Source organism: Hydractinia symbiolongicarpus, chromosome 1, assembly GCF_029227915.1.
Source record: "Hydractinia symbiolongicarpus strain clone_291-10 chromosome 1, HSymV2.1, whole genome shotgun sequence".
Taxonomy (NCBI): domain Eukaryota; kingdom Metazoa; phylum Cnidaria; class Hydrozoa; order Anthoathecata; family Hydractiniidae; genus Hydractinia; species Hydractinia symbiolongicarpus.
In genome coordinates this window covers 29,552,073-29,696,251 of record NC_079875.1, presented here as the reverse complement: position 1 = coordinate 29,696,251, position 144,179 = coordinate 29,552,073, and the positions used below count along the sequence as shown (strand labels likewise).

The window sequence follows — 144,179 nt, the reverse complement described above, 5'->3', positions numbered from 1 at the left end:
TTCGAAAACATTCCTAAAAAGACTGAAGATTCTTTACTGTTTGCTGCAGCAATTGGTGGTGATGGTGCACCGATATGTGGTATGTCAATTCTTATAAGTTTCCTGAATATAGGAAACCGCTTAGCTAGTAGTGACGAACAATTTTTGTTATTTGGTGCCGACATAGAGGAAAGTTCATATATCACAAACTGGTGTCGGATATGAAGTACTTAGAAAACAACATCTTCTCATTGCAACATAAACAAAATGTTGTTAAGGTTGAATTCAAATTTACAGAGTTGCCTAATGATATGAAAATGCTGGCATTTCTTGCTGGGGAATTGTCAAATTCTGCTTTTTATTTTTCATCGTTTGCTAATGTCACCCAAGCTGATTCAAATAATTACAAAAAGAAGTTTAGTAAAAATGGTGGTGATTGGGTGCCCTTTAATTACAACAAAAGAGTCACTGATTCTCAGAAAGTAACAATGAAAAAGAAATCTTTAGAAAAAAACAAAACCTCTGCTGCCACAAAGCGTTCAAAGTTAACTTCTTATATTGCAAATGAGCTCGCAAGTCGTCAAGAATTTATGCCTCGGATGGAAAATTTCATAGATTACGCAAAAGCCGAACCGTTACATTTAAAAAATAACACTGTGAAAGAGAGATTTATGATTTTGTTCAAGATATGTATGGCACAATCGAATGTCAAAGATGCCAAGTCCTTTATTGATCTACCTGAAACCTGTTTGTTTTCGAAATTTGTGAACTTGGTTAAACATGATATGAATTGCAATTTTTTAGCCAAGAAATTAAAAACTTGGTACAATGAAAATTCCAGTAAAGGCACAGAAAAGGACTTTAGTTTCAGATTCCGTGGCAAAGAAAGTTTTTTGTACATGAAGCACTTTGCAGGATTAATTTTGATGATTCTGAGTAATGTTAAAGATGAACGAGTGAATTTAAGATTGCACCAAATTCATTTCCAATCTGTTCATTTACGGCAACTTTTGTCTTATTCTGTAAGAATTGAAGATTTCAATGAAGAATTATTGGCACATATGAATAAAGTTGCCAATCTCCTTTTTAGCTTGCTGCGTATTTGATCAGAAAGTTAGTCCAAGTTTATGGACTCTTTGTAACATCGCTCCCTACAATGCAGGAGAATGCTTGGATCTATATGGTTTCGGCTTGGGTTGCAACACGATGGAAGGCCGTGAACACAAACATCAGCGTATTGCCAAATACGCTGAAAATACAACCGTTCAGAACCGATGGCCTTTGATATTCAGACATGAATTCATACAACTGGTGCATTTAAGAGAAAATGGTTTTGACAAGAAACGATATTGCACTAGGGCAAATTCATATGTTCCAACACCTGGTGCAGACAGTTGTTCATTTTGCGGAATGTCTACAACGGATGATTGTAAAATATGTGATAGTCATTATATGAAAACTGTGATAAGGGCCATTGACAGTTTTTAAACGCCAAGTTTATCATTTTTTGTTACAGTATATATAAGTGTTTTGAAGAAAATTTAGATATAAAAGTCTGAGGTTGAATCATATTGGAGATATAGTCAGTTCATAGTTTCCTAGACTACAGTGTTATTATACTTGTAGAGAGCACTGTCACCAGATTGTCACACTTATATACTTTTGGTTCTTGCGAAATCTGTTAAATTTGGAGAATGAGGGAATCTAAAAAATTTCTAACATGAAAATTTTACTTAAAAAGCAAAACAATGTTACGCACTGTAATCAATTTTTTAATTTTCACAAAACTTTATTTGTTAAGATGTTTATGATATTAATATATATGTTGTTGAGAAATATCTTTTAACGTTTTACTGAAACAGTGAAATGTTCTTTTTCGAAGCGTGTCACTTTTTTGAGAAATAACCTGGCTTTTTGCTGAGGTTTTTATTTTATTTATTTTGTTTTGTTATATATGCTTTAATTTTGTGGAGCACATCGTTTGCAAAATTCAATTCTCCAGATTTTTTTGCTTAGGTGAATTTAAATTCTCACAATTTAATGAATTGGTGCTACGGCATTACACGGTGTGATATATTAAAGAAAAGTAACAACATTGCTTCGATTCTTTAAAGTATAAAATGTTTTTTATTTATTTTTGCAGAAGTTATCTTTGTGATCGGTTAGCGTTTTCCCTACTTTTTCCAAACTTATCTCTGCAATAAGCTTTGAGAAGTGCAATTTTACTCCTGCTAAATTTTTAATGTTCTCAGCTAAATTTCTTTTTGGTAACCACTACACTCATCTCTGATAGATTGGAAAATTTCTTGTGCTGGGAAGATAGCTATATATTATACTCTAGATATAAGTTTTATTTCTTATGTATATGTTGTTCTGTTTGTTTTTGCATTTGTATATATGACTTGTTCAGGTTAAAATTATGTTAAAACTGAAAAGAATTTTCTTATGTTTTGTTGTTTCTAGCTAGCTATGTATAGCTATAGCTATTATACTGCTCTTAATCATCATTTGCATGCCCTACTCTTTTGTTATAATTGAATATAATTTGATGACTAATTCTAAAGACAGCCACAAAATAATACTTTATATCAAGTTTGTGCTCCAAATAAGTTAAAATAAATCCACATTCGCTTCGCTGTTCTTCTCCAAATAAGGGTTCCTTCGGCAGCCATATTATTTTCCTCTCCTCCACACTTTAGATACAGTTTTGCCTATCCCAAACGTACGCGGATTGCCGGAGTGTTCATTTGTGTTAAAAAGCTATGTAATACCACATGAAAAAATTTGACGGGCCGTTCCATGCGTAAGTTTGATGTTTTTATACGGCACACAGCCCGCCGTGCTCGCCCTTTTTAAATGCCTCGTTTATCCATTTTACGGCTAAAATATATAGAATCTGAGACGAGATTGTCGTCCCTAAATGTCAATTACCTTGTATCAATAAGAAAAATCGCAAATATATGAGACACTAGTCTCTTTTAAATGCCTCCTTTATCAATTTTACGGTTAAAATATATAGAATTTGAGACGAGGTTGTTAACCCTAAATGACAACTATCCTGTATCAATACGAAAAATCGCAAATATAGAAGACATTTGTCTCATTTAAATGCCTCGTTTAACAATTTTACGGTTAAAATATATGGAAACTGAGACAAGGTTGTTGACCCTAAATGACAATTATCCTGTATCAATACGAAAAATCGCAAATATAGGATACATTTGTCTCATTTAAATGCCTCGTTTACCAATTCCACGGCTATAATATATAGAACCTGAGACGAGATTGTCGACCCAAAATAACATTTACCTATATTATAATACCCGTATACGTCCGTCCGTCCGTCTTTCTGTCACGCAGAATGGTAGCTTAGCTGTGCAGGTAGCGAGACGCACGCAATGTGGCATAAAAAGGACTGGAGAACCCGTGGATTTTTGCACGGGATAACGACTAGTCTTGTATCAATACGAAAAATCGCAAATATATGATACTCGTCACTTTGAAATGCCTCTTTTATCAATTTGAAGACTAAAATATATAGAACCTGAAACGAGGTTGTCGATCCTAAATGACAATTATCTTTCATAATTGCGAAAAATCGCAAATATATCGCACTCGTCTCTTTTAAATGCCTCGTTTATCCATTTTACGGCTAAAATATATAGAACCTGAAACGATGATGTCGACCCTAAATGACAATTATCTTGTATAAATGCAGAAAATCGCAACTATATCACACTTGTCTTTTTTTAAATGCTTCGTTTATCAATTTTACGGCTAAAATATATAGAATCTGAGACAAGATTGTCGTCCCTAAATGACAATTATCTTGTATCAATAAGAAAAATCGCAAATATATAAGACACTCGTCTCTTTTAAATGCCTCCTTTATCAATTTTACGGTAAAATATATAGAATTTGGGACGAGGTTGTTAACCCTAAATGACAATTATCCTGTATCATTACAAAAAATCGCAAATATAGGAGACATTTGGCTCATTTAAATGCCTCTTTAACAATTTTACGGTTAAAAATATGGAAACTGAGACGAGGTTGTTGACCCTAAATGACAATTATCCTGTATCAATACGAAAAATCGCAAATATAGGAGACATTTGTCTCATTTAAATGCCTCGTTTACCAATTCCACGGTTAAAATGTATACAACGTGAGACGAGATTGTCGTCCCTAAATGACACTTATCTTGTATCAATACAAAAAATGGCAAATATATGAGGTACTCGTCACTTTCAAATGCCTCGTTTGCCAATTCCACAGCTAAATTATATAGAACCTGAGACGAGATTGTCGACCCAAAATAACAATTACCTATATTATAATACCCGCATACGTCCGTCCGTCCGTCTGTCTGTCACGCAAAATGGTAGCTTAGCTGTGCAGGTAGCGAGACGCACGCAAAGTGGCATAAAAAGGACTGGCGAACCCGTGGATTTTTCCACGGGATAACGACTAGTCTTGCATAAATACGAAAAATCGCAAATATATGAGACACTCATCTCTTTTAAATGCCTCGTTTATCAATTTTACGGCTTGAATATATGGAAACTGAGATGTTGTCGACCCTAACGTACAATTATCCTTTATCAATACGAAAAATCGCAAATAGCTATATGAAACTAGTCACTTTTAAATGCCTCGTTTATCACTTTTACGGTTAAAATATATGGAAACTGAGACAAGGTTGTTGACCCTAAATGACAATTATCCTGTATCAATACGAAAAATCGCAAATATAGGATACATTTGTCTCATTTAAATGCCTCGTTTACCAATTCCACGGCTATAATATATAGAACCTGAGACGAGATTGTCGACCCAAAATAACATTTACCTATATTATAATACCCGTATACGTCCGTCCGTCCGTCTTTCTGTCACGCAGAATGGTAGCTTAGCTGTGCAGGTAGCGAGACGCACGCAATGTGGCATAAAAAGGACTGGAGAACCCGTGGATTTTTGCACGGGATAACGACTAGTCTTGTATCAATACGAAAAATCGCAAATATATGATACTCGTCACTTTGAAATGCCTCTTTTATCAATTTGAAGACTAAAATATATAGAACCTGAAACGAGGTTGTCGATCCTAAATGACAATTATCTTTCATAATTGCGAAAAATCGCAAATATATCGCACTCGTCTCTTTTAAATGCCTCGTTTATCCATTTTACGGCTAAAATATATAGAACCTGAAACGATGATGTCGACCCTAAATGACAATTATCTTGTATAAATGCAGAAAATCGCAACTATATCACACTTGTCTTTTTTTAAATGCTTCGTTTATCAATTTTACGGCTAAAATATATAGAATCTGAGACAAGATTGTCGTCCCTAAATGACAATTATCTTGTATCAATAAGAAAAATCGCAAATATATAAGACACTCGTCTCTTTTAAATGCCTCCTTTATCAATTTTACGGTAAAATATATAGAATTTGGGACGAGGTTGTTAACCCTAAATGACAATTATCCTGTATCATTACAAAAAATCGCAAATATAGGAGACATTTGGCTCATTTAAATGCCTCTTTAACAATTTTACGGTTAAAATATATGGAAACTGAGACGAGGTTGTTGACCCTAAATGACAATTATCCTGTATCAATACGAAAAATCGCAAATATAGGAGACATTTGTCTCATTTAAATGCCTCGTTTACCAATTCCACGGTTAAAATGTATACAACGTGAGACGAGATTGTCGTCCCTAAATGACACTTATCTTGTATCAATACAAAAAATGGCAAATATATGAGGTACTCGTCACTTTCAAATGCCTCGTTTGCCAATTCCACAGCTAAATTATATAGAACCTGAGACGAGATTGTCGACCCAAAATAACAATTACCTATATTATAATACCCGCATACGTCCGTCCGTCCGTCTGTCTGTCACGCAAAATGGTAGCTTAGCTGTGCAGGTAGCGAGACGCACGCAAAGTGGCATAAAAAGGACTGGCGAACCCGTGGATTTTTCCACGGGATAACGACTAGTCTTGCATAAATACGAAAAATCGCAAATATATGAGACACTCATCTCTTTTAAATGCCTCGTTTATCAATTTTACGGCTTGAATATATGGAAACTGAGATGTTGTCGACCCTAACGTACAATTATCCTTTATCAATACGAAAAATCGCAAATAGCTATATGAGACTAGTCACTTTTAAATGCCTCGTTTATCACTTTTACGGCTAAAATATATGGAAACTGAGACGTTGTTGACCCTAAATGACAATTATCCTGTATCAATACGAAAAGTCGCAAATATATGAGACATTTGTCTCCTTTAAATACCTCGTTTATCAATTTTACGGTTAAAATATATCGAACCTGAGACGAGGTTGTTGACGCTAAATGACAATTATCCTGTATCAATACGAAAAATCGCAAATATAGGAGACATTTGTCTCATTTAAATGCCTCGTTTACCAATTCCACGGCTAAAATGCATAGAACGTGAGACGAGATTGTCGTCCCTAAATGACACTTATCTTGTATCAATACGAAAAATCGCAAGTAGCTATATGAGGCTAGTCACTTTGAAATACCTCGTTTATCAATTTTACGACTAAAATATATAGAACGTGAGGCGAGGTTGTCGTCCCTAAGTGACAATTATCTTGTATCAATACGAAAAGTCGCAAATATACGATACTCGTCATTTTGAAATGTCTCGTTTATCATTTTGATGACTATAATATATAGAACCTAAAACGAGGTTGTCGTCCCTAAATGACAATTATCTTGTATCAACTCGAAAAATCTCAAACATATGATACTCGTCTCTTTTAAATGCCTCGTTTATCAATTTTACGGTTAAAATATATAGAACTTTAGACGAGGTTGTTGACCCTAAATGACAATTATCCTGCATCAATACGAAAAATTGCAAATATATGAGACACTCGTCACTTTTAAATACCTCGTGTATTAATTTTACGGCTAAAATATAAGGAAACTGAGACGTTGTCGACCCTAAATTACAATTATCCTTTATCAATACGAAAAATCACAAATATATAATACTCGTCACTTTGAAATACCTCGTTTATCAATTTTACGGCTTGAATATATGGAAACTGAGATGTTGTCGACCCTAAAGTACAATTATCCTTCATCAAAACGAAAAATCGCAAATAGCTATATGAGACTAGTCACTTTAAATGCCTCGTTTATCAATTTTACGGTTAAAATATATCGAACCTGAGACGATGTTGTTGACCCTGAAGTAACAACATTTCAATTCTTGACTTCGAGTTCGACCGTCCTTTCCAACAATTATTTTTTCTATCTTTCTGATTTTCCATTGCGAGCATGATGTGGGTGTGTCGTCCTTGATAAGTACAATATCATTCAGCCTCAACTCTTCGTCTGCTGTCTTCTTCCTTTCGTATGGGTGTCGTTGCCTGAGTTCGTTCAAATAAGTTATACTAAAGCGTTTCCAAATATGTTCTAAGACCGTGCATTCAGTGCATTCAGTCGCATCTAATACAGTAATCGGTTAGTTAGTAGTTGTGGCATGGTTCAATGATCTCCCAAAGATAAGATGATAAGAGGTGATGTCCAATGTCTTCATGACTCGCATAACAGAGTGGTCTTGAATTGATTACACTCTCGACTTCACATAAAACAGTTTGTAACTCTTTAAACGTTAGAAACTACTTAAGAGATGTTTTTACGGAACGAACAAGACGTTCATGGAATTGACTACATGTGTGAACAGTTGCCAATGTTATTTTTTTATTTTCTTCTTGCGGTTATTTAATAACTCCAGACCAACTTACTTTATTTGCATCTTGTAACTGTTCGTGTTGCGAAATTTGAAAAATTTGACTGGTTTAATCTTGTTCCCTGCGCCTCTTTTGCTGTTAAAGCAAAAAAATCTCTGGAAACGAGATTGGTTGTTGACCTCGTTCTTGTACTCAAGATGATAGCCGATTGAATGTGCTCCTACTAAAACGTAGGAACTGCAAAAACAGAACAAAACAAAATGTAATAAACAAAACACACATTCGTCCATTTTTCCCGACAAAGAGCACATATTTTCTGGTCGAAACCAGATGAAATAGGGCGTTTTCATAGTACATTGGAAAGGCCCTGGCATGGTCGTATGTTACTGAAAATAATTTGTTCAGCATGGAGAGAATGAACTGCCGCCGACTGCCAAGGAGTTCGGTGAAAAGCGCCCATGGCATCATCTCAACTAAGTCGTTTAACTCGACTAGGAGAGAAATCAACCGCTCTGTGTATGCACTCATCGTGTTTAAAGACGTTGCTTTCGAATGACAAGGCGATGTCGAAGAACGATGGCCGAGGGTAAGTTTTAATGATGACAAGGTTGTGTGTTACTGTTCAAATTCGTAACTATGATTTGAGAAAGAATAATTAAAACGTAATTATTTATTGAGGTATCTCAAACAATTCTTATAGGACTTGATGATGGAGATTTTTTATCGATTGACGTGATAAATGTGAGAATGAAGACACGGTCTTGCAAGTATGTTTGAAGACCCAATGTTGCACTGAGCGAACCAGCATCCTCCTTACACAATGATATGACAGAGTTCGTTGTGTTAAAATAAAAGCTAAAATTGAAATATCTTTGTCCTTTCGTCAGATATATATGAGTATGGAAGAAGCACTCAAAACCTTAAATTCCAAACACAAAAGAGCGTAAAGATCAATATGTTGTAGAGTATGCGTATTGGGAAAGCTAGGTGCTTGTTTGTATAGTTTGACCAGTCATTACACTGTGAGTAGATTTTCTTCTACTGGTCCTCAATGGATAAAGTTAAACATGCTCCAGTGTATTCCTAAATATGAGAAGTTTTATGACAATCCAACCACGGAGAATCTGAAGGGACTGTGTCTAGCATACACAACAAACGCAACACTAGTCAGGGGCCATTATCGTTAATATAAAAGAAATTAAACCAGAATGTCTATCAAACCAAAGAATGTCTGCTTAATGCGGAATCGTTTCTTTAAGTCAGAATTTGGAAAAGTTCATTTACAATCCAAAGTAGTGTATGCTACTTGGCCTACTGACCACGAGGTTTTAAACCCTATGGAATGACTCCCGTCAGTTGTTAAAAGAACTTTTAGGACACGTTAAGCAGGCTAGATGTAGCCACTAAGTTTGCGTAAATTTAAGCCAGCTAAAAAAATAAATCATTTTTTAAAAATATATTTTGGCCTATTTCTTTTAACTTGAAATACCAGCAAACAAATAAAAATCTTTAAAATGTGTAAAAGTTTATAACCAAAATAAATAAAGGGAGCGGTTTTATCCTCACAGGCGAGATAGTCATAAACTGATTCACAAAGTGGTTTCCCACAATGATAAGTCATTATTGACTTAGTGATATACGTTTAGGCTGTACAAGTTAGACAATAAAAAAATAACTGGGACTGAGTTTAATGCTTCCTTTATCTCAAAACACAAAATATTTTTAGGGAAAAAAGTGTATTGTAATTGTGTATATTTTCTTAGCCACGTGTTTGGCTTTAAAATCTGAAATTTATGAAAAATATGACAAATCCCATAACATATTCAACTTTTTTAAAACTGTTGAATGCAATGGGCTATTGTTTTTACACCATAAGAAGGTGCAAGAAAAAAGAGCATGGTACCACATGTATAAGCAGGTGCTTGAAAGAATAATTTCAGCCTAGAAATTATTAAAGTTCGAGTCTATTTTGGCGTCGACTTATTCTTTATTAGTCTCGACAACGAAATTTTATTCTCGATATATATTCAACTCCACCACCGTGGTCGTACTTAAAATCTTAAAACCAGAAATTTGAATAATATCGTTGTGCGTTGATAACATCAATGTTTGTGTTTCTGTGCAAAACGTTGTCTAAACTCACAAAGTGTTGCATTAATTCGCAAACTTTCTGTTGATGAATTCTCATACCTGTAATTGCTTCATTAGGTCCAGGCTTCAACTCGATATCTCCACATGACAACAACAAAAGTAAAAACAAAGATCTTCTTTCTGCACTATAAAAAGCAGTTTCTGTAATGAGTTGTGTATTGTTTTTTTAACAAAACCACCTTTGTTTTCTCAGTCAAAAAAGCAAAAGTAAAAGTACTGGAGGTAATCCTTGTTAACACTACGAAGATAACAAATATGACTCGCTTCGATAAGAACCTTACAACACAACATTATAATTCCAATATGTCAGAGGTAATAAAAGTCCCAAAGGTGTTCCTCATAACCTTTTGCCTTCATTTGACGCTGCATTTGCGAAATTGTTTTTTGAGCTGCTGTGAAAGCGTCCAAAACGATATGTTCGTTAAAATAAGAAACCACGCAAATAAATAAAGAAAATATTATACCTCTTGTGACGGGTGAATCTTCATACATTAGATTTGATTGTCACATGTTATTTACGGCGCAAGTAATGCTTTAGACATTACCGTTGTCTTTGTTGGTTGGAGCACACACCATTCTCACATGATCATTCTCATCTTAAAGCAATATACTTTTTTACTACTGTTTGCATTAAACTGATTTTTTGTCTTTGTGTTCCATTAAAGTGCTACTTCATTTTCTTATTGTCAAAGTTGTCATAGTAGAAGAAGTATTACAGTTTTTATTATAGGATAATAAATTTACCCGGGTGCGCTTCTTCTCCCTTGAGTTCTAAAGATCCCTAAATGTGGTGACGGATCATCTATGTGCGATGTTTGTTGATTGTTTTCAGTATTTTCTCCTTCTATTTTGTGTTTTACAAGTAAATTCGAATTTAATACATCTTGCCGACTTTCTGTTGCTTGTAGCAATATAATAAACAACAACCAGTTCGGTTTCAGGCCTCGTCGTTAAGCTGAACTGGCTGCAACAATCTTTATCGACACTGTCAAATTGAAGGTTAACGATGGCAAAAGGATCGGTGCCGTATTTGTAGACCTCACAAAAGCATTCAACATGTTAAGTCATTGAGAACTACTGTCAAAATTAACCAGTTTTGAAATTATTGGAGACGAACACGAGTTATTTACAGATTATTCGTTTGGTAGATTTCAGCAAGTTCAACACAAAAATTCTTTGTCTGATGAACATCCAGTCAATATTGGAGTACCACAAGGGTCAATTTCGGGCCCACTACTATTTATTATGTTTGTCAATGATCTTTGTACCGTAGTGAAACACTCTGAATTAGTCAAATATGCAGACGATACTGTTTATTTGTTGCTTGTAAGGACTTTGAGATCATAGAAACCCGTTTTTCATCCGACAGGAATTGTGTACTTACATGGTGTTTGGAAAATGAACTAATTTTAAATCTTGGAGCAGGAAAAACTGAAGCAATGTTATTCGGTTCGAAAAATAGCCTCTCTAAACAAAACCGCTCATTAAACGTAAATTACGGCTACCAAACTGTGAGGGTAACATCCACGTATAAATATCTTAGTGCACTTATCAAACCTTCATTGATTTTAAGCAGCAACTTTGATTTAACGTATCAAAAAGCTTCTGGTAGATTACGTTTACTATATCGCATTCGACCGCTGATTACAGAAAAAGCTGCTTTGCAATTTTTCAAACAGTGATTCAACCAGTAGTAACATATTGCAGATTTGTTCACCTTAAGAATTCTCAGACACAACTACTTAAACTACAATCTTTACACAGACGAGCAACTTCAATTATTGGAAATTAATTCTTGACGCCACCTGATACTGTCAATATGATACAAATGCGAGCTTGTAATTTCATTCCCTGTTGCTTGGACAACGATGTGTGTGAAAATTTGAAAAATTACTTCACGAAAACAAACCACACAAGAAACACACGTAACAACAGAAATAGCTTAAAATTACCTATTCTTCGTTTGGAATATGCTCGTGGATCTTTATGTTACATTGGAGCATATATTACAATACAATCCCGTTGGACATTAGAAAATGTGAATCATACAATATTTTTAAGTCGCAACTGAGAGGATATTATCTGCGCATTTTGTCTTTTTTATGGCTTTTTGTTTGTTTTTTGTTTTTCGTCTTGATCAACTTGTAAATCATTCGTCAAATAAATTAATAAATGTAATCTCCACAACGACTTTTTGTGTTGAAATGTGCCATGAGCCTTTTAATGGGGAATTTCAAGTGGATTTCTGAAAACAATGACACTGGAGGAGCATTGTTTGCTGTACTATGGTCAGTTGTTTAATAAAATACGTTTGGACAGTGTTTGGTGAAAACTGTAGACACAGGAAAATATGGATGAGAGAAAATTTGAACTAAAGAACACAAGAAAGAATACAAGAAAGAACACAAGAAAGAAATTTTGTTATCAAATTCAGAATTGAAAGATAAAATTAAAACCACAATTAAAAAAAAAACGAATTTAAAAAAACCGTACTCAATTCCAAAATTTATTTTCAAAGGACTGAGTATTCAAAATTGAAGAATCTAAGGTGAGTCAATTGTTGAATAGATGTGTTTTTTTTATTTTTTTTCTTCCATCAGAGTTTGAATTTTCTGTTACTTCTTTCTTTATCAACCACGTTTATATATAGGCGAACAAGCTCGGAAAAAGAGTGTTACGGTACTGCATACGTTAAGACCGCTGGATTTACAACAGTGTTGACTTTCCTTGTATGTTTTTGCTACCGTTACTGATGTTACGTAAAAACAACTATTTTTCGCCTCAACAAAGAGTGACCATCTAAATATGTTCTTGCGAGAAAAAGAATTGACATTGAAACTAAGACGTACAATAAGTTTTTGTCGCATTATTTTGTTGAACATCATACGCATTGATAATAAAAGATTATTCTCAAGCGTGCTTTTCAAACATTATATTACCTCACATGCTTTCATCCCAAGCGTACGTTTTTAATATAATGACTTTTCGCTTCTGTTATAACTACCCAGTAATGAATTGATAATTACATCGTATCTTTTTATGTATAGAATCCATAAGACGGTTACACGGATGTCCCACGGCAATTCAACAAAATAAATTAAAATCGCGTAACTACTGGCCACTATAGATCGTTTTTCTGAAAAAGACTCGATTTTCTGCAAAATCAAACGGTTTTTGCCGTACGTTTAATAGTATACTTATCTTTTTTCAGGAACACAAATAAGAATATATATAAAGCTTAAAAAGTATTAAAACAATAAGCACATCCGACATCTGCTAAACTTTAGTCGTTCTTATAAAAAACACTGACCCAACTTGTCGCTATATCAGATTACATTCGGAGCAGTGATGTTATTCTTAAATCAACGATTACCTAAGTTTTGCACATGCTTTAATAGACGTTTTTTGCGAACGGCATTCATCTTACCGTCGGCACATCGGAGATGCACATTAACAAAATTTAGCAATATTTAATATTAAACACGATTGGAATGTTTGTAGAATTTTTCTTTACTTTTTAACGAAGTGTGATGACAGCTTTTTACATTAAAAATTCTTAGGACTTTGATGATTGTTCTCAACCGTCCTTTTCAAACAGTATTACAATATTAACGTCGCATGCTTTCCGTAATTATAAAATATGTTTCTATATCTTATAAAAACATATTTCCCAAGCGTAAGTTTAATGGTTTTTCGGTTTTATTGTAACTACCCATTAAGGATTTAATAATGACATTGTATCTTGCTCATGTAGGGAATTCATGCCACAGTTACTGATGTCCCATGACTTTTTAAGAAAAGAAATTAATTAACCAGAACGATTTTATTCCACGCCTAGTCAAGATAAGCCATGTTGAGCAAGAGGAAAGAGTTTCTCACGATAAGAAAAAGTAACATGGTAAGTTTACTGATTCATTATCTATTTTTTCGTTTACCTCATTTTTAATTTATTTATAGAATGACAAAAGAAACTTCAGAAGCAAGAAAAGAAATTATGTCACACTTAAGGATGGTAAGTCGAATTTTTACAATTCGAACAATCTTACTATCTTAGTAAGTTATAACTTGCGATCATTTTTTTAGTTTAGTTTACCAGCATTTTATGTAAAGGTGGAAAAAGCAATTGTGGGAGCCCAGAATAGGTTGGAATCGACGATCTGGATTGCTGTATGTGATTTTCTTTACTTTTTAATATATCACGTATTATGTCTTATAAAGCCGTGCGCACTGGCTACCCGCTAAACAGCAAACTGCAATACACTCGAACATATAATTACGCACGTATTTATTTTCCAGCAACAAACCTTTAGGACATATTTAAGTATTGCGCGCTCCTTGCAGTTTATGTAGAATTGAATCATTTTGTACTGTTTTGTATGGCTGTCAAATACTTAACTCCCTTTATTAAATGCCAACCTGCATTACAACTCCAGAGCAATTGTGCATATAGTTGGTCCTACAAAAATAAAAAAGTCACTTTGTATATTCGCTTATTTATTTATGAAAAATAATATTCCGCGCACAAAAATTTTAATTAACGAAAGGGATGCTTTTCTTAACAATATCGACACACTGGTAGAACTCCTCTAATGAATTTTTTACTATTTTCAACCTTGCGGGAGCAGAGATCTTGTTACGACAAACAATGCTTGACAAACCGTACAATAGGAAATGTAGCAGCTAGTCACAAACCAAGCTGTATTTATCTTAAAACAGACACATAAAACGAATTTCTATCTTTCAGTGCCGTTTCATGAAATCTTTTGTTAGCAGGTATAATAATTGCTACTACTTGAAAAACAAAACTTACACATCAACCTTTACTTATTTTAAAACAAGCTAGTTCGATTTTAATTCTCGGCTAATTTGTACTAGATCTGTTTTTAGGATTTAGGATTTATTAAAAACATTTTGTTGTTTGGTAAGGAAATGCGCTAAGAAAATAAAGAAATGCCAGAACTCAAACGAAGCAGTAATTATTTTAAAAAAGTCAGTTTGATTGTGAACCAGTTTACTGTTTTTTGTATATTGTTAGTGCTTTTTTATGGAACCCGTTTTGTCACTGAGTGCACTATTAAAGCTTGCAGTTAGTAAAAATCTGGAACACAAATAAAGTAAGGTTATGTCTTCATGTCCAAGTCATTTTTCGTAAGGTTTCATAAAACGCAGAAAGATGCGCAACTTAATATATGCTTATCCTTTGAGAGAATATGCTCTTTCGTTTTCGTAACGTAACTGGTGAGATATGGCAGCAACATATTTCCGTCATTGCATAATTGCACATCCGTTTTGCAGCGGAATTGATCTGACGTGAAAACGTTTGATGTTAACATTTCAAAATCTTTTACCCAAATCAACATGTGAATATGTGAAGTCGCCTGTTTCTGGAGCTCGAATCAGTAAATTATCAAACTAACATTTGTTCGGCCTGCATGAAAAAGACCACAAACTTACTTTCGTCACTTAATCATTGATTCCAGACAATATTCCTGTAGCAACTTGCAAGAGGACATGGACAATGTTTTCTTACAACGTGACTTGACTTTATACAAACTGACGTACTGGGCAATTCTATAAAAAGCATTTCTACTGCTATAACATGATATCAAACGTTACATAAGAACATAATCACTTACATTTGTTTTGTTTTTTTTTGTCATTCCGTTGAAGAAATAATAGATAGCGTCTGGTCTATCAGATTCTATGGCACCCAATTGTTCAAAACGATTTATTTAAAACAAAATATTTATACAGATAAAATCTTAGCTACGTATAATATCATGTACTCATCTTATGGTTGAGTTCTTCTCGCATTTCGATTGATTAATCTACGCGAAAGAAATGATAATTTTATGTTCTACTAAGAGACGGGTGCAATCTGTTGTTGGCTTGTAATTCTAAAAGTAATTTTCCCGTTAAAAAGATTAAAAATTTTCCAGCTTGGTTTGACCCCAATTTAGTAGGGTCTAAAAATTTAGGCGAGCACATAATTGTTGACGCCTATTGCTAAAAATGAAATCATTGCATTGCACATTTACATTTCAGACTAAATATCATGGAACGAATGAAAATAACAACGACTTAAATTAATATTTTAAAACTGGGTTAACCGGGTTAATACATCCATTTTAAAAAGACATGTGTTCTGTTATCAAAGATACTATTGAACTTTCTCTGCAACCGCATGTTTAAAACGTGTGATCCTATACATATTTTGATTAGCGTTTCAAAAATGGAATCGGGTAATTTTTGAAAAATTAAACATAACAAATGGCTGATAAATTAATTTTTTTAGTTACTAGAAAACCTATAGTATTGAATCCAGGCCTTTGCTTGTGTAACCGAGCCGTAGTTTTGTTTTTACAAAAGAAAACTAGTTTACCACATATACGAAGAAAGTTTTTGAAATGCAGTCCGTGCGTCTGGTGTTTGTTTTAAACACACAAATTTTCTCAACATTAAACGGATTGGTTTTCAGTTCATGGATGCTTTACGTTTTTAAAGCATTTTAAGGTGAGAAGAAATTAATGTTTGTTTTTAAAATGTGAAAATGTGTTATTTCGTCTGAACAAAAATATTTTTTTCTGTGTAACATTTGTGCAATTCTTAATCTGCAAACTTTATTTATCTTGTATTTATTTAGATAAAAATATGAAACAAACGAAATATCGTGACATCAAAGATTCGATCATAGTGTCAATACCTGTATCTGCAAGTATAATATGTTACGATTACAATTTTATATCAAGAATTATGGGTACAAGAAACTAGATGTCAACCAGTAAGGAAATTTGTGCAAGCGTTACATTACGACGCAGTTTTTGAATGCAAGATCAATTAATGGCACATTAAACAGCGACCAATTTGTTAAGCTGTTTCAGAGTCTTTACGTTACGATTATAACCTGATTTTATGGAAGTGCTCTGTGTTGTTTGATGCACACACGTTTATTAAAAGCAAAGCGATTTCAAGTCCTGCTTGCCAAATGATAGTTGTGCGAAATAATTCAGATTCAAGTCATTATTGCTTCGCTTACACCATATCTGTCACGACGATACTTAAGTAGTGTTTTGGTGTTAGATAAACAGTTCTCGGTTATTCTGATGACACTGAAACATTTTACCATGACAAATGGTTTGGTCACGCTTTGTAATAAACATCAGCAAGTAACGCAATTGTTCTCCACAAGTTTAAAATAAGTGTCTGTCTGGGACAAAAAAGTGAATGTGTTTATTTTTTCGAAACGAAGTTACCAACTAAAAATTAGTATATTAATTCTTAATTAGGAGTTTTTTGTGTTTTTCTACCAAGTTCTTCAAACTTATTTCGCAAAATTAATGAGCTATCTACGTCCATCCGTTCTTTTGACTGAAGTTAACAAACATATTTTTTAAAAGAAAAATTGGTAAATCTTGTTTGAGCATTAACCAACTAATTATTATGTTATAAGTTATTGTCGACGTAACATACAACTAGTAATTTATTACATTTTAGGAAATATATTTTACAGATATGCTTAAGTTTCGAGAAAAGCATCCGTGAAATGGAATAATTGACAATCTGATAAGAGCGTCTTTTTGCACTGAAAATTGCAGCGAACATAAAATAAACAACGCTTGACGCGCAGACTGCAATTCACAACCATGTATTGTAGTAAGCAAGAAAAATAAACAAATTTTAATTATATTTTTTATCATGCGTGTTGATTATTGTTTAAAAATGTGACCACTGTAAACAGCCTCCCTTTAATCGCAATACAATTATTTTCTCCATTCACCGTCAAATATAACAGGGTCTTGATTCAAGGCAACCATTTAGAGTGTAAAAATATTACGCGACTGTCATAAAATAGCGAATTAAAGAAAAACTACTTCTACAAAATAATACATTGACAATTCTTTAGGAGGTGAAAATAGTAGAGCGAGAACGCTGATCAAAATGATGTATAGAAACATGTACCTTTGACGAACGGTTAAGGAGATATAACGGTTAAAACTTATCAAAATATTGACCAATCTAGACCAACAACAAAATTAAAACACAACATAGAAAGATTATAAAGGAAATAACCATAATACTAGATTTTTCAGGGAAATCACTGCACAGCCTACAAGAACATTCATCAAAACCTCATGTACACCCATTATAAACTCATCTACGTCAAGCAAACAAAAACATCCGAGTAGCACGTTCTCGTCTACATCATTCTGTAGAGCACGTAGATGTTATATGTTTCCATTTCCATTTTCATGGATACGCTCGCAAATGTTCTTTCTAAAGTCTCGTTATATTTATTGTGTACATTCCATAAAAAAACCTGTTCCAAAACTACTCGTTTTTAGCCTTCGTATAGTAAGCAAGTTGGCATTTCGTAAAGAATAAGGCATGTTTTAACCTGAAAAAGCTCTGTCATGAGGGGTGGATTTATCCCTCGCAAATTTATGCAAATTTCACAACATAAGTGACATAGAAATGAATTATAGCCAATATGCACACCTATTATCAATACAGGAGAAATTATTTCCATGTCATTTGGCCTGAAAGTGATAAGTGCATATATAGGTGAATATTTATCATAGCACATCCGTATTTCATTCTCAACAGAGCATGCTTCACCCCGATCAGACCTCTGATCATGATAAAAGCATATTGGCTTAGCCCCTTTAACATTACATTAATGTAATTGACGGCGTGACGTTTAATTTGTCGATTTTCATTGCATTTGAGACATGCATTTTCCGGCGAAATTCATCTATGGACATTAGCAACTTGTTAAGTGTGAGAAAAACACAATTATTTAGACATGTCGATGATAATAAATCTATAAATCCATTATAAACGTGCTAATCATAATTGCTGGACCTCTGCGTCACGAGTCACCTACTATTACTTGTCACTATCAGTCACTTGTAGCATCCAATGACATGTCACATCTGTTACATTTAAAAAATCACAATTGTAAATTAGCGACCAGAGAACTTAGTTCCTGGATGGCCTTGTTTCCGAGAAAATTTCACGGTCAAAATCTCATCAATTGCATTTTTGTAGCCCAGCATAAGTAGATAGCAAATGAGGTTTCTGGAACAAAAGAAAGCAATTATCTTAAACAATGGAGAGTAATTATCTCCAGGTAATTACCCTAGCTAGTTTATAGCTAGGTCCCAAAGTAATTAAAGCTAGGTCCCTAAGGTATGCAGCTTCTATTGTTCTATTGTTTTGTTGATTACCTAGCTTCCTGGCACACCTGGCCAGCTAGATTTGCTAGCTAGGTAATTAAAGCTAGGTCCCTAAGGTATGCAGCTTCTATTGTCCTATTGTCATGTTGGTTACCTAGCTTCCTGGCACACCTGGCTGCAAGATTTGCTAGCTAGGTTATTAAAGCTAGATCCCTAAGGTATGCAGCTTCTATTGTTCCAGTATTTTTTCTGGTACTGACCAACTAGATTCGCTGGCTAGATAATTAAAATTTTCCTTGGATAAGTACCTTGTTCTAATGTTGGCTAGGCAGGGGTATTCAGGGTATTGTTCTTATATAGCTAGGTATTTTAGCTAGCGAATTACCCTATAAAAAGACTCTTCCTCCCTCAAAAAATGTATCATCTGTAAATTACACTTATTTGAAGATGGCTACTAAACTCTCTGATGGTACACAGCGTTTTTTAACTGGAGGTAAACAGTTTGCAAAGAGTCTATCGAATCAAAAAGTAGTATATGCTAGAGAAGGTGATCCAGAAGACACTTGTATCGTTCGTTCCTGCTATGGAGATGATCAGTTTGCTGTTTTTGGAATGAAAGGTATCAAGTCAATTCAAGATATATTTTTTTCGATGATAAAGCTGATTCATGCTCAAGAAACCACTTTGAGAGCAAAGTCTTGTTATGTTGAGGATAAAATTTTTGATAACGTTTTATCAATTTGGAGCGAATATTCAAGTAAAGCTGATTATAATCTCGAACTTCGAAATGAGAAAACTAAAAAGACTAACAGTAAACTGTTATGTATCAACATTGAGACTCTTGGTACATCGAAGACGAATACATCCGTTCGTATTGGAGTAATGGCAGATGGAAAATATCCAAAGATAACTTTATTCAACTACAGTAATGGCGAGATAATTAGCGGGGTATATTTATTTGTGTCGGAAGCTGTAAGGTTATTGAAGTACATTAACAATAGATTCGATTTTGTTTCTGGAGAAAATGCTGGATTTTTGATGAATAAAGTCAAGGTGACTGCTACAGACAATTTCTTTTGAGTAAACAAGGAATTTGTATATATTATTACATTTGTTTGTAGGGAAATAAATAAATAAATAAATAAACAATTTATGATATTTGTATTTTTTCTCACAAAAACTGTTAGTAATAGTACACAATGATGAGAAGTGAGGTTTTTACTAATTATTTCGAAAAACTTGAACTGAAGAAGTGACTTTTTTTCAGTCATTCTGCGTTTGCTTACACAGAGGTTAGTCGTGTTGATAGAAATTATCAATATTAATATTTATTCACTATCTTATAAAATTAAAAAATAAAACTTTTGAGAGTGAGAAGAAGTATTTTGTGGTATTGATCTTATTATTGATCACACCTTGGAAAAAGTCAACGAAGGACTTTTTTATTGTCATTCATAACTTGGAAAAAATTAACTACTACGAAGAACTCTTAGAAAAGTAAGATTTTTTTTTTTTTTCTATTTATTTATTTTTCTATCTTAGTTGTGTTGCCCAATATTGATGCTCTGCGTAATCATCGCTTTGTTTGTAATTAGGGAAAACACTTGATACAAAATATTTCACTTTCATATCATTTTCTTCCAAATCACAGGAAAAGAGATTGAGTATTTGACTCAATTGAACTGTGTAGTCTGATAAGAGGCAACTGAAGGTCAAACAATACTCTCCACAAACACTAGACCAAGGGCTTTGCAAAGGAAAATAAAGATAATAAATAACATTTCCGATCTCTTTTAACTTTTTTTCTATACCATAATGATGAGCAGTGCGAGCTAAAGAATCTAGAAAAAACAATTCTCCATTTCTTCTTAACACGAGAAACCAGTGGCTACCAGGCATTTCTTTCGGTTGATCATTACAAATGAACAAAAAATTCATATCATTTATATGCGAATTACTTAATTCTAACAATTGATCTAGAGAAAATACACTCCTAATTGGAAATTTGTTCTTGAATAGTTCTGTGTTGAGTAGTGTTTCCAATTCTAGGGTATTCATCATATGTGTTTCACAGTTTAAAAATCCTTCAAGATATTTCTCGCCTTATTCACATGGATTGTGTTTTCGAAATCTGCATACATGAAAACTGTAATCGTATTAGGTAGGGCAGTTCCAAACTCTAATGCGATTCGAATACTTCCTTGTCTTTGAGGTTCGTAGTGTTCTCCGTTACAAAGAGAAGGTGACAGGTCGAAGCCAAATAAACTATAACCATCTGAATATTCTTCTCGATTAATGTCCAAACCTTCGTCTCTATTTATTTTACCAGTTGCAGTGAAAAGGCTTCGATAGCCTTGTAAATAATGTCCGCCAGGGAAATTTAACTTCATAGGATTAGCTGGTAGTGACTCCCCATTGACATAAACACCAATGGATGTAACATTGAAATGTTTGAAGTTAAAAGGGTTTTTCACGTAGGAACCTGTATGAGCATCATTGTCTGTGAATGCGATGAATAAACGATTGGGTAGTTTTCCGAGAATAGCATTGTCCCAATTCAAACTTGTTAAACCAGCAGCCAAAGAGTGCGTTTTAATTTGTACTCGATTGATTGGATAGCAGGCTGGAGTTCGCTCCAAACTAGTTTGTATCATTTCAAATTTCTTGGGAGTGAGTTGTAATTTTCGTAATCGAAGGGACACATCCACAAATTTTACTTTGAAATCAGGATTATCTCCATTAGTCATTAAACAAAAAGCATCCTTATTTCTATGTAGTGTAATTTTAAGAGATAGACCATTGAGCAACAGGCGACCTTGATTGAATATATCACAGTGTAATCTTCCTGAAAGCTCAACAATTCTACTCCGTGCAGTGTATCCCTGCCTTTTCACTAAACCAGCATTATCTCCAGCTGCTGCATCGCTTGCATCCATATGTCCACTAGTATCCTTTGCAAACAACCCCATCGTCAATTGGCTCTTTTTAGCTTCTTCTCCATAGTTCAACAATGTCTCGATAAAAGCTCTATATGAATAGGTGTTAGTGGAAGAGGAAATAATACTTCCTCCAATACTCACATCTACTTGACTGAATAGTGATGAAATAGGATAATTTATTAGTGCAACAGCACCATCTGTTGCTGTAAGATTTGTTCCATCTGCTTTAGTAACTCGACATTTAACATTCAATGTGCTGCTGACTAAATCCAAAAACTTATTCGTTGCATTGTCAATACTAAACTCAACTGGACCATTATCATCAAGGTTAGTTATCGGAAAAATATCTTCAAAACAGCCATGTTCAATATCAGATTGAACAAATGCAGGTGTGAAAACATCGGTATCAGATAAGGTGCATTCAAGATGACTTGAATTTGTTTTAGCTATACCTTAAAGTATACCAAATGTCTCGCGTTTTCTCTTTTTCGAAGGCACTTTACGAGATGCTCTACCTTTCACAGACTGAGAGCGAATGAGGGAATTGGATGTTGCTTTTCGTTTTTTATTGTGCAGAGCTGTTGCAACCATTTCATTTAGATTTTGTTTTGCTCTTCTTTTGAGTGCCACCTTAGCACTCTCTCCATTTGCTATGTCACTTAGTGTTTCCATACTTGTTTTCACAGCTCTTTTTCCAACGTCGATTAATCCCTTCTTGAGAACAGGTGCAGCACTTCGTAATAATCCACGAAATATTCCACCAAGACCATACCCTCTTTGTATAGCACCACCCCGAAAAACGGGTATTCCTGCACCATATTGTGACCAATGGTAGGGTGAATGATGAAAGGAATAATTTGAGTGTCTCATGACTAACTATAAAACTTTGCTTGTTTCCGTCTGAATACAAGTGTCACTATCACCTTCCCAGACTCAAATGAAATCAATTCTCCTGCGTCACCTCTTAAATCTATATTTATAACTTGTATGTGTCCTCTGCTTAATGGTAGAAAATGTGGTCTGTCATAACTTTTGCATACATAATCACCATAGTTGGACTGAACAGGTATAACACGTAGGAGGGGTACGTTGAAATCGCCAGTATTTTGGTTTTGAATGATGTTTGTGTAGCAATAGATAGTACTATAACGATGAGTAGTGGAAGTTGACATTCCCCTCACTGCTCCAATCGATGAATCTATAAGTTTATTTGCTTCAAATCCGAGACAATGTGCAATATCGCTGCCAGCATTATCAAATTTTAATTCGCATTCTTTTTCCAGTTGAATGGATGTGCTATTCGAACGTTCACTGAAATGATATTTTGTCTGTCTCAACAATTTGACCTCTGTTTTCTCCAACTCTTCAATGATCTGTTTGACAGACGAATAATGTCCACTAGGAACTTTCAACTCTGTACGATAGGAAAGGTGATATGAACTATCGTCTTCTATACTTGTCAATAACTTTTTTCTTTTTTCGTTCTCAGTGTTAATATCTTCCCCATTGAGTGGGGGAAATAAGATATTTATTTCTTCCATGGTTGGATTTTTCATATTTTTCACTATTGTGTTGTGACCTTCTCTGATATTATACCATGAATGAGGAAATTGTATTTCAGATAGAGCAACCTCCCACTTTGTAGGATCCAATTCAATCGGTTTTGGTAGGTTAACTTTGAAACTAGATGTTTTGTTATCTGGGAATGTTAACATCGAACTGTTGCTTGGTAGTACAATATAGAATTGGGACATTTTGTTTTACTGGCGTTCAATATCTTCCTCAGGCACGTAGCTATTGAACTTACTTGAATAACCCTGCCACTTGACCAGGTAGAAAATGCGACCAGTTTTCTTATCAGTCTTTTTACGTATCACTTTCTCAATGCGATACCTTTCGGGAGCAGGAACCTTCTGAAGTTCTTGTTCATAAAACACTCCATTTATTACTTCATCAGACTGATCTTTCAATTTATAGACAGTTGGATTACCTGGTAGAATATGAGACACCACAAACAATTCCTCACTCCAACCTTGTAGGTAACCCTTTCTAAAAACACCACGTTCGATGCTTATGCGAACTGTATCATCTACATTGATTGATTTTTCCTTCTTCTTTTTGCTCTTGTTAATTGTTTTTATAGGGTGCAGTCTATTCTCATACAAGTTTATCCAAATTTCCACTTCATTGTCTTTATTAACATCGATTGGGCGACATTTTATAGATCTGTGATAGCTTTTATTGTAACCTGATACTAGATCTTGTAATACATCTACATACTTTCTTGTTTGAAATTTCGTAAAGTAACGCCACATTCGAGCTTTCAATGTCCTATTCAACCTTTCAACCACTGAAGCTTTTCTTTCGCTGAATGTGGTGAATAGTTTTATATTTCTCGATTTCAACAAAGATCGAACATTTGAATTTAGAAATTCTGTACCCTTGTCCGTTTGAATAACTTTAGGTGTTCTTTTGCTTCTTTTGAAAACTTTTTGTAATGCTTTAGTTATCTCAATACCTGTTTTAGTTTTCAACGGTTCAAGCCAAGCATACTTCGAGAGGACATCAATAATGACCATAAGAAATTTGAAACCCTTATTTGTTTTTGACAATTTGCTGAGATCAACTAAATCTATTTGCCACTGTTCATCAATGTGATAAACTACAACTGGTCTTGTCTTGAAACTTCTTGTGATAGGTTTGTGAAGTGAATAAGCTAATTGCCCTTTCAACCACTTTTCAACTTCATCAAAAGTAATAGAAGAATCCCTTTCACTTGCAGCTTTGTATAATCTTTGAACGCTGCTGAAACTAGAGGGAGAACCAATCGAATAATACAAATTCTTTAATAATTTATCTATATTTTCTTTTGAATAATCAGAGTGTGAAATACTTTTGTCTGAAGTTCTTGTGGGGGATGAGTGCTGTTGTTGTTGTTGTTGTTGACTCTGTTGTTGTTCTATTCTCCCCATCCTCTATGTCCAACGTAGATTTTGAGATGATAATTTTCGAACCACAGCAAACGAACGTACACTGAACTCTTCTTAAGAAATCGCGTATTCTTGTACGTATTGCAGGCATGCTTGTCTTACGGCAACATTCACGATAATGAGACGGTCAGTCATTGAACAGTGTTATTTATTCATCTACGGTTGTTTGTAGAAGAGAGCCACTTCACATCGCTTACTTTTTTCTTATTATTGTTATTATTGAAGCTGTTTGATTTCTTTCTTTTCACAACTGGACTTTCATAGGATGCTGTACTGCTATAATATGTACGATTCATCTTTTTGCTGTCTTGTCTCTTCTCTCCTTCTACTTCTTCTTCTTCTTCTTCTTCTTCTTCTTCCTCTTTTTCCTTGTGACTATCACGTTGACGATAAGCATGATACAGATTTAATTGTTTCTCATTTCGTATCCATTCTTCAGGTACATTTAATTCAGCTAAAATCTTTGTAAATGTTGAAGTCGGCAAAGTACCTGACTTATCGTGCTTACCAGTTTTTGTGAGTATATTTCGAAATAAATCGCTAACATTTGAACCACGAATGATGTCGCCACGATATATCAATTCACCTCTCTCATTCCAAGCTACTCTATCAGAGTACTGTCTCAAATATTGCTCCAACAAACCTGCTGTCTTTTTCATACTCTTGGGTAAATTGCTTATAACATACTCCGTAGATGGTGGCGGCCGCGGCTGTAATGCTTTGGCGGCGGAGGCGTCAGCGGCGGTGGCGGCGACATGTAACTTTTTATCCTTTTCAACGGTATTGTTGTCTTTGTTGTTGTTGTTGCTGCTGTTGTTGTTCACATCGAACTTTACTTCCATTGGTCTAGGAGCTGTTAATGTATCATGGAATGTTTTGAAAGTGTTCATTTCTTTTGTGTACTGCTTTACTTTCTCATCGTCACTCAATTCAGGTCGATTCCAAACATCTTTCATTTCTCGATCAGCTTTAAGCATAGCTAATTTTTCTGGAGGTAACATTAACTTTCTTATGCTCGATACATCACCATCATCGTCATTATCATGTGGATTTAGAACCATACCCTCTTGTATTGCTTTATTTGACTTTGTTCTTTGATTTTGAATCAACATTTCATACGTTTCAGGTGATAAAACAATATACTTTTTGCCTGGTTTTGCACTCATCTTTTTCTTCGTTTTCTTCTTCTTATTATTATTATTGCTATTATTGTTTTATATACTGATTGCACCCACAAGGGTTTGTAAAACAGGACCAAGGATAGAAGAAAGAAAGCCACCACCGTGTTGAACAAGTAACTTTTTCTTCTTAGTTACAGCCTCCTTAGGACTCGAAAGCTTTTTCAGCACTGATACTTTCTTCCGAAGTTGGCACTTTTTATGATTGCTGATAGGTACTTTACCATACACAACATTCACTATGCAATCACATATAGCATGAATTAAATCAGGTCGTGCTACACGCAGTATTTGTTTTCTTTCGTCGGGAGAGCATTGCTTCAGTGCATGAAGCATATGATAATTTTTCTTAATACGTTGTGTCATCTTGATTGAGTAGGTGAAAGAAAAATTATAGAAAAATAATTGTAAATTGCTGTTGATGTGTGTCTCAACTGCAGCACTTGTACTGTAGACTAACTAAAATAATAGTCAATACGTTATTTATATAGACATCATCTTTTCTCTCGTTTATTGCATGTATACAAATTGTGGTTCTTCACCAGGCATTATTTTCGTTCTCACTCTATGTTGATCATTTGTGTTTGGTCTCAAATCTAACATGAGATAGGTATGAGGTTCTGTCGTTGCATCTTCATAAGCCCAATTCAGGAATTTAGTGTTGGTGGGCATCACTTGCTTTGCAAGGTTTCCAAATTGTGATTTGTCTCTTACATTTTTGAAAATAAACATATAATCAGAATTCAAACTTATACTTCTTTGTTTTCCATGGAAAAGATTTTGTGTAAGGTAGATAATGGAGAGGTTATCATGCCTTCCTCTTGAAAATAACTGTGACACTCTTTTATCTTCACCTGACTCATCCATCAAGTCGTCCAATATTATCAGATTGGTTTTACTTCGATCGAAATAAGAGTCGAGATTCAATGGTATACCATGAACATATTCTAATGAGGGAACCATTTGCTTCAACTCATAAAATAATGCAGGTTGGTGTTTTGCATAACACCAAACAATTCTCTGTATTGAAGGTTGTATCAATTTGTGTCTAAATTTCAAAAGCTTCTTGGTAAACTCAGTTTTACCCACTCCTCTTCCACCAGATACTAGCATACTGAAAGGGTGTACAAGATGAACATCCATCTTGGTAACTTTGAAAAGAAATGACCGAATATTGAACGTGGAGCAACATATAAAGATAGTTCTATCTTTACTGGTATTTTGAGACATGCCCTTGTAACATAGGGCAAGTCCATGTCTGAATAATTTCCTAGCTAAAATTCTCACACCTTTTCTATACATTAGACGATTGTTAATTGCTCTCATTGTTCTCCTCCTGTTATATATATATATATATATATATATATATATATATATATATATATAACCTTGTTGTGAACATTTCAGTTTCATCTTTGTTTTCTATTTTCAGCTATAACTATGGGTGGAAATTTCACCTGTGAGGTTTGTTGGAAAGCATTTGGCACCAACCAAATGTTGAAACGCCACAGCGTGGTGCACACAAAGGCACGCCCCTATCAATGTGAAAAATGCAAGAAGAGATTTGGTCGTGACGACACGTATAGCCGGCATGTCAGAGATTGCATTGGTAGCAATATCAACTACAAAAACAACAAAAACAACAACAATATCGATAATAGCGTTAACTACAATTTTTACAACATGTACGGACAACAGCAACTGCAATTGCAACAACAAGAATTGCAACAAATAGAACTGAATCAAATGAATGATGATGATAATGACAATGATGACGATTTCTTCAAAATGTTAGACGTGATTCAGAAGAATATAATGGAAGAAAGGGAGAATGAGGAGGCAGTGGTGGTGGTTGACCAGTTATTTGATCTTGGGGATCTAAGCGAATATTTTAGAAACAATGATTTGACACTTGGAGATGATAATGACATTGCTCTATCAAATCAATCAAATAGCGAAGATGTTGATTTTTGTATAAATGCAAGTGATTTAATTTTTATCGAATAATTTCTGGATTTTTATTGATATTATTTATTCTTATTTTCACTATGAACATTTACATATATATGAATATAATTATATACTTTATATAGAATTATCAGCAATAGTTTTGGACAATTCAAATGTTTTCCATTCTCATCCCCAACAACCCACCAGCATGAGTTTTCAACTAGATCTTTTTCATTTATTTAGGCTGTCAGTCCTATTGATCTTGAGTTCGACGAAGACGTTGTTATCAATGAAAATGAAGCGCAGGACTTATCATTTGCAGATAACACAGCTGATAACGATCTTCAACCTAGCGAGGGAAATATAGCAGATAAATCACAGGACTTTTCCTTCCCAGACAACGACATTCATGACTCGTCAAATATAAGCTTGAATGACTCCATCAATATCACAGACATAGAAATGTTGACTTTTAACGAATTGAATGTTACAAATCGATGCCAATACTGCGCTAAATCATTCAAAAGAAAAGCAAATAAACAATTCCACGAACGAAGTTGTTTTCGAAGTGGAAATGGTGAACAACAAGGACAGCAACAACATGAAATTGCGACAGATATTCAGTCGGGTCATGGTAGCAGTGATCCTCAGGACATTTTAGATGAACCAGAAATAATCTCAAGTTCATTAAATTCAAACTCTAAAATATATAGGATCAACATCAATGATACCACCGATGCATCCAAAGACATCATCATAAAAACAGCAGTGGAAAAGTTTAGGGACATTATAACTTCGCATGATCAACACAAATACTATCTATCATTATCAATGATATTTCACAAGTTTTCAGATCCAAGTGTATTAACTGATCCACCAGTGGTTTTGAGAAGCCGAGTATTCCGACAACTGAGTGGAAGCGTCATAGAAAAAAGTCTTCAAGACATCATCGATGACATATTACAACAAATTGACGAGTATCAAGCCAATGGATCCGGATGGGTTATCCATCGTCTAGAGCAGTTGGATCTTGGTAAGTTTTCATTGCTTCGAATCATTCAAGTTTCACACAGAGTTAACGTTTTATTTCCTTAAATTTTTTTTTTTTTTTTTTTTTTTCACACAGTTTTTCCCATTACATATTTTATTTTGACATTGTTTTATTCAAATCGTCTTTTAGGTTTAGCCAAATATGATCCACTCAGGGGATCATCATATGTGGAATTACCAAAAAAGTTGGAATCAAAAAAGGCTGTGATAAATATAAAAAATTCCGATCAAAAATGTTTCCTCTGGAGTGTCTTGGCTCACATCCATCCTGCAGCCAACAATGCACATCGTGTAACCAATTACACCGCCTACGAAGATGAATTGAATATGCTGGATGTTACATACCCTGTTCAATTGAAAGATGTAGCAAAATTTGAGAAGTCCAATCAAATTAGTGTAAACGTTTTTGGATATGAAGAAGATCTAGTTTTCCCATTGCGTATCACCGAGGAAAAAGATATGGATAATCATGTGAACTTACTGTTATATACACATGAAAACAAGACACATTATTGCTTAATCAAAGATATGAGTCGTTTGCTGAAGTCACAACTAACTAAACATAAGAATCCGGTCCACATCTGCAACTACTGCCTCCATCCGTGCTCCACTCCAGGTATTTTGGAAAAGCATTTGGAGAGATGCAAGCTTCATGGCGAACAAATGATCCTAATGCCAGAAAAAAATGATAAACGTGGAAGAGACAAAATTAGATTCAAAAACTTTCAAGGTCAACTTCGACTACCCTTTGTAATATATGCTGACTTTGAGAGTTTACTTCGAGCAGAAACAATAGCTGCTGACAATACAAAAAACACGATCAACATTGCGAAACATGTGGCTTGCAGTTTCAGTACATTCATTGTTTCAACTGATGATAGATTTTTTCGATCGCCATACACTTATAGCGGTGAGGATGCTGCTGATAAATTCATCGAGCATATTCTGGGTGAGGTGAGTGAGCTGAGGAATGTATTTAAGAGAAAAATGCCGATGAAACAACTCACACAACAACAACAGGAGCAATATACATATGCAAGAAAATGCTACATCTACCAAAGTGATTTCAACTCCTTCGATTCAGATGAGATCAACAATCGCAAAGTCAGGGATCACTGTCATCTGACAGGAGAGTATCGTGGAGCTACACACAGTATTTGCAACCTAAACCTCAGAATTGACCCAGAAAAAATTAAAATCCCCGTATTTTTCCATAATCTAAAGGGCTATGACTCACATTTGATTCTTTCCCACATTAAGAAGAATCATGGTGATGTAGAAGTTATTCCAAATAACACAGAAAAGTACACTTCATTTTCATTTGGTGGAGCGACATTTCTCGATTCTTGCCAGTTCATGCAAGCTTCTCTTGATTCACTGGCGAAGAATATCTCTGATAAAACACATTTCAAACAGATCAGGAGATTTCTGGAAAATCAAATCATTGACAATAACGAGAATAATGATGAAAATAATGTTGATGATATTGAAATGGATGACAATGATGGTGATGATGAAAATGAAATCGATGCTGATGAAGATATTGAAAATCGAAGTGATTACCGGTGTAATCCATTTGTGAAACCAGTATTGTCAGAAGATGAGGAAAATACCTTGAATGAAGATTTTGATCTTCTGATAAGGAAAGGTGTATACCCATATGAATATATGACTAACATGGAAAGGATGAGAGAGCAAGTAATACCACCAAAAGAAGCCTTCAAAAGCACTCTGAAACAAGAAGATATATCAAATGAAGATTATGAACACGCACAGAATGTGTTTGCACACTTTGAGATGGTTGACTTGATGGACTATACACACTTGTATGTAACAACAGACGTTTTGATTTTAGCTGATGTATTTGAACAATTCAGAGATACATGCATGCAGCATTATGGATTGGATCCGGCTAATTTCTACACTGCTCCAGGTCTCTCATGGCAAGCAGCTTTAAAAATGACAAAAGTAAACCTACAATTATTGACAGAAATTGATATGCATTTATTTATCGAAGAAGGTATACGAGGTGGAGTGTCAATGATTTCAAAGCGTTATGGAGAAGCGAACACACCAACATCAATAAATTTCAATGCAGAAGAACCAACAACATCTTTAATGTATTGGGATGCTAACAATTTATATGGATGGGCAATGTCCCAAGCTGTACCAACAAGTGGTTTTACATGGTTGACAGATGAAGAAATTGCAGAATTAAACGAGGATAAAATACAGCAAGTTGCAGATGATGGGAACATTGGATATATCTTTGAGGTTGACTAAGGTATGTATATTTCAATGAACTATGTGTGTGTGTGTGTGTGTGTGTGTGTAATATGTGCAAGATGTTTGCGTGTGCCTGCAATTTATAATGCGCATACAATTGGTAAAATTTCTACTTTCTCATAGATTACCCTGATGAGCTGCATGATAACCATACTGATTACCCACTGGCACCGGAAAGAATGCTCACTACACCAGATGTGTTGTCACCAAAACAGCTTGAACTACTTAATGTCGAGTCTGCAGATGAAGTGAAGAAAACAAAAATTAAGAAGTTAACACCGAACTTATTTGATAAAAAGAATTATATTACACACTATCGCAATTTGAAATTATATTTAAAACATGGAATGAAGGTGAAGAAGGTTTGTGAGAAATTTCTTTCAATGTGTTTCAAGATGAGTGTTAATTGTTTTAAAGGTATAGAGTTTCTTTGCATTTTCAATTATTTATTTATTTATTTATTTATTTATTTTTTTCCATTAGATACATCGAGTATTGAAATTTCAACAATCCGCATGGTTGAAACCATACATTGATTTTAACACCGTACAACGTACAGCGGCAAGAAATGATTTTGAGAAGTCCTTTTTCAAATTGATGTAAGTATAATTTTTATTTCCACACCATCATTAAAAAGAACAATTGATTGATTTTGATTTTTATTCATTTAGGAACAATTCTATGTTCGGAAAGACGATGGAAAATTTAAGGAACAGACGTCACATTAACTTAGTAACATCTCCTGAAAAACTTAGGAAACTAGTAAGACAACCTTCTTTCCGTCAAGTGACAAATTTTCACGAAGATCTTGCCGCTGTAGAGCGTGTTAAAGTTCAATTATATCTCAATCGCCCAATCTATACAGGATTTTCGGTTTTAGATATCAGCAAGGTCCTCATGTACAAATTTCATTATGAATACGTTAAGGTTAAATATCCAGGTACTATGTCCAAATTGCTCTTTACAGATACTGATTCGTTATTATACGAGATCAGAACAAATGATATTTATAGCGATATGAAGAATGATGCTCATTTGTTTGACTTTAGTGAATATAATATAAATCACTCATGTTTTTCAAACGCTAACAAAAAAGTCTATGGTAAAATGAAAGATGAATTATCAGGTACGCCTATGTTGGAATTTGTTGGTCTGAAGGCAAAAATGTATAGTTTCAAGACCCAAAACGAGGAAAAGAAACGCGCAAAGGGCATACAAAAAGTTGTCGTCAAAAAACGTATGACCCATGAAGATTACAAAAGCGCCATTTTCGAAAATACCATTAAACATGTCACCACGCATTCCATTCGTTCGTACAATCACGAGTTATATACAATCAAACAAAAGAAGAAGGCCTTGAGCGCTTTCGATGATAAAAGGTATATCTTGGATGATGGCATAAACACATTACCGCATGGTCACAAAAACTAATTATATTTTATTTATTTATATTATACTTTAATAATATATATTCAACATTACATATTTTTGTAATAATCACTAAATAGATTCTCCACAGCTGATTTCCATTCATTATCATTTTTCAATTGTTCATAAGTAATGTTCACATTTCCAGAATATTTGTATTGATTTGCGCGCGAAATTTCCAAGCACTCCTTATTTGCATTCTCATTATCAACACGCTGTAAAATTTCGTCAAAACATCTTTTTAACACTACACTTTTATCATTTAACAAACAGTCATGTTCGCGTTGACTTGGATAACCAAAACAGCATCCCTCGCATGTTTCTTCCATAAATTCACAAAGTTTGTACTTCATCTGTCTAAAGTATATATCCGCCAACTTGTTACGGTAGTATGACTGTGCGGAATCAATATCCCATTCATCGATAACAATTGGGTTCGATTTCGTTCCAACATCATCAATAATAATAGGATTTGCCTTCGTGCCAGTTTCATAGTTTATAGTTTTATTCATCTGCTCATCCACTGCCTTTTCATTTGATTTTTCTTCTTCTTGTTGTTGATAACCTCGTTGCATTTACCCAAATTATTTATTAACTTTTGGATATACGATCCATGTACGACAACTGCATTATCAGCTTGACCCTTCAAAAGCGATTTTTGACGAAGCATTATGAATAAGTCATTTTCCAACACAGGAGATCGATGCTTAGAAATTTCGATTTCAGTTTGTGCATTGTTCGTTTTTTGCCACTGTGAAATTCGACCATTAAACAGTTTAGCTGCATCAGATCTATTAGCTTTTTTCTTCTTTGGTGCATCTGGTGTTTTCAAACTATCAGCCTTTCGTTTAGGTGTACTTGTAAGAATTGGTGAGAATTCCATGTTGTAAAAATATTGAAGATATATCGATAACAAGATGATACTTCACAAGCAAAATACTTTTCGAAATGAGGTATACACAGCATTCATATATTTATACAGAGAACTGGAACAATGAATAGGTAATTAGGGAGAATAGCTTACTAGCTAGATAATAATAAGACGTTTGATTACAATTACTCGAGGGATAACAAATTACAATGGGAAATACTGGAACAATAGATAGCTAGCGATCCAATGGGACATTCTAATTACCTAGCTAGCAAATCTAGCTGGCCAGGTGCGCCAGGAAGCTAGGTAATCAACAAAACAATAGAACAATAGAAGCTGCATACCTTAGGGACCTAGCTTTGATTACTTTGGGACCTAGCTATAAACTAGCTAGGGTAATTACCTGGAGATAATTACTCTCCATTGTTTAAGATAATTGCTTTCTTTTGTTCCAGAAACCTCATTTGCTATCTACTAGCATAAAAAAAAGTTAGCGAAATTTTAGTTTTTATCTCGTTCGACATTTTTGAGATTTAGTGTGCAACACGTACTTTAAAACCAATAGTTTTAAAACCAAATGTTAGTTTTAAGCGTAGTATCAACGCGATTTTGACCGTCGACTGTTATTAAAGTTGCTTTAGGCCTCATAGCTCATAAATTTAGAACGTTGAAATGTGCATGTCTGTTGCCTTTATCGTATAGATCTTGAAACGCTGATCAAGAAAATTCTCAGGATTAAAAAAAATTCAAACAGATAAAATGTGCCCCAGTTTTAGGACCAAATACCTTATCCAGCTCAGAGAAAGTGAGAATGTGCTTCTAAAGCACAGTGCTAAATACGTAATCTAAATCATGCCGTATAAATACAAACACCTGGATCTGCAACACGTTTACGTTGCACTAATCGCCCAGTCTGGTGCCACGCACAATTAATTTTTGAATATTCACAGAAACTTTTTTAGGCAAAATAAAAAATGCTAAACAGCTGTATTTGCCTTGCAGAAGTAACAATAGGCTTTATCTTTATCATAAGTCCTGTGAATGTTGGTTTATGAAAAAGATATTATACCCTATAAGCGCTCCACTGGATTTGTAAGACATTACACTAAGTGTCCTCCATGTGAAACAGTTTACGCTTTATTAAGTTTTAACCTGAAGACTTTAGGTCTTCCCACTTCAAGCGAATATTACTTCTGGCTATACTTTCCCAAATTTTGTTATTTCATAAAAGAAAACTGAAAATCTACATAATTTATTTATGAAATATAGGCTTCAGTTTGTCGTGGAAACATGTTTACCAACATGCAATGTCTTGCATACCTAACTAGCTATATACTAAGTCTTGCATGTTCACTGTTATAGGAGGTCCAAATAACTACCTAGCTATTTTTATTTAAAATGACAGAATGCCTTGAAAAATCTTTTGTGCAGCTAGCTACATTGAAGTAATATATTTAGCTCTTGTACTTTATCACTTAATTATTAAATAACAAATGTGCCCTGGAGTGCTGGCATGGTACTGGCTAGGTAGCTTAAAATCACAAAATAAATATTATCCAGATGTAACCACCCTTCATCATCAGACATCGGAAAGGCGTTTCTGTTCTTTGCTTCTCATTGTGGGGTACCTCAAATTCTTGTAAATCCAATGAAAAAAAAATTACTTAAGAATTCCTCTTCTTTCCCTTGCAGTACTCATGGCATTTCTTTGCACGTCTTTAGTTTCAAGCCACGATCTTCCAGTCGCGTCTCGGTCATAAGTTTCAGCGCTAGCCAAAATGACGGACAACGTCGAGGAATTCTGGTTAATTTTGAAAAAAATGTGGTTCTGCCTTATGATTTTCAGATATTCGCTGCTGATATCACCATATTTTGGCCGTCGGGTGCCACACCTCCTTATCTATAGGAGTTAATTATCTTTAAAACAAACTATTAAGCTTAGACATATTTTTATGATATCCCAAACTTCTGACCCATTTTTCAGAGTATGTACTTACAAAATGAGTGCTTAAAGAAAATATTTTCCGACTCAAGACACAACAACAAGCATAATATTTAAGGAAGATTTAGCTCTGAAAGAAACGGCTAGAAACTCGTTATACACCCAAGTTCATTTATCTACTAAATAATCTAAACAACGCACCTGTTTTCTTTTACTTCTCAGTAGGTAGCTTGCTAGCGTTCTCCTAATACAACTCCAATCAGTTTTTTACTTCGAATACTAAACTTCGTTTCATCCCAAAGAGAACGAATTGAAGATGTATACAATTGCCTGAAACATTTCCAATCCGTTCTCTTTGTGATGTTAAATCATCGCACGTTAGAAATATTTCTAAATAACAACACCAACTTCGTTCGACAACAACACAATAGTTTTGTTTTTTACATTTACCTCATGATGAGTAAACATTGTTTGAAATAACTTTTTCCAGGATTACTTCTTCGCTGCGCATTTCTTTTTTCAGTTGATAAACAACTTGTTTCCGTTAGATACGGCGTGCACGTTAATCTGGGGGTAAAATATAACGACCAGCGGGGCTTTTAAAACAAAAAATAAACAAAAAATAAAAATAAAAATTTAGTATTAATAAAGTAAAAAAAGAGTTTTATTTTTAGAAATAACGAGAAAAAAAGAAATAAATGTTTAAATAGTAACCCTGATTTGCGTCTTTTTTAACTTCGTAAATTTTAGCGTAACGCATGGACACCGACGGTTACCTTGCAACTGGCGTCTACGCACGGGGCGTCAGCTGTAACATTAGGTAGCTGGTGACTTTGCACGCCACGAGAAACCGAAGGTTACCTTGTAACTGGCATCCACGCACGGTGCGTGAGCTGTAACATTATTTTGAGTCTTGTTGTTTGTGACAGTACGGTATTGTGTTACAATTGGCAACGCATTGAGCGTCAGCTGTGACTGCAGGTCAACTTGTAACTGTAGAAGCATGTACGTGTGTTTTTTCCGCTTCTGTGTTATGTTGATAAACGATTTTGCTGATAATTTTAAAGTAGACTTTTAATTTGCAATATCGAAATTAAATAAAGGCATTTCAGTAATGTTTATTGAAAATAACATTGGCGCAGCGCATTATCCATGATCATTAGGAAAACATTAGTACGGGAATAAAAAATACAAAGTACATTGTTCAAGAACGTTTATTGTAATAAACTACACCTATCTTTTTCATAAACACAACATATTATTCTACTTTTTCGTTTTCTTTTTCTTTAATTTTTTACTTGGAGGAGCTGGGGAAAGCTCCCGTTCGCTAGAGTGAGAAAAATCATTGTAAAAGGATTTTTCCAACAACGTATCTAAATCTATAGAATTAGTATCATGTGGTACATCCCTCAAAGAACAGGAAGCAAACTGCAAACACAGTCCCTCAAGGTAATTATCTCTGGTCGGATTCCCATAAAAGCTTCCGAATTCGGGAATACATTGTAGCATGTTTGCCTTTACCCATTGAGGGTGGGTAAACGCAAACCTTGCTACACTGTAATGGGTGCTTAGACTATAAGGACAAGCACCCAGCTTCCCCAACACTTTTGCATATTCCACTACATAGGCATCTTTCGTGGTGAAAAATTCTCCCAACTGCTTTATCGCATCACGTACATTTATTTTCGCACCTTTGTGCTTCGAATCGACAGTTTTTAATGCGTCTTGCACAGTAGCCAAGTACCGCGCAAAGGGTTTTAAGTATTTCGTCTTCAATTTTTCCCGCAAATCGGCAAAAGCAATTATATTGTTGTGGAGAGATGACGCTGTTTCTGATAATGCGACGCTTGGTCTACATAGGAACTCACAAGACTGAGTTTTCAAACTAGCTTTGAAAACGTCATCTGATAAGAAATTGTCGTCATATGCTTTTCCGTACGGACAAATAAAATCTTTAAGGAACTGTTTATGATATCTAAAAAATATAATAGTAAAATGCATCTTAAAATCATATTTTAAACATCATTCCAATGCATAAAAAGCAACATATAACGTTTTTACAATCACAACTTACCCCACGGCGAGATTTTCTTTATTTTTTGTTGGACCGTTTTTGAAGGACGGAGCGTATCATCTAAATAAATATAAAATAATGTTTTAAAATGTCAATGATTCCATTACATAGAAATATATCAGTATATCATGTACATAAAAACACTTACCCTGACGCACTGCTCTTTTTTGAAGACATGTTTGAAGAAAATTAAAATAAATGTTTTTTTTGCCAACAACGACGCTTGTAGCACAGCACACGTAACTATACTGCATAATCTAAATTTCTGTTATTTTCAACTTTTTTTATACAGTTCTTTAAACTAATATGCACGCTCAAATTTACTCTTGAGTATGTTTGAAAATAAAAAATGATTATTTAGGGAAAATATAATCACGCCCTTAAATTTACTCTGGAGTAAAATTTAGTGTGAAGTAAAGAATTAATTACAAAATAAAAAGTACTTATTCTTTCTTAATAAGAAAACAAATGTTTTATTAAAAGTCAAGCGGAACATTTTATGAAAAGATGTAAAGCCGAAATTTTTAAATAAATAAAATTGCTTGAGAAAACATTGTTATTACAAATTGGTATTATAAAACAAACGATAAATGGAAACCTACTAGTCGTTAGCCCCTGGAAAAATCCACGAGGTCGCCCGTCCTTTAAATTAACCCATTTCAACAAAGTGGACAGAAATATATCGCATTTGGTATTGACGCCCATTTTGAAAATTTCGTGTTTCCGTGTTATGGCAAATATTATTTTATTTTGCGGAATAAGTTTTTGTGAAAGTTAAAAAATTAATCGTGACACCGAGTTGAGCGCTTAGTACAGTTAAACGGTGCTGCAGAGACGTATAGGGATAAAGCACTTTTGAAAAAAACTTTCTCGCAGACTCTGTTTAAATTAGCTAAAACACAAGAAAAAGTCCATTGCTAACACAGGGCTGAGCAGTTAGTTCAGGTAAACAGTGTTGCCCATCCGTACAGGTGTGATATTTGAGAAAGTTTAAAAATTAGTTCAGGTTTTACAAAAAACGTGGTTAAAACTGGGCTAACCGCTTAGTACAGTCAAACAGAGTTCAACAGGCGTATAGAAGTGCCCTTTTCCAAAAAAAAAAACTTCATTGGAACTTCGGTTTAAACAAGGGCTCAGCCATTTAATTTGCAGAAAAAGTTTCAGGAAAATAATAAAAGATGCTGGCTACCTAGCTAACTGCATTTAGCATAAGAATTATCGCTTAAGAATATTGTTATAGCCAAACTGCATTTTTATCTTTATGCTCTCACTCTTTAGTCAAAGATAGGAGCTAGCTAAATGGCTACAGCCTCAACATAAAAAGTAATGTTGGGTAGGATAAAAAGCTCTTAGACCATACAGATTAGTAATAAGTAAGGCTCTAGCTAGCTAGCCTTCAAAATCTTCGTGTTATACATGAGCATAGGGGTACTATTATTTACCAAAAGTCCTTATCGCTTCGGAGTTAAAAGAAATCAGCCCGGTTCTGTTTAAATTTTTAAAACAGTAATAAAAGTGGTCGCTGCCAACTGCATTGAGCTTAGCATAAGAATTGTTAAGAATGGTGTTGCAGCAAAACTCCATTTGACTACTTTTACTTGCGGCCAAACTGCATTTGGCTACTTTCTCTTTTTAGCCAGAGGTAGCTAAAAGGAGGTAGCTAGGTAGACCCAACTTCAACATAAAAAAAAAGAACAATATACCAAACTGAATAAAAACTTTAGGAGAATAGGAATAAATAAAGATAGCTATAGCTAGCTCCTCAAAATCTACGTTTTGTAGCTAGCCAAAAACTTAAAATTGGTTTGTTTAAGATTTATACGTATCTAGAAAACGTGATGAAATATTCACCTTAACATATGAAAACAAACTAAATAATCCTATAGGATAAGAAGTACCCAGAAGAAATAAGGAGGATTGAAAGGACACCTACAAACTTCACACCATCACTTCCAAACTACAATGGCCTTCGTAGGGGTAGCATGTTGCCTCCCGTCGACATGTTGAGGCCGCGAAGCACTTGGATTGGTCATTAGTGAAAATGGAGCCTCGTGATTGGTTTATTACGCGTGAGCGGCAAAGCAAGGCCGGTAAAAAAACGGGGTCTGCCAGGGATTCGAAATAAAGCTGCAGGACCGCGGGGGTTTTCGGCGGGTCTCGCTACTTGCTCCGCCATGTTGCGTAGAGACAGAAAGACGACTGCTATTATTATAGATATTTGGTGAAAAAACTTCGTGACGTCAGCATTTTTTGGGATGATGTCATCCCCCAGCACGAATAGGGTTAAATTATTACAGGCTTGGAAACCTGAATTACAAAATTGAGGCTCTTTTCTGTGGACAATACTTATGGATTTGTCTAAAGCTTACGACTGCTTACCCTGTGACTAATGTGTAACTTCGCTGAAACATTTACTGGACTTCTGGCAAAACAATTCCTGAAAAATTTTATTTTATGATTTGAAACAAAAAGGTGAGGCAGCCGATAACATTACAGATCAAATTTCCACTCCATGATCTGATGGAGATATTGTAATGAACATATCAGGATATCCAAATTGACTGACAGTATCAATAAGAAATGCATGTTTCCATTGCCAGTATTGCGGTGAGAACCATTTAGTACTGAGAGATTCTTTTGGCATTGTACCCATATTTCTGCCACTGGCTATTGCACCTTAGAAAAATCATTAATTAGTATGGTCAATTTAGAGAATATAGTTTTGTTTTATGTAAAATAAATGAACCACCATCAATTGTGCTATCACACAGTGACTTTGTGTAGTACATGATTGGCCATAGTGCACACTCTATTCTCCTTAAAGAAAATACTTCCCATCTTTTTTCCATTTAAGATCAAGTCATAATAAAACCTGTAAAAAATTGATATATTTTAAAAATATTTATTTTACATCATTTTTATCAAAAATTAATTCACATGTAGTAAGAGTCGTATCCAATTGTTTTTTTATGAAAAGCCACGTGTTTTTACTCTGTATCCATGCTGCTTTCTTTTATATTTTCCAATGTCAATATCAAAAATGCGTAATATACTCTGCTGTTCATATGTCATTCCAAGTAATTCCTTCGGAACATACCTAATTTGAGGAATTTCATAAACATCCTTATTGCAGATACATGTGGTAAACGTTTTCAGTGCGCCTTTGCTGTAAGTATGAAGAAGTTTATTGTTAATAAATAATGAACACTCGCTACATTATGTTTCTGATTTGAATTTTATCCATTTGGTTAAATCAGTTACATTTTGTGAAGCGTGAAAAGATTTGGAAGTGGCATTGATATTATTGTACCAAACCTTTCTGTCCTCTACCATTTTTATATTTTGATCTCTGTCTTCATACTAAAGACAAGAAATTATAAAACTACAATTTAACTGTCAACGAAGTACTTACATTTTTATCTGGCACAAGAATAAATGTTTTTCAATTTTTCCAGAAATAGTTGCAGTCTTGCATGTTTTCTAAAACAAATGATACGACAAGCAGAAAAAGGTGCAAAGGTAGTAATAATAAAAAATGAAATACGAAGTGCAACATGTCATGTAATATTAAGTACACTTTAATATAAAAAACTCATTGTTTCGCAATTTTTTGTTTATTTATTTACAATATACATTTAAATTATTTTTCTTTTCTCTTCTTTTTGGTGCTTGTAAGTTTGTTCTACAATAAGTGAAAGAACTTTAAGTAATGTGAACACATTTCTTTTCTCGAAATAAATCCGTTGTTTTCAAAGCATGTTTTATTATTAAATCCGTATTTATTAGTTCATTCTTTATTACTTGCAAGTCTGGGAAAAAACTGGACAAAAATACTACGTACTCTGTTGTTTTCTTTTTTTCACAAATTTCAATGTTTTTTGTGGCTTGACTTGCCGAAGAATATGGGTGCCTACGCTTCTGGGCATTTATGGCGTCCTCCTGGGTGAAAAGGCCTTCCCCGCCCCAGCAGCACGCCACAACTCAAAGTTCTCGCGGTAAGCGTAGCCACCCTTATCCTTCAACAATAACACACTCTCTTTAAAATTTTCCCATGTCAATTCTGGCTCCTTCTAAATGGAAAAGCAGTCACAATACAAACAAAATGTGCAGGGTAACCATGATACGACGAACAATGCGAACTTACTTAATTTTTAGAGAGGCTTCATCATGACTTATTACTACACGATCATTGTGAAGGTATCTGTGTGATTAGAATAGTAGAGTGGTTACCATCGTCATCTCCTTTAAGCTGTAATTTCTTTTTTCTATTCTTTTTAGTGCACCTGTCAATTTTTGAATGACTTAGGAAGTTTTCATTGACATGTCATATTGTCATTTACTTTGCGCACAATTTCTTTTTTTAAATATAAATGGAGCGTGGCGTACCATTATATTTTTACCAGCATTAACAGAGTTGTCTTCTAAAGAAGTTGTTTCACATACTTTTTTTTTGAAATGGTCATTATGTTTTTTATATCACGCTCTCCTATCCCAAACAGGACTTTTTAATTGCTAACTACTTTGTATGACAGTATTTTTTAACATTAAAAATGTAGGGTGGCGTACTATGCCAGGATTTATTTCTAACAACATTTTGGATGAACTCAACCTGTTAGGTCTTTGGAAATAAGCTAGAGGTTGTACTCCTCTAGAGAAAATGCCTCTAAAAACACAATTCTCCCTTTTTACAAGGAATTAATTAAAAAATATGTAAAAAATTTAAAAGGACACAACACATTTAAAAAGATGAAGAGAACTTAAACCAAGGGCAGGTAGGTTTCGACCCATATTTCTGAATCTAAGTACCTTGGATGTCTAGCTGGGTCACCTCGAAGAGGTCCACGGACGGTCATCAGTAGAAACTAGACATCCCTATCTTCCTAAATAAACTTTGACCACTTTCTGTTCAACCGTTCTATTCTTACTCTCCAAAGACAAAATCATGTGTGATCAAACCCCTTGCTAACTTAATTTTTATTTGATTTTGTTTTATTTTTGACTGGGGCAATAAGTGGAGTCGTCACTCTCCAAAGACAAGACTTAGTGTAGTCAAGCCCCCTTGCTGACTCATTCTGGTTAAAATATTCTTATCTCAGCTCTTCTAAAAAGAAAATATATGACTCGTGACTGTTAATAAGGCGGTCATCACAGAAAATTACTGCTCTATCGTTGCAATGTATCCACCTGTGAACCATTTGATCGAAGGCTATGGTTGTGTAGTGACCATTATTTAAGTTGCCGCAATGGTTGATAATAGCCCTTAATTGAAAATTTTTAGGAAATTTCACTTCTCCATCTACGGTAAAAGGTATGGAAAGGGTACCAGGGTAAGCAGTAATACGAAAGGCAATTTTGACACAAGGCCGTTGGCACTGGCAAAACGTTTTAGCGGTAAAATGATATGAGAACCGCACGACACTACCTCTTTTTCAACTAGAGTAGTTTGATGAGCGTTGCAAACATGGCAGAAGTAGGCATTGGTGTCTGACAACTCCTCGCTTTCAAAGAAATTATCTAAGGAAGATTGTAACGTAGGGTGCAGAGAAATTTGGATGCATGGTGCTATAACTTTTGAGGAGCTGGTAATATGACATGAATTGCAAGTGGTAGATGTCTTGATGCCAATACTAAAAAGACTTCCAAGAAATGGAAATTCTAATGACAGACCAGGTAGGAGATATTCAAGAACCTCGGGGACGTCGTGCTGAGCAAAGATATTAAATGCACTTCCCTTCGCAGCTGAGATATGATGTTTCATAGCACTCAAAAAATGGGAGGGATCAACTGGACTTCTGGAAATAGCCAAACTTTGAAGAACACCTACAAATGCTTCGCCTAACTTTGAGGTTGTTTTGCTGACAGAAATGGCTTCTTTAACCTTTGGAAGGTTATAAAAACATTGTAAGATTGAGTTGGCATAACATGTGTTTCCCAAGTTTTTTAGACCGCTATTCCTAAAATCAGGGTTAGATGGCAATGCGACTGTTGTTTTGGAAGACCTTGTAGCAAGTTTTTCGGGTTTTTTGATTTTACACGATTTTGTGTGACTTGCGGAAGATTTCTCAGGGTCTTTTGACTTCTTACATTCCATATTTGTGACAGAAACTTCAGGAATGATTGGGGCCTTTTAAGGCTCAACCCAAGTGGTAGAATTTAGAAACATCTAGATGTAAAAAGAGGCACTCATGGAGAAAAAAGTTAGGAATTTTAATAGGGAACGTAAAGGCTTGTTAGGGAAACCAAAGCGACGAAAACATGTCCTTACTGATTCTGAACAGAAACCCTTTGCACCCACCTCAATGGCAAAGAAATGCACGATCCAGCACGATCCATCCATTGTTTTTCATAGCATAACAAAGTGAAGAATATTTTTTAAGATTTCGTTTGTGCCAATATTCCGTGTTCTCTTCCCATGGACAAGTCAGTTCTACCATAATTACAGTTTTGGAAAAACTGGATATTAATAACACGTCTGGGCGTAGTTGCGTTATTGCAATGTATGGTTGAACAACTAAAACGGAATCTAAATCTGACAGTATTTTTCAATCGGAAGCAAGGTGAAGAAGGCCTGGACACTTTGTATGCCTCTTCTTAGATGGTGATTGACCGGCCGGAATGAAATTAATTTTGTTGCACTTGGAAACCGTAAGAGGTTCATATGATACCAAAAACTCTTTTAATACCTTAACCAAAACTGTTAAAACCGAGTCATGCCGGTATGTGTATCTACCCTGCGAAAGAGAGGTCCTACAGGCACCGAATATGTGAGAGACATTTGAGGATGGTTTCTTGCACAGAATGCAACTTTTGTCTTTCTCAATTCCCCATCTCACAAGATTGGTTGGAGAGGGAAGGGTGTCGTAGGTTGCTCCTATACAAAAGGAAGTTAGACATTGTGGCAGTGAAAGAATTGTTCTCCAAGATAAATCATTTTTCACATAAGAGCACCATTTTGTCCATTTGCCTTGCAAATGCAACTGTACAGCTCTGGCATGGTAAATATCTTCTTCATTTTCTTCAATAATATTGGAAACAAGCTTTCGGTAAGGATAAGTGTCTTTTGGTGGTATATTTTTGTGGTCTAAGAGCCCTAAGCCAGCTCGACCAGTCTGATGCAAATCTAAAATCCTTTTGAAATAGAGTTGACTATCCGCCGAAAGAACTGCCTCACTAACTTTCCAATTTCCAGCTTCTGGTACGCACTTAGACACACAAGGGTCGACAGAATCTCTTAGTAACAGATGTCCACTGATTTTGGCAGATTTGACAACAGATGCAAGACTTTTCAGGGGAAGAGGACAAGGCGATGTCGAGGAATATAAGGAAATGTTGGAAATCGAATGATGTAGTTTTAACCATTTCCTAATGAAAACAGAAAATCTTTGCTCTAGTTTTGTGATAGTAGATAGAGAAACTTCATAGATTAATAATGGCCAGCGGATTCTGGGAATTAACAGATGGTGTAAAAACCAAACCTTATGGACCCCTTTATGAAAGCACCTGTCTATAGCTATAAGTTTGTCTTCGGCACCATTTAGAAATTCTTGGATTGCAGCAAAATCAGACAATGATGAGTTTATTGTTCTGCCTAAAAACCTAATTGGATTAGAATGAATGGATGGAATTTTTTCGCTGCCAACTGTAAACGGTGAACTTTGGACGACTTTTCCCTTATCAATAACAATGCTGTGTGATTTAGAAGGCCTAAACGACATGCCTACCCAATCAAGAGCTGTTGTACACCTGTTTAATAAATTTTGAGTACTTGGAATTGACGTGGACAATAAGAATATATCATCCATAAAAGCTTTTATTGAGGGTTGGTCTGGGATTTTGTTTTATTACCTTCAGTATCAATAAGGGTTGGAGTAACAAACACATATTCAATAATAACGTTTATAGCTGCAAGAAATAGTATAATGGAAAGTGTACAGCCGATAAAAATCCCCCTACAGTGTTGATGCCAACTGGATGGAGCAGAAACCGAAAAAGACTTATTCCACAGGCTGTCGTAGTATAGCTGTATGAGCCCTATCCAGGATTCTGGTACACCATAGCGTCTGAGAGCCATAAAAATCAGCTTGTGTATGAGATTTGACGTAAAGAGGATTCCCATTTAATCTTTACACAGGGGTTGCACCTGCAACAATTTCGGACATATTGAACTACAGTAAAAAGGTGTGATTATTTTTATCCAATCATATTAATGTTGAAAAAATCATTCATTGGATGGAATAAAATGGAATGTTGCAATCTCAGCCAATTACACAACGCAAAAAATATTAATGAGCGTTGCAAAGTGGTGAGATAGACGTTCAACCAATGGGATTTGGCTAATAATTCTTGGGGTCAAATGTCATTATATTTGTTATGGAAAAAAAGGTATGAATACTGATGGGAGCAACTGCATTTGCATTCTACATTTAGCCGCCAAATCTGACAGTGCTTCATATTGCACATCGGTGAGTGTTTTATTGTTACGCTTTATTCTTCAATATTTTTTTACGTAAAATGATTATTTTTTTCTTATAGTTATCGGTATGTTTTCCCTTATTTAGAAATGTCTAATAAAAAAACCTCTAAAACAGCTGTGAACTTCTTGAACCAGTTAGCGAAAGATTTTATACGCGGTTATGGTCCTGCAACGAAAGAAGAAACGGGTTCTGATGGTGATTTTCGCAAAAAATTAAGGTCCTTCACATGCGAATGGCTAAATCGTCCTAACGTAGCGTTGTCAGAATTTGTCGAAACTGTTGAAACAAACTCTGAGATGATTGATGAAAACTTGCCGTTGCTGGCGGATAAAAAGTTAAATAACATTGTGAAAGGGCGCATATCTAAAGTCAAAGAATCGTTGCAACCATTTCATAGAGAATGTGAAGGAAACAAACCGTCATAGTCAAAATTGAAAAGTTACTTTGGCGGTAACAGGGGCTGCGCTGCCCGAAAAGGGTGAAGAAGTAACTCATTTCAAACACTTATTCACTAAAACAATGCACTAAAGTCACAATGTGCTATAATTCTCTTTTCATATTTAGATATTCGATAAGTACTTAGATCTTGCGCTGAAGACTGGTGCAGCGCTGTTCTCCACAGCACTTCACCTAAAATGCGCTCGATTCGTCCATAGCAATTTACCCTTTGTTGCGGAGCGGGGTGGAGCAGGAAACAACCTTGAAGAATAATTATGATTTGTGCATTGACAAGTCACCAAGCACGTCTGCTTCATCTTCCTCCGCAACAAAAAAGTTTTTATTGGCCATGCTTAATGACAAAGACGAGGAGCACAGAGTTGCAGCAGTTAAACAGCCGGAAGAAGAGTCAAAGAAAAAGAACGAAGAAGAAGTAATCGGATTGGCGACATGTTATATTGTTTACATTGCATACACATCGTACATACATAGATTTTGTAAACATTTACTGGAATAATAATTACTGTGCTAAAAGTCTGTACCTTAAATAATATTTTCTAATTCTTATACTATTTTCAGAACTAAGGACACAAAATTTAACGACGGAAATAATGTAGCGCTTCGGAAAGTGGAAAATACTCCTGTACAATTTTAAATTCCTTTTTAATTGAAAGACATTAAATTGCACATCATGGAAAGAGAATGCACAAAAAGGAAACGATCTTCAGTGAGACATTTATTAACTTATTCATTACTTGTCCACAAATTTACTATCTTTCTTTTCTTGTATTATAAACTTATACATTTTTCGGGCCATTTTTAATAACTTAATCAACTTTTGAAAACGGTGAACGCATTAACTTCTCATACATAGTCGAAAAGAAGCTGTGGTCTGCTACTTCACGATAAAAAGGCATATTGCTATTTTTTGTACTAAATAGTAATACTGCCTTATGCCATAGCTGACTGCATTTTATATATGTCAGTTTAGATAAATGAAAGAGCAGAAGCAAAAAGTGAAGAAGATTCAAATAGAAAAGAGTGGTTGGAACTTCGCAAAATGACATTTTCCGGAAATCATGTTTAAACCTTGGACATTTTGTGACCAATGCCAATTGCTACAAGGAGACAAAATTATTATTATTTTATTGCATTATTAAAATTATTGCAGAATGAAAAAATTATCAAAAATTTCTACGTGCGCGTGTGTTGACAGTAAATATAATGTACTACGAATGTGCAACGTCCCTACGCCGTTAATATATCTCAGTCAACAGGAAATCGTTGATGTGGGCAAATACAAGAAAGAAAACATGGTTATCGTGTTAAAGCAGCCGGATTTTCCTTGTATACTTTTAATGCAAGAGTTTTTAATTAGTTCTTAATTTTAGTTTGTGCCGGTTGATGGTCAGTGGGACGGAAGGACTGGTGTTGTTTTCTGGCCCGATGATCATTGTGTGAGGAAATAAATACTGGGTATTTGCATTCAGTGGTGAAACAGAAAAGAATGTGGCCGTAAATTACAATGGACAGTATTGCACCAAGAATGGTGTATTACGTTAGGATAAGAGGTGTTTTTTCTGAAGAAACACTGAAATCAAAACTATTTGATGACTGGATAGTCAAATTTTACCACATTTAAATAGCTCTTTAAACAATACACGACTAAAACCACCGAGATTTTGGACCAACCTGGGGTGACTGCCTTCAGGCGGCTGACTTATGCTACTAAATCTGCATTTTTGACTGCACACGCATAAAGCTTCTTTGTGTTTTGATTGGCACATTTGTCACTAAATTAGCATTGACCATTTCCATTCTAACTAAATATTAATTTTGATCAACAGAATGAATGGAATCAAAGTAAACAAAATGCACGGCATATTTTATACAGTGTTCATGATTGATGTTCTGTTATTGTCTACTCCATCCTAAAGTCAAAGAGGTCATTAAAAAGTCACTCTTTCAGTCCTGTACTTTTGTGACTCATTAGTCGTCGCAATGCCAGTGGTGTTTATTGAGAGTCAAATTAACAAAATATTTGAGAGTTATTCTTGGTAATAAATTTAATTGGAAGGAACATCTACACACTGTTATAAGAAAAGTTTAGCAGGGAACAGATATTATTAGAAAGATAGGATATATGCTCCCTCTTAATACTTTAAGCTCTCTTTGTTCTTTTATAAATTCCCACACTTGTTATTGTGGATCTTCCTGGGCCTCACCAAACACAACTTGAGTAAGAAAATTAAACCAACACATTGATAGAATATCTATATACATTAATGTGGCGCTGTAGTTTAGTGGTTACGTGGTGCCGTAGTTTGTAATGAATCTGATGTGGTTCATAGGAATTGATGTATTTTAAATCTTACTGTTGTGTGCTGATTTATAGGTAGAGGAGATAAAATATCCCATCATTTTTCTCATTTCCATAGCTCATGATATAACACCTTTATAACCTACAGTCAACACAAGCGTTTGCATTTACAGTATTTCTACATTACAGGAAAGATAGTTTATTGGTAAAAACAAAAAAATTTTTTTGAAGAGCTGCAGATAGCTGCAAATGATTATTTGATGCGAAAGTATTTGTTATTGGGAGCTGTCTTTATCTTTCAATCTTAACAGTACCTTAGGACAATGTTGTATTAGATTCTGACAATGAAAATGACCCAGAGGAACAAGACAGTGGTTTGGAAAATTGAGATCGATCCTAATTCTGTGCAATCTTGGTAACAGTCAGAACTAAAATATTGAACTGGACAATTAACTCTCATGTTTCACATTATTGTTTAACGTTCGAAATTGTTAAAAAAAAGAAGATTGACAGTTAGCAAGAGAAGACAATGTATATTTTTTAAAATGAAACGAACATCACAATAAAACTTATGCTTTAGGTAATCTTACAAAACATGATCTAAATAAAACGAAAAATCAGTGTCACAAATTTATTTTCGAGGGGCTCTGCGTCGTGCGTCTTAAAACAAAAATGCTCTAAACCACTATGTGGGAGTTGTAACATTAGGACGCGAGACTGGAGTTTTTAAGTAGCTGGTGAAAAAATCGAACAACAAGTTGTAGCCAAGTAATCAATTTTTGCACCGAAATGTTTCTTAAATATTAATCACACTCCCAAAATATTTTTGCAACAACATACTTGCATGCCTTACGTAGCTCTAATGGGAGCTTTAAATGCACTAGACACTTTTCATGGGGCCCTCATTGATAACAGTATTATCAGAACCTGATTAGGCAAATAACAGTAATGATACGTATGCGTGAAATAAAAAAGGTTTACAATACAGCAAGCTGGACTGAAGTATCTTGTCTACAGGGACGGTGGATGTAAATAAATTGGAATTAGGCTCCCAGAAAAAGGTTCTGAATACACTTTCTTGCTTATTACAAGCATGAGTATTGTCCAACTTAAACCTATAACTATTCTCTGAGAAAATCTTAAAGAGAAAAACAATCCTTCACACCAAACAATACGACACAAGACAGAGCTAACAACATAAACGAACTGGTTACAGAAGGAACACAAATAAAAAAAATGTATATGTCAAAAAAGTAAAACCTTTCTGTGCGCCAGAGCTTGTGACTCTGGCTGTAGCTTTTCACATGTGCTTTTTATACTAATTTTAAAAAACTTTTTTAGGTGGAGAACCTGCTAGGTTTCAATTGAAAGATTTCCATGACGGCATGAATATCGCACAGATCAATAAGCAACGTTTAAAACAGCTCGATGATATTAACCAGTTGTTGGTAAAGGAGCTTAAAATAATGTACATGTATGGCAAAGGTAACAATTAACTAGTTCCGATTATAATTCCACCAGACACAGTCGAGGCACTGAAGAAAATAGCAAACGAAGATTTTAGGAAAGTTGGTTCTGTGTTGCCTACAAATAGAATCTTCTTTGCAAATTCCCAGTCTTCAGAGAGTCATATGTCTAGTTGCCACGCAGTGAATTCCATTTGCCAATCTCTCATTTTAAATTCTGGACGAGACATTATCGCTCTGAAAAACAGACAACGGATTTGCACGTTCTCTTTGGATGTCCCCAAATGTCTTCTTCTGCTATATGGGCGAAAGACATTAACAAAATGTGTACCAGGCACCTTTAGCCATCCAAGAAATCACAAGAGAGATGGAAAGCAACTGATGAGTATAGACAAAGGGAATTTTGTAACTATAGTTGAAAGTATATATTTACTGATAAAGGGTACCCCATGGTAGTATTTCAACATTGAGAAAAAGAAATTCTATTTTTCACCTCCTAAACTCTTGTTTTCTTATTACTATTCAGTACACATTTTAGGTTTAGAGGCCGGAAATTGTATGGGACACATAGATACTTAAAAGGCTTGGAGAAAACTTAGTACAAAAATAGTTTTTGAAACAAGAAATTACCAGTTTGTGCAAAAACGTTTTTCTTTTTTCCTTACCGTATTTTCCAGTATATAACCCGCGGGTTATATGTTGATTTTTACAACTTTTACTGTTGGTGCGGGTTATAACGTGGTGTAGGTTATATGATAAATTTTATATTTCTTTATTTATTGTGACATTTAAAGTTTATACATTTACTAGTGCAATCAAGTCAAGGTTTCTTTTGTGCGTGGTTTTTCATTTATTTGTAGTAATAACAAACTTACACAATTGCGCAGAATGAAACAAAGTTGACATTGCGCAATTAGGACTATTATGTGGTGTTTTAGGAAGAAAATAGGGTACACAATAGATAGCCGAATCTCTAAATGGAGAAAATAGTACCATTGGGACAAAACGTGTACATTAATATAACTGCATGTGCCATCCTACGTAACCTACGCAATTCAATTTGTTTCACACAAAAATTGCTTGCGAGTGCTCCTATTACGAGCTCTCTCTAAAACACAATTCTAGAGATCATTTTTTCTTTTGTGTTGAATGGAAATCTAATCTATTTATATCTTTGCAATCATATTAAGCATATTAAAATGATTTGCTTTTAGTAATAGAACAGTATAGCAGGTATCATTTTTAGGTGTTATTGACATGTATTTCACAACCTACAATCCCGGACAAAGTATATTCGCATTTTTTACATTTTACATGTTTTTGCCCTGCTCACATCACCTTCCCCCCATTTTAATGTTGCAAGGTGCCTTATGACCAGTCGGCAGCCCGGCAAGATTGAAATAGGGGGCAAGGGGCCAAGAAGAGGATTTTCCTCAAAAGTTCCAAATATTTTGTCCGGGATTGTCTGAAAATTCTATCTTAAAAGATAGAATTCACTTTTTTCACAGTGAAAAGTGCGCACATTTTTTCAGAGGTCGCTTTCCAGTAATGTTTGAACGTGGAAATAACCAGCGCGGGAGACTGTTCCTTTAAGATGGAGAGCCTTCACAAAACTTTCGTTTGTCGCGTGATGTTATGGATTCCTTTCGGGTGCAGACTTTTCAAGATTCCACCTCGTTCACACCGACCTTAACCCCATTGAAAAAGACGTCTTTCATTTGGTTGGTATCCAGCTTAAGAAACAGGCCTTGGAAAGAAGACTTGAGAAAGAAACCTATGTGCAATTCTGTCGCCGTGTACACTTTTAAATTATCCTTCCAGAATTATCGACAAAACAATTGGTTCCATGCCAAAACGTGTTGATGAGGTTATAAAAGGTAAAGGACGTCGTACCCGGCACTAAGCTTGTGAAAGACCTTTGTAAAATTGTGTAAGTTTTAGAGCAACGAGTAACCATCGAGTAACCATAGGCTGTTTACAGGTTTTCTTAGCAGGATATGACGAGTAACACGAGTAACCGTACTGTATATAAAGAATGTATAGTATTCCTTTAATATAAAATATGGTTACTCGTGTTACTCGTCAATTTTGTTAAGAAATCCTCTAAACCCCCTATGGTTACCGTTGACTTTTTGTTTGTTGTTTTTGTAGGAAGGCATACTAAACTATATATATGTGTTATAATATAAATTGACTTGTTGTATGCGCAAATTACATGGTGTGCACAACACCAATTGCTAAAACGTCTGAACAAAATAATAACATAAGCTCTTCACAGTTTTGAAATTCAAAAACGTTCGTGTACAACATAATTCGTCTTAGGTAGAATGTCTCTGTGATAGAACAGAACCAAAGTAACATTAAATACGTGATTGTTATTCGTCACAACGGATAAACACAAGTTTGATGAAAATGCATTCTTCATCAACTAATGTTGTGTTGAACAAAACTTTTATCACCGTTATTTCCCCTATGTTGATATAAAGTTAGATTTCTTTCATGCGACCCAATTACCCATGAAACCCCGTTATTACTTACTGATGAACGAAGTCACTTTCATTTTCGACAAAAAGATGACTTCTGCGCTGTTCGGACCATGAAAACCCCTGGTTATGCAGTAAAAGGAATTACCCCAGGACAAGGAACAAAAGCAAATGAAGTCCTCCATCGATTACTCAGGCATAGCCTACTCAGAGGTGCCACAGTTATGTCTCCTGAGGTTGCTTAAGTTGCGTTGACCGTAATCTTTTATAATTATAATGAAAAAAATAAGTGGTTGCAAAAAAATAATTTACATAGAGGTGGCTAGCCACCGCAATAATGAACTTAACCTGTTAGGTCTTTGAAAACAAACTAGAGGTTATCCAAAAGCATACACTTATGCAACAAAAAATTAAGCGGTTTTTAAAGGACGTGTAAAGAAAGAATGTGGTGTTGAGTTGCAGAATCCATTGCAGTCTTCGTCTTCATGCACGCAAGCCAGTAAAGGACACAGAAATGGATCTAAGAGCTAAAAATGTTGCCAGTTTTTTTCAACAAAAAGTGAAAAATATAGAGCTTGTCATTGTTAACGTACAGGCTGCTGATTGTTACTGGAAAAGGTGCAATGTTATTTAATGTTTTCCAAATGTTAAGTTCTGAAACAATTGTTAAAAGAAAGTGAATTCGTCTGATTATTTGGAAGATAATTTGCTTATTTTCAAAAGAGCAATGATGGCAGCGTGACTGTCAATTATTTAACTGTACTCAGCAATTATCAACCAAGCAGTATTCCTGATTTAATAGTAATATTTTTAGAATTAAAAAATAAAATACACAAATTATGTGCTGCTAATGCAGACAGGTTTGTATTTAATACTTAATTTTGTTTTCTGTGGTTATTTCTAGAATAGATTAAAAATAGATTCTTATAATGTTTTGGGAATAGTAAATTAAAGTTTTAAACTTAAGTTAAACTGTGGTTGCTCCATTAATTCCCCTCCAGATTATACTTGCAGACTATACTTGCAGCTTATGTGCAAACAGACACAAGAAAGATACCAAAAGTCCCTGGACATGTACAGTCGGCACAACTTTCAGGCTTTAAAGGAAGCCTTTGGAAAGTATACCGAAGACAACGATGAGCTTAAAGCAGGCATAAAGCTTTCTTCATATTTTTTGTTTCTTAAGTCACCTGAAATAGTACAGGCTATGGAAATCGGAAAAGAGGAAAATAAAGAAGCTGAAATTGTTATTTGTAGCCATTCTGATGACAAGGTGACGAAATAGCAAGCTACAGTGCCGATACTTATCTAATGACAGCTGGTTAAGCAATAGGTAGAAGTTGCAACCCTCTAAAGATTTCACAACAGAGCCAAATCGCCGCTGTCATAATAACAGTGATTGGAAAAGTTAGTTAAAACAACAAAGCTACAACACAAAACGGAACAACAACAACATTATGAAAATTACAAAGTGCACGCACAATGATAAACTCGACCAGTTAGGTCTTAAAATTTAAATTCTAGAGGTTTTGCTCCTCTAAAGAATATGCTCATACAAAGGAACACAATTCTTCCTGACAGAAAGTAGGACAGGATTTCTGTAAAGGATACAAGGGTTTCGACTCATATTCCTGAACCAAGGTACCCAAAATGTCTAGCTGAGTCACCTCAAACGAAGTCTGCGAACAGTCTTCAGCAGGAACTAGACATTTCTTTTATCCATAAATTTTCATCTGTCCTACTCTGTACAACCTTTTGTGACTGGGGTAAGAAGTGGAGTTGTCACTCTCCAAAGATCAGACCCGTGCAGTCAAACCCTCCTTGCTGACATAATTTTTATTTTGTTTTTCTGTTCTTGTTTTTATTTCCTTTTTTGCTCTGTCTGTTGCAATGAAACCACTTACCATGCACTTGGTTATAAGCAACAGTGTGTAATGGCCATTGTTCAAATTTCCAGAGTGGTTACAGCCCTTACGTTGTAGTGCTTGCTACAAGAGACTTTACTGTCTATGGTGATAGGCAGAGAAACGGCTATGATGTGGCAGGAGAACTAACCTTAGACACAAGACCTTTGTTATAGGCAAAGCGCTATAATTGCAGAACCAAAATTGAACTGCACTCTGCGACCTCTTTTTCAACTGTTGCAGTTTGGTAAGTATTGCAGTAGTGACAGAAGTACGAATTAAAACCTGACAATTCTTCTCTCCAAAAAGTGATCTATTGAAGATTGCACAGTCGATGTCAAGGACAGTTGAAGAAATGGACTTACTTGCTCAGAGGTACTAATATTAGACTGCGATTTTGTCTTGATTTACTGAGACCAAAACTTCGTAACCCACCAAACGTGAAGACCGAATGCGAGTCGTTGTCCGCGAGAAGCTTTCAATGTAGGGATAGAGCAGGACAGAAGTGTTACCACTCAAGATGAATGTAGTTATGATGATGCAAATAAAACACCTAAGAAATTAACATACAACACAATTATGGAGGCTACATCTACTTTTGGGGCACGTGCAAGAGAGATGATATATCAAGATCAAAAACGGTATAGATGGCGAGAAAGGACAGATATTGCATTTTTAGTGATGAAGTATAACGAAGTGTTGCGTCATGGACTCCTGATGGATATGAAGGAGGAATCACAAAATTCTTCTGCATACGAAGGAAGGTTTAAAGAAGGCATGACCTTTTTAGAGAACAAAAACTTTCCTCATTTCTTATACGGAACAGTGGCTCGGGAAAGGGACCTACAAAACAGCAAAATCATCTACATTTCCAATTCACTTAGAAAATCACAAGGTTGATTTATTACAAAACTACAAAACCAAAGTTAACTGTAAAATAGTAATAAGTAAGATATTTTAGATTGTTGAAAATCAAATAAAATTAAAACCACCATACACCAACCAACCTATCAGTAGTATGAAATACTTAACTTCAGTAATTGTTAAAGGCAATAAAATGGAAAAAATATCAACATACAAGAGGGGGAAAGTTTCAATGTCTTATGTGCCCCTAACAATGTTGTATCAGGTCTACAAGGCATTGAAGAATTGTCATTCTCCTCTGACATTCATTTTCATGTTGTAGACGAACTTTCGCTCTTAAAAGCTACAACGTTAGAAACAGATTTTGTGAATGCAATGTTTCAGGAAACAGTTCTTATCAGGTGGTTATGATCATCAGTTATTCAACAAGGTAGCAGATTACAAAGTATATGAATAGCTTGATTTTGATTAAGTGACTGGTTCAAAAACCACAGTAACGAAAACTACACTCATTTGCTTTCAGAAATTTAAGTGCAAGCAAAAGCAAGAGAGTTTTTATCTGTTTAAACAAAAAATGCTTTTAAAGGAAAGTTTTGTTATCATAAACAACTGCAATAAGCCTCCAAAGAAGGCATTTGCCCTTAACAGATGGATTTGAATTTCTAAAAAGTTATTCCAAAACAATCAATCTTAAAATAGGAAGTCTGAAAATAAAGACTGCACCTAAAGAAAATAAGCAGGCTAATTATTAGTAAGTATCTAAAAGACCTAATTATGCCACATTTATATATTATGCGTTTGAAAGCCTATTAGCACGTTAAAGATATTTCTAAAAGACTATGTAACAATTTTGGGATTGCAGAGTTTTGTCAGAAACATTTCCCCAACTTAGTAAGGCCGAGATATGTCTTAGAAATAATCAACAAACTCTTTAAATGCAACCAACTTATCCATTTGAATTGAATAGGCAAGGTAAAGAATTGCAAAGCAATATTAAAAGAGCATTGCAGGGTTCACAGTGCGGAGGTATGCTAGCTTGTTGGTCTATACCTGCTGGATAAACTTTCCAAGTTAATAGACAAAAATCAGGTGGGCCTTTACAGAGACGACAGACTTGCTTTTATATACAATCAGAATGGTCTATATCTTGAAAGCTTAGAAAAGAAATTAAAACATTTTAATCAGAGGGTCTTGATATTACCATTCTAACCTTACGGCAACCGATTTTCTGAGCGTTACGTTTGTCATGCCTACTGGTATATTCTACCCATTTAGGAAATCAAATAATAACCATATACATAAATGCTAAACCAAACAATCCTCCAACGATCATAAATCAACTGCTAAGGATGATTAACGAAAAAGTTTAAGAGTTTAGTTAGGCAAAAAGCATTTACAAAAACGCATTGTCATCCAGCGGTTTCCACATTACACTTGTATACGAGCCAGTTAAAGAGAACACGCATTTCTATCAATCCATGAAGGAAAACTACACATTGAATCGATTAGACTTGCGTTCAGAGACGCACACAAATAATACCAACAAATATAAAAACGTTATTTTTCACGCTAGGAAGTCATTTTTGTTTAACAGTGGACAAGCAGTGATAAAAAGAAAAGGTGGATTATTTGACGTAACTACAGGTGCGTATGACGGAGCGGAAGTATGCGAGCTCGTCAGAATTTTTTTACTCTACCAGGTCTCACAATGTTACAACAATAATGATATTGGAATTTATAGGGATAACGGTTTGGTCGTTTGGTTGTGGACCACAATCTAAAAAACTCAAGAAACTCATACAAAGTATATTAAAAAATCATGGTTTAGGAATCGAAAAAAAAAGTTTGTCAAAGATAATCTAATAAAAAAAATGCCGGCACGAGAACAAATTCCTTTTAAACAATTGGAAAAGTAACGATTAGTGTTTATGGATTTATATAGAAAATTATTGACATTGTAGTTGTATGCCTGATGGTCGTGAATACGTGAAACTTATAGTTGCATACGTAGTTGTTGTGTTTTTTCAAGCTAACTGAAAGTTATATCACTCTTTTTTGTTTATATGAACAACCACCTACGATATAAAAGCTCCTGTGTTCACGCCAGTCAAGCACTCTACTCGTATCAACGAAAGCTAATAAGAAACAAAGAGAGGAATAGAAGTAACTACATCACAAAGCAGATCTAACTAGCCATCTAAGACAAAGATGTTAATGAAAAAAGGGAGGTTTCTCTTTAAAGAATAAGAGGCCACTGGAGAATTTCGGTATTCTTCGCTTTAAAGGGATGATCAAAAAGCTAATGGTTTTCGGCTGTACTGAAACAAACACCTATGAATGTGGAAACATGAGAATTGTTGAAATTCCATGCTTGGGATCTGGTGCAGAAGAAAGAAAGTTACTGCTCTATCGTTGCAATGTATCCACCTGTGAACCATTTGGTCGAAGGCTATGGTTGTGTAGTGACCATTATTTAAGTTGCCGCAATAGTTGATAATAGCCCTTAATTGAAAATTTTTACGAAATTTCACTTCGTCATCTACGGTATGGAAAGGGTGCCAGGGTAAACAATAAAACAAGAGGCAATTTTTGACGCAAGGCCGTTGGCACTGGCAAAACGTTTTAGCTGTAAAATGGGATGGGAACTGCACAACACTACCTCTTTTTCAACTAGAGCAGTTTGATGAGAGTTGCAAACATGGCAGAAGTAGGCATTGGTGTCTGACAACTCCTCGCTTTCAAAGAAATTATCTAAGGAAGATTGTAGCGTAGGGTACAGAGAAAGTTGGATGCATGGTGCTATAACTTCTGAGGAGCTGGTAATATGACATGAATTGCAAGTGATTGATGTCTTGATGCCAATACTAAAAAGACTCTCAAGAAATGGAAAGTCTAATGACAGACCAGGTAGGAGTTATTCAAGAACCTCGGGGACGTATTGCTAAGCTTCCCTTCGCAGCTGAGATATGATGTTGCATAGCACGCAAAAAATGGGAGGGATCAACTGGACTTCTAGAAACAGCCAAACTTTCAAGAGAATAGGAGTAACTACATCGCAATGCAGATATAACTAGCCTTTGAAGACAGTGATGTTATTGAGAAAAAGGAGGTTTCTCTCCAAAGAATAAGATAGGTTGAGCCTGAAAAGGCCCCAATCATTCCTAAAGTTTCTTCTGTTACAATTATGGAATGTAAGAAATCAAAAACCCCTGAAAAATCTTCCGCAAGTCACACAAAATAATGTAAAATATTTTCCCCAAGAGCCTTATCGTGAGGCTTTTAGTATGTTAATGTACATAAAATTTCGGTTCTAACGGTACCAAATAAGCTAGTCCGTAAATTTTTGCTAGGTCCGCTTTTAATTCAGCCAGACCATAACAAGACATTATTAATTTTATGTACATTAACATACTAAAAGCCTCACGATAAGGCTCTTGGGGAAAATATTTTACATTATTTTGTGTGACTTGCGGAAGATTTTTCAGGGGTTTTTGTTGCATGTGACGATAGAAGTAATTGGATTTGGTCAGTTTTCAGCAAACAATCATGGCAGAAATAAGAATTAGTGAGAATGAACGTAACGAAAATCGGAATATTAATGATGTGGATGAAAACGAAAGTCATGAAAACGAAGATCAGGCGCTATCATACTGCGAAAGGTGTGGAAAAAGATGCAAGTCTGCCCGTGGGGTCCTGCAACATCTACGTTTCTGTAAATCAAACGAGGTGAATGAAGACGAAGTTAGTCAACCTCCACCACAAGCTCCAAACAACTTGTTAGCAGTGGCAGACCAGCGAAACAATTTCGAGATTACTGAAAAATTCTATTGGGGAGATGTGAGAGGAAGCATTGCTAAAGAAAACCTTAAAACGTGTTATGAGAAAATCGTGTATTGGAGACGCAACTTGTTCATGTTGCCAAACGGTGCGGTTGGTAAATCGTTCATTCGTGAAATCACCCGATTGTTAAACTCCTGGTGTGAGAATAGTCCACTAAAAGAATGTGTAATGACAGCTATACACGTTATGCCAGCATTGCTGTTACAAAAACCAACAAAGACCTCAAAAAGTCGTGATCACGTCAATGCTCTTGAGCGGAGGTTAGTATACTGGCGAAATGGAGACTTTCTAAAGCTACTTGCTGAGGCAGCGGCTATACAGTCAAGAATGTCAAGCAAAAACACAAAAAGGGACATCAACACTATATCTCGGAGGTTTAAAGATTTAATGCAGAGAGGTAACGTTAATGGAGCGATTAAACTGATAACGAACAACATGACAGGTGGGGTATTGCCATTAAATAATCAGACTATCGATCTGCTACGGATGAAACATCCCGAAGCAAAAGAGGCTGACGAAGACGCGATAATGCAAGGACCAACGAAAACAGTCGAGCCGATTATCTATGACGTGATAGATGAATCCATGGTTTTAAAAGCTGCACTATTGACGAAAGGTGGTGCAGGACCCTCTGGTATAGACGCCGATGGCTGGAGAAAGATCCTCACATCCAAAATGTATGGTGAAGGTGGAAAAGATCTTCGAACTGCATTTGCAAATGTAGTCAAGAAAATGTGTATTGAAGAATTTGATGATGGTACATTGGAAGCTTTGTTAGCATCAAGACTTGTACCATTAGACAAAAACCCAGGTCTAAGGCCAATTGGAGTTGAAGAAGTTTTGAGGCGAATTGCGGGGAAAATTGTTATGAGTGTTGTTAAACAAGATGTCGTTGCTGCATCATCTAAATCTCAAATGTGTGGACAAAAAGCAGGCAGTGAAGCAGCAATCCACGCAATGAAAGTGATGTTTGAAGATGATAACTCAGATGCAGTTTTACTTGTAGATGCAGCGAATGCTTTTAACAGCTTGAATAGATCGGTATTACTACACAACATCGGAATTATCTGTCCTGAAATATCGACTTTTGTAAAAAATTGCTATACGCGACCAGCACGACTCTTCGTCATTGGAGGTGCTGAATTGCTATCTAAAGAAGGTACAACACAAGGCGACCCTGTTGGTATGGCGATATATGCAATAGGAATTACACCCCTTCTCGATTCTCTGGTGTATCTCATTGGTACAGATCATAACAAGACAGTGGCTTTTGCTGATGACCTCACCGCATCCGGCAATCTTGAGTCAATACGAAAATGGTGGGACAATCTGACGCGAATCGGTCCCAGTTTTGGATACTTCCCACAACCAGTAAAATCTTGGCTGATCGTGAAATCAAGTAAACTTGAACAAGCCAGAAAGCAGTTCGAAGGTACATGCATTCAAATTACTGTTGAGGGTGAAAGACACCTGGGTGCTGTAATAGGAAGCGTTGAATACAAAGAGACGTATGTAAAAGCGATGGTGACCAAATGGGTCAGGGAGATCAATCTACTGTCAGACATAGCAGTAACGCAACCTCAAGCTGCATACATGTGCTTTGTAGATGGCTACAAGAACAAATTTACATACTTTCTAAGAACGATCTTTGGCATAGAAGAGTTCCTGACACCTCTCGATGAAGTTATTCGACACAAGTTTATCCCTGCGATAACTGGTGGTCACATCGTTAACGATAACGAAAGGAAACTTTTAGCACTCCCACCGAGGCTTGGTTGATTGGGAATTGATGTGTTTTGTAAAAATGCAACGATCGAGTATGAGAACTCGAGAAACATGACAGCCTCGCTGAGAAGTCAAATTCTCATGGTGAACAATGACAAGTCCAAACAACAAATTCAATCAGAACGACGCAGACGCTATCAACAAGATCTTGAAGCATTGAGAGCTGAGATGACAGACGAGGAGAAACGAATCAATGAATTTAATATGCGAACGGGAGTCTCAAATTGGTTGACAACGCTTCCACTTATAGAGTGGGGGTACGATTTGACAAAGCAACAGTTCCGGGATGCAATCAAGATTCGATACAACTGGCAACTGGAACGATTGCCCTCCAACTGCATATGTGGTGTTCGGTTTGATTTAAGCCATGCATTGTCATGTAAAAAGGGTGGACTAGTCACACTTCGACACAACGAGATTCGCAACATAACTGCAGACCTTCTCAAGGAAGTATGTAAAGATGTAAGAGTAAAGCCGAGTCTTCTTGAAATCAATGGCGAAAGATTCCAACAACGCATGGCAAACGACGGAAATGAATCAAGACTGGATGTGAGTGCACGCAGTTTCTGGATTCCTGACCAAAGAGTATTTTTAGACATAAGGGTATTCAATGCCTACGCTCAGAGGTACAGGGATATGGAAATAAGCAGAACCTTCCAGAAAAACGAAACGGAAAAGAAGAAGCAGTATAACGAGCGCGTACTTCAAGTGGAGAATGGTTCCTTTACACCTCTAGATAGATAGATAGATGTGCATATTTTACATGGCTAGCCTCACAAATATCGAGGGATATACCTTGTCTATTATTTCCAGGAGGGGCCATGGCGTAGATGGAGAGTCCTAGAGTATTTAATGCTCATTTTGAGCTACACAGACCCAATTAGAGCCCGCGCTCTACTAGACAACTCCCGGCAACATCCAACGGCCCACACAGTGTGCCATCTTCCCAATTTCCCTCACATGGCTTGGGTTAACCCGGGGCTATGGTAACATTCACTCGCCCATGTTGAATCGCCGTCAAGAGGAATCGAACCCCGGTCTCCCGCACAGAGTACGAGAGCTATAACCACTAATCTACGGCGCGTCTTGTATTCGCGACAAATGGTGCGATGGGCGATGAGTGCAAAGCCTTTTTTAAACGCTTAGTCGATATGATTGCTGAAAAACGGTCCATTCCGGTATCTTTAGCGACGAATGTCATACGAACAAAGATATGCTTCTCGTTGCTACGGTCGACAATTCGATGTGTTCGGGGTTCTAGATCGACGCTAGATAGGGATATTAATCTCAATGACTTTGCGTTGGCGAATAGAGCTTCAATTTACGATTGCATCTAAATGTACTGTTAAATCAATATTAGTTATATGTCGTTTCGTATTGTAATGTCACCCTTTCAATGTTCAAAGTGTTATCTTTCCACGTATAATGTCTTTAGTCATTTGTGTTTTATATTGTAAATTCTAGGTTGGTTTATATTAATATATTATACTTTTGCAAACGTTTTGCTACACGATTATGTCTATTGCCAACAATTTTACGAAGCTAACAGAAGCGCCAGCAATAGACGATATCGCAGTTGCCGTAAAATTTGAACTGCGCAAAGCATTCTGGGATTGTTCTGGGGATGAAAATAAACAGCGAAGCGATTTTACGGTCTTTCACAGCGTTGCCTTGAGTAAAGAAAGATATCGATTACATTATTCGTACATTATTACATTATTAGCAAGATATATTTTATTGAATTTGGACCGTTATGGGTAAAAATGATTACTGTGCTGTTTATGGATGCAGTAGTGGAAGAAACAGTCCCGATAAGTGAGTTTAATATATATAACTCTCCCACACTAGCTAGCTAGCTGGCAAAGCAAGTTCTACAAATATTCAATGACAGTGTTTTCTATGTTTGTTTGAACTATTTGTGGTTTATCAGTCTATTTCAGCTCTTTGGATGCTTGATAACTCAAGTCATACAAATACCCATGCTAGGAATTTTGCTTAAATGCTTCATTTTTAATCTGTCTTCTTTTATTTTCACTTCTTCAGGTTGATCATAATGTCTCATGTTGGCATTCTACGATGGCATTCTCCTAAAACTGAGAAAGATGCTAAAAGCTGGGAGAAGGCTTTGAATCGGGGTGGTAAATTCAAAATCTCTATGTCAACGAAAGTTTGCTCGAACCATTTTGCTGCTGGGTATTGTTCCGATATATGCAGAATACCGATGTTATATATGAAAGGTTATCAATCAAATCCGACGAAACGTTCACTACCAACTGAAAGATCTTCACTTTTACCACCACCTAAAGCACGGCAAGTTTTTCGTGATGGATCTGATGACTTGAATTTATGCGACGTACCATCACAAACACCTTTTTTGAACGGCCATGATTATGACAACGCCATAGATAATGAACAATGTTCTCGTAGTAAAATTTATGAAAATTGTGATTCGTGCACTTCGAAGCGAAACAAAACTGTTACCATTATACGTCAACAAATAAAAATTCAAGAATTGATAAATGAAAACAATGATTTAAAATCAGGTTTACATGTAAAAAAACCTTTTTCAATAGACGAAATCAAAAATGACGATAAAGCGATAAGCCTGTATACCGGACTGCAAAATTATGGTGTGTTTGAATGGTTATACAACCGTATAAAACCAAAAGCTGAGAAGCTCAGTTACTTCAAGGGAGAAACCTCTTATTCAAAAAGTAATTCGAACAGAAAAAAGACAGGACCAAAAAGGAAACTCAACACGAAAAGTGAACTATTTATGACCCTCATAAGGCTTCGGCTGGGGTTAGTAGAACGAGACCTGAGTTATCGTTTTGATGTTTCTCAAAGCACTGTGTCTCAAGTGCTTAGTACGTGGATTCCATTTTTATCCAGAGAACTTCAATGTTTGATATATTGGCCTTCCAGAGAAGAAAATAATGGATGCTACCCCAAGTGCTTCAAGGATTTTCCAAACACCATCGGCATTATAGATTGAACGGAAGGTGGACTAGAAAAACCTAGTTTAGCCAAAGCGCAAGCTCAAACGTATTCTTCATACAAATCTAAAAATACTTGGAAAAAACTGTTGTCGATCACACCTTGTGGAACAATTTCGTTCATTTCAAAATGCTATGGTGGGTGTGCTTCAGATTGGTATATAACAGAAACTTGTGGCATTCTTGAGAAAATTAACCCCGGTGACAACTTGATGGCAGATAAAGGTTTTAATATAAGTGATCTGTTGGTTGGAAGAGGATCAAAATTGATTATTCCTCCGTTCTTGAAGGATAAAATTCGTTTTACCAGAAAAAACTGCAATCGAACCTCTAATATAGCTAAGGCTAGAATACACGTGGAAAGGGCAATAGCTCGAATCAAAGACTTTCGTATACTCCAAGGTGCAATACCAGTTACAATGAAAGATTTATTGGATGATATTTTTGTCATTTGTGCTGCCATCACTAACTTAGCTCCACCTCTTGTGCCATTGTAAATGTTTTAACCTTAGGTATTTTCAAGAAAAAAAATTGTTAATATATTCCATTGTGTGATCTTTCACGTCCTACATTTGTTCACGTCCTACTTTCGTGGTTACAGAATTTTCAAACTTGTCTGAGAATCTTATTTTTTTCCTGGAAAATCTCAATCGATTCTCGAAATATGCAAAACTTTGATTCAGCTTGCGCTTGTCTTGTTTATATTTTATAAAGTCCCGTAATTCTCGTCCTAGTTTAAACCAATCAGAGCGCGACATTCATTTCTTTTAGACCAATCAGATAATACGGTAAGGCTCGGCGCCGTGGAAATCAAAACAACTCAGGCCGACTTCTCAAACTGCCGAGACATAATGTCTCGTATTATTTTTTATTCAGCCAATCAGGACAAGGCTTTTATATTTAAACCAATCATGACAGCGCGCAGTTCGATAACGAGAAATAAGTTGCGTAATATGATCTCAGCGAGAATCAACGACTGGAAGGTTAAGAATATAGAAAGGCTAACGCAAGGCGTTCACGGTAAAGTTCGGTCCATATGAGTAAATATAGGAATCATAAACTAAGTAAGAATCAAAAGGGGTTGAGGAAATAATGTCATAATATGTTCAGAGCTTTTTACTTCAAAATAAACAAAAAAATGATGTACAAGAAGTTTCTTTTCATGAGGTATTAGATAAAGCAATAGTAACATGATCAACAATATCTGCGACAGTCTCCTTCACTTCTTTCTCCACATGCAATGTATAGCATAAGTCTCTAGTATATATTTCAGGTAGTATCAACTCCTTATACACGACTGTGGCTTTTCGAACAGTCATATCATAAAACTCTTTGTCAAACATAATCCTTTCAACAAAACTGTCTTTCGTGGTGCAAAGAAAAAAATCACACCAGTTCCTTCCGGTTGCATGCATTTGGCACTGCATCTGATAAAAATATGTATGTTTACGTTTTAATTTAATATCTACGCCAACAATTTCCAAACATGAATCCTTCTTCGAGGCATACTCAGGTATATTCAATCTACGATGAGTCCAAGGACACTTAATTTCTAATAAGCCAGGATCATGACAACTACAACTAACTAATCCATCGGGGCTTGCACCAATAAATGGATATGCCATATCAATAAAAAATCCAGGTTCCATAACTTTGAAGTGTCGATGAGATTTTTTCATGTTCTTCTCGTATATCTTTCTGGCGACAGGTTCATTATTTATGCCCCATCGACATGCTTTCGATTGATATTTTGAATCATAGTAACCGCAAACTTTAGATATCAAAGTACGTGTTTTCTTGGGGTTTATAATATCAAAGTTATTATCAACTTTTATACAACAGTCTTTAAACTTTGATGCTGTGACACGATCACGTCGGTATTCAAACCATGATACATCCTTGCTTTGATTAGATGTAAGTTCTTGAACAAGAAGTTGCTGTGCAGGACTAATTTTCAAATGGCTAGTAAAATTTTCAAAGGATGTCGTACCAACTTTTTCAAAATTTTGTTGAACCGTCATAGGTGTTTCAACATGTTCTGTTTCTGAAATTTCTACAACATTCGATATAATTTCTCCATCCGCATTATCATGGTGACAACGTTTACGCATCAACTGTACGATGCCACAATTTCCATTCGTAACATCTGCTAATGCGTCAATATCTTTCTCGTAAAGTAAATCTGTACTACGAGCGTTCACATGTCTTGGATCATAATGAAATCTATTTTGTCCATAGCTTTCATTGGGACTTAAAATTTTTTCAGCTTTTGGTTTTTTTATTGTGATGTTATTTAATATATCAGGGACATGCAATTTTAGCTGCTTCTTGGACGGAACACTCCACTGCTGCTTCTTTGATGTACATGTTTGATTATGTCCCAGTCTCACTTCTCGCTCAATGTACCAAAGTAAACCACCAACATGTTTGCACACACCTGATACTCTAAAAAAAATTGATAATATTTCATATGCTTGAATTTTTTTTTCAACTATACCTGCAAAAAAAAATTGTATTTTGGCTCTACAATAACAGGTTACAAAATTGTTAAAATAAACGTACCCGGCAGTGCAACTACAATCACCAGTAATTACATCACCAAAATCTTTGTGCAAGCAAACCCACACAGAATAAGGATCTTTAGATAATTTCTGTTCTGGAAGACATGAACCACGTACAAAACAATAACGAATGTTCGGACTTATCATGTGTGTCATGACATTCGATACATGACCGGACTGTAACAACGAATTTCCTCCCTTGAAGGCTTTGCCAGCATTGTTTTTTTCTAAATACTCGGTAACATTGTTATTTAACGTATCAGGCAGATTTATGGGTGCTTCTACCCAATCATTTTTCAATGTAGTGGGATCGGGCAGTCTCATCAAACCATTCTCTAATAGCAGCTTAGCAGAAACGTCCCTCTTAATTTGTTCTTTCTCTTCCTGAATATTGGTTGCTGATACTGCAAGATTCAATTTATAAGCTCCGAAGGCATTTTCCACTAATCTGCATTTATTTCCAGTTCGGTTGATGTTTCTGTCTCCTAAAAATTCTTGTAGATGAGACATCGTCCATGTTTCAAAATCGGCTTTGCACATTCCTTCTTTTATGTCTGGGTATCTCAACGTAGGATCACGAGGTGTGCTTGCTGTTACCCCAGGAATGGGTTTTCGTATAGGCGACAAAAGTATAGCTGCTGAAGGAGCAGCAGCATCAGTGTCATCTTGATTTTCCTTCACCGTCATTGTTGATGAAAGCTGAATATAGTTTAATTTTTTCCAAGTTAAAATGACTGTTTCTAGAACTTTCTGTTTTTTGGCATTTGTCAATCCCTTTAACTTCCCACTAATCTTCAAAAACAACTTTAATTCAGACAACTTCCAAGCAGCGAAGTTACAAGCTACATCATGCCCAGCTTTCAAACCTTTCACACCAAACGTTTGTAGTAAAACATCGACAACATTTGTATCACCATCTAAGTTGAAAGTACTTTCATTTTTATTCAATTCCATCGATGTATTTATAGAAATCTCAGTAACACAGCTCTGCTCATATGAAAATCAATATTAAAATGGCTACTCTCACAGCGCTAGATAATGTTTATCCCCAGAACGATCCCAGAATGCTTTGCGCAGTTCAAATTTTACGGCAACTGCGATATCGTCTATAATACTATTTGTCTCAAAGGGGTTTACATTCATCGTAAGTATATGGACTCTTCTTTTCTTTAATTTTCATGTTGGAGTATTCAGCCCATTGATAGAATCTGTTACGGCGTCCTTATGGTTTAGAGACATCTGCAACAGCTTTATGGCGCCGTAGATTAGTGGTTATAGCTCTCGTACTCTCTGCGGGAGACCCAGGTTCGATTCCTATTCACGGCAATTCAACATGGGCAAATGAAGGTTACCATAGCCCTGGAGTAACCCATGTGAGAGTAATTGGGTAGATGGCTCCATGTGTGGGCCGTTGGATGTTGCCGGGAGTTGTCTAGTAGAGCGCGGGCCCTAATTAGGTCTGCGTAGCTCAAAACGAGCATTAAATACTCTAGGACTCTCCATCTAAGCCATGGCCCCTCCTGGAAATAATAGACAGAGTATATCCCTCGATATTAGTGAGGCTAGCCATGTTAAATATGCACATCTATCAATCTATCACCATTGACATCTATCAACATCATTGATGAGGAACAGAAATATTAGTGGTCCCAAGACACCTACGTGTGGTACACCAATTTGAAAAAGCACACAAAACACAGACTAAAATAAAAGTTTAGCAAAAGTGAGATGTTACTGCGACTGTTTCTTTAGAAAAAACAACATCAGCTTTGCCTGTCACAGACACACGGAACTGGTGTATTATTATATAGATCACTCCCTATTGTTATTTCAGCAAGGTGCCAAGTTGGATAAGGTTCATAAAGTGCTTAACAAAATGTATGGTCGTCATGACATACTTAAAAGATTTGCACTTAACTCTAGAGATTTCTTTAATCAGGTAGTGAAAGTCCACTGAATATATAAAAACGTAATATTACACCCTGGTTTAAGTGAAAGAAAGAGAGCTTAGTCACTGCAGATGACCCTTACAGGGACCTTAGTTAAGGTGAACCCGCTCAGCTTCTAAGTATATCAGCTAGTTCTGTGAAAGGGTTCGAAACTGCTGATATACTAGGTTGGATAGGATTGGGGGTGTTGATATAATTAAAGTGTTTTTAAAAAAATAAAAAATAAAAATAGTAAAAATAAAAAATTAATATATGTTCTCTTTTTCTGAATTGTGTTGCTTGAAATGTATGTTGTTGTATTGATAGTTAAGATTGTGACGGTTGGTAGCGCTCCGTTAGTTCGTTGGAAGTGTAGTTTGGCACTCTACACTAGAGCATAAACTGTGGGAGAGTTGTGCTAGGTTCATGTCTCTCAATACATTGCTGGATATTTCTACATGGTTATGTCATTTCGAACATTGTATTTTGGGATTAGTCTTTGCATTATCAGATATTTTTGCTGTGGCGGTTGGTTGCGCTCCGCAAATATTTGTTGGTGTAGTAGGTGGTGCTCTACACAAGTGCACAAAGTGTGGTAGGGTTTGTGTAATGTTAAGGTTTGATATGCTTTGTGGTTTATGATACAATGCTCATTTTAGTAATCTTAGGATAAGTTATTTATGTCTTGTTCACATATTCCATAATTTTGATAGTTATGTTAACAAAATTTTTTAACAGATGACTGTACCAGTCTTCATTATTACCCCAGTCAAAAATAAAACAAAATCAAATAAAAAATAAGCTACCAAGGGGGTTTGATCATACTTGGTCTTGTCTTTGGAGAGTGACGACTCCACTTATTACCCCGGTTAAAAAAAATATATATATTAGCAGGGGGGTTTGATCACACAAGATCTTGTCTTTGGAGAGTAACGACTCCGCTTATTACCTGAGTTAAAAACAAAGAATAGCACAGTTGAGCAGAAAGTGGTCAAAGTTTACTTTAGGAAGATAGGGATGTCTAGTTTCTGCTGATGACCGTCCGCGGACCACTTCGAAGTGACCCAGCTAGACATCCAGGGTACTTAGGTTCAGAAATATGGGTCGAAACCTATCTGCCCTTGGTTAAAGTTCTGTTCATCTTTTCAAATGTGTTGTGTCCTTTTTATTTTTTTATATTTTTTGAATTAATTCCTTGTAAAAAGGGAGAATTGTGCTTTTGGAGGCATTTTCTCTAGAGGAGTACAACCTCTAGCTTATTTCCAAAGACCAAACAGGTTGAGTTCATCATTGCGGTGACTTGCCACCTCTTTGTAAATTATTTTTTCTCGTTGTAAGTAAGGCAAAGGAAGGAGTCCATAACATTTTAAAAAAAGTAATTACCTAGGTACATAACCTCCACTTCTTATTTGAAAAATTTTGTTTCTAGGTAGCATCTACGATTAGCATCATCTTTAAAAAACACTAAAACTCCATAGCCGTTCCCCCCAAAACAACACGTTATCTCGCTAACTAAAAACAGTACTAGAGAATGACCATATTAAATTGCTGAATGGAACTGGTTTTCGACCGAAGTTTAATATTTTTGAAACCAAGGCCAGGTAGGTTTCGACCCATATTTCTGAACCTAAGTACCTTGGATGTCTAGCTGGGTCACCTCGAAGAGGTCCGCGGACGGTCATCAGCAGAAACTAGACATCCCTATCTTCCTAAAGTAAACTTTGACCACTTTCTGTTCAACCGTGCTATTCTTACTCTCCAAAGACAAGATCATGTGTGATCAAACCCCTTGCTAACTTAATTTTTATTTGATTTTGTTTTATTTTTGACTGGGGTAATAAGTGGAGTCGCCACTCTCCAAAGACAAGACTGAGTGTAGTCAAGCCGCCTTGCTGACTCATTCTGGTTAAAATATTCTTATCTCAGCTCTTCTAAAAAGAAAACATATGACTCGTGACTGTTAATAAGGCGGTCATCATAGAAAATTACTGCTCTATCATTGCAATGTATCCACCTGTGAACCATTTGATCGAAGGCTATGGTTCTGTAGTGACCATCATTTAAGTTGCCGCAATGGTTGATAATAGCCCTTAATTGAAAATTTTTACGAAATTTCACTTCTCCATCTACGGTAAAAGGTATGGAAAGGGTACCAGGGTAAGCAGTAATACGAAAGGCAATTTTGACACAAGGCCGTTGGCACTGGCAAAACGTTTTAGCGGTAAAATGAAATGGGAACCGCACGACATTACCTCTTTTTCAACTAGAGCAGTTTGTTGAGCGTTGCAAACATGGCAGAAGTAGGCATTGGTGTCTGACAACTCCTCGCTTTCAAAGAAATTATCTAAGGAAGATTGTAACGTAGGGTGAAGAGAAATTTGGATGCATGGTGCTATAACTTCTGAGGAGCTCGTAATATGACATGAATTGCAAGTGGTAGATGTCTTGATGCCAATACTAAAAAGACTTCCAAGAAATGGAAAGTCTAATGACAGACCAGGTAGGAGATATTCAAGAACCTCGGGGACGTCGTGCTGAGCAAAGATATTAAATACACTTCCCTTCGCAGCTGAGATATGATGTTTCATAGCACGCAAAAAATGGGAGGGATCAACTGGACTTCTGGAAATAGCCAAACTTTGAAGAACACCTACAAATGCTTCGCCTAACTTTGAGGTTGTTTTGCTGACAGAAATAGCTTCTTTAACTTTTGGAAGGTTATAAAAACATTGTAAGATTGAGTTTGCATAACATGTGTTTCCCAAGTTTTTTAGACCGCTATTCCTAAAATCAGGGTTAGATGGCAATGCGACTGTTGTTTTGGAAGACCTTGTAGCAAGTTTTTCAAGTTTTTTGATTTTACACGATTTTGTGTGACTTGCGGAAGATTTCTCAGGGTCTTTTGATTTCTTACATTCCATATTTGTGACAGAAACTACAGGAATGATTGGGGCCTTTTCAGGCTCAACCCAAGTGGTAGAATTTCGAGACATCCAGATGTAAAAAGAGGCACTCATGGAGGTAAAAGTTAGGAATTTTAATAAGGAACGTAAAGGCTTGTTAGGGAAACCAAAGCGACGAAAACAGGTCCTTACTGATTCTGAACAGAAACCCTTTGCACCCACTTCAATGGCAAAGAAATGCACGATCCATCCATTGTTTTTCATAGCATAAGAAAGTGAAGAATATTTTTTAAGATTTCGTTTGTGCCAATATTCCGTGTTCTCTTCCCATGGACAAGTCAGTTCTACCATAATTACAGTTTTGGAAAAACTGGATATTAATAACACGTCTGGGCGTAGTTGCGTTATTGCAATGTAAGGTTGAACAACTAAAACGGAATCTAAATCTGACAGTATTTTCCAAACGGAAGCCAGGTGAAGAAGGCCTGGACACTTTGTATGCCTCTTCTTAGATGGTGATTGACCGGCCGGAATGAAATTAATTTTGTTGCACTTGGAAACCCTAAGAGATTCATATGATACCAAAAACTCTTTTAATACCTTAACCAAAACTGTTAAAACCGAGTCATGCCGGTATGTGTATCTACCCTGCAAAAGAGAGGTCCTACAGGCACCCAATATGTGAGAGACATTTGAGGATGGTTTCTTGCACAGAATGCAACTTCCATCGCGACCGTACCCCGCCAGACCCGCCCCAGGCTTGACTGCGAAACGACGGGCAGCTACATGGTGACAGGCGGCACCTGTTACTTTGGGTGACCTTGTAACAGCTTTCGACGCAAGACAGATGTAAGCGTCAGCTGTCAGTGAAGGTAAGCATGTCACTGATGCGACGTGACACCATACGGTATTGTGGCACGGCTGCTGACACACGTTGCGTGGGCTGTTACTGTCTGATACATTGTAACTGCGAAACGACGGGCAGCTACATGGTGACAGGCGGCACCTGTTACTTTGGGTGACCTTGTAACAGCTTTCGACGCAAGACAGATGTAAGCGTCAGCTGTCAGTGAAGGTAAGCATGTCACTGACGCGACGTGACACCATACGGTATTGTGGCACGGCTGCTGACACACGTTGCGTGGGCTGTTACTGTCTGATACATTGTAACTGTGCGTGATCCACGGGAAACCCGTCGGTATTGTGTGTCAGCTGTTACTGTAGGAAACTCTACAAGTACGATGGTCTGTTACTTCTTCTTTTTTATCACAGCACGGTATTAGGAAAGTTTGCAACTGCGATGGTCTGTAACAACTTCTTGTTTTTTGTCACAGCACGGTGTTGTATTACAATCAGCGAAGTACTAAGTGTCACCTGTTGTATGTAAACTTTTAACTGTACTTAAATTATTGTTCCATTCAACAAAAAATGTGTACCTATTACTGTAATTTGTGTTTATTTTTCACTTCACAGTTAGTATTACTTAGAAGAAAACTTCTACTATCATTTAAGTGTGGAGGAGGAATATAATACTAATACGCGTAACAAATGCTTTTTCAATCAATTTTATTTATTTAATAATCTTGCGGTTTAAAAAATTTCAAAAATTTTGGTTTTATATTTTTTGAAAAATTTTCCACCGTACATTTATTAAACCACTTTTTTCTCTTAACAAAAAAGAAGTACTTATTTTTGTAATTAAACATTTACTTCCCTGGTAATATCACTTATCAGTACATTTAACGGTGTAATTATATTCTAGCTAAGTAATTATTTTTTACTTTAGAATATGGAAACAGCTTTATAGGTTTCTATTTATCGTTTGTTCTATAATAGCAATTTGTGGTAAAAATTTTTGTCAACCAATTTTATTGATTTAAAAATTTTGGCTTCACATCATTTTTAAAAATGTTCCGCTTTCCTTTAATAAAATATTCTTTCTTATTAACAATGAATAAGTACTTCTTTTGTAATTAATTTTTACTGCACTCCTGATATTACTCAAAAGCAAAATTTAAACGCTTGATTATATTTCCCTAACTAATCCTTTGTTATGGTTAAATTTACTCAAGAGTAAATTTAGGCGTGCATATTTGTTTGAAAAATTGTATAAAAAAACTTAAAAAAATAACTGAAATTAAATCATGTGGTATATATTTTGTAAGTAATCATTTTTGTTGTTAAAGTTATTAAATTGTGCATTTCAATATTCTTTGTACCATAGTAAACACAACAGTTATGGCTTCAAACCACGGTTATCCTTGCTACAGTATTTATGCTACAGACGTTGACGTTAATGAAAACATCGAAAAATTAAGCCAAAAGCGAGGTGAAGAATTTGTAAATAAGGAGCGATATAATGATATAATGAATTGTGAACATACAGCTGGTAAGTTTCTTTTAATAAAGACACTCATTTGCATTGCATACAACAATATTTGCAACAATTTTGTATTTAGATTCAAGAAAATGTGCAAAAATCGTAAATGATTTGACAATATGGATAGAAAAGAAGAGTTGGAATATGTGCGAAAGGTATAATTCATTCAATATATACAGAGCATAACTGTAAATACAGTATTTCTTAAATTTATTATGTCATCATAGTTGCCAGTCTCTGGTGAAATTAAAACTTGCAGCAAAGAAGATGAGCTACTGCTACGCGTTTTTAATATTGACGCTGGTACATATGTACGTCATTAATACGGATATCGACAACGCTCTTCTCCTCTCAGTTTAAAGGTATTTCCCTTGCAGTTTTAGAAACGTTTTTATTTAAATAACAAAAAAGACATAACCAATTAATTCATTGTATTATTTAGAATCGTACAGAAACAGTTTTAGAAAGGATTAATTTAATTCAAGACACGCAAAGAAAGCGGCGTCTCTTGCGTGTTTATTCGTTACTCATGGATTCTGATATATCCATGTACCGGTATTTATATTTGCTTTAACAAATTGACCAACAGACTTACACGTTAACAACACAAATAATTAGTATCTTCTGCTTTTAGTCACTTCGTTAAAGAATCCCAAGACAGAGAGAAACGCCGTCAGTTGGCGTACGTCTACCAAGAAAAATACTTGGAATGTGCATTGTGGCCTCTCTTATACTTTAGCAAAAATTGGTGCAAAAGTCACATATGGTAAATTCATTACGTTAAAGTCGATTTATTATCTCTTAATTTGAAAACCTTGTAATGCATTATCCTTATTACATTTATTAAGGCGGGGCGAACAGAAAGTCATGCAAAATTTCATTCAGGCTAAAACTTCTCTCGTCTATTGTGGACTACGGAAATGACTTCTTGCTGTTGCAGTACCAATTTGACAGATGGATCTTGTTGTTGTCGGAAACTGTTTCCGGTAAGTATTGCCACAATTCTCCAAAAGCTACTCTTTTCTATTACTAACACAGTTGTGCAAGAATTTATAATGCATTTAATTCCCATAAAGGTGCTTTCAACGTTGGCAAAAGATTTAACCTAAATCCAGGAAAATCATTAGAGCAAAAATGGTTTAGCTCATCTTTCTGGAAGAAACAGCATTTCTTTTTGATAGACGCTGTTAAACAATTTGGTTTCCCTAACCTTTTTATCACTATAAGTCCTTACGAATGGACGTTTCCGCCGGTAATATTTTTATGAACAAGAAAAATGTGTCACTTCACTGTCCATGAACTATTTGCCTTGCTTTTTTATTTTAGATGAAAGAATTACTCAAACGCTTTGCATTAAAAGCAAGTAGCAACCTTGATTGTGGTGCTGTCCATAATATGCATATCATGCACATTCTTGAACAACTAATACGTGGGTACATGTCTGGTAGCAATAATCAAAAGTGGAAGAATTCGCTTTTCTCCGGAGTGAAGTAAACTGTTTAACTCAAATTACATTTGACAAATTAAAAATTTGTAAATTATAATATCTAAGTCTTTGATCTCACTTTACTAGAAAAAAATTAACAATGTCAACACGTATTTCTACCGTTTTGAATGTCAAAAAAGGGGAACGATCCACTTGCATCTACTTGTTTGGATTCAAAACACTAAAGATTTAGCATTGGATCGGATTAAATGGACCATGGAATCAAAGAATCCATCCATAGGCTACCACGTATGTTTTAAAATTTCTTTATTCCAATAACTCATTCTTTATTTTCTCCAATTTAATGCTTTTATTAGTTCTTTCTTACTTTTTATTCCATCACTTTTGAATTTTCATTATAAGGTACAAAAGCTGCAAAAGTCAGATCAACGTGTTTTCCAATCGCGAGTGTCAAATTGCAAGAGCCACACTGATGACAGTGGGGTAATTCATTTGGAGCACGACGTTCTTGCTTTTGCAAACAAACTCAGAGCATATATAGATACCATTCTAGGAACATTAATGTGTCGTATGGATGTGCAGGTAATTATTATTCGTATGTGAATCACTACCCAAAAACCGTTATTAATATTACTTTTATATTAGATTTCTGACGGACATTTGATGTTGCTGAAATATGTGACAGGCTATGTTGCCAAATTTAAAGATTCCTTTCAATTAACAGGTAACTACTGAAATAATTACAAACACTAAAATATTTTTTCTTTCATCAAACATACTTACACTTCTTAATAGGAGAAAATGCTCGCAACGTTCCCGGTTTTACTTTGGTGTGTCAGTATCTGATGCAACTGCAATTAACGAAGTATTACAAAAATTCGCAAAAAAAAGCAATAACTGATATTAATGCGTATAGAGATATTACATTTTTTGCTGTATCAAAATTGCGGATATAGTTCTGCAGTGACATTTCTGTGCAATACTGCGGCCTTTGGAGATACTTTTGAATCACCGTATTTTCATTGGTATTCAACGGTTTTGGTATAACAAACGTCTTTGTTTTAGTAGGTGTCCAAGCAACCTTAAAATAAACATAGTTGCAAAGATTTTGAATGTTGCAAAGACATTGAATATTACAATAGACAATAATTGTCTATTGTAATATTCAATGTCTTTGCAACATTCAAAATCTTTGCAACTATGTTTATTTTAAGGTTGCTTGGACACCTACTAAAACAAAGACGTTTGTTATACCAAAACCGTTGAATACCAATGAAAATACGGTGATTCAAAAGTATCTCCAAAGGCCGCAGTATTGCACAGAAATGTCACTGCAGAACTATATCCGCAATTTTGATACAGCAAAAAATGTAATATCTCTATACGCATTAATATCAGTTATTGCTTTTTTTTGCGAATTTTTGTAATACTTCTTTATTTTTAGCCACCCCCACCATATAGGGATCAAAAACCAAGATTGGTGGCAACAATATACGCCTTAATATTTAACCCCGTTTACTTTTGGCAACATACGTTAATGTCAATGCCATTTCGAAACACGTCACCCTAGTGTACCTTAAGTCGCTACGTTTAAAGATATTAGCAATATTGATATAACAATTTTTATACAATTCCTCATTTAGGAGAAATAATAGTAAACGATAACGCTGAGGATACCGAATTTTCTATAGAAGATCTAACAGTAGATCAAAAGATGGTATTTTACTATGTTAAATCAATCTTATTGTCAATGGATCGCAGAAAAAATGTAAATCTTTCTTCATCTTGCATATAAAAATGTATCTTACCAGCATTTTGTTAACAATCTTATTTTCCGTACACAAGCTAATTCTGATATCGACAATGTTTCCCTCGACGAACAGTCAATGGATTCAAGCTTCATTGATGACGACAGCGATTGTGTTCAAAGTATTGATATTAATAACTACAATGAATCGGAAGATAGTATCGTCGAACCAGATGTTGATAGCGAATCTCCTTTAAATCGCAAAATTTTACTTTGTGGCAACCCAGGAACAGGTGCAAGCAACTTTACTTCTTAGAAATAACGAATACAATATTAGTACTTACTTTTTATTAACTTTTTAAAACAGGAAAATCGCATTTGGTAAAAACCATAATAGCATTTGCGATAGAAAACAAATATGACTTGCAAAACAATACATTCTGCCTTTTTAATACCAGTTGAAGATTCACCATGGGAAATTTGGCATATTAGTTGGTTCCAGCTTATTGTAGTGGATGAGGTAACTTGTTAATAGAAACAACTGCTATTAAATATAACTATACAATTAAATTAAATTCACTTATTTTTCTATTACACTTAGATTGGTCAAGTCAATTCTCACATAATCAAGCATATAATGAAAACCTTTGCACTTCCATCGAATCCTATTATAATTTTTCTAGGAGATGCGCATCAAAGTTTACCACTAATTACGGTTCAAGGAAAAACAAACTTTGATTCAAGCTTTTTCTCAAGTTTGATGACTCGTTTATTTAAAAAATTTGAACAACGAATATCAACTTTATATCCAAATAAACATTTACATTTCTATTCTGCTTTTCTTAGGTAATCGATAGCTCAGGAAAACGTCAAGTGTATTTCGTCGGTTCAAAAGTTATGTATTCTCATAAAATCTCCCGAATTCGGGAATACATTGCAGCATGTTTGCCTTTACCCATTGAGGGTGGGTAAACACAAACCTTGCTACGCTGTAATGGGTGCTTAGACTGTAAAGACAAGCACCCAGCTTCCCCAACACCTTTGCATACTCAACCACATAAGCATCTTTGGTAGTATAGAATTCCTCCAACTGCGTTATTGCATCCCGCACATCTATTTTTGCACCTTTATGTTTTGCATCAACAGTTTTTAAGGCATCTTGCACTGTGTCCAGGTATCGCGCAAAAGGTTTTATATACTTCGTCTTTAACTTTTGTCGCAAATCGCCAAAAGCGGTTATGTTGTTGTGCAGGGATGACGCTGATTCCGACAATGCCACGCTTGGTCTACACAAAAATTCACATGATTGAGTTTTCAATCGGGCTTTGAAAACGTCGTCCGAGAGAAAGTTCTCGTCATACGCCTTTCCGTAAGGACAAATGAAGTCCTTCAGGAACTGTTTATGATATCTAAAAAATTTAATAATAAAATGTATTTAATCATTCCAATGCATAAAAGCAACATACAACGTTATTATAATCACAACTTACCCTACGGCCAGATTCTCTTTATTTTTCGTCGGACCGTGTTTGAAAGACGGAGCGTATGATCTAAATAAATTTCATAATAGTTTTTTAATATGTCAACGATTCCATTACATAGTTTTATAATATTACATCATGTACATAAAAACACTTACTCTGACGCACTGTTCTTTTTCGAAGACATCTTTGAACAAAATTGAAACAAATGTGTTTTTGCCAGCAATGACACACGTAACTATACCGCATAATCTACAAAAGGAAGTTAGACATTGTGGCAGTGAAGGAATTGTTCTCCAAGATAAATCATTTTTCACAAAAGAGCACCATTTTGTCCAATTGCCTTGCAAATGCAACTGTACAGCTCTGGCATGGTAAATATCTTCTTCATTTTCTTTAATAATATTGGAAACAAGCTTTCGGTAAGCATAAGTGCCTTTTGGTGGTATATTTTTGTGGTCTAGGAGCCCTTAGCCAGCTCGACCAGTCTGATGCAAATCTAAAATCCTTTTGAAATAGAGTTGACTATCCACCAAAAGAACTGCATCACTAACTTTCCAATTTCCAGCTTCTGGTACGCACTTAGACACACAAGGGTCGACAGAATCTCTTTGTAACAGATGTCCACTGATTTTGGCAGATCTGACAACAGATGCAAGACTTTTCAGGGGAAGAGGACAAGGCGATGTCAAGGAATATAAGGAAATGTTGGAAATTGAATGATGTAGTTTTAACCATTTCCTAATGACAACAGAAAATCTTTGCTCTAGTTTTGTGATAGTAGATAGAGAAACTTCATAGATTAATAATGGCCAGCGGATTCTGGGAATTAACAGATGGTGTAAAAACCAAACCTTATGGACCCCTTTATGAAAGCACCTTTCTATAGCTATAAGTTTGTCTTCGGCATCATTTAGAAATTCTTGTATTGCAGCAGAATCAGACAAGGATGAGTTTATTGTTCTGCCTAAAAACCTAATTGGATTAGAATGAATGGATGGAATTTTTGCGCTGCCAACTGTAAAACGGTGAACTTTGGACGACTTTTACCTTATCAATAACAATGCTGTGTGATGTAGAAGGCCTAAACGACATGCCTACCCAATCAAGAGCTGTTGTACACCTGTTTAATAAATTTTGAGTACTTGGAATTGACGTGGACATTACGAATATATCATCCATAAAAGCTTTTATTGAGGGTTGGTCTGGGATTTTGTTTTATTACCTTCAGTATCAATAAGGGTGGGAGTAACAAAAACATATTCAATAATAACGTGTATAGCTGCAAGAAATAGTATAATGGAAAGTGTACAGCCGATAAAAATCCCCCTACAGTGTTGATGCCAACTGGATGGAGCAGAAGCCGAAAAAGACTTACTCCACAGGCTGTCGTAGTATAGCTGTATGAGCCCTATCCAGGATTCTGGTACACCATAGCGTCTGAGAGCCATAAAAATCAGCCTGTGTATGAGATTTGAGGTAAAGAGGATTCCCATTTAATCTTTAACAGGGGTTGCACCTGCAACAATTTCGGACATATTGAACTACAGAGTAAAAAGGTGTGATTATTTTTATCCAATCATATTAATGTTGAAAAAATCATTCATTGGATGGAATAAAATGGAATGTTGCAATCTCAGCCAATTACACAACGCAAAAAATATTATTGAGCGTTGCAAAGTGGTGAGATAGACGTTCAACCAATGAGATTTGGCTAATAATTCTTGGGGTCAAATGTCATTTTATTTGTTATGGAAAAAAAGGTATGAATACTGATGGGAGCAACTGCATTTGCATTCTACATTTAGCCGCCAAATCTGACAGTGCTTCATATTGCACATCGGTGAGTGTTTTATTGTCACGCTTTATTCTTCAATATTTTTTTACGTAAAATGATTTTTTTTTTCTTATAATTATCGGTATGTTTTCCCTCATTTAGAAATGTCTAATAAAAAAACCTCTAAAACAGCTGTGAACTTCTTGGACCAGTTAGCGAAAGATTTTATACGCGGTTATGGTCCTGCAACGAAGGAAGAAACGGGTTCTGATGGTGATTTTCGCAAAAAATTAAGGTCCTTCACATGCGAATGGCTGAATCGTCCTAACGTAGCGTTGTCAGAATTTGTCGAAACTGTTGAAACAAACTCTGAGACGATTGATGAAAACTTGCCGTTGCTGGCGGATAAAAAGTTAAATAACATTGTGAAAGGGCGCATATCTAAAGTCAAAGATTCGTTGCAACCATTTCATAGAGAATGTGAAGGAAACAAACCGTCATAGTCAAAATTGAAAAGTTACTTTGGCGGTAACAGGGGCTGCGCTGCCCGAAAAGGGTGAAGAAGTAACTCATTTCAAACACTTATTCACTAAAACAATGCACTAATGTCACAATGTGCTATAATTCTCTTTTCATATTTAGATATTCGATAAGTACTTAGATCTTGCGCTGAAGACTGGTGCAGCGCTGTTCTCCACAGCACTTCACCTAAAATGCGCTCGATTCGTCCATAGCAATTTACCCTTTGTTGCGGGGCAGGGTGGAGCAGGAAACAACCTTGAAGAATTATTATGATTTGTGCATTGACAAGTCACCAAGCACGTCTGCTTCATCTTCCTCCGCAACAAAATGGTCTTTATTGGCCATGCTTAATGACAAAGACGAGGAGGACAGCGTTGCAGCAGTTAAACAGCCGGAGGAAGAGTCAAAGAAAAAGAACGAAGGAGGGCGCGGATAAGCCGCAAGGGCGAGTTCGGGCGACTTTTCGAATAAAATTGACGGCTGTCCACCGAAACCGCCCGCGCTTTCACGAAATGCAATTCCTTGTAACATGCCAAGCGGACGATAGTTGGGAAGAAGGCACTTGAAGAGAAAGGAGTTAATAAAGTTTATCTACCACATAGTAAGTTTATTTTAATTTTTATATGCGGTGTTTTCGGGCGAATATTTAAATTTTTTTCAAAACGCCGAACTTGCCCGAAAACGCCCGCATTTTTTACTGCGTATGCGGTTTATCGTCACCCTCGTGATTCATCAAGGTAGCAAACCTTTCTAAGCCGTTATATTCCTCCTGTCCACAAGCTCTCATACTGTATGCTGATTCAACATTTATGTCAAAAACGTAGCTGCTTCTTGTAGAAGTGTAAAATCCATACTCAAAGTCACAACCTTTATTTCTTATGTACATCCTCTAATAGGTGGAGTGCCAGGCACGTGCTAAACACCAGAACAACTTGGACAAGTTAGAACTTTAAACAAAGAAAACATGATCCCTATGTCCACAAATCTGTAACCAGTAATTATATCTTCCTTTGTATTACGAGCATCTAAATCAACAACCTTTTTCTGGGGAGACAGTCGTATTCAAAGTGTCGTTATAACATTCACATTCCCATCCAATTTATACTATTATTATCTGTATATACAATATTTATACACGCCCATGAAATCCTTTTCTTTTTTTGAAGGTTTTTGTTCTATATTTCTTTCTACAAGTTCTCCCATGGTTGCATAAACTGTAGAAGAGGAAAATTGATAATCTCATGTTTATTGGCTCGTTCAATCATATTTTTACCCTCAACTGTCCACCTATTTAGGAAAATTTAGATCGTTGGACAACCTCGTACCCAAATCTAGCGTTTTTTGCCAAAAACATCCAGAGGAATATGAAAAGTTCTTGGGATTTATAGGCAAAAGTCCGTTGCTAAGGCGTTGCTAAATGAACATGTTATTACCCATTGTTATGTTTAAAATTGTTTTCTTCGCCATAAAAGGATTATTTTATAAAAGAACATATAAAATTTACAATAAAATACACGAAGCTTTTCGTAAATAAAACTTTACATCTTCAGGTAATTAATAATAATATTACTTACCATTGTTATGACTTTCTAAGAGCAGAAAACGATTGAGGAGGGATTAACCGTACCTTAAAATGTTTTTTCCAATTTTTGAAATTTGTTGAAAATTTAGGGGGATAACTCCTTACAAAGAAAACATACACTCCATCAATGTCTTGACATAGAAAGAAAAGACATTTTGTTGATAAAGAATGTATTACACCACAACAAGCTGTTCACAATACTCCAAATACTACTACTCCAAAAACTACCCCAGTTTTCAATATAAATAATACAATAAAAACACGATTACAAAATGTGACAAATACAACTCCAAAATTGAACAAAGCACTTCCTCGCATGAAAGTGGCCGCCAAGTCTATTTCAAGAAGTATAGACCATTGAGTGGGATAAAATTTATGACACGCCATTCACAAAAGTTCTGACTAAAATATCAAATTCAAAATTGAAGGAGAAGGAAAGCGAAACCAAAAAAAAAGAAATAAAACTGATATTAAAAAATCTTGGGAAAAGGAAAACTTGGATGCTGGGACATTCCGTGGTATACATTAGTCGAAAGAGTGCTATGCCTAAAGCCGGGCTAGCCTACATTTTGAGAAAAATCATCAGCCAATGCTAGAACCTTAAATGGTAACTTTAATTCATGCAAACTTCTATTTCGGATTTAAAATTTGGTTAACGAGGGTGCTGACTCGCAGGAACGCTGAAAATACTCCAGGGCTTTTGGTCTACTTCAGGGTTTTAATTCACAAAAGTTCTGACTATAATATCAAATTCAAAATTGAAGGAGAAGGAAAGCGAAACCAAAAAAAAAGAAATAAAACTGATATTAAAAAATCTTGGGAAAAGGAAAACTTGGATGCTGGGACATTCCGTGGTATACATTAGTCGAAAGAGTGCTATGCCTAAAGCCGGGCTAGCCTACATTTTGAGAAAAATCATCAGCCAATGCTAGAACCTTAAATGGTAACTTTAATTCATGCAAACTTCTATTTCGGATTTAAAATTTGGTTAACGAGGGTGCTGACTCGCAGGAACGCTGAAAATACTCCAGGGCTTTTGGTCTACTTCAGGGTTTTAATTTTTTGGTTGAAGCAAATCACCAATCTTTTATGCAGAAACAGGGAAGAAAACATTTCCCGCAAGGAAATAGTAAACATGATAAATGACATTATCAGATATTCAGACTTAGTCAATTTGTAACAGAAAGTTTTAATAGAAACAGAACCACCACGGACATCTTTTTGGATGTAGAGAAAGCCTTTGACAGAGTGTGGCATAGCGGACTCATCTGGAACCTTCAAAAAATGAATATCAACAAAAAAAACTCTGTTTTGGATAAAAAGTTTCCTAACAAATAGAGGAATCAGGATAGTAGTTGATGGGGTAGAAGGAATGGCATTCCATTTGAGCCCTATCTTATATAGATTATTTGTTAATTACCTCCCTATCCCAACAACCCAAGTGATCCAAACACAATTTGCGGATGACATTGCAATCTGGTTTTCCCATTCTCGGGGCGAAAAAGTCACGTGACAATTACGTAATTTTCCGGCAAAATTGTCTACCATCCACAGAATTTGGTAAAAGAAATTCCATGACTTTTCCATGACTTTTTTCTACATGATGAAAAACAACAAAATCGTGTCAAAATTTAAAGAACATATATATTCATACAGAATATTCATATAAAATCAGAACTTTAGAAAAAAATAGACTAGAAAAACAACAAATATCAACTAATATCCTATATGGAGTCTGTGAGCATTGACGTTACTTTTCTTTTTGAAGATCCTTAGTTAGCTTCTCCACAGCTTTATCTAGTTCGGCTATGTTAGCTTTCTTTTCGGTGACCTTCCTTCTTAAAGCATTTGCTTTAACTAAAAAGTCCATGTTCTCAGATTCCTCAGCTTTGTAGCAGAGTTTTTCAATATCCGTGTTCGGTGCATTGATGGATGAGATTAATCTTTTCTTATGGTTTTTAACATTGTTGATTTCTTTTCTTTTTTGGTCTTCCAGATGTGTTCCGCATCTTTGTCTGGCAGCTTTACAACTTTTCAACAGACCATTACTCAATTGATACTCATGCATATCCACAATGGATGATTGTAGGTGGTCATATACAACTCTTTCGCTAACAATAGATTTCTCTTGAAGATTCTCAATCAACATTTCTTTATTGATACTAAATCCCCGTTCAACAGCAGATTGGCTGTGTGATAATGTAAAGATCACTTTACAGATGGCCCATAACGCTTTTTGATCTTTGAAAGACGGCCTCTTGAAGAAATCTTGTCGTGACTCCTCATCAATACTAATCTTCATGACCCCTCATCAATACTAATCTTCATAAATACTGCTTGTATAATGAAAAATGAGTTAATATTTTAAAAAAATTTTTAATATAGAAGTAAACTCCATCTTCAGAGCATCAATTCCTGAATTTTTGTCTTAAACTATATGGATCATCAAAAATCCTTATTTAATTTGTTTGCGGGTGGGTTCGATTGCACGCATAATCAATAGGTGTAAAAATTTTAATACAGTGACTTGGCGAACAACGTCTTTCGCAGATTTAAGGAATAGAGTCATCAGTCAAGGATGAGAATGTCTAAGAGATGACACCCTTACTGAGATGAGGTGGACCCATAATTGAGCATGAAAGTCATGCATTTCATCGGTAAAGAGCAAGGTGAGAAATAAATCAAGGTATGCGGAGATACATACAATCTTTTTACAAACATGAGAAGCCAAGATGGGTTTTACGATACAGATCCCCAAAATGTCAAGATGGATATCAAGAATGTCTTCATGAGCATGTCATATAATGTTGGTATATCTATAGCTATTTTATTATTCCAGACTGTTAGTTAAATTTTCCATTTTCTAAACGGAACAAAATATTCATGCATGGAATTTTGAAAGTGTAATTATTCTTAAAATACCATTGCAAAACATTTTGTTTTAGACAAACCGTGCGCTGATCCATTCGTGGGAGAGAGACCTTTCTTGGGAAAGATGCTCCTAGTAATTGTGGACGCATATTCGAAGGTTATTTTGTGGCATTTTTTAGAAGGTTCAGAAGGAAGTTTAAAAATCAACTTTTTCAAAGTTTCTACTAAGTGGGTAAGTACAGAATGGTGTCTGAAGGTATATCTTCCCTGGGAAAAAGCAGTTTTACAAGCACCAAGAATGTGAGCAGAAGTGCAGATTTCTTTGTAACATAGGAAACAAGATTGTTGAGTAATGAAAGCAATTGATGAATCAAGCTTTTGAACTTGGAAATGATAAAATCGTCAGAAATAACAAATACAACAGTAAATATATGACAAAAAGGTTGAGTTCACAACATAAATAGTGGTGTTAGATTTTTCTACGTAACCTGCACAATCAGGCAGCAAGAAGCTCCACAACTAAAAAATATCGATGCTAATGTGTCGGTATTCACTATTCGAGATGGACCAAAAGTAAAAAGACTGCACTGTAAACTGTTAAAGAAATGCAACGACTTTTGTCCAACGCCGATGAAAACAACTATGCAACCAAAACAACAAACCACCGCCGAACCACAAAATTTAGAAGATAAATCAAGTGATGAGAAAGTCATTGCAATTGCTTGTTACAACCATCAACCTGTTAAAATAGTCGAAAAGCTATTAAAGACGACAGTTTAGATGAGGAGGAAGAAGCTGTAGATGTGGAAAATGACGAGAAAATCATTTCTCAAGAAGAAAGGGAGTAGCGAGAATGGCGTAGGACCACCACTATAAAGTTATGTAATGTATGAGGCTATAGAACTAGCAATAAAGAACTAAAGGCTTTTTTTAGATAGTAGTAACGGAAAGCCAGCTGATGTCTTTCGTTTCAACCTTGAAAGCCGAAATATAGGGACCTTGTCAATAATGTTACAAAATTTTGAGACAAAGTCCTGATCATGTGAATAAAAGTAATAGTTAAATGAACTTAATCCTTTCAAACAGAAGGGGTTCTCAACTGTAGAGTTTGATTTATTGAACATTTTTGTGTTAATTGAGCAAACCTTTTGTACTACCTGCAGGTAACCTGCTAATATTTTGCAAGTAAATTGTGGCTGAAGATTCAGTGTAAAAAATTTATTGCAAATCCAGAAAACTAACATCGACATCATTGTTAGGCGCAATTTAAAATATTTAAAATGGTAAATTTTCTTCCGTGTTTCCTAGCCATGGATTACCGGAAATTTGTCTTTCAGATAAGGGTCCGTCCGGCATTTATTAGTAAAGAATTCAAGGAATTTCTTCGAATGAATGGAACCAGACAGATTTTGTCAGCATCATATCATCCCGCAACAAATGGATTGGTCTAAAGTCTCCTTAACGTTAAACTGAATCGATTTTTTGTTCACATACCGAATAACTCCTTACACTACAACTGGTAAGAGTTTTGCCGAATTACTTATGAGAAGAATGAAAATTACAAAGGGCACGCACAATGATAAACTCGACCAGTTAAGTCTTCACTCTTAAATTCTAGAGATTTTGTTTCCTCAAAAGAATATGCTCATATAAAAGAACACAATTCTTTCTTTTTCCAAGGAGATGATTAGCACAAAAACTGAACAAACAAACAGACAGAGAGAGTAGGACAGGACTTCTGTAAAGGGTACAAAGGTTTCGACTCATATTCCTGAACCAAGGTACCCAAATGTCTAGTTGAGTCACCACAAAAGAGGTCTGCAAACAGTCTTCAGCAGGAACTAGACATTTCTTTCATCCATACCTTTTCATCTGTCCTACTCTGGACAATCTTGTGTGACTGGGGTAAGAAGTGGAGTCGTCACTCTCCAAATAAAAGACTGTGCTTTGTTTTTGACTAGGGTAATAAGTCGAGTAGAATAGTCAAACCCCCTTGCTGACATAAACCGGAAGTTGTGGTGTTGATTGCAATTTACCTAAGCTTTTCAAGGAAAAGGATGTAAGGTTGTACAACACTTAGCAAGCCTTGTTTGCAAGAGACCACTGCTCTGTCGTTGCGATAAAACCACTTATCATGCATTTGGTTATAAGCAACAGTGTATAGTGGCCATTGTTCAAATTTCCTGAGTGGTTAATTACAACCCTTAAGTTGTAGTGCTTGCGACAAGAGACTTCACTGTCTATGGTGATAGGTATAGAAACAGTGCTCGGGTAAGATGTGACAGGAGAACTAACCTTAGACACAAGACCTTTGTTATAGGCAAAGCATTTTAATTGCAGAACCAAAATTGAACTGAACTCTGCGACCTCTTCTTTAACTGTTGCAGTTTGGTAAATATTGCAGTAGTGACAGAAGTACGAGTTGACAACTGACAATTCTTCGCTCTCCAAAAAGTTATTTATTAAAGATTGTACAGTCGATGTCAAGGACAGTTGAAGAAATGGACTTACTTGCTCAGAGGTGCTAATATTAGACTGCGATTTTGTCTTGATTTACTGAGACCAAAACTTTGTAACCCCACAAACGTAAAGACCGATTGCGTTCGTTGTCCGCGAGAAGCTTTCAATGTTGGATGGAGCAAGACAAAAGTGTTACCACTCAAGATGAGTAAGTTCTAACTAATAGTGAATTATTTTTTTTAGATATGGTTGCGTAAAATTATGGCCGGATTTAGTTTTAAAAAAAATTGACCTTTCATGTACAGAGCAAATAAAACAGTTTTTTGACACACCACTGAACGCTTCTGGTGGCATAATTGGAAAAGGGTCGTCGGCAGTAGTGTTTAAACACACATTGCGAGAAAAGACTGCTGCTGTAAAAATGTTCCAACAGATGCTCTCAAAAAAAGCAATTTTAAAAGCAGCTAATGCCTCATTAAAGATAAAACACGATTTTAGTGAAGTTGCCGTTTTCAAGGATACGATACTTACTACTTTAACGAAAAACCCATTACTTGGCGCGTAAAGTAAAATAAAAATATTAAAATATTTTGAAATTTTAATATTAACTTTTGTGTAATCTCTGTTTCAGGCACAACATTGGCATATATTTCACCAGAGCTAATCAAAGGCGGTAATGAGGCATCAACAAATTCTTATATTTACGCCCTAGGCATAACATTGTTCGAAGTTGTAAAAGTAAGTTAAACTCACCATGGGACCGGGGCAAACACCTAACCTTAATAACTTAAAGGTGCTATATGGTGAAGAAGCAAATCAAATTAATTGCTTACTTTCAAATTGCTGGTCTCACAATTCAGATAAACCAAATGCAACACAAGCTCTAGAAGTGTTTCAAAGTAAGGTTGAAGATTCTGTTGTGGTAAGTAATGAAATTTAAAACACATTCTTTTCAATCAAAAAAAATTTCATCGTACTTGAAACACGGTACATGTTTTGCAAAAGAGACATAATTTCGAAATAAAAATTAAGTAGATTTGCTACACTGTGCATAGATTTTCATGGTGACTACTCAAAAAAAACTTTCAAATTCCAGGACATTCCAGGACATTTTACCTTTTTTTCCAGGACATTTTAAATTAAAATCCAGGACATTTCAGGACAAAATTGAAAAAAAATAAAAAATTCCAGAACAATCCAGGACAACAAATAAAGTAAAGTCATGTATTTCTTTGAGCTTAAAACTAAAAGCTGTAACAACATAAGAATTCAATCTCTGAACTAAAATAAACACTAGCTAGCCAAACAAAAATTAACCCCAATAACAAAATAGCAACGTAAGACTACAAAATACTTTTCAAATCAAACAATGGAATCCTTTCGAAGTATTAATGCTTGCTCCATCTGAACCAACTCGTCAAAATGTTCCTTCTTGGTGTTGGCTAACATTCGTAAATCGTTTGATCGTATAAGGATTTGAAAGTCAGCATTTGTGTGTGCTTTCAATGCCAATTCATCAGCATCTTTAATGAGAGTGTTTATACTGGTGTGGAGGAATTGTTTTTTCCTTTGCACATCTTCAATTTCAGTTGAAATAACCTTTCGTTTCAATGCTTTTCCAGAATCCACTTTTAACTTCTTCTTTTCATTATTAATTTCAACATAACGCGATCTTGCACACTTGACAGACTTAACTAATTCCCTTGTAATTGGAATGTTGTGTGCTCGCACTTCTTTTGCAATCATGTGATTGTGCAGAACACTTAATGATTTCAGCGAACATTCTGACTGGTTCTCTTTAATGAATTCTTTATTTGCTTTGAAGCCTCGTTCAATAGCAGATTGTCCGTGACTCAGCCAGAATACGAGCTTAAAAATACTCCATAAAGACTCAAAACCTTTTGTTTTTAGAAACTGGGCAAAGAATGTATCTAGCCTTTGATCAAACTTTTCAAATGAGAGAAACTTTTCCTGGTGTTCAGGTACAACATCATCAATGAGCTTTGAGAACCAACTTGAGTTTTGTAGGCATCAAGGGATCTTTAACTGCTTTTTGAAGAACTGCAAATGATTTCACATGTTCCGATATTCACTAGACCAGCTAGTTCATCAAGATCACGTTTTTCAGAAAATAAAGTAAGAAACTTTAGGTTGACATTTGGTCCATCTGAAGATATTTGCATAAGACTTTTTGGATCAAGAGATTTGGACCCATTCAAAAAAGTTTCGAGTATTTCCTCTGCATTTGCTCTGCATTTGCACCACCCATGAATTCAGAGTTCATGTACCTTGTTATGGAAATATCTTTCTCATTATCCCAATATCTGACCAAAATATCCATTTGTCCCTTTTGTAGTTTTTTGTTTAAACTTTCATCAAAGGATAACGAATATGTAGGTGATTTCTTGACTTCTTCCATCAAGACTTCTAAGAAATATGGAGCAAGACCATCTCAAACATGGAATCTAAAGTACCTTGACAGGGTTTAGTTGAGGAACTTGCTTTACCAGAGGATGTAGGCTCAGAAGAGGATGTTGGCTCAGAAGAGTACGTTAGCTTGGAAGAATCTGTTACATTTTGGTTACCGGTAACAAAAGGGAGAACAGAAGAATTAACAGGTTCTCTTTCAGTGTGTTTTTTACTTTTTTTATGACTTTTGATAGCTGCTTCGCCCATATTTGTGACGCAAATATCTTTCGAGCAATATTTACATCTTTCAAAGCTTTCATTTTTTTTGGAAAGCCACCTCTTGTAATTCGGATCTTTTAGTCAGTCGTCTAAAAAATTTGATTTCCTTGGCATTATTATATCATTAGTAATCTCTTTTAGTCTAGTTCTAAACAGAAATAAAAAGTAAACTATAAGAAACTTAATTGTTAGGTAAGGTCAAGTGAAATATAACATAGATATACCATGGTAGATACTAAACCAATGATAAAACTAGAAATCAAGCAAGAAAGCCTGAAAAAAAGAATTTGATGAGCCTGAAAAAAAGAATTTGATGATCCTTAAAAATTAAATATGCAGCCTTCAAACTAAATTCCAGGACATTCCAGGACAATCTCTAAAAAAGGAAAGTCCAGGACATTCCAGGACAAAAACTAAATTCCAGGACATTCCAGGACAGTGGTCACCATGATTTTATGACCGAAGTCGTTTCTTAGGCAGATTGTTAAAAATAACATTTCAATTCTAATTTTACCAAATTTCAGAAAGACCTTCAAGTGCCTTGTCACAATTATTCTTAAACTCATATTTCAGTGGTCAAAGATATTCATCTTCACATCCATACATTAAAGTAATAATTTGTCAGCATATACTATTTAAGTATGATTTAAGATAATTTACTTGCCGTCTGCTAAATACTTATCCGATCCTCGTTAATATTCTTTGTGGTTACACATAATTTTAGACTGTTCGGAGAAGGGCAAGAAAAAGAGAGCCAGATACTCTGTGTGATGTTGCGAAACACCATATACGTTCTCGCACAAACCCATATCATATCGAAAAGCACAAAATTGATGATGTGATAGGTAATATTTTTTATTACCATTATTTTGCGCAGAGCCTCGTTTAAAGTAATTAAATTAATTAAACTGATGAAGAAAATATTTTAGGAAACTTACCTAATTTAGTTCGTCTTTGCTTTTCTGTAGGTTTTGGAGTCTTTGTAACTAGACTAATTAAGAAGGATGAATCCATAGGAGAATATATCGGTGAACTTAATTCTGCACAAGAAGGAGAAAAAGACCCGGATTATAAAGCGACAATCTTTTTGTAGGTTTCTAATCCTGCTGGATTGGGTAGGATATAAACGATTGTAACATTACTTTTGGCGTTTGGACATTTTCTCGATCCGAAATCTTTATGTGAAATTGAAGAATCGGAAATAGATGAAGAGGAGAATATTTGCAAAACTGACGATGACACTAAAGTCATGCTGTAACCAGACAAGTGTCTAACGCCATTGGCGATTTGGATTGGAATGCAGACTTTTTGTCAACAATTAGAAATGAATTATGTCAAGTATCTATTTTTTTAGTCTTTTTGACGACAATTGCAGAATATGTCATTTTTTACACTATATTATTTGTGTTTTTTGGTATTTTATCTGGGTTTTGGGTGAATCTTTTTAGCTAAGACGAAGGAATGATTTTAAATTTTACTGTTGTTTAAAGTATTTTTAAAAAACCATGGCTTTCTGAGCAAATCTAAAAATGGAAACAAACTGAGGGAAATTTTTGCAAACACGAGTCAAATCACTGAACGAAAACCTGATACAAGTCAGTACGTAACATAGACTACAGTTTTATAACTAAGATACGGAAACTTACTGAACTGAAAACATCCCAAGTATTAAATCTTTTCGATTTATGCATAGATGACGTTAAATAAAGGATTTTTAATCAAGGTTACTCACTTAAATATGGTTTTTTTAATGAAGTACCTCTTTGCTACCGCTAACATGCCACTATTTTTTAACATGCCTTTTTTGACAGCTACTTTATATTTTATCTTATGGTAAACCAACGGGATTTTAACACTTTGCTTGGCGGTGGAACTGTGTGTTTACATCATCTCTTTAGCATTCACGTTCCAAATACTCCAGCATATATTGTTTCTTTAGTCAAGAGAGATTCGCAAGATTTTTGAAAGTATGCTCTTTATGAAACAACGCTGTGGCAAAATGTTTGCAAAATTGCAGCGTCATAAAAAGACAATGATGATGAGGTGACAAAACAGCTAGCTGTAATGATATTTCTTGTCTAATGACAGCTGGTTCTACTATAGTTAGAGGTTGCAACCCTCTAGAGATTTTTCAAAAAAGCAAAATCCCCCTTCTTGGAAGGATTTCCTAAACACATTGACCGTAAAAGGCAGAAAAATACAACAGCGACAGAACACAACACTAAACAATAAATATTAAAGCAATTCAAAATGAATTGAATAGGTACAAATGAGATAAATAAAACTTATCATAACGTGAATATCCTTTAACGGATAAATTAAAAATTATTCTTTAGAGAATGTGTTTAAGAAGCAAACAACTATCTGCGCGCCAGGACTTGTGACCCTGGCTGTAGCTTTCCACATGTGTTATGGGCATAAATCAGGTAACCGAGTGTCAAATGATCTTAAACTCAGGCGTATTCCAAGACTCAGGTCTTTTTAACAGATTCGAAGAGAAAAAGTAATAAGTATCATCTGGACTCCTTTTTAGGCACAACTCGTTGTGCTTCTATTCTAAAGAGTTTTGAGCAGATATGCGCCAACTAGGAAGTTTTTATGAAACGCTTAAGACTATGGCAGGTTTTTCTGACATTAGTTCGTTTGTTAGGGACAATTTTGAAGATCTGTGCAATGCCATTTATATCGTAACAATGATAGAATATAAAAGTTTAAAGGCTGGAATGCGGCTTAACTTGAATTACCTTCTTGTCAAATAAGTGAAAAGGTTGCGAGATAGAATGTTTTTGGAGAAGAAAGATGAACTATCGGGAAAACTAGACAAGTTTTTAATATGCGTAAATTCTAATGAAGGCATCATTGTAAAGAACTTAGGGAAGCGCTTTTAGAAAAGGATATGTACCGAATTAAAATAAAAAACACATAAAACAGTCTACATGTATGGCCACGGAAAAGTGTATTCAAGAAACGCAATTTTCGATACCTGTCAGTTGACGTCAGTTGATGGAGGGAGATTAGATGCCAGTACCGCATCTAGTGAAGTTTTAAACATTCAAAATATTATGAAAGCTATGAAAACGGATGACTTGGCAGCCCTCCTGGACCAGAACATCATTAGAAATGAGTTTCTTGCCAAGTAATGCGAGAAACAATCGTATGCCCAACTGTCAGTGAAGAAGTATTTGTCCTTTTTAATGCACTTTTAGGATTTCCTTATTAATGTTGTCTTGTTTGTACGGAAGAGTAAACAGTATAACATATGGCTAAAATGTATGACTTTTAACCTAGTTAAGGAGAAAAAAGAGGTATTTTAATTTGCTTTGTGGCATTTCAACTCGTTAAAATATGCGATAAAGTTCGATCATTGTGCACAAAAAATGACTCTTGATCCGAATCAAACTTTGGGAAATGTACCAAAGAAAACCTTGACAGAAATAAATGAAGAGATACGAATATGCTGCGGGTGATAATTTGCAATTGTTAATACTTATAAATATTGTCTATAGCTTAATTTACACGACTCGTTTATCTCCGATCAAATGAAACTCCCAGTCTCAGTAATGCCTGGCGAAACTACACCAGATGTCTTGTCAGGTCATATACATACAGATGTTTTAATTTTCAGTTTGATTTAATGCTATGTCAATAACATGATTCCAAATCATGTTCTCCAGACATCAGTCGAAGAAGCTGAACAAGTTAATAGCTACTTGTCACGTGATGGAAATACAACTAAGTACATGCTTTCCCAAAGTAAACAATGTAATTTCACATTAAGAAAATTTATTTATTTTAGTGTTTGACCATAAACATTGACACTTCTTTAACACCTTTTCATGTATAAATTGTGCCAATTATTTTTTTTCTTTTCACTAGAACTTAAAAAGATACTGAATAGTCTGGGATAATAGTTGTAACGGTGCTGGCATCAAAACTATTGTGACCACATGACGGAATTAACATCAGACAATGTAACTTCTTTCACAGGTACAGTCCACCACTGTGATACTTGTTCTATTAATTTTTTTACACAAAATATACTCATTTTTATAGACAAAAAAAAAAAAAAAAGAAAAAAAAACAATAATCCTTTATTCTTAAATTATTTTTAATTTTGCATATAGCTTGAGAGAGAAACGTTAGCGTCTGTCTCTGCTACCCCTCTTCACTATTTGCTAAATAGCGGTACCTCACGAAAAATAGCCCAATCGAAGGTACAGATTTTGGTGACATGACTAAGTCTATTGTTTGATCCTGAAAGTGATGAAATTTAAGGAAAAATAATTAGGAAAGTAATGGTCGTGAAAAAAGAAAAAAAATTAAACCATGATTTACAAGTAACAATTAAAAGAAAGCTGACATGTGGACATTACTACCGCTTTAAACAGTCTTTTTTTGTCCTTTTTGACAATATATTAGTAACGAAGAATAAGAATAAGAAGAACCATAGACACCACAAAAGAAGATAATAGTTGACCACTTCCAAAACTGCGTTGTTTAAAGAATTACCACCAATAATAGCTCTATCTAATAACAGTCTCTGCCCAAAATAGTAGCGCAGTAGCCAACTACACAAAATGCAGGATAAGGGAACCCGTAGATTTTTCCACGGACCAATAACCAGTTCTAAATAATGGTGCAATAATTTCCAAAATTGAAAGGTATGTGCCATAATGTTCTCTATATAAAATATGTTTTTAATATAAATATTGAGCTCCAGTAACTTATTAACACTTATTTGCATATAATGTAAAACACTTTTGTTATTTGACTACATATTCGTCGTAAGAAATAATTTTGCTAATTTATAAAAAAAGTAAAAGAAATAACTTAAAGAGTTAAGGGAAAAAATATCGGTGTTTCAAATTTACACTTAGCTGTAAGTACTTTTATTTAAAAAGATTTTGAACTCCCAAAATCTGTGATTACTTGGATGCAAGCAAGCGGGCTGTTGCCAAGACTGCACAGAATTAGGAACGAACCCAATTTTCCTGATGCTTTTTTAAAAAGGTGTTAATATTAAAATATTCTTTTCAGTTTTCCCTCATTTCAGAGGAAACAGGGCGAATCAAAAAGGCCCAAACGATTAGGCCCATTATGTTTGAAAATGAGATAAAAATTGAGTAGACATTTAAAAAGAAACATCACAACAACAAAAACGTATGCATTGAAATTGCCAAAGATTCAACAATTCGAAAAAAAGACATTGTATTGTTTAACAAAGAACAATCAGCAAATGATTCTTCCAAATATGGAAGTAAAGAAGATAACAAAAAAGACAAACCTTCGTCTCGCTGCAGCCATTGTGATGTTAATGTTATTAAGGAAAATTACTTCAGACATTAAAAGAAATGCACTGCAATGACAAATGGTCTGTTCCACTGTCATTACTTGAAGTGGAGGAGCATGAAAACTACAATCTTGTTTTTTTTGGACAGAATTGTTGCAAAATTTAGAAACAACAGTATTGGAAAGATATGTCGAACTGACAAGTCATGCACATCGCATCTCGATTTTCTGGCAATTGAAAGGGAAGAAGGACAAAGTGTTTGGGGTGTCGAGGGCTGTAAGACAGGTAGAAAAAACAGTATTGGGAAGATATGTCGAACTGACAAGTCATGCACATCGCATCTCGATTTTTCTGGCAATTGAAAGGGAAGAAGGACAAAGTGTTTGGGGTGTCGAGGGCTGTAAGACAGGTACATGAGGCGATAGCTCATTGTTATAACCACTTTAAAGTAAAGATGTGTTACATGAACACAAGGATAGCCATGACATGTCCAATTGGCGGAATTTTGACTGTCTGGCAAGTTCCATCGAGTACAGAAAAAGCAGAAGGAATGACATGAATGCTGGTTTGAAGGGAAATCTTTATTACCTGATCAAACGAGCAGCACAATTATTGCAGTTCTACTTGTTTAATAAAGGTAAAGATGAGGAAGCAGAATGAGTTGGCAGGTTGTTAGTTTTTTGGAAGAAGTGGAAGCAATATTTTTTGCAGATGCTACTTACAGGCTAAGCACAACAGACAGATAATCTGAGAAAACCCCAAACAGTGCCACTTTAAGAAGATTTAACCAAAGTTCTGGAACATTAAATAAAGAAAATGCAAGAGCTGCGCTCTGCCTTTCATTACTGGCATTAATTTCATAGAACTAACCAAAGTATCTAACCAACTGTGGGCTTTATGACAGAGCGATGCAGAAGGTCTTCGGTTTAAGCACGGTCCGAGCCATGGCAGAAGCTATAAAAGTGTAGATTGATCGTTTTTGCAGGAGAATAGCATTGTATCTTGAGCAACTGTTGTACTTGCATGCCTTACGTAGCTCTAATGGGAGAGAGAAAAGGAGTAATTACATCGCAATGCAGATATAACTAGCCTTTTAAGAAGCAACTGGAAAACTTCTGTTTTCTCCCCTTTACAGGGATGACCGAAAAGCTAATTGATCTCGGCTGTACTGAAATAAAGACCTATGAATGTGGAAACATGAGGATTGGTGAAATTTACTCATGCTTGGGATCTGGCACAGCCCCTTGAGTAAGCATCCCCTGCCTCCTGTAAGACACCAGCCACATTCATTGACACCATCCGCCAAAACCAATAACTTTATTAAACATTGGAAAAAGAAGAGTCGACAATTACAAATCATATTTTTGTTGCTTATACCTACTGACTCAGAGCCCAGGGCTTAGAAAGGTAGACTTGAAAACCAGCCCTTAGAAAGGTTGTGACTAAGACTGAAAAGCAGTACACCTGGAAACAAAAAAGCTGGACTGACCAAAAAACCGCCCCTTAGAAAGGCAGACTTGGAAACCAGTGGTGGCAACCCAGAATACCATGCTTTAAATGTACTAGACGCTTTTCATAGGACCCTCATTGATAACAGAATCATTAGAACCTTAATAGGTAATCCTGGGCAAATAACAGTAACGATATGTATGCGTGAAATAAAAAGGTTTACAATACAGCAAACTGCACTGAAGTATTTTGTCTACAGGGACGGTGGATGTAAATAAAATTGGGATTAGGCTCCCAGGAGGTGCTGAATACACTTTCTTGCTTATTACAAGCATGAGTACTGCCCAACTTGGAACTATAACTATTCTCTGAGAGAAAATAATTTACAAATGATGATCTCAACCTCAAATAAGGTAGATGTTGTACTCCTCTAGAGTAAATGCCTCTAAAAGCACAATTCTCCCTTTTTACAAGGAATTAATTAAAAAAATTATAAAAAAATAAAAAGGACACAATTCATTTGAAAAGATGAACAGAACTTTAACCAAGGGCAGGTAGGTTTCCACCCATATTTCTGAACCTAAGTAGCTATTCAGGCGCGGATTTAGACTAGGTCAACCCTGTCACGCGACCTAGTAAAATAATGCCGAGGATTGAAATCGAATTCTGTCGAATTTACCCAGAATCTGAAGATCGAAATATTTCTCCTTGTTTTCTCATAACGCTAATTGGATCAACCTATGTTGACCTGACCTGTGTTAGCCAGTCTTGGCTCTAGGTTATCCCGCGAGGCTTTTACCGTCGACTAGAATCAAACCTATGTGGGCTCGACCTATTTTGAGTCAGAAATTTTGAAGTCAGCCCAGTCTTGGCTCTAGGTTATCCCGCGAGGCTTTTACCGTCGACAAGAATCAAACCTATGTTGGCCTGACCTATTTTGAGTCAGAAATTTTGAAGCCAGCCAGTCTTGGCTCTAGGTTATCCCGTGAGGCTTTCACCATACACTAGAGTCAACCTATCTTGGCCTGACCTATTTTTAGTCAGAAATTTTGAAGCCAGCCAGTCTTGGCTCTAGGTTATCCCGTGAGGCTTTCACTGTTGACTAGAATCAACCTATGTGGGCCTGACCTATTTTTAGTCAGAAAGTTTTAAACAAACCTGTCAAAATTTGTAGCATGTTGTTATAAATATAAGTAAGGCATGCGGTAGATTCTTTCCGTTCTCAACATGGCTTGCAAGAGCTTGAGAGAGCGTGTGGAGTTAGTTTTTGAAAACGAAAATTTTGATGAGCTACCTCAAATTTACGCCGAATTAAATAAAAAGTTTAAATGTAATTCTGTTTTGCCATCTACTAACGTGTTGCAAAAACAACTTACTTTTGGTTGTATCCAAAGAAATTGTCATGCAGAATACTACCTTTCTGCCTATGTGAAAGCAAAGAAGGATGGTTGCGCAATTACGTTGAAGTGAGTTGTTTATGTTTATCTTTTGTTGTTTCTATAATAGCTATGCGTTTTTGTTACTATGACCACTAACTATGCAGCTGAATATTGTCTTAAAAAAGATTATGAATAATCTTTGTTGTTTTAAAATGTGCAAAGGTCATCTCAAATATGTTCAGTTTCTTTTGTTGATGCATTCTTAGTTTATTTATATATTGAGCAAGTTGAATTTCATAAACAAACCTTTAATAGGCAGCAGTTTGGCAAAATGTGTAGTTAAAGTTTTAGAATAGCTAGCAATACCTATTTTTATTACAGGTCTCAGGTCAATGGAAATTGCCTGTACAGTTCTATGGCATTGTGCTTGTTTGGGAAAAATGTGATGGTTGACGACTTACGAATTCTTGTGTCAGTGGAGCTAATGATGAATGCTAGCTTTTACTGTAAGCATCCTCTATTTTCTTCTATCCTTGCTCTTCTAGAAAGTCTCTTTAAATCTATTGTATATATATTACCCGTTATATCTTAGGAACCCTACTTGTTACGATTTATCTTATGTTAGGAACTCTACTCGTTATGATCTAGCATTTATTATTATTCAAGATTATAGCATATCAGCAAGTCACAACATTGTCTCAGTTATTGATCTCATCCTTATACATGGCGCTGCGAGCAGTTTAATCATACCTACAACCTTCGATTCCTTGACGCTTGTTCCTTCAACAAACCATGTCTCGAATCCATCATTCGTTTGTTCAAACGTGAACTCGAACTGTGTAAGTTATACAAACATTCAAATAAAAAAACTTTCACAGACCACTGAAAACTTGTTATTTCACTCAAAGTTATACGATTACACATACATCAAACATATTTGAACTTGCTGCATCATTTTACAGAACATTGTTTACTCACTAATTCGCTTTGTTATCGCAATTGTATTCACTTTTTCGTCGTTTTGTGAGTGCTCCGAACACTCTCGCTTGTTATTATTCCTTGGTCACACCGCCATCTTGGATTTACGCCATCGTGGTCACACGCCGATTCGCTCTTCAAAGATTTCCCGCTATATCGCCGTACCCCGCCTTGAATTGCAATGTCGAACCCTGAGGACGCCGCCCCAACCGCCCCGACCCCCGCCGGCACCGATGCAACTACCGCCGCTCTGGCCATGGTGCTAGAAATGCAAAAGCAACAGAAAGTCATGCAGGAACAATGGACCAAATTCATGTCCCAAGTCCTCCCTGCCGTAGCTCTGAACAACCAAGCACCTGCACCTCCATCTACCAACGAAAGAAATCGATGTTCGAAGCCGGACCGACCGACGATTTCTGCGGATTGCAGTGACAATAAATGGATAATCTTCACGGATGCGTGGAGACGATACAAACAAATGACCCACCTTTAAAACATACAGGATATCAGGAATGAACCACGCTCCACCTGCGATTCCAACGTGAATGAAATGCTTTACAACTTTGTTGGGCCAGACGCCCTCGATAGAGCCACCGAAGCGGAACTGCTATCATACATCAAATCGGTTGCAGTAAAAACGATTTACCCTGAAGTTTACCGACAACAGTTCATCTCAATGCGACAAAGTGACAGCGAAACGATCACTCACTTCATCTCCCGTTTAAAATCTCAAGCGATGCTCTGCAACTTTTCACGTAAATGTGACTGCGATGACCAAAACTGTGAAATATCGTATTCCGAAAATATGATTATGTCGCAAATCATAGCAGGATTATTGAGCTCCTCCCATCGCACAAAGATCTTAAGTGAAATGACTTCCATAGAGACACTTACCCAAATGACAGACCACCTCCTTACACTCGAAGCAACCGCCCAAGCCACGGAGCACTTCAAACCATCATTGCCCGCCCAATCAGATGTAAGCGGCGTCAAATCCGACTACCAACGCTACAAACGTAGTGACTTAAGACAGAAGTCACAAGGCAACAATCGCCCAAACTATCAGGAAGGGGATCGAAAATGCATAGGATGTGGACACAACCGTCATCCAAAAGGAAGAGAGCAATGCCCAGCACAAGGCAAAAAATGTAATAACTGTGGAAAACTTAACCATTTCGCGAATGTTTGCATGAGCAGTAAGACGAACGCCATTCAAGACGCCCCAGTTCCATCCGACCCAGCCGAAACTTCCTTCCTTGGTAGCATCACCGAGTCCTTCTGACTAGATGGCGTACCTCACGGACAATGGGAAAATGATAAATTCATCGAACAAAAACCATCCCCACAGCCAACAGTAAATATATCTATTTCACTCAACTCATCTGCACATCAGAAACTTTGTAAATCGTTTTCTTTGAATAAACTTCAACCTACCAGAGTTAGCGCCATCGCTGATACTGGCGCTCAAACATGTACAGCAGGAATAGAACTGCTTTCACAATTGAATTGTAGTAAAAACGCTTTGATAAAAACTCGACATCGTCTCCGCGCTGTGAACAATAACGACATCAGTATTAAAGGCGCAATCATTGCTGACATCACCGTCGGTACATCGACCACCACAGAAATTGTTTACTTATGTGACAAAGTTAAAGGATTTTTTCTATCAAAAACAGCACTGAAAAAGTTGAACATCGTACACTCTACCTTCCCGGAGCAGATTGCAACCAGCCAACTGAATGCAACAGACTCACCAGACGACTCCGTTGCCGAGTGCGGATGTCCACGTCGTTACCATGTCCACCCATACCTGACACGATTCCGTTTCCAGCGACACCAGAGTATACAGAACAATTAGAGGTTTGGATCAAAACATACTTTTCGAGTAGTGCATTTAACACTTGCAAACACCAAAAGCTACAAGTGATGACAGGCGAACCATTAAAAATCCAATTTCGTGAGGACGAAAACCCGTCTCTGTTCATAAACCAATACCAGTACCACATCACTGGAAAGAATCCGTCAAAGACCAACTCGATCAAGATGTAAACTTGGGGATAGTCGAACCAGTCCCAACCAGGACACCTACAAACTGGTGTTCTCGGATGATTACCGTTCCCAAGAACGACGGCACTCCCCGTCGAACAGTAGATTTGCAAAAACTAAACGCATCTACCAAACGAGAAACTCATTACAGCCAATCACCCTTCAACATCGTAAGTGTAGTTCCACCGCAAACCAAAAAAGACAACCCTCGACGCCTGGAACGGATACCACAGCGTTCCATTAGCCAACGACGCAAAAGAAGCAACGACATTCATCACCGAATGGGGCAGATACCGCTACCTCCGAGCACCACAAGGATTCCATGGATCTGGAGACGGGTATACGAAACGCTTTGACGATATAACAAATGACTTTCCCCGTGTCCAACGTTGTGTAGACGACTCGATCCTTTGGGACTCTGACATCGCAACAGCATTTTGGCACACAATGAACTACATTACACTATGTGCCAACAAAGGGATAGTGTTTAATCCCGAGAAATTTCAATTCGCGAAACACACCGTTGAATTCGCTGGTTTTGTTATCACACCACATGGTTACAAACCAAACCAAAAAATCTTAAAAGGCATTAAAAACTTTCCATCGCCGACCAACATCACCGGTGTTCGATCATGGTTCGGCTTAGTAAACCAAGTCTCCTACGCCTTCGCACAAGCACCCGTCATGACTCCGTTCAGAGAACTCTTGAAACATGATGGAAAATTCTATTGGGATGAGACGTTAGAGCGCGTATTTCAAGAATCCAAACAAAAGATCCTCGACAGCATCGATGAAGGCGTTCGCTCTTTCGAGATATACCGACAAACCTGCGTCACGACTGACTGGAGCAAGACTGGTATCGGCTTCACCCTTCTCCAAAAACATTGTTCGTGTCCTTCGATTAAGCCAACGTGCGTAGAAAACCACTGGAAAACATGCTACGCTGGTTCTCGCTTCACATCCCCCGCAGAGAGCGGATACGCACCAGTCGAAGGCGAAGCACTCGCTTTACTATTCGCCTTACAATCTTGCCGAATGTTTGTAATGGGATGCCCTAACCTAATTATCGCCGTCGACCACGAGTCTCTGGTACCAATATTTAACAAAAGAGATTGTTCGAGCTAAAAAACCCAAGACTGTTAGACATCAGAGAAAAGACTCTAATGTATAACTTCCAAGTAATCCACATCCCGGGCAAGAAAAACGTAGGAGCAAACTTCATGTCCCGGATACCGCTTTCACCACCGTCAAACACCTCTGATAAGATCGAGGCTACTATCTCGGCTTCTATCCACCTCTGTTTCAACCAAAACAACTCGTGTTCCCTTGAGGACATCTCACGCAAAGCATCTGAAGACGCCAAGTACAAAGATCTCCACCGTACAATTCTCGAGGGATTTCCAACCAACAAAGAAATTTTACCACAACATATCTTACCCTACTGGAGATTGAAAAATGACTTATATTGTGTAGACAATCTAATTATGCTTGAAGATCGCGTCCTGATACCACGCGCTCTTCGACGTACCCTACTAGAAGAGTTACACATCGGACACCAAGGCGTCAGCGCAATGAGAGAAAATGCAAAAAGACGATTCTTCTGGCCACAAATGAGCTCACACATACAAAACCACAGAAGTCAATGCACCCGATGCAACCAAATCGCTCTGCAACTTTTCACGTAAATGTGACTGCGATGACCAAAACTGTGAAATATCGTATTCCGAAAATATGATTATGTCGCAAATCATAGCAGGATTATTGAGCTCCTCCCATCGCACAAAGATCTTAAGTGAAATGACTTCCATAGAGACACTTACCCAAATGACAGACCACCTCCTTACACTCGAAGCAACCGCCCAAGCCACGGAGCACTTCAAACCATCATTGCCCGCCCAATCAGATGTAAGCGGCGTCAAATCCGACTACCAACGCTACAAACGTAGTGACTTAAGACAGAAGTCACAAGGCAACAATCGCCCAAACTATCAGGAAGGGGATCGAAAATGCATAGGATGTGGACACAACCGTCATCCAAAAGGAAGAGAGCAATGCCCAGCACAAGGCAAAAAATGTAATAACTGTGGAAAACTTAACCATTTCGCGAATGTTTGCATGAGCAGTAAGACGAACGCCATTCAAGACGCCCCAGTTCCATCCGACCCAGCCGAAACTTCCTTCCTTGGTAGCATCACCAAGTCCTTCTGACTAGATGGCGTACCTCACGGACAATGGGAAAATGATAAATTCATCGAACAAAAACCATCCCCACAGCCAACAGTAAATATATCTATTTCACTCAACTCATCTGCACATCAGAAACTTTGTAAATCGTTTTCTTTGAATAAACTTCAACCTACCAGAGTTAGCGCCATCGCTGATACTGGCGCTCAAACATGTACAGCAGGAATAGAACTGCTTTCACAATTGAATTGTAGTAAAAACGCTTTGATAAAAACTCGACATCGTCTCCGCGCTGTGAACAATAACGACATCAGTATTAAAGGCGCAATCATTGCTGACATCACCGTCGGTACATCGACCACCACAGAAATTGTTTACTTATGTGACAAAGTTAAAGGATTTTTTCTATCAAAAACAGCACTGAAAAAGTTGAACATCGTACACTCTACCTTCCCGGAGCAGATTGCAACCAGCCAACTGAATGCAACAGACTCACCAGACGACTCCGTTGCCGAGTGCGGATGTCCACGTCGTTACCATGTCCACCCATACCTGACACGATTCCGTTTCCAGCGACACCAGAGTATACAGAACAATTAGAGGTTTGGATCAAAACATACTTTTCGAGTAGTGCATTTAACACTTGCAAACACCAAAAGCTACAAGTGATGACAGGCGAACCATTAAAAATCCAATTTCGTGAGGACGAAAACCCGTCTCTGTTCATAAACCAATACCAGTACCACATCACTGGAAAGAATCCGTCAAAGACCAACTCGATCAAGATGTAAACTTGGGGATAGTCGAACCAGTCCCAACCAGGACACCTACAAACTGGTGTTCTCGGATGATTACCGTTCCCAAGAACGACGGCACTCCCCGTCGAACAGTAGATTTGCAAAAACTAAACGCATCTACCAAACGAGAAACTCATTACAGCCAATCACCCTTCAACATCGTAAGTGTAGTTCCACCGCAAACCAAAAAAGACAACCCTCGACGCCTGGAACGGATACCACAGCGTTCCATTAGCCAACGACGCAAAAGAAGCAACGACATTCATCACCGAATGGGGCAGATACCGCTACCTCCGAGCACCACAAGGATTCCATGGATCTGGAGACGGGTATACGAAACGCTTTGACGATATAACAAATGACTTTCCCCGTGTCCAACGTTGTGTAGACGACTCGATCCTTTGGGACTCTGACATCGCAACAGCATTTTGGCACACAATGAACTACATTACACTATGTGCCAACAAAGGGATAGTGTTTAATCCCGAGAAATTTCAATTCGCGAAACACACCGTTGAATTCGCTGGTTTTGTTATCACACCACATGGTTACAAACCAAACCAAAAAATCTTAAAAGGCATTAAAAACTTTCCATCGCCGACCAACATCACCGGTGTTCGATCATGGTTCGGCTTAGTAAACCAAGTCTCCTACGCCTTCGCACAAGCACCCGTCATGACTCCGTTCAGAGAACTCTTGAAACATGATGGAAAATTCTATTGGGATGAGACGTTAGAGCGCGTATTTCAAGAATCCAAACAAAAGATCCTCGACAGCATCGATGAAGGCGTTCGCTCTTTCGAGATATACCGACAAACCTGCGTCACGACTGACTGGAGCAAGACTGGTATCGGCTTCACCCTTCTCCAAAAACATTGTTCGTGTCCTTCGATTAAGCCAACGTGCGGAGAAAACCACTGGAAAACATGCTACGCTGGTTCTCGCTTCACATCCCCCGCAGAGAGCGGATACGCACCAGTCGAAGGCGAAGCACTCGCTTTACTATTCGCCTTACAATCTTGCCGAATGTTTGTAATGGGATGCCCTAACCTAATTATCGCCGTCGACCACGAGTCTCTGGTACCAATATTTAACAAAAGAGATTGTTCGAGCTAAAAAACCCAAGACTGTTAGACATCAGAGAAAAGACTCTAATGTATAACTTCCAAGTAATCCACATCCCGGGCAAGAAAAACGTAGGAGCAAACTTCATGTCCCGGATACCGCTTTCACCACCGTCAAACACCTCTGATAAGATCGAGGCTACTATCTCGGCTTCTATCCACCTCTGTTTCAACCAAAACAACTCGTGTTCCCTTGAGGACATCTCACGCAAAGCATCTGAAGACGCCAAGTACAAAGATCTCCACCGTACAATTCTCGAGGGATTTCCAACCAACAAAGAAATTTTACCACAACATATCTTACCCTACTGGAGATTGAAAAATGACTTATATTGTGTAGACAATCTAATTATGCTTGAAGATCGCGTCCTGATACCACGCGCTCTTCGACGTACCCTACTAGAAGAGTTACACATCGGACACCAAGGCGTCAGCGCAATGAGAGAAAATGCAAAAAGACGATTCTTCTGGCCACAAATGAGCTCACACATACAAAACCACAGAAGTCAATGCACCCGATGCAACCAAATCGCTCCCTCACATCGCAAAGATACACCGGAAGTCCCCGATCCACCGATTTATCCATTCCAACAGACAGCTGCCGATCTATTTCACATGGCAGGGCGTCTTTATATAGTCTACGCAGATCGCTTCTCCGGTTGGCCAGAGGTAGCCTCAACGAAACCTGATGCTACAGCTACCACGGTTGTAAACATTCTTCGAAGATATTTCACAAATTTTGGCGTCCCCGAAGAACTGTCATCAGACGGGGGTCCGCCATTTACATCTCACGAGTTCGAAAACTTTCTACGATCTTGGAACGTTTCACATCGAGTATCATCTGTCGGCTACCCCCAAAGCAACGGACGAGCAGAAGCCGCAGTTAAGACTGTCAAACGAATATTAACGACCAATATTAGTCAATCTGGGTCACTGGACACCGATAATGTCGCCAAAGCCCTTCTCCTGTACCGAAACACTCCATCACCAGACATGGGTGTCTCACCTGAGCTCCTATTTGGACGCCACATCAGAGACCATCTTCCAGCACCAAGACGTTTCCGGAAAGAATGGATTGACTTAGCCGATATTCGCGAGAACACTTTTACGAGAAGACACCAACATGCTTGCACGACATCACAACGACAACTCCCTGTTTTGAAAGTTAGAGACACTTTTCCATTCAGAACCAAACTGGTAACGCCCCGCTTCGATGGGAAAAGACCGGGGTAATCAGCGAAAGTTTACCCCATCGACAATACCGTGTTGTAGTCGATGGCAGCCGCCGTACAACATTACGTAATAGACAGTTTTTACGCCCAATACCAAACGAAACACGCAACGATATCATCGATTCAGACATTCTCCAACAAACAAAAGAAGAACATCTTCCCAGTACTAACGGGACAGATCTACCAGCAATCAATCAACCAGAAACAATTCTAACTGAACAAGAGACAACTCAGGCAGACACTCCACCATCAATCGTCTGCCCTCCGACACCCGTCATCCAAACGAGACGATCAACACGCACTAGAAGACCACCAGAAAGATTTAAAGACTATGTTATAAAATAGACATTTACACACGAAATTACTCGTGTCCATCATTTAGTATATTTAGTGAACTCTACTCGTTATGATCTAGCATTTATTATTATTTAAAATTATAGCATATCAACAAGTCACAACATTGTCTCAGTTATTGATCTCATCCTTATACATCTATGGAAGATATTCTCAATATGTCTGTCTGCAAGTTTGTCGCGAAACAGTCTAAAAATGATTTATGCTAACGAAATACATTTAAGTTGTCATTCTTTTTCTATTTGAAGTGTTTATGCGGAGCTGCGGCGTTTATGAGAATGTTTCGTTTCTGTTATCAAGGTCTAAAACGTCTGCATACGAGGTTGTTTTTTGTCCCCGTTTAAGCCTATTTCAGGGTTCGCAAAGCCCGTTTTACCAAGACCCCCAGCTGTATATTCAAATTTTCTTAGTAGGAAAGAAAATTTGCTAGATCCGCCCCTGCTATTTATCGACCAACATGGTAAATTTCTGGTAATCGAACACGGAAAAGAAGCTTTTACGCTTTAAGCTTTCCAAATGCATTAGTGACATAAATCAAGAGTAAATTATGAAATAAGATGTTATGAGTCTGAGGAAACACTCAATGCATATGGTAAAGCAATGCAAGATGTGGTGTGTTAGAGTCAGTTTTAAGCTATTTAGTTATGATAAAGGTTTCAACGGATCGAAATTGAAGTCGATACTTGCCAAAATGCGATTGAAATTTATACCCGTCTCCAAGTATACCGTCCTTAGCATACGGTTTTGCTACACGATTTTTCGTATTTCTGGATAAAATAGCGTGCGCGGGACCCACAAGACTCCATGCAGAGCAAATACGGTCAAATTCGCCCTGTATTATATATTTTCATTTTTCTCTTGCTGAAAGAGTTTCCCACATTACAAATTATATTTTATGTCTTAATACAGAATGAACAGTTGTTTTGTAAGTATTTTTTTGAAAGCCTAGTGTGGCCAATTGAGTCCAAACGCGGAAAACACAAGTCTGGTTTTAGAGATGTACATCTTCTTGTTGTCAGAACACATGCGGGACTGGTTATTTTAGAAAGCTCCCCACCCATTGACCATGCCTGTACACTCCATCAGTTAGAAAAGACAGATTCCCATGTGTCCTTAGCTAGATCAACATATACATATATATACATTGGTTCTTTATTGCTAGTTTTATAGCCTCACATTACATAACTTTTTTCTTCAGAAATGATTTTCTCGTCATTATCCACACCTCCAGCTTTTTCCCCCTCATCTGAACTGTCGTCTTCAATGACTAGCTTTTCGACTATTTTAACCATTTTTCAATTCAATTTAATTATTTGCCATAGAAAAGTTCAGACTACATTAGGTATAACCCATTATATAAATATTTACATATAGTTATATTCAATAGCTAGGGACCAACGCCATAGCGATGTTAATAGCTACAGGGAGGAAAAATACTATTCCAAATGATTATGAGATAACAAGACAGCAAGCTGTGATGATGGAACAGGTATAACGACCCTTAAAGTTAAAATTGTAGAGGCTACCCCCTCTGAAGATCGAAACACAGTGAAAGATCTCCCTTTTTCAAGGATAATAGTTATGTTGTCAACTCTTCTTTTTGCAACGTTTAACAAAAGTTCTTGGTTTCGGCGGATGGTGTCAATGAATGTGGCTGGTGTCCTGCAGGAGGCAGGGGATGTTTACTCAAGGGTCCGAAAAAGATCCAAAGCATGAGTGAATTTAACTAATCCTTATGTTTCCACGTTCATAGGTGTTTGTTTCAGTACAGCCGAAATCCATGAGATTTTCTATCATCCCTGTAAAAGGCAGAATACAGAAGTTTTCCAGTTGCTTCTTATTCTTTGGAGCAAAACCTGCTTTTTCATTAATATCCCTGTCTTAAAAGGCTAGTTATATCTGCATTGCGATGTAGTTACTCATATTCTCTTTCATGCTCCTCCATTTTAAGTAATGACAGTGGAACAGACCATTTGTCATTGCAACGCATTTCTTTTTGTGCCTGGAGTAATTTTCCTTCATGGCAATAACATCACAATAGAGACGAAGGTTTGTCTTTTTTATTGCAATCAAAATGACCAACAATGATTATATTTATTAAACAATATATTTCGGAAATTTATTCCATCTTCAGGTCTAAAATATAAAAAACATATTCAGTAAAAACTGTTAAAAACATTAAAATAATAAAGTTTTTTTATCATACATATCATACATAGCATCATACACTGTACACAAATCAGAAAAAAGCTGATGGTAATTAAATCGTAATTACCCACGTCATAATTAAAATTTAATCACCAGCGGCCTGAATCTATATTCATCCTTTGTATTCAAAGATGGTTTCAATTGATTGATGAAAAGAGCCTCTAAAGTCATTAAATGATACATTGATTTTGAGTTTGAGCACAAGATCGTTACGTCATCAATCGACAATTCACGTTCGCATTCTTTCCAATGATCCGCAACCGGGCCATTTCGTCGATGTTCTTTGAAACGACATATCAAATGACGGCTTGTTTGACCGACATAGCAAGACGAACATCTTGGACATGAAAATTTATATACTACGCCACTTATCAAAGATTTTTCGACTGTTGGCTTTAGTGATGGTAGACAGCTTTTCAGTTTATTCAGCGTGAATATAATTCTGCACGGAGCTTTGATGTTGTTAAGCGTTCGTTTGAAATTATCCGAAACTTTACCACGATACTGAATAAATAACAATTTTTCTTCTGTTTCCTCTTCTTCTTTTTCTTTTTCTTTTTCGTCCTGATCAGTTTGTGGAATCGGCTTTTCAATGATTTTTCTCAATGTGTCTGAAATAATGGGGTCGTAGAATTCAGCGGGATATTGGTTGTTATCTAGAATTCCTTTAGCCTTTTTCAGACTTTCATGAAATGTTTCCCAACTGCTACAAGCTCTATAGACTCTATGTACAAGTCCAGACACAACCGATCTCTTGTATTGTTTTGGTGCAAGGGCGTGGAAATTTAGTGTTAAACCAGTGTCAGTTGGTTTTGTATACCACTTTGAGACAAGGTTTCCGTGTGTTCTTTTTATAGACATGTCTAGAAATGCAATTTCTCCATTGTTTTCACGCTCGATAGTAAACTTTAGTGATGGGTGAATATTATTAATCTCATTCAACTTTTCCTGGATCTTATCTTTGTTGATATTTCTGATAATATCGTCCATATATCTCGCGAATAAATCAGCATCTCCCTTGATAATATCGTCAAATTTACTGAGCCAACCATTAGCAAGCATTGGAGCTGGTGGGCTCCCCATTGCCAATCCATCGACTTGTTGGTAATATCCATCATGAGTCGACATAACTACATTGCTACTACATAGTAAGGTTAATTTATGAAAAGTTTCTCGATCTACTGGAGGTTTTTCGTATTTTCCAGAATATAAAAGACTGGTACAATCATCAATTGCTTCGTTCAGTGGTACATTTGTATATAGGGATGTGACGTCAAAACTCACAAGTTCCTCATTTTCTGCAAGTTGGAGATGTGTAATTAGATCGGATATCTTGTGCTCAAACTCAAAATCAATGTATCATTTAATGACTTTAGAGGCTCTTTTCATCAATCAATTGAAACCATCTTTGAATACAAAGGATGAATATAGATTCAGGCCGCTGGTGATTAAATTTTAATTATGACGTGGGTAATTACGATTTAATTACCATCAGCTTTTTTCTGATTTGTGTACAGTGTATGATGCTATGTATGATATGTATGATAAATAAACTTTATTATTTTAATGTTTTTAACAGTTTTTATTGAATATGTTTTTTATATTTTAGACCTGAAGATGGAATAAATTTCCGAAATATATTGTTTAATAAATATAATCATTGTTGGTCATTTTGATTGCAATATTACATGGAACCACAATGTTTCTGACTTATTTGTCTTTTTTGTTATCTTGTTTACTTTGATATTTGGAAGAACCATTTGCTGATTGTTCTTTGTTAAACAATACAATGCCTTTTTTTCGAATTGTTGGATCTTTGGCAATTTCAACGCATTCTTGACGTTTTTGTTAATGGGCAAAATCGTTTGGGCCATTTTGATTCGAATAAGGACTGAAAAGATGACTTTAACATTAACACCTTTTTAAACAAGCATCAGGAAAATTGAGATCGATCCTAATTCTGCGCAGTCTTGGCAAAAGTCAGGTTTACTTGCATTCAATTAATCATTTCGGGAGTTCACAAAATTTTTAAATAAAAGTACATACTGTTAAGTGTAAATTTGAAACATCGATATTATTTCCCTTAAAAATGACTAAAATCCAGTATTCTACTTAAAAAAAAAAAAAAAAATGACGTAACTCTTTAAATTATTACTTTTTTTATAAATTAACAAAATTAGATTTTTACGACAAATATGTAGTCAAATAACAAAAGTTTTGAGAAATATTCTTATTTACATTACATGCAAATAAGTGTTAATAAGTTACTGGGGCTTAATAATTATATTGAAAACCTATTTTAGTATACATAAGTACTAGTTATCGCTTATAGAGAACATAATGGCCCGCGCAGATACAGACAAAATACGGCTATTATTAAGAAAACTAGTCATCAACTCATTGCATTTCGCATTTCCCTCGCGTGAAATAAAAAAGTTATCCAGCTAAGCAAATCAATCATCGATTCTCATGTTTAGGAAAGGGTGTTTGCTTCAACGTACACTCTCAAGTGATCAAAGATAGCCATCCGTTTTGCTAAAGAACTCTCACCTGAAAAAGTAAACATGCTTTGCATTTCTCAATAGTCATTGCACCTTTATTCAAAGATTTGCATGTTAAAAAAGGGATGAAAGGGGATGCATTCCACCAAATTTTACTTCAAGAGATGAGAGAATCAAACTAAACAACATGTACGGCTACAAAATATTTATTATCCACAGTATCTACCAGCAACCTAATCCAAGAGTTGACAATGGATTATCTCATTCGCAACAGACTGAATCTTACACACAGTATTTAATTGTTTCTTTCATCGTCACTACTACTGCTATTGTCATTAATTTCCTCATGTGTTATCTGTGAGAAAAAATGAACTGTTTATGCCAAAAGGCAATCGTTTAGAAGTGGCAGGTCCACCCCATATCTCTACTAAAAAATCGTAGTGTTCAAAAACAAGTTAACCACTTCCAGAACGAGAACCATATATTACTGCTTTTGAAATTGATTGATGGATTTCCTTTGTTTTACAGATTTCCTTTGTTTTTTTCAATGATACGATTTTTGCCTTTTCTTTGAACAGCACTTTTGAAACTGGTCAACTATTATCTTCTTTTGTGGTGTCTATCGTTCTTCTTATTCTTATTCCTTTTTACTAGTAGCTATTCTGAAAAAGGACCACAAAATAGTAACATTTAAACTTTTTTTAAGCGGTAGTAATGTCCACCTGTCAGTTTCTTAACGACAGTCTCTTTTAATTGATACTTGCAAATCATGGTTTAATATTTTTTTTTTTTTTTTGACGACATGACTTTCCTATTTATTTTTCCTTAAATTTCATCACTTTCAGGATCAAACAATAGGCTTTGCGTACCCCTCAGATTGCTTTCTCTTCTCCCAAACATTGCATGATATACAAGATTTTGAGAGAACGTCAACGTCGACACTTGTGATATCTCTGTCATGACTCCATTTAAGGATGCATAACCTCGACCCTGCCAAGATCCATCCGTACTTGCTTCTATATTGACAATTGTATTGTCATCAAAATTGTCTTTCAGCATTTCTTTTCTGATTTCATTTGCAGCTTTAACCATTGAATTCCTGGCTGTGGCAACATAAGAATTATGTAATTCTTTATTTATGGATTCAAAAGAATCTAAGTTCATTGGTTGTGGCATATTCATTATTGCGCAAAATGTTTTCATGGCAATATGACCACAATGGCTCGATAGTTGATTTCATATGACTTCCTACCTCTCCCTCTGTCTTCTTGTAATACTTCACAGGAAGTTTTAAAATTCATTTCCCAATCACATTTATTACATTTCAGAAACAGAGCATGCGAAAGTCCTTTCTTCTTTTCTACATCATGCTGAATTTTGATCGCAGAAGTGCAGCTAGGGCATTTAGCTACAACGTAGAGTAACCCAAGCAGAAGGTCTGTGTCGATCAGTATGTTGCATTCATAGTTAGAATGTGGATCTTCAGGTTGTTGTGTATTTTCATCTGGATTTTCGTTCAATTCCTCATGTGTTTGTGCACTTGAATCTGTCCCAGAAACATTTTTTCTCTCATAGTAACGTCTTTTTCTAGCTCTCTCAAATTTAAATCTTTTACCTGATCCCATAATTTCAATGTAAAGGTCTTTTCTATACCAATATAAGACTCCATCATCAGCAGCAGTTCAACACTAAATGTAAAACTAGGCTCGCATTTGAAAGTAACTATGTGGTTTTAACTTATGGAATTTAGCGCGGGAAAAGGGAGAAATAGCTGCAGCACGCCCCTAATGGGTGTTTTAAAATTTTGAAGGAAAAAGACCCAAAAATGACCTAGAAAATACATCCAACCGGTTACTAGGGAGGGCTGTTGCTATGAAACTTTAATAATAAGTACCTGAGTATCGGTAAAACATTTTTTTCATTTTTCCATTTTTTTTACAGGAGAGCCACCTTGAAAATTTTAATCCTGATAAATATTTTTAAACTGGATAGAAACAAGTTTATTGAGAGAAGTTACGCAGAAATCATGTATAGAAAATAAAGGTCGATATTTCTTTCAAAAGTCTAACGTTTCAATATATGTATATCATAAGCTCATATCTTAAGAGCTACATTTTTACGTAGCGTTGTGACAAAAGAGGATGGGTTATGTCTTCCGAGTTTTTTCCGGCAACCCAAGTCAAACATTACATACCTAATGAGTCGTTGTTGCTTATTCTTGGCAATATACTACGGACAGGTTCTATAAATAAACAAATTAAAATTAGAATAAGTCACAAGAAATACATTAAATGTCTTCTTTTATCTAAAGAAAACTGGAGTTTTTTATGGTTGTTGCTAAGGCAGGTCATGGAATGACAAAATTATACCTTCTTCTTTTTCTTCTAAATGGACAGATGAAGGGTCAACAGTCGCTATGGAGGGAGAGCTAAGATGAGATAAGACGATTTATTGACAATTATTGTGATATAATAACAGAAAGGATGTATTACACAATCAAGAGAGCCATGACGACTCCTTGTCAAATATACACTCAAGGCTAAGCATACATACCTAGTGTCTCGTCGAAAATTGACAAATTTGAGTCAGGTTTTATAAGTTGACCAAATAAATTGTGTTTTTAACAGTTTAAGGTGCTAAAACAAAGCGGTAACTGGGACAGAGAGCGCCTTTTCTTTTTTGTATCTATGAGAAATTAGAATAGTTTTGTGAAACTGACATGCGCTTTCGCAGAAATCAGAATAAGAAATTATACCTATTTCTTCTGTTTCGTCCAAAAAGACAGATGCAGGGTCAACACTTGCTATGGATGGAAATAAGGTGAGATAAGGAATCATATATTATAACAGTCAAAGTGATAAAATAATGAATCAACGAAACAAGCTGCAACACATCACCCTAGAAGTATAATTTGTTATTAGCGTCTCCCTCATTAAAGCACCCCACGTAACAAGTATTCTCTCCCTCTAAAAGAAAGAAGCGCTTAATAGAAAATTCTTTATATTCATATCAACCAAAACAAAACAAACCTCGTAAATGATCTTAAAAGAAATCTTATTAAAAAAGTTACAACTTGATTTTCTAGGAATTTTAACTGCCATTTGACACTTTTAACGTGGTAGCTATTTCTTATTTATACTTATGCGGGAATACAATCGGGCCTTGCTTTAGATCTGTTTTTCAGATTTCTTTATATTTAAAAGATCCATCTTCTCCCGTTCACAAGCTATAGTGAGATTCTGTTGTTCCAACTCCTTCTTAAAATACTGAATGATAAGCGCAGCATCTTCCTTAGACCAACCACGTTCTGGAGTTTTCAGATGATCAACAACACCAAGAACCTTTTGTATCATGGCATGCACTGCTCTTGCTTGTTTTTGTTTTTTACTCCGTAGATTTTGCTGGCAGTCTAAAGCGAGTGTGCAAGGAGATCAGCAACAGCTGCGCATTTCCGTGGTCCTCATCATGAACAGCAGTGGTCACAGACTTTCTAATCAAGGTTGTGCTCATATTTACATGTATATTCCTGATTTCGACCAAGCAGAATTTATTTGTCGACTAACTGAGCCCGCTTCAAGCGACTTGCCATTTCGGGTAACAAAAATGTTCTCACATGTTGTGGAAATTTGAGGGCGAATGCGCGTGACATAGATGTCAAGAAGACGAGCTAACTGCAAAAGAATACATACTGTAGCGGATCCATGAGTGTAGCGCGTTTTGTGATACCTTACGTTGATCGTACACGTAGTTTCGTCCAGTTGGCGCTTCTCGTACTGTTTCATCAACATGTTGACTGACACCCCTGACCTATGTGTATGTGCATTATACAATGCAAAGCTGGTCATCAAAAAATCATGGACAGTCGTGAACTCCATCATCATCAAGTTGTTGTCATTATAGATACATTTTTCCTAGGTACGGACATCTAAAGATACAATCAAGATAAAATGAAAACTTCAATATGTCTTCTGTAGCAAAAACACTCCATCCTAAATAGACAGAAAAGTACAGTTATGTTAAGCAATTTTGGTTTCACCTATTGTGTCATTAATTTATAATTTCTTTGAATTTGGTTTGTCAGTTTCGTTATTGATCCATTCATTTAATTCTTCATTAAAAGAAACCTAGAACCTTGCCTGGTCTTGACTCTACATCTCTGATTCTTCTAAAATAGAAAAAGGTTGGCTATCACATAAACATTAATACATGATGAACACCTGTTAGAGCTATCACTTTATTTGCTTTTTCCCTAAAGTTGTCTTAACCGAACAACTACAAAAATGTGCCTGTACTGGATTTTCTCCTTTAATATGGAAACCAGCCTTTGCTCAAACATATTTATTGCTCCTTTGATCTTCTAGTTGCATTGCATTTCGACTATACAAAAAATAATATTTAATTAATAATAATAATGATTTTTCCTTCTTTTACAAAAACAATTTTCCAATGTAATGATTTTAATTTAATTCAAACGGAGCACGGATAAGATTACTGTATGTGTAATTTTTTTGTTTTTGACAACCCTGTTGCATGTTAAATTTGTGTCATTAAAATGAAAAATATATATACTAATTGTCCCAAATTAGTCTGTATAAATATAAGTGATTTATGAAGGATTTACTTCTAGCAAGAGCAAATGTATTCCGAGTTCCACTAATACAATATCCCTAAAATAAATTGTTGATCTAGGATTTATTGATAACTGAACAACAAAAGAAACTTGTCTGCAGGGAATATGTAAAAAACAAAAATTGCAAGCTGCCGAACCTGCAAAGCGAAGTGTTCTTTTGGACACACAGACTTTTCAAGAATTTTATTGTAAGGTTCTTCCTCTTCCTTGTTTTCTATATCATTGTCCTTCTTTGTTTTCCACTTTATCTTTAACATCTTTCGATGTGTTCCTCTTTTCCTATCATGAAACAAGCTGGAGTTTTAGATGTGTGTTATATCCGTATATATGTGCTACACATTGGTTAAAACTTTTAACTAGTGCCAAAATTTGAAATATTACGTCATGCAGCAAGTCATATATTATGAACTTTTTTAAAATGTACACAGCCTGTCTAATATCAATGTTCTACTACATATAACCTTTGGTTTTCTAAGTTCGTTTTCTCAGTATTCAAACTTAGTTTTTTTCTAAAATTTATTCGGTGCTGCAGTAGAGTAAATTGAGCATGAATGGAAAAAGCATATATAAGGAAGCTTTCACATTTGCCTATTTTCTACTCCCCCTCCCCCATGTAATCAGTCGTAATCATTTGTTGAGCCCCTTCATTGGTTGACCCCCCTCCCAAAATTACGTCATGATCTACCCCCACCCCCATGATAAGGTGCAATTTTAGTAATTACTCCAGCTAGAAAAGAGAAATAAGGGCTGGCTGGTATTGAACTTAGCATATTTGCCTCATGCAGCACATCGAGTTTGTCAACAGAATAACGATACGTTTTGATGCAGACTTCAGTTGAATTATAGCTACCATTATAAGTAGAGCATGATCCACCATCCATTACATGGCGTTTAATTTTTAATAAGTCCTTAAGCAAAAACATTGAAGCTGGCAAGTGTGTTACTTGAGCAGATGCTAAAAATATAAAATTATTTATTACATTATAACCCACTAACCCACATCACTGTACCAGAAAGCCATTTTAGAGTAATGTATATTACCATACTATATGTATGGATGTATTATATACCTAGCGATGGATGACTTTCCATGTGACGTAATGTTTTGATTTTGCATTGAGAACAAAAGACATTTATGCTTATTTTAGTTTTGCAACAAGCATAAACTTTGCAAGCTTTGGTAAACAATATTCAGTTTTTACAAACATTTTATATTTATATATATATACATACAATTAGTTGAGCTTAATAAGGGCTGATCCTGAGTTTTTAAACAAAGGTTGTTGTAAAATGCCACACTATTTCTATTTCTCTTAACCACTGAAGGAAACAATTTGCGTACTAATGTTCCAAATTCTTTATTTGATGTGTTTGGAAAATATTCTATATACATCTCCATTAAAATTAAAGTGTTTATGAATTTTCCTTTTTTTCTCCACATAATGATTGCAACTTAAAAGATTGAAAAAATAATGTTTTCAGCTTGCTATAGCTATATGAACCACTTTATGTGTAACATAAAGTTTTGATTTGGCTTGGAAAACAATGGGATTTACACGCAGCAGCACATATAAGCAACAGACCACAGAAATCAATAAAAAGAAAAATTTGTTAAAAATCCATCAAATATTTTTAAAACGAAAAGAATATAGTTCGAGTTGTTTTAAGTTTTTTGGATCATGTGTTTTTAAAATAAGTATATGCACATAGCTTGCTACCCATCATTATTATTCTTAAACAAAAATCCAAGCACTGTGATGTCTCTAGTGTTTCTTTCGAGTCTTGGGTTTTTTAAAAATCCTGATTCTGCATGTAGCTAATAGCTAGCTACACATTTTGTGAGCGGTTAAAACAGTCATTGATTTGAAGATAAATGAAAGAAAAAAGTCTAGAACTTGGTAATTAAGAGGCTCTACAAGTTGTAGGCGAAACATGTTTTGTTTGTTTTGAATAGGCAAAAAATTTTCATCAACTACATATGTTTATTATTCAGGTGGGAAAACAATCAGGGTGTCAGGAACAAACTCGAAGTTTTGTTTTCAGGCCTGGTATCAACTCTTGATGTGCTTGGAAACGAAGTTGTTTTTCGCCCCCAAGACCTCTTGTTTTGCAGTGGTGGTTTTTTTCGCATTGGTAGGCAAACAGTACCGACGACATTGTGTAGTGAGTAACACCTTGCTGTTGTTGCTTTTCTGTTGCTGTTTGTTTTGTGTTACTGAAGAACTAACAGATATTTGCTTAACATTGTGGTGTTTGGGGCTCCCACAAAATTCTTTAACAATCTATTTTATTTATTTTGAGAACTCACGCGTTTGGAGCAGTTTCGTGAACACCATTTTGTTTTATTGCTTTCGCACGCTGTGTACACAACTCTTGCTAATCAAGGCTAAATTTCGTGTGATTGTTGAGAAATGTTGTGGTTAAAGTGCAACAAGAAAACTGCCTAAAGATTGTTGGTATAGATAAAGAAAAAACAGAGATGGTGTCTAATGATGGCAAAAATGACCAGGATAGTGCTGAAGATGACGTTGATGAGGACATTGATCTCTAAAAGTTGTATATAAATTCTTAATTTAGCATGTTTTGTTTTTATGTTGTTTTTGTTTTGGGCAGGAACCATTTCTACGTTACTACGTTTAGGGAGAAACTCAACTGCCATTAGCTATTAAAGTTTTTGGTCTTATATTGTTGCCAACTATAGCGCTGCCCTCTACGATTAATCAGATTTATTATAAGTTGCCACGAAGAAAGCGTTGAAAATACAGAAGAACTTCTAAATTCTGTTGCAGAAAAATGTGATTAAGAACTTATATTTTGTACAGGTGTCAAACTAGCAAATAAGTTGTTGGGGCTGAAATGTAGCGTGTCTTCATACATGGATTGTATCATGGTTTCTCTACCAAGCCAATATTCACAAAGTGTCCTATCTGAATTATTTGGCAAACGATTGTACAACAATCCATTTTTTGATGATATGGTAATGCTGATAGCTTGTTTCATTGGTAGCATGGAAATTGGAAATATAATGTACGATGCTAATAACTGCTCGGGATTTCTTACAGTTTTTGAAGCTATTAGTATATTACCGGAGGATCTTGGTCTGGACATTGGTTCAGAATCAAACGTATTGTGTCAGGATTTATGTCAAGAGAGTTCAAAATATTCTGCATCTGCAAATGTTTTTTAGTCATCGTCAGCTAAGAAAAAGCTCTTTCGATTGTACGTAACAGAACACATTTTATAGCTGCTGATTCTCACTGTCACGATTTTTTTGGCACTAGAATATCATACACCATGGGGTATTTAAACGATTTACTTGAGACTGTGTTTGACAATGGCATGTGTGCACAATTAATGTATGTTGCTGAAGTTATTGTACCATAGAGTTAATTATGAACTAAAAACCGTTTGTATAGACATATACTTTAAAATACAGCTGTAATTATTATTGAAATCCTTACCATAGAGTAAAGACGTACGCAATTATATTCACAAAACCATTTTTGATAAAAACTGAGCTGTGTACATACTAGAGTCGTAGCACAACTTGCGGAATGTTCTATAGCCGTATTGTGTTCAAATGGTTGGGCTGTGCCTTTATCACAACAGGCGAAAATCTAAGACCGTGTTCAAAAAGGTTTGGCGGCCTTGGTACGACAGGAGAAAATTTGAGGATCCAAGAACCTAAGAATTACTTCGAGAATTCTTTGTAGCTTCATTTCGGAAGTAATTTTATTACTTTGTGTAAATAGGCAGAAATATGCACGAAATACCGCCGTTACGGGAAACACGTAGGACAGATAAAAATTGAGGAACAACGAACCGTTGGTTTTTGTTTGGCTTTTTCAGCGTTAAGCACATCAGAAGGCAAAAATAAGCTGTGAGAAAGAGATTGTTGTTAAATGATTCTTACCTTGATGAGGTAACTTGAAGGCTTCACCAGTCTCTAATACTATTGTATTGGTTACTGAAAGATAACAACAGAATTAACACAAATCGCAATATCAACATTGCCACCAGTAACACAATTTTAAAGCCAACACAAGTAGAATATCAAATTGCATGCTGCAACTGTTTGTTATAGTCAACATGACAAACAAATTAAAATCATCAAAAAAAAAACACAACGGTAATCACTACAATCAATTATTGTAGAGATATTTTGGATGTCTCCAAAACCTCAAGCAACTTGTTTGGAGACGCTCCATGTTTTGTCAAGCAGTCGGCTAATTGGTGTTTTCCTTCAACCCACTTGACAGTAATCTCATCTTGTTCCACCATCTGCCTCAATCTGGCTATATCAACTCGCAATCTCAAATCCTTTGTGACATTTGTCGTTTTCAAGGTTTCAAATAATGACTTGTTGTCGATAATACAAGTGATCTTTGGAACCTTCGTCAACTTGCAGATTTGCTGTATGACATTGGCCAAATAAAAACTAGCATCAGCTCCTTCACTCAGAGCAAGTGTTTCCGAAGCAATTGGGCTTTTGGTTACCCTTTGTAGTTTTTTTGATTGCCAGCAGATTGGTATAACTTCGCTCAGGTGTTTCACAAATATGATGAATGCACCTTGTGATGATCCACACTTCAAACTGGCATGAGTTGCATCTGTGTAGCAAATAATTTCACAATTTTTCATATTTGCAATTTTGGCAATGGTTATTGCAACATGCTTGCTCTTAATTTTTCGAATAATCTTGTTGGCATCTTTCAAATTTTGAACTGTAGGTTCCTTGCCATAATTAGACGTTTGGCAACTATCATAAGCCACTGGCTTTGTACAGCCAGAATCCAAGACACCTCTACCAAAGGATTCTCCAACAAGACAATATTGCCTTTGGTCTGGAGAGGCTGCAAAAAGGGTGATATGGATCTCATTTACATCTTGTTTCTTTTCTGTAGGTCTATTGTTCCGTGATCTGAAACCTCTTTGCTCTTGATTTCTATGAGGACATTTATTAGCAAAATGTCTTGTTGAATCACATTCATGGCACCTCAGTTTCCCATCCTTATCAACAGGATTCATTCTTGAACGTGTATTCCTTGACAAGCTGTCCTTGGTATCAGCATGAAGATTTCCATATAAGCATTCTTGTTTCACAGGAAGAGCTCCCAAATGTGCAGCGTCTTCTGCTGTGTTCAGTTCTCCAAATATCTTCATGATTGTGTCCTTCATATTCTTATACTTGAGTTCTGCACAAGTTGTACGAGCCAGTTTTTCATTTTCTTCAGACATATTCGCAGCTGTGAGAAGAAAATATGCCCTGACAGCTTCAGGCAATGCCATATCATATTTGGATATCTTATTGTAAAGCTTCTCAAACTGCACAATAAAATCAGGAAATTTGTCTCCACTATTCCTCTTATAGTCATAAAACTCTTTAAAAGCAATAAATGCTCTTGTGCTTTCATCTTTCAAATATATTGAATCTAGCTTAGATATAATCTTGTCCAAACCATCATCTGATCCCACTTCTGCAGGTGTCAGGTCGCGTACTGCCTCCCGTGCCCGACCAGTCAGTGACAGGTATACAGCTGGACCTTGCTTTTTCTTTGGTAGTTCTGTAAACATCTGCCAGATCTCCAAATCGTTCTTCCAACTGCTATAGTCATCATCCTCTTTAAACGCTGGTGGAGCCTTCAATGTTGTTGTTGCCATTGTTCACAAACCACTTCACCAATTGGTTTGCACACACACGTGTCAACAAATAGCCAACAAAAGGGAAAGTTATCTCTCTTACCTCAAGGAACACATCCGGGTGTGTGCCCTCAATTGCTTTCTTTCAACTCAAATGTCACTCGCACAATGATCATAAATACCAGGCCAGTTGATCTGTACCTTTTAACTCTGCTACCATTGTTAAATGATTCTTACCTTGATGAGGTAACTTGAAGGCTTCACCAGTCTCTAATACTATTGTATTGGTTACTGAAAGATAACAACAGAATTAACACAAATCGCAATATCAACAATTGTGACTGGCTGCCGGAATCATGTGTTGGTGTATCGATTAAAGCACGTCTGACAAGCAAGATGTTGCGTCAGTACATACTGTAAGTAATAAATTGTACAACGACGTCGCCTCCGTTTTTCTTTTTCCACACCCTCAATGAGTGAGATGTATTGTCCATAGCATAGTTAGCCCTGCATATATGAGACGTTGTACCACGCCATTTCCGTTTTGCGCCCCCAATGAGTAGGATGTCAGAAAGATTTAATATTAAACTTTCAATTAATACCCAAACAAGAAGATTTGGTTAAAATTCCGGAAAAAAGCGTTATTCCAGAAAGAGAGTTTAAGCGATGATTACCTTAACGAGAAAAAGAAACCGGAAAATGTAAATAAATTAGAGAGTCAGTGATTAATTTTGCCCCCAACTAAAATTTTTTCCTTGGTTAAATATTTTTTAGGAATTTTTGCTACCGACCTATAATGTTTCATTGTGTTCCAATAGACTAGTTTTCATATTAAGTAATAAAGTTTAATGATTACAGCAGAGGAAATGATAACATGAGACCCAACTTTGGTCGGGGGAAAGTGTCTGATTCGATGTATTGCTGACTAAAATCTTTCCCGGCTATTAATTTTCTCCGGTTAACTTTACTACCGTGTCGTGCAACGGGGCTAGAAAACTTTAACGACAATAGTTATCAACTAACGATCTTGTAATTTAGTTAGCAGTACATATGACTTTCAAATTTACCTAACGTATTGGAAAATAGAAAAAACGTATAAACCGGATTTCTGATAATTATGTCAGATTTTCAACATTTAATAAGGACTTGTAACAGGACTTGTAATAACCAACTCAAATATGTTTAACAGATACAAATGCAGCTGTCAACCTTATAAACTGTGCATTTAAAATAAACTAGAACGTCTGTTGATTTTGTCGACATTATAGAAAATTGAAGGAAATAATAAAAAGAACTAAACTCTAACCTTAAACCAGAATTTTTGATAACTACATCGACTTTTCAAAGCAGAACCGAGAATAGGAAAGGGAGAGACATTTCTTGCTATTTAGGAAATCATTACTTTTTCTCTAAATATCATCTGACTATCGCGAGCATCGTCTCAGCTGTTGGTCTACTTATATCAACCCTGGTCCTAGAACTCACGGGAGGTAGTGGGGCAGCAGCAGGTGGAGGTAGTGGCGGTAACAAAGGGTTTGTGCGGAAACAGCTGGAGGGACTCGGAAAATTCCTCAAATATTTGGCAGGCAAAGCGGGTACAGCCCTTCCTGGAATCATCGGTACCATCGTATCATTCTTCTTCCGGGTAGCCGCCAAGGTTGTGGAGTTTGTAGCAAGGCATTTGTATTTAGCAATTGGGGGAGCTGTTGGTATTGTCGTTGCGTATGTAGGTAATAGGAGTAAGAATCGATGAAAATCTAGTATTTTGAAAAAAAACATACTAGACCTATTTCTTCATCCATATATATAGGATTATCAGTCCTACTCCGACCGTAACCAGCGTGGCTTTGGTATCCTCGTGCTGCCTGTAGGCTTCCTTGGTATGAAGCGACTCGATATGTTGCCTAGGAGGTATAGTGAAAGATGTCTTGACAGCATGGCCCCTGGTGTTCAGATCTAGCTCCACACCTACACATACATCAGAGGGCGCTATTAGAACGTTGTTGTTATATCCCACAATCTTTCTAATGCGGAGGTTCATATTGGAGGATGTATACGCTGGGCATTAAGGCGAAATTTACTGGAGTCCGTGCATACTGGAGCACCTTTTGAAAATCGGAAAATCTTGACCTACGTTTTCCTCACGTTGAACAATGGCCTCGAATTTCTGCAATAATATTTGCCTTGCTGTATAGTTGTCCGCACCAGAGCCGAGTGAGGATGCCGAGTGAGCAATAAGACAACATAGACGCGTATACTTTTGATAACCTTGTTTAATCCTTCCGAGGTTGGTATGATGAGTTTGGCCCAATCCCCATCAACCTGCAGCCACCAACGGCCGTTGGTGAGTGACGACATGACTGCTTTGAACTTGTGAGATCCCCAACGCCGTTGTCGCGCAATGACAAGCAAAATTCACCTGGATGTTCCAATATTTCAAGGCTTGGCCTTCCCAATTTACACTCACGGGATCGTTTAACATGTTAGTTGGAACTTTGATGGGATAATTGATGAATTGTGGGAATGCCACGGAAATGTGCTGAGTCGTACTCACGTAGAGGTCTTGATGCTCCAAGTTAGTTATGCCAAGATACCACTCGCCTCTGTTTGATCTGTATTTTGCTGCAGGATTACACGAATAGATATTCTTGTTTCTTTAAAGAAAGATGAAGCAGCTGTATATTACTGATATTGAGGAACCAATAGTCTTTGATGAATACCTAGAGCAGGACACGAGAATCGCTCTGAAATCCATCAGCATTGGAGCTACGTGGATGAATCTTTTCGAAAAAAAGAATGATATTAAGATTTACAAAGCGACGCCTGAGTCTATCAATGATGGGGACTTTAGCGTAGCGGATTTTGAAACCCTCATCACGATCAAGAAAGGCCTATATAGGACAGAAGATCTCGCTGCCATAGTCAACGAGCATGCGGGAGGAAGGATCAAACTTTTCGTACTCAGGAACGGAGTATGTAAAGTCAGAGTTAGTAAAGGATACGTTGCAATAGTTGATAAAGCACTGACGGATCTTATGGGGTATAATTTTGATACCAAAGCAATGTTTAACGAAGGAGATCATAGTTTATACAAGACCGATGTCTACCAGAGGCTTAGACTCACTTGTCACCAACTCGATAACGATATTTACTTTGATGTATACGTTGTTATAAGATATTTTCTCATTTGGACAATTCGACTTTCTGTAACGACAAAGTGCTACTCAAAACCAGTTAAGAACATTTGCTGCTCAATAGATTTTTTCCACTTTTTGCTCTTTTTAACATGATGATCAAATAGAAAAAATAAAACTACATAATAGGTAACAAAAATGGTCTTGTTATCTTTACGTGGTCATGTTTCCTCAAATAATTATTTAATATTAAATAGCAGCATCAAGTTTTCAAATAAAGTTTCAAAAACTTACAAAAAGGTGTAAAAGGTTTCAAACACCTATTGTAGATTATTTTGTACTTTAATGGAAAATAGATGACCTTTAATAGAAAAATGGCTAATTTATATACCGTTTTATATTTATGAAGTTATTTTATACAGTGGGTACGAAACAGTGACTATAAAGAAATTCCTTTCATGGAATTAACTATTCTCTCATAACTTTCAATTGCTTTGTCCACAGAGATTGTTTGTAGCCAAGTCTTTCTTCTTCGTGTACATGTTTTAATGATTTTTCTGTTCTTAATTTTGCGTGTAAGAGACGCATATTCATGTTTATAATTTTAAAGTTAATCTTCTTATATGCAGTATAATTTTTTTTTTTTTTTTTCATTGATTCGTTTATAATTTTAAAGTTAATCTTCTTATACGCTATATATTTTTATTTTTCGGTTTCAATATAATGATTTTGAACAACAGTTTTCCATTTTTGTTCTTCTTAATATTGATCATCAAAGTTTGCATCTTCATTATTACTGTCGTGTTTAACTTTTTTTTTTACTAGGGATAGGGGTTTCCTCATTATAAATTTTGCTATCGTTTAACCTATTTTTGCAGGTATAGGTACCTCTTCATTGTCACTGGACGAATTATCTGTTAGCAACTTTCGTTTAACAGATTCCTTAGTGGATGATGATAAATTTAATGCCCCTAAGGCTGTTGCAATGTCTTGCACATAAGCGTCTGCTGACACATCTGGCTTGAATTGTGTAAAGCCTGTGGCTGCTGGATGAAGTTTCTATGAAACAATTCGTGGGTTTTTCATCACAAATTTTCCTGCGCGTAACCATATCAGTGACAAATACAATGATGATGCAAATCTTAGTCCCTCCTCAACGAAAGTATCAACGAATACGCTTTCTGAAGTTAAACACCTTTTCACATCTTCTAGGGCCTTCTTTATGTCGCCTGAAACATAAGGTATGCTTTGTCAAATAATTTAAAAAATGAATACAATTATTGGTTAAATTTCAATCGTTTAAAAATTTGCATACCATCTACGTTAAGCCTTTGAGTTTATGACATTTAAACTTGGAAATATTTTTTGTATTTTTGTAACAAATCTTGACATGTTTTTTTCTTCCATGCATTGAGTGTTTTTAATCTCATACGCAAAGTTTTCCACTATGCTGTCGGCCATTTCTGAGATAGCAACTTGTGGCATGCAATAGAACTAGCAATTCATTTCGTTTAGCTTTTGAGCTAAGTCTCAATCTGAAAATGTTTTTTCACTATGCGCCAACCCATAGTGCAAGAAAATCTTTTCGGAAATGGTAGTGCTAATTCACTGCTATATTATTACTTTTACTTGCGGTATATTTTGATGGTGTGTACCGGGACACTATAACAGAAAAAAATGCTTTCAAAGGCTGCCTAACTGAAACAAGCATAGTCTTATTAAACAAAATAATGTTTAGAAGTCTATACTTGTTGCTTATAATAGCAATTTTTTTTACATACTATTAAACCTAAAACAATAAGGAAACTGACGAATTAAAGATTGTGAAAGTGATTTAGGGAGAATTAAGGTTGTTATTTTTTTCATCATGTGGACTTTAATTTAATTTTTTATTATTCTTATTTTCAGAGACTGTTTTTGCAATGCTCTACTGTCCTTATCGGCTGAATGGCAATGTAAGATTTCAAACTAAGATTTCAAATAATATTTTTTGCATTGTTTTTGTTCAAATGTAAATAAACGAAACGTTTAAAAGGTTTAATAAAGAAAGGTTTAATGTTTAATAAAGAAAAAGAATACTTAGATGAAAAATGACAACTTTATATAGCCTTTTATATATATAAATGCGTTATTTTAATGTTACAAGAACACAAACACGTCTAAAAGAATGGTCTATTTCGTAGATTCTTTTATACCTTAACCCATACTCTCGTAACTCTGAATCGCTTAGTTGACGGACATCTGAATATATTTAAAGCATAAAATAACTCTTTATATCCGTGCTAAGAACAGGCTGCACCGAAGCTTTGGAACGGTGCAGGGTTAACTGAATGAAATGGACTCCACTTATTACCTGAGTTAAAAACAAAGAATAGCACAGTTGAACAGAAAGTGATCAAAGTTTACTTTAGGAAGATAGGGATGTCTAGTTTCTGCTGATGACCGTCCGCGGACCTCTTCGAGGTGACCCAGCTAGACATCCAGGGTACTTAGGTTCAGAAATATGGGTCGAAACCTACCTTCCCTTGGTTAAAGTTCTGTTCATCTTTTCAAATGTGTTGTGTCCTTTTTATTTGTTTTATATATTTTTTAATTAATTCTTTGTGAAAAGGGAGAATTGTGCTTTTAGAGGCATTTTCTCTAGAGGAGTACAACCTCTAGCTTATTTCCAAAGACGTAACAGGTTGAGTTCATCATTGCGGTGGCTATCCACCTCTTTGTAAATTATTTTTTTTGCCAGCTTGAAGATTTTGAAGACCATTGTCCCCGATCAAGTATACCTTCCAGGGACAAACCCATTGCCCTTGCCTTAGATGAAGATGCTGATCGACAGGAGTGTGCCGTGAAAAGTTTGATGTCTACCACTGCGTTTTAAGTACAGTTTTGATCCAACCTACAATAGTACTACGAACCACGAACCACAATTTTACTGGACTTAGTAGCAAATGACATTGCTGGTTACAACGCCAACCCTGGGATCTTACAATGTATTGCTTCAAGCAAGAAACAATGCACACTTTTTTGTTCTCTGAAAACATTTGATACTTAATTTTTGGTGGGGGACTTCCTTTTTCCGAGTTTTTGTGCTCTCGGAAAGTTCAAAAATATAGAAGTTTGTGTTTTAACCATGTAGCAGATATCTAACAGTTTCAGTTCTGATACCCTGGAAGCTGAACATAATGCCAACATGACAGTTCTTAATACTAATAGGCGATCTGTTAGATGTTCCTTTTCCGACAAATTTCCTAAATAAGATAAGACCTGTTGAACATACCAGACGAACACAAATATGGGTTGTTGAGGTCTTTTATTTGCCATACCCGTGGTTAATTCACACACCCTCGGATGTTTGCCTACAAGAAAACCTTCAATAGGGGCATGAAATGCAGAGATAGCTGATCTGTATCCATTAATAGTGCTATACTGAAACCCCTGATTCGTATTTAGAGAGTGTGCTCTCTGTTCTGGCGCTTGTGATAAGCTCTGCAGCTTTTCCTGATATTCTCTCACCCTCCAAAAGTTTCCTGAAATTGTCCAAGCAGCCAGTCTCAAAAGTTCGGTTTTCCAAAAGTGGATGACTCTTTCCCTGAGGGTTTGTTAGAAGTGACAAGCCTTGTAGAGGATTGGTCACGTCTGTGTTTGCCAAGCAGGAGTTATCAAAATCATATACACTTTTTCCCTTCGGACCTTGGCTCAAACTCTCCCTATTAAGGAAAACGGAGGAAATGCATACGGGTAATGGTTCCCCCACGGTTGTTATAATGCATCCACCGATAAGCAACCTGGATTTAGTTTCCAAGACACTTAACTCGGTAACTGATGAAAAAGTCTTGATGCAAATAGGTCTACGTCTGGTATGCCCCACCTTTTGCATAGAGTCTTGAATATTCGAGGATCTAGAAGCCATTCACTCGAGTCCACAAAGTTCCTGGACATCCAGTCTGCCTTCACATTCAGCTTCCCTGGTAGATGTTCTGCTTCACGGGTCTTTCGATAACTGAATCAAGCAAGAGTCCTTGGTGCCCCCCATTTTTATTATATAAGCAAGCGCTGTCATATTGTCTATTTGGAAGTGAATATGTTCTAGGGGCATCATTTTGTAGAAAGTTAGCGTAGCTAGATAGACTACTTTTAATTCTAAGATGTTGATGTGAAGGTTGGATTCTTGCAGAGACCAATTCCCTGACAAACTGCTCCCTAACCTTGTTTGGATGCATCTGTTTGGATTATTACCCCCTGGAGGGATTTTAATAATGATCTTCCCTGGATCAGTGCCAAATTGTTCAGCCACCGCCGGATCTAAATAAACAACTGCTTGGTAGCTTCTGTTTAATTGTAAAGCTTTTATCAAGCACTTTTGCATATATCTTATCTGTAAGTTTGATGGAATGACCGCTGGGGAGGTTTAGGATAGTTTGCCAACTAGACTGCTCAGTTCCCACACAGTCATTGAGGGTTTTGTCAGTACCTCTTTGCATTTCTCCTCAATTCTTTTCACTTTTTCTTGGCGCAAGTTCATGCTCATGTTCACTAAATTTATCTCTACACCCAGGAAATTTATTGTTTGAACTGGCTCCAGAATAGACTTGGGCAAATTGGTGACAAATCCCAAATTTTGTAGAAGAAAAAATAAATGATTGCTCGAACATTGATTTTTCGTAAAATTGAAATTGCAATTTTCATCAATTTGGTGAATATCCGTGGAGCAGGCCCCAGTCCGAAACACATGCAGAGGAATTCGAAAAGGTTTCCCTGCCACTGGAATCGTACATATTTTCTTGACCTCTGATGAAGTGGGACACAAAAATGAGCATCTTTCAGGTCTATTTTGCACATATAATCCCCTTCCTGTATCATTTCCTGTATCGGGTGAAGTCCCTCCATTTTGTAATGATGGTAAGGTGCAAACTTGTTCAGATGTTTTAAATTTATCACAGGTCTGTTCTCCCCATCCTTCTTGAGAACTAGGTAAACTCCCCTTTTGCATGACATATAGACTGAATGACTCCCTTCACCAGCATGCTCTTCACCTCCTCGGTCACTAGAGCAACTTACTTCTGATTCATTCGGAAGTTCTGAGGTATTTTTGTTGTTGTTGTGATTGTTCCATGTTTTTGGGAAACAAATGCCTCACTAAGGGATGAACGTGTTCCAGATTCTTTAAAGGAATTATTTCTGGAAATTTCAGGTTTACTGCTCTCAATGGAGTCAATCTGGTGAAGGTTTCCCTTAAATTTTGATTTCTTACCTCCCAAGTCTCCGAAAACTTGTCTGCTTTAAGTCACTGGTTTGTTGTTGCTTGTGGCTGGCTTGAAATATCGACGCGAGAGTTTTCTCATTGTAACCTTGATGGCTAATCTTCTGCCGTGAAGACCAAAGTTTCGTCATTACTTGTTCTTACGTGCCATGCACAGGCGATTTATTGCGACAGTGCGAGCAGCCGGTATCCTGCACTCTTGCACCCGCGACCACATGTCCCGCAAATAAGGAAAGAATAGGTTTCTATTTATTTTGGCAAAGGTAGCCTGTTGTTCTAAGGAGTCAAGAGACAAACACATAATAGTTTGGGTAAACGGTAATTAATGTCTGGTAGAATGTGAATAGTGCAGGTGGATAAATCCTTGGAAGCTCAATAATTAAGTTAAACTTTTTTCTAATTCAATTTTTTTGCTTTTTGATTTAAGTGCACTAGTGAAAACTTTGAATTACTAAGGATTTGTAAGTGGCACAGCATGCTGTCACATACGTTATGTACCATTCTTCTTTTTGACAATTCAAAGTTGTTGTGGCGCACTATATCTTTAACGGGTTACAAGAAATAGAAAAAATTAATTTTGTTCTGTAAACATTGTTACTCTTTTACTTACAATTGTCATGACAGCAATATCGTCATAGGCGTAATGTGCTTAGCTGAAATTACTGTCGCGAATTTTACATTTTGTGCTTGACGAACTCGAGATAACACAACGTAGCCAATGCCGGGACCAATTGTATCTCTGTTGATGGCCCAGGTAATATGGGGGAGTGTTTGTCAAAGTGCCTATGAAATGATGGTGCGCTGTAGTATTACACCGACCTTGACAATATGCAGGTATAATCGGATGATAATAGTTCTGTGGCTCTCATATGTAGGGTATACGTTGTTGTTCTTGCAGTTTCTACAGCAATGATGAATGATTGCACATTGATTATTGTACCTAGTAGACATGTGTATCTTCAACACAGATGTGGATTATATTGAAATGTATTACTTGAAAAATGCTTCTTACCTATGACGCTATTCATAAAAGAACCTATTTGATCTCTATTTTCCGTATCACCTTTGAACCGACGAAATACGATTGAAATTTTCAAGAGCTATCGATCAGCTAAGAAAGACGGAATAGAAATGTAAATGTTTAGTTGTATGTAGAGTTGATATTGATTATTGGAGTATTGGTTGAAATGCGTGCCTCAATATCGGCTTCTGTCTCGCCGAAAAGGAAATTCATCACAGTTGAGTTAATGAAATCTTTTGTATTGTGAGAACATGCGATGAATATGCTATTAGGATTCTCTCTAATTATGCTTAAAATCCTTTTTGGCAATGACGTTGTTGGTACTGGGTATTTTTGGATGTTGAAAATACGTTTTATTTTGTTCAACGTAACACTAAAAAATAAATAGAATAGCAATGTGTTAACAAAATTAAAAGAGAAGTATAGAAAGTTATACTACTGGAAGAAATCATATAGAAAGTTATACTGCTGGAAGAAATCATACTTAAAATTTCTCATTTTGTCTAGTAACTCTTTATAGACAGTTGTACTTCGATGTAAAGTATGTAATTCGAATTTGGTAAACAATCGAGTCATCGAACTTGAAAAAAAAATTAAATCAAAGTTTCTTTTTCCTTGAACTGCTATTGACGGTAAACATGATGCGCATCTGCCAGAAATATTATAATGAGATTCGATGGAAGAGCATCATCATCATATATTTGATGATCTGAGAATTGACTTGCCCAATCTAAGTTTAATAGAAAATTAAATGAGTTTAATTTAATTGTATAGTTATATTTAATTGCAGTTCATTTTATTAACAAGTTATTATTATTATTATTATTATTATTATTATTATTAAACATATATTTGGCATCCATAATTTACAAATGGTTCTTCTGCCTACAAAACAATAAAAACTATAAAAATCTATAAAATCTATAAGATCAGTAAAAAAATATATTGAATCTAAGTGCATAATGAAATAAATGGGCTCACAGAGTACGAAATGGTGCCGGTAGAGTAAGTAGACACATTGAACAAGAAAAAAAAAAAAAAGAAGAGACTAATTAAAAATAAATAAATTGATGGCACCGATGTAAGGACACACAAAAAAGGTAGAACTATAATGAAAAGATGGGGGGAAATAGGTAGCCTACATGCATAGAGTTATTCACATTATTTGGATAAAAGTTTGCACAAAGCACTATCGTGTAAAAATAATTTGACTTTTTTGATAAATTCTTTATGGTTGACAACGGAACGAATATTGCCAGGAAGATCATTAAACAACGCTGATGAGCAATCCATAAACGTTTTTCGGAATGTGTCGCTTTGTAGTTTATTTTTGTTTTCTGCATCAGATCGCAGGCTTCGACCATTTTTGTACCATTTCAGTGTAAGGTATTCAGGTGAGCATTCGTCATACAACACCTTGTGTGCCAGTTTTAGTATCGATAAATTTACACGCTCTTGCACTGGCAGCCATTTCAGTATTACTAACACATCGTTAGTGGAAGCATATCTCTGAAGAACAAAGCTGGCAGCGACATTTAGAACTCTTTGTAACCTTTTCATTTGATATTGTGGAATATTATTATAGACAAGATTTCCGTAGTCTATCTTTGATAATATCAGTGCTTCAGCGAGATTCTTTCTCACGTGAAAAGGTGCCAAACGTTTCAATCGCTTTAATGTCGAAATCGTAGCGTATGATGATCTAATGATGTTATTCACATGTGTAGACCACGTCATATGTTCATCGAATGTTATGCCCAGTATTTTGAGAGAGGATACCCGCTCAATCTCAGCACCATTACTATGGAATTTGAATAAGTTACTGTAGTTTAAATTGTTTATACAGCTTAACTGGCTTGTCGAGTACATAATTGATTTTGTCTTTATGGAATTAAACATCAGATTGTTTATCTTTGACCATGTTGTTATTTGGTTAATGTCACTTTGAAGCTTTGCTGTTGCGATATCCATTTCTTTTAGTTTGAAGTGTATGTAAAGATTTGTGTCATCTGCGTACTGGATAATTACACGACGAATTCAACGATAGGTCAGAGACATAGATGTTGAACAAGATCGGACCAAGAATAGATCCCTGGGGAACACCGTATTTGATCAGCAAGGTGTCCGATTTTTTGTCATCAATTTGCACAAACTGCTGGCGATTTGACAAATAGTTAGAGATCAAATTGATGAATGCAGGAGACATTTGGAGTTTCTTCAACTTATTAATCAGAACGTCATATTTCACAGTATCAAATGCTTTGGAGTAATCTGCTGACACTGATAAAGTTACTTCACCTCTTTGCATAGCCTTCAAAATGTCGTCCTTTAATTTTAAGAGTATCGTGATGCACGAGTGACCTTTGCGAAAACCAGATTGAGTTGAAGCGTAAATGTTATATCTATCAATGAAGTCACAAAGCTGTGATAAAATGACTTTCTCATATACTTTCGACAGTACAGGAAGTATTGATATTGGACGAAAATCTTCTAGTTGTGAAGCACCTGGAACTTTAGGTACCGGACAGATACGTGATTTCTTCCAGCATGTTGGAAATACGTTTGCATCGATGCAGTTATTCAAAATCTTTGTTAGGACTGGCGGCAATTGGGCTGCGACTGGTTTTATGAATTTCGCTGGTATGTTATCACCACCAGTAGAGCAATCACTTCTCAATGAATTCAAATGTTTGAGAACATCCTCTTGGGTAGCGTGACGAAGGTCAAATAAATCCATTGCCGGTACAGCCTCATCATTCATGGTGGGAGAAATGTTTAACTCATTTGTATTGCTTAACTTTATTGCAATGGAATTGAAATAATCATTGATGGTATCGGGATTCTGCCTGATTTGTTTGAACTGTGGTTTAATAATAGTTCTTATGGTTTTCCATATTTCCTTTGAACGGTTACTTGATAAAGCCTTTTGATAGAAGGTTCTTCTAGAGTGTTTGATAGCCTTCTTCAATTTATTTCTCGTTTCAACATACTCATGTTTAGCCTCTCTGTCATCACAAGATTTTAATTCACTACGAAGTTCATCAAGTTTCAGTTTCGACGATACAATGGATGGGTCCTTCATCCAGGGAGCTGGTGGTCGTGTAAATTTACACCTTTTCAAAGGAGCATGGCTATTAATGCAGGACAGTATGAGTTCATTCATAACATACAGTTGATCTTCCGGATCATCAAAAGTATCTATCAAGGAAAAAGGAATCTTCTCGATATCACTAATATATTCATCGATGTTCAACTGCTTCTCGTCACGTATAAATTTGTATCGTTTTTCGAATTTATCCTTTTTGATATTCATAACGATATGCGGGGCATCATGGTCAGAAATTTCATCGCACAATAAAACGTTCTCACTAACTACCTTTTCCGGTATATTACTAATAACATGATCAATAAGGGATGTCGATTTTCGGGTTGGTTTTGTAATATGTTGTTTTAGGTCATAAGTCATAAGTGTATCTTGATATAATTCGATTGTGGATTTATCACCTTGTAATAAGTCGATATTGAAGTCACCTGTAATTATGATAATACCGTCCCATTTTGCGGTGATGTGACGCAAAAGAATATCAAATCGTTCTAGCCAATCTTTTTTTTCTCTTTCTATAGAAGATGGCTGATAAAATGTTCCAACTAGATATGAGTAATTTTTATTTCTACCTTTCACTTCGATCCAGACATGTTCGATAGAATTGTCGAGTTTGGTTATGTCGTCTCTAGTTTTGTAAATAAGTTCGTCCTTGATGTACATTCCAACACCACCTCCTCGTTTATCAGTTCTGTTTTTATATTCAAATTGGTATCCTGGAATGTTTACATAATCAATCAATACCTGATTATTTTTTAACCATGTCTCGGACAACGTGATTATGTCAAATTTATGACATTCGAGCATGTATGAGAACTCGTCAAATGTGCTCGGTAAGGATTGCGTATTTAGATGGCAAATTTTCGTATGTTTTGGATTGCTTGGTATGGTTATTAATTCCTCGTATTCACCACCATCACTCAGAATAGATGAGTACAATGCGCAAACATCACGTACATTCGAAAAGGGAAGCACAGTAAAATGGCAATCTGAACAGGTCCAATATTTCGGAATTCTACCATTGAGTACTAAATTTGATTGGTTCAAACAAGCAGCGTGAGTGGTTTCCCAGCATGTATCACAAATGAATCGTCTTTGATTGCATTTAACACATTTCTCACAGATTGAACAAGATGGAGCTTTCAATCCGCGTTGGAGTGCGGGACCAGGATTGCTTTCAACATCGCCACTCATTACAAGTTGTTGCGTGGCACAATGGTTAGCATAATACAATACACGAGATTTACATCTTTTTACTTTTCCGCCATTAGGGGTTTGCGATATAGTATGCTGTTGATCAGTGATAGCAAAATCTGACCCATCGCGATAATTAAATATCAATAGAACTAAAATAATCTGAAAACACTTGAACTCCATCGTAGATGATTTGTTGCGTGAAGAAAATTATGACAAACCTTTTCGTTTACGTTATTTTACTTTCCATGAGTCAAAAACTGTAATTCTGTAGACAACCAACGATCATAAACCCACTGAATAATAATATCAAATACCAACTAAATCAATATTAATAGCTGCAAGTTCGTGAGTGATTAAATAAGTAATATCGTATCAAAGAACACAGGTAAATCCAGCTCTTGTAAAAAACACGTCCGACCTCAAACACGTCCGACCTCAAAAAAGACAAGTTACCTCATCCAACAAGTTACCTCATCCAACTAATATGCCAATTTATTTCCCATGGTAAATCCTCAACTGGTATAAAAAAGCTGAATGTATTGTTTTGCATGTGATAGTTGGAAAAGATTGAATCCAAGGACACTTCGTCAAGCGAAACATCGTCGATAGAAGAACTAGCTTGTGAATTTTTCTGTGTATGAAAAATAACATTATTACCAGAATGTTGCTAAAGTACATTTTTATTTTCGAGGATAAAAAAGACCTACATTTTGTCTGCGATTCATAAGTTTTAAAAACAAATGTTAAAATTTTATTTTTAATTTATTAAGTAGCACGAAGCTTTTCGTAACTGAGTTACATTTTTTGATTTTATATAGTAAAAAACAAACTTTTGATCCACATTTAGTTCTACAGAAAAGTCAGTATCCTGAGCATCATCGTTTACTATTATTTCTCCTAAATGAGGGATTGTATAAGAATTCTTATATAAATTTTGTGGATGGGGAAAAATTGTTTTAGTATTCATAAAATGAATGCCAAGATCTTTAAACGCAGCGACTTGAGGTACAATAGAAACTTGTCTATAAAATAACGCTTACGAACAGATGCTTCCAAATGACTCCGTATTTTGTGAGTATCGCTCCAAAATGTCGGATTAATGGTCAAGGCATTGTGGAAATGCGCAATCGATTCTGGTAAGTCCTCTGATTTTGGGTTCACAATTTCTGACGTATTATGAAACGGCATTGTCATAAGCATATGTTGCCAAAAGTATACAGGGTTAAATATTGAAGCATATGATGTCGCCACCAATTGTGGTTTATGATCCCTAGAAATTAGGAAAACTACATTTTTTGCTGCATCAAAATTACCAATATAGTTCTCCAGCGACATTTCTATGCAATAATGTGGCCTTTGTAGATACTTCTGAATTAGTGGGTTTTTATTGGTATTCAGCGGTTTGGGTATTAGAAACATCTTACATCAACCCTAACAACATAGGTACAAAGACATCGAATTAGTTAGATACAGCTGCATAAGATATTGGCACGCTAAAGTAAAACCGGGTACGTTTTGCGAGAGTTTTCTCCTATGAAGAATGTATAATGTATAATGAAAGAAAAATCTTTTAGTGTTTGTAATTGTTTTAGTTGTTACCTGGTAATTGAAAGGAATCCTGATTTGGCCTGTTCATATTTTAATAACAACGAGAAGATGCAAGTGGATTGTTCCTCTTTTTTTGGTAACGATAGAAATACATATTGGCGTTGTTATTCTTTTTTCTAGTAAGGTGATATGAAAGAGTTAGATCTTTATTTACAAATTTAGGTAAAAAGCTTACCTCACTCCGAGCGAATTCTTTCACTTTTGAATGTTGCTACCGGTCATATACCCACGTATTACCTGTTCCAAAATGTGCATAATATGCATATTATGTTCAGCTTTTGGAAATATAGCATTTTACTTATTTTAATAACATCTGATAGCCGTCGGAAATCTAACATAAAAGAAAAACATTTAATCAGTTATAAGGTTTGTTTGTAATGATTCACATACAAATAAAATTTACCTGGATATCCATACGACACATTAATGTTCCAAGAATTGTATCTACATGCGCTCTAAGTTTGCTCGCAAAGGCAAGACTGTCGTGTTGAAAATGAATGGATCCACTTTTATCAACGTGGCTCTTGTCATTTAAAAATCGCGACCGAAAAACACGTTTATTTGACTTTTGTAGCTTTTGTACCTAGAAATGAAAATTCGACTGTGATGGAGTAAATGAGTTATGGGGATAAAGAAATTTTAAAACATACGCGATAAGCCTATGGATGGATTTTTGGATTCCATGGACCATTTAATTCGAATCAATGCTAAGTCTTTGAAGTTCTTCTTTTTTGGTATTCGAAACGATAGAAATACGTATTGACATTGCAATTTTTTTCTAGTAAGATGATATGAAAGAGTTAGATATTTCTAGTCGGCAATATGTAATTCCAGGTAAACAGCTTACCTTACTCTGAAGAAAAGCGAAGTCTTTTACTTTCTAATGTTGCTACCTGTCACATACCCAAGTATTATCTGTTTCAAAATGTGCATAATATGTACATTATGCACAGTTCCACAATCAAAGTTGCTTCTTGCTGTAAGGGCAAAAACGTTTGACATTAATATAGGAGAGTGACTTTTGGAAACCTGTTGCAATACTTACCGGAAACAGTTTTAAAGATCCATCTATCAAATTGGTATTGCAAGAAAACTTTTCCGCAGTCCACAATGGACAAGAGTAGTTTTAGTCTGAATAAAATGTTGGAGGTTTTTCTCGTAGTTCCACCTCTCTGTTCCTGTCCGTCCGTCCATCCGTCACGTAAAATGGTACCTTAGCTGCGACGGGCAAACGCGTGGATTTTAGTAAATTCAAAGGTGCTAAGATCGATAAACGAACAGCTATTGAACCCGTTTTTTACCCGCTGGAGCGGAAATAAAATTTCTTCAATGGCCACAACTCATTTTGGAATAAAGCAGTGGGAGGAGGTTGTTGCGACCACATCTTAATGCAACGCTAGTCCGCAAGACATGTCACTAATTCTCCAACATGGATTTTGTCAAAGAAACTTCATGTTATCTGCGCCGACAACTTTAAAAACGTGATGTGGCTTATTCCGATAATGTTAAAAAAAGTCATGTTTTTAAACAGAGTACATTAAAACATGAATTAGCTTATTCAGACAACGTTAGAAATACCATGTTTTTAAGCTGGCAGCATTAAAAACTCATTTAAAGAGAACAAGCAGTTATCATCTTGGGTAAGTTGTCTTTCTTTGTTTTATATCTCTGTCCTGTAATATTGCTGTAATATTGCTCAGACATTCCATACATCTTTGTAGTTTTGGCGGACGTGTCTTATTTTCGTGCGGTAAAGTTCTCTTTGTTAAAATTTTCTTCCAGTCACAAGTTCTCTTTTCAACAAAGTTTCCTTTAGAAGTCCATTCAAGGAATGAGAGTTGATAAATGGTACAACAAGGCTTTCTGCCAACGCGTAGTCAAATTCAAAAATTAAATAGTCGAATTTCTGGGGTCTTGGCCATTGTTCAAAACCATTATTGTGTTTGCATTTTTACTTGACATATCAAGAACATATGAAAACGCAACAACAGTCCATTTTCTTGATTTTGGTTTGCAGCAGTACGACTCTGCTCTCTCGTCAAATTCATCTGTCCCCTCCTTTAGTAAAATGATATAGCTTGTAAACGGCTATGATTGATACAATGTGTTTACTACCTTTTCCAGCCATAAAGCCTTGTAGGCAATCTTTAATGATTTGACAAGCAGTTGGTCTGATATAGTTAATATTTGTAGCCTTTCTTGGTCAATCCATCTATCTTTTTCTGCGTCCTCCCACTCAGTGGCTAAAAAGCGACCTACTTCTTCTCCTCGTTCTGCATTAAGAAGACTCAGACGTACCGTGTGGACGTTACGAAGTTCTATAAAGGTTGATGGTGTCTTAACCTTAACTACCTGTACTAACTTGTTAAATGTTTAATACGGTTTAAAGTATAGCATGGAGACAACAACTCTCCAAGAATATCTCAGGTTTCCAACAATCAGATATAATTTCTGTTCCTCTTGATCTGCGGAAAATGCGTATAACCACAACGTTGAATAACATGCTTCAGCGTTTCGTTTTTGTTACAATGCCGACACTGCTTGTTTACGTCTTTGCCACGATTAGAATTTTCCAACGTTGGAAGTCGTCCAATGCGTAACTTCGGGAACTCCCGAAATGTCTTGCCGCTGATGATTGACGTTCGGCCGTTCATCCACATTTCACCGTCGGCTTTGCCTTTAAATTCGCTAAGTTGACGACCCTCCACTGATTCGTATAGCTTTGCGCTAAAGTCTGCTTTCTTTACCCTTACATCGTGCAGTGATGTTTCGCCAAGCATGGTCATGCATTTAGTCTGCAGTTTACGAATATCTACGTCGGCCAATGCTCGTCGAATCGAGTGAACCGGCACCGTTTTAAATGGTGTGGAAAGATCGATCCTAACAATGTTAAGGTTCTTGTGTTGCTTCCGAGCTCTCTGGATCATAGTGTCCTACAAGAGAATGTTTTCAGCGCAACCATCTACCGGAATAAATGACTTCTGACAAAGGTTGAGATTGATGCTTTTCGATAGAAGTGCAGCTAGAGTTTTGTGCAGGAAACGAACAAAGATGACGGAGAGAGTGACCGGTCGCCAATTGCTTGCGTCATCAAGCCCAGATTGCTTCTTTGGGGTCAGGATGGTTTCGTTTCGCTTCCACAATGAATGCTGTTTCCGCATCCAAAGTGCTACATTCAAGATGGTTAACCACCAATTATCGTTTTTGAGACTTGTTCTTCATTGTTTTCAAACAGGACCTTAGTTGTTCCGACACTTATCGACCCGCCGATGGGCCCTTAATTCAAGAAAATGAGCCGTGAAACTCGCCTCCGCTTAATCGAATAAGTAAAAAAGCTATAAGAGTAGTGGTATTTCACTGTCGCTTGCGCTCCCACCTATAACTACAATTCCTATGTCTTTTCACAGATACAGACTAGAGTCAAGCTCAACAGGGTCTTTTTTCCCCGCGGATTTTGCAAAACATGTTCCCTTGGAGATAGTAGATAGGGACAGTGGGAATCTCGTTAATCCATTCATGCCTGTCACTAATTAGATGCGGATGCTTTGGCTATATTCCGATAAATTTCCGTTTTATTATGGGGCGGTGCCCCATATACAGGTTGTTTAGAGTATGTAACCATTTTTATTTACAAGTTTAATCTGTCGCGAACCTTCTCCATCGGATTTTCTATACATGCGTGTCGGAGATCAAATCTAAAGGCCTCGCCTTGCATGCAGGTGCATAGACGTATATTACGACACTGCATTCTTCGCCTCGTTTTGGCGGGACAAATGACCACTTCAGGCCATTGGTGACCTCTGAGGTATATCTAATATTATGCCCCTTTGTTGCCCATGTTTATCGCGTCGAATGCATGAAGAATTTCCATATTTTGATTGAGTGCTCCATCGATCTCATCACCATCATGTTTATTTCCTTCTTTGAGCCGCCAATCGACAGCAGGCACGTGTTATTTCTTGCACACTAGATTCCTCGTAACGAAATGATGAGCTCCGAACAATATATTCTCGATCGCGAAACGATCAGACGGCGCTCTTCTTAGGTTGGGTCTATCGTAGTATGGTACCTTCTGCGTATGTGCATCGTTCAGCGAGGATCCAGCAGCGTGCTGAAAGCGCATATTCTCTGTCACTATGGAAACGTCAATGACTACTATTTGGTCTGTTTTGATGACAACCAAGTCAGACTTCAGCCGTATACCGTTTAGATCGAACACAGGGTCCACGAGGACGTTATGTCTATGCTTTAAGGCGATGTTCTTACATAGGTCTACGATGCTATCGTGTCTTTGTGTTCGGGGAGTGTGAGTGAACCGCAGTGTTGGATGACATGGGATAGCGTTTCCTCCACTCTCTCATAGTTACTCCCACCGTTTACCTGCGCTTGGATGAATTTCTTCACTTAGAGCACTGGGCAGAAATCACATTGCGTCAACATCGTTTTCGGCCATTGCAATGCGTTGTTTTAATTAAACAGTCGGATTCCCCTTGTCCGTACTAGTTCTAACCTTCAATTACCTACACAGTTTTTATATTACGAATCTTCTCCAACTTTAGATATTATCGACATTGAAGGTAAAATATTAATTACCTCGCCTTACATTGCTAATGCGTAGACGTACATTAAAACGTGCGTTTCTTCGCATTGTTTGCAGGGCAAATGGCTATTCTAGACCATTAGTGACCCACTAGGCGTCTTCCGTAAATTATACCCTTCATCGCGTCGCTCTCAAGAAGAATTGGCCATCTATGCCATACGTCTCAGAAGCAGCACGGGTATGTTTAATGCGAATAAATGGTGTCCATAGATAGGTCTAAGAGATCTTAGACACACATACGAATCTATAGGAGGAATGCCGTTAAAAGACCTTTTGATATGCAGCCGAATACCATTTGGTGTTGAATTTTGGTAGGGGGTTGTTCCTCAGAAACTGTAGCTTTTGATAAGGCTTGAGAGGCGAAGACTTCAATCATTGCAATAAAAGGTTGGGTCGCATCTTGCCATTTGGATTGAAATGAATACCCAAGTACTTAAGTGAAGTGTCGTAATCTGTTGTTGACAGTGGTTCACCATTGATGTTGAAGGAAGGCTCCCCGATTACAATGGTATTTCGGTCTTTCTTTGCTATAGCTGTTCACATTTTCGTGTTTATTGTCATACATCGAACTTTGAAAAAGCGAATATTCCCAAAAAGACATTTGTTTGCTGTTTTCCGGCTTGTCATTTATTGCTTTTTCACAATTAGGTACAGCATACTTCTTTTGTTTCACTAGGTGTCCATGTAATCTGAAATAATTAAAGGGCATTTAAATGAGGCATCAACACTTTTTAGAGGCTCTGCGTGAGGCTCAAAAAAGCGTTGAGTGCCTTATACTTTGATTTTATATTATTTGAAATTCTTGAATGAAATCGAAGTTTTTGTGCAACGACTGTGCACTATGACAGACCAACATTTGGTCTGCAAAGAAACTTGCACGAATACTGTTTTAGACGGTTTGGCAGTTGCTCCGTTGATAGGAAATCTTTCCCGTATGGATTTAGAAAATCCTTTAAATATTGTTTGTGATAGCTGCAAAAAAAGGAAGAATAAAATAGTGGCTAAAGTTTACTTTAGGAAGATAGGGCTGTCTAGTTTCTGCTGATGACCGTCCGCGAACCTCTTCGAGGTGACCCAGCTATACATCCAGGGTACTTAGGTTTAGAAATAATAGGACGAAATTTTCTCCGGAGGAGTACAACCTCCAGCTTATTTCCAAATACCTAACAGTTTGAGTTCATCATTGCGGTGGCTAGCCACCTCTTTGTAAATTATTTTCTTATTTTTGAGATAAACACAGAAAACCATATTAAGTATTAAATACATACCTGGTGCATTAGCAGCACATAATTTTTGTATTTTATTTTTTAAGTCAGTAAACTGTTAAACAATTGCTAGTCACGCTGTCATCATTTGGTCTTTGTAAAAATAACCAAATTATCTCCGAAATATTCAGACGAATCAACTTTTTTTCAACAATTGATTCAAAAGAAAACCTATCCCTAAGAAAAAAAAAATAACATTGCATTTGTTTTAACATTGCAGTAGCAATCAGCCTGTAGTTTAGCAATGACAAGCTCCATATATTTTAATTTTTACTTGAAAATACTCTTGGATCCGTTTCTGTTACCATGGGTGGCTAGTGTGCGTGAAGATGAAAACTGCAATAGATTCTGCAACTCAACAGCACTTTCTTTTTTTAAAATTTCTATGTACTATCAAATGCAGAGCAATTTTTTGTTGTCAGAGAGTGTTTCTAACCGCTTATTTTTTCATTATCATTAAGAATGATTACAGTCAACACAACCTCAGCAAGCT

The 144,179-nt window shown here is 36.1% G+C and overlaps 5 protein-coding genes across 5 annotated transcripts; 2 read left to right on the top strand and 3 right to left on the bottom strand.

Annotated features, from left to right (window-relative positions):
* Positions 1–21,139: 21,139 nt before the first annotated feature.
* Positions 21,140–22,873, bottom strand: LOC130629725 (uncharacterized protein F54H12.2-like). The gene is made up of 2 exons (XM_057443056.1): positions 22,519–22,873; positions 21,140–22,455 (listed from the first exon to the last, which is right to left on the bottom strand). The coding sequence occupies exons 1-2, from the start codon at positions 22,871–22,873 to the stop codon at positions 21,140–21,142; spliced, it is 1,671 nt and encodes a 556-aa protein (XP_057299039.1).
* A 40,526-nt stretch (positions 22,874–63,399) lies between these two features.
* Positions 63,400–65,382, top strand: LOC130629707 (uncharacterized). Its single transcript, XM_057443033.1, has 4 exons — positions 63,400–64,213; positions 64,349–64,835; positions 65,026–65,060; positions 65,219–65,382. Exons 1-4 carry the CDS (start codon positions 63,400–63,402, stop codon positions 65,380–65,382), a joined length of 1,500 nt encoding a protein of 499 aa, XP_057299016.1.
* Positions 65,383–65,502: 120 nt separating this feature from the next.
* Positions 65,503–67,954, bottom strand: LOC130629705 (uncharacterized). Its single transcript, XM_057443022.1, has 2 exons — positions 66,905–67,954; positions 65,503–66,787 (listed from the first exon to the last, which is right to left on the bottom strand). Exons 1-2 carry the CDS (start codon positions 67,855–67,857, stop codon positions 65,503–65,505), a joined length of 2,238 nt encoding a protein of 745 aa, XP_057299005.1. The 5' UTR covers positions 67,858–67,954.
* A 32,381-nt stretch (positions 67,955–100,335) lies between these two features.
* On the top strand, positions 100,336–101,067 carry LOC130629697 (uncharacterized). Its single transcript, XM_057443007.1, has one exon. The coding sequence runs from the start codon at positions 100,336–100,338 to the stop codon at positions 101,065–101,067; it is 732 nt and encodes a 243-aa protein (XP_057298990.1).
* Positions 101,068–109,808: 8,741 nt separating this feature from the next.
* Positions 109,809–111,604, bottom strand: LOC130629676 (uncharacterized). Its single transcript, XM_057442979.1, has 4 exons — positions 111,419–111,604; positions 111,220–111,256; positions 110,463–111,028; positions 109,809–110,234 (listed from the first exon to the last, which is right to left on the bottom strand). The coding sequence occupies exons 1-4, from the start codon at positions 111,602–111,604 to the stop codon at positions 109,809–109,811; spliced, it is 1,215 nt and encodes a 404-aa protein (XP_057298962.1).
* Between the last annotated feature and the right edge of the window lie 32,575 nt (positions 111,605–144,179).

Bases quoted from the DNA above. Each gene is read 5' to 3' on its own strand.
- LOC130629725 (XM_057443056.1), bottom strand. From the start codon at position 22,873: ATGAGACACTCAAATTATTCCTTTCATCATTCACCCTACCATTGGTCA. The intron at 22,456-22,518 runs GTAGAGCATCTC...GTATACTTTAAG, and splicing joins TCGCTCTCAGTCTGTGAAAG to GTATAGCTAAAACAAATTCA.
- LOC130629707 (XM_057443033.1), top strand. From the start codon at position 63,400: ATGTCTCATGTTGGCATTCTACGATGGCATTCTCCTAAAACTGAGAAA. The intron at 64,214-64,348 runs GTACGTGGATTC...ATTGAACGGAAG, and splicing joins CACTGTGTCTCAAGTGCTTA to GTGGACTAGAAAAACCTAGT. The intron at 65,061-65,218 runs GTAATTCTCGTC...TTTTTTATTCAG, and splicing joins TTTATATTTTATAAAGTCCC to CCAATCAGGACAAGGCTTTT.
- LOC130629705 (XM_057443022.1), bottom strand. From the start codon at position 67,857: ATGGAATTGAATAAAAATGAAAGTACTTTCAACTTAGATGGTGATACA. The intron at 66,788-66,904 runs GTACGTTTATTT...AATTTTTTTTAG, and splicing joins GATTGTAGTTGCACTGCCGG to AGTATCAGGTGTGTGCAAAC.
- LOC130629697 (XM_057443007.1), top strand. From the start codon at position 100,336: ATGCTTTACAACTTTGTTGGGCCAGACGCCCTCGATAGAGCCACCGAA.
- LOC130629676 (XM_057442979.1), bottom strand. From the start codon at position 111,604: ATGGCCCAAACGATTTTGCCCATTAACAAAAACGTCAAGAATGCGTTG. The intron at 111,029-111,219 runs GTAATTAAATCG...TCCAACTTGCAG, and splicing joins AAATCAGAAAAAAGCTGATG to AAAATGAGGAACTTGTGAGT. The intron at 110,235-110,462 runs GTACATAGAGTC...TTATTTATTCAG, and splicing joins GATCGGTTGTGTCTGGACTT to TATCGTGGTAAAGTTTCGGA.